We start from the raw sequence: 102,081 nt of genomic DNA, 5'->3' as shown, positions 1-102,081 counted from the left end.
GATCATCCAGTGTCCTGGGTCCTCTCTTATGCACTCTCCTCTTTAGCTCGCCCCACAGGTTTTCAATTGGGTTGAGGTCTGGGGACTGAGATGGCCATGGGAGGACTTTGAGTTTGTGACTGCTGAACCATTTTTGTGTAGATTTTGCCACATGTTTTGGATCATTATCCTGCTGAAAGACCCAATGACAACCCATCTTCAGCTTTCTGGCAGAGGCCATCAGGTTTTTATTTAAAATGTCCTGGTAGTGCAAAGCGTTCATAATGCCATGCACCCTAACAAGGTTCCCAGGGCCTTTGGAAGAGAAACAGGCCCACAGCATCACAGATCCTCCACCATACTTCACGGTGGGCATGAGGTGCTTTTCGGCATACTCATCTTTTGTTTTAGGCCAGACCCACTTAGAGTGTTTGTTGCCAAAAAGCTCAATCTTAGTCTCATCTGACCAAAGCACACGATCCCAGTTGAAGTCCCAGTACCGCTTAGCAAACTCCAGACGTTTACGTTTGTGAGTGTTAGTGAGAAAAGGCTTTTTTCTTGCATGCCTCCCAAACAGCTTGTTGGCATGTAGAGAGTGTCTGATGGTTGTTTTGGAGACTTTGTGACCCCAAGATGCCACTCTTTGATGCAATTCTGTGACAGTGAGCTTAGGACATTTTTTTACTTCTCTTACCATCCTCCTCATTGTGCGTTGTGGCAATATAAACTTGGGACCTCTTCCAGCCTTGTTTGTCACTGTTCCAGTTGTTTTAAACTTCTTAATGATTCCTCTGACTGTAGATACGGGCAAGTTAAGGCGAGTGGCTATTTTCTTGTAGCCATTGCCTGACTTATGAAGGTCGACACACATCTGCCTTACTTGAATGGTGTGTTCTCTTGTCTTTGCCATGTTGACAAATGAGTAAGAGAATTAGGCCTCTGTGTCACGTAATTTTTATACCCCAGGGAAACAGGAAGTCATGAATTACTAATTAAAAGTTCCTAGATACCCTGACCAACTTTAGCAACTACAGAAAAATATATTTAAAAAAAAATCAATTAAATTTTTCAGAGGAATTGTTAGGGGTGCCAATAATTGTGGGACACATGATTTCAATTGTTTGTTTTTTTTCTAAATGTGTGATTTTTTTTTACCACCAAAGTAATGTAGTTAATGTAACTTGTACTTTTTCTCTTTTTTTGCATTTGGGTTCTATGTTGTTTAAAAAATAAGGAGAATTTTTTGAAGTCCACGACCACATCTTAAACAGGGGTGCCAATAATTGTGGAGGGCACTGTATGTCACAACAAGGAAGAAAAAGCTACTGCAACTTCCATTTCATTCCGAAGAATTAGGATATCACTTCCCCTTACAGTTTCCATCTTGTTTTGTTCTAATATTATACACATGCCAAAAGATGGAAAAAGAAGGACACAAGTCAGGATAGATGTGCACTCATTCATGTAAACCACTAATGACAAATGTGAGGGAGCGTTCATGCTCTGATCATCACTAAACAATCAAAGTGTGGCTCTTGAGCTGTGGTGGACTGTGAGCAATCACTTTCATCTGTGCCTGTGGTTACGCAGCCCAATGTTGGATTCATTAGACCAGCTCTGTGCTCACCAACGGTTATTTTTGTGAGCACCATTAAACTGCACTTAACTTTTCTCTTTCATGCCCCTTTTCTTTGTCGTTCTAATTTCTACATGTCCCTTTTAGTTTGTGCTGTTTGAGTTTCACCAGCCTGTGACTGATCTCAATCCCTGAGGTTCAGACTGTAATAACTAGCACTTGGATCAATCAAAAATGATGATCACTGTCATTGGCCTGTCATTTGAGAAGTGATAAGAGGACGCTCCATTCCTCCGGATAACAGCATTGCACTGTGTAATTTCGTAAACCAATGGCAGCTGATCCTTGTTAAATTCTGAAATGATCTCATACTATGTTCGCATGTGGCATGCTGGTTACGCTTGATGAATAGGGTGACATCATATTGCTTTGTAAATATTTTACTTGACCTCCACCATTTTTTCTTCATCAAATAGTGATAAAAATAAAAAAAATCTCCCGTTTAAACCATTCCACATTGTTATTACTCAATAAAAATCTGTTTATTCCCATCTTTAGGTAGGAAGCACTTGGCCACAAAACTCAGAAAAACACCATAACTCATATTAGGGCGCAAAAAAAGCTTGCATTTTAATTGCAAACCTGGTCTGGATAAGATAAAAAAAAAATAAAAAAAACAAAACAATAAAATAAATAAATAAATAAATAAATAAATAAATAAATAAATAAATAAATAAATAAATAAATAAATAAATAAATAAATAAATAAATAAATAAATAAATAAATAAATAAATAAATAAATAAATAAATAAATAAATAAATAAATAAATAAATAAATAAATAAATAAATAAATAAAATAAAATAAAATACAATACAATACAATACAATACAATAAAATAAAATAAAATAAAATAAAATAAAATAAAATAAAATAAAATAAAATAAAATAAAATAAAATTAAATTAAATAAAATTAAATAAAATTAAATTAAATAAAATAATAAATAAAATTAAATTAAATTAAAAAAAATTAAAAAAAATAATAATATAAAATAAAATGTTTAATAAAACTCTCAGGTGTAAGCTGAACAAAATAAAATAAAATGGATAAAATAAATAAAAAATAAAATAAAACATGTGAAATGCGTAACACAATATGATCATATGTTAATATGGGTGACATCACAAACGCGACTGAAGCAAACTTTCATTTCCGAAAGATACATCTCTAAACTGCAGTGCCACTGAATAATTATAACTCATCTTACAATTCCATATAGGGTGACTGCACCGGAATGAACATGGCAAGACCAGTGAAACAATGACTAATTGGTTTCTTTTGAATACAGTCGGCATGAAATCACAGCATGAGTGAGCGTGTCATATGCAGAGTTCCATCTGCCTGCTGTCCATTCCTCTAACCTTTCATTATCCCCTTCTTAAACTCTTTCTTTTATAATAACAGATACCCGACATACTGACAGCCTCCCTACAATCCCCAGCTGAATGAGAAATAGAGAAAAAGAGTGGAGGCTTTAGGCAGCTGCGCCAGTGCAAAAGAAGCCATCAGAAATCACTCCGCCTGTGCCAGTACACTTATTATACTGACTAGAATGTTTAAAATGTAAATGGAAAAGACATTATTGCTTTATCTCTGATCTCATACATTTTTATGGGACATGTGTCTTTCTCTTGGATTAGCTGAAAAGGTCAGATATCTCGCTAAACTGCTAAACTGCTTAACTCGCTGCAGATTTTAAATGCTGCGGCTCTCAGGTTGAGTAAACATTTCAGATTGTCATTTGTAAGAGAGATAAAACATCAGCCTTTTCGAGATAAAATATTTTATGCTCATTCCAAAAAATAAAATAAATCTTATTGGTTTACAAAAATTGGGCATATCCAAGGGAAAACTGTATTGCTTAAGGTGAAATAAGATAAAAATACAAATTATACAGTTCTTTTAAAAACAGTGATAAGACATGAGTCTTTTTCTCCAGGGAAGCACCCTAAAGTTAGGTGAGTTAAATGAATAGTTCATTCATTTCCAGCAGTTTTGATTGATACTGTTAACTAAAACTTTTAAAAATCATATTCTATAATTTTAAAAGTCAGTGTAGCTTACATTATTGGCAGTTTAGTGTTGAGTGATCAATTTGTACCAAAACAAATGATAACTTGTATGCCTTCATCTCCGAAAAAATTTTTTTGTCTCACATTTCATAATGAACTCAGTGCTCAGTGCCAACTCGTTTTCCATCAGTTCTTTTTGTGAATTGGAAAGTGTGCAAAGGATTGCGGGTATACACTTGATGCATCCTTCAAAACAGGCCGAATAATGAAAGCAAAACAAAGATCCTCAGCGACACTTGATGACGTGGCAGCCGAAATATGCAGCCTTATGCTGTGTTCTAGGCAGGTTTTTGAGCCCGTAATTTACGACTTCAAACCACGACTCACGACTTTGTAGCGTTCCAGACAAAGTCACGCCAAACTGCCTGAGCGCAAGGAATTGTGGTAGCTAGATGTAAACAAAGCATGGCGGACCATATGGGGCTTATGCTCATTTACAATCATTTCTATCGCCAAAGGTGCTTACTCCTTGCTTATTTGAGGGAAACAGAGGAGAAAAACGCTGCATAAGGCAAGAGAAGTGGTTATACCTTTAATTTTACGTTATTCGTGTACGACTTTCATGAACACAGCATCCGTAGGGGCTGCCATTGTTGTTTTGTGGGCTATGTGACATTAGAGAGTGTAATTGGGAGTACATCGATCTAGTACGAGTTCACCGGTGGGAAGTCATGGGTTTGACTGCCATTCCAGTGCACTTTCAAGGGTAGAAGGTTGGAAAAACACGTGTTATGGGTTGCCTGGAATGCGGCATTACTAGGACATAGCCTTCTGATTGAGAAGAACCACAACACAAATGTGATGTTTAAAAACAAAAGTAATTTTTGAATTGGATAATCAAAGGCCACCAGCAAAGACATTGACTAGTAAAGTGAGATTAAATGCATAAGTATATTTGTGTTATTTAACATTTATATATTACAGGTTTGAGTAACATTCTGAGTTTGCATTTCACAGTATTCACTTTAAAGGCACAGTATGTATGTTTCGCCGCTAAAAGTTGCTTATTCAAAACAAAGGCATAGCTTGATAACGTCGTGAATGAGTGTGGAATCATGGAAGTTGTAGTCTTGACTTTTCACCTTCACAGCCGATGGAAAGGAATCTGACGGACTCTGGCAGAAATCATGTTCATTAATGAACTAATGTCTAATTTATTAAAGTTTTGATATGATGCAGGACGCGTCGAGAGCCCTTGGGAGCAAATGCTAATGAGAGAGACCTGTGCGAAACACTGGTCTGTGAGCTTTTATTATGCTTATTCAGCAGTCGGCTGCTTTCGCTCTTTTCGTTGTGCATGAGGGGTAATTTGGTGTGTTTTAAATGGTTAAAACAATCATACTAAATACATTTAAGGTGTGTTGAAAGTTATGTTATAACGTTACTCTGTGCGTTTGCTCGTTGGCTGGTATGAGTTGCATTTTGCAGTAATATAGATCGATATTAGTATACCATTTTAATAAAAATATTTTAACTTGCTAATTCAATAAATGCTACCTTGCTAATTGGTAACACTTTGAAATCATTAGCATAGCACTTGCTGAATGAGTACATCAAAATAAAACATTTAGCAACTGTTCTCAAACTCACGCTCCACTCGTCACCATGATGGTGTTTTGTGATTTTTTCTTTCTCCTATAGGCCAGACTGTCTCTCTAGCTCATAAACTTGACTTTCTCTTCATCTATCTTTCACAAAAGTCTTTCTCCTCTATGTAACCCTGGATAATTTGCATCGCAGACCTCTTTTAACCCCCCATAGCCATCTCCTGCCAGCCCAGACGGTTTGCGGTGTGAAAAAAGACAGTTTAAATTGGTGTTAATATCAAAGATTAGTATCCTTTGGCCTTGCCTGGAACCTTTGCTTTCATGATTCACACAGCAATGAAAATATTATCTCTCATGTAAATGCTATGAAAACATCCTCCGCTAGCCGAGACAGCCATCCCACAGGGCTGGGAGGAGCGCGCTGTCAGGGTGGAACATGTACCCCGTGATGAAAACTCGTGGAGGAGAGATTGCCATCTCAATAGGGGTGCGAGTCTGTGGCCTGCAACAAAAAGCTCTTGTTCATTTAAGAGGTAATTTTGCTCTGCATCTAGTTTACACAGGTATGCATCACATCCTTTTAGTCGCATGCTTTCACAAAATATCACAAACTGCCATGCATACATAAGTGATATGTATCATCTCATATTATAGCATTGTCTAACTGATTATATATTAACAGTTTTGAGGAAGATCCATGCGAGTTGCATATTACTTTGCCACATTAAGGACACTTGAACTAGTAATGGCAACTTGGTCTGTTTCTAAGCAAGATACTTACAGTAAAAGTCAGCATGAAGTTCTACACAAAAGCATTTTAGGAAAATTGAAAACTTTTAGGAAGATCTCACAAAGAAATGTCATAATTCACTCCCAAAAAAATGTTTTTGCATGCATCCGACATTTAGTACCATTAAGTTTTTTTGCATTGTGACATTATTTTCAATTTCAAAACTATTCAGTCAGTACAAGCACCCCTGTGGTCGCTAATTTTATCCCTTAAAACTTGTTTTTGATCACCAAAATGATACATGTAAAAGTTTTTTTTTCCTGTAAAAAAATTATTCATGCCTTAAAAGCTTGAATGTAACAACAGCCTTGCTTGCTTCAGTATTTGTGGATCCATGAATATGCAAGTGAGCCTCGCCTCTACTCGCTCATACAGGCTCGCCTAAGTCGATGTATCAGAATGGTAATGTGTTTTATGTATCGCTCTCTACAAAGCTGACACAGCGCTTCACTTTTTCCACATTTTGTTATGTTACTGCCTTTTTCCAAAATGGATTAAATTATTTTCCTAAAAAGCCTACAAACAATACCCCATAATGACAACATGAAAGAAGTTTAACTCTAAATGGTCTTAAAACAGGCATCATTTCCTTACTTTATTTTTCTTTTAACGTTTTTTTTATTTTTCATGAAATGTGACCTAAACATTTTCTTGACAAGTTTTGTGAGAATTGCCCTATAATTGACTCAATGGACCATTGAATTACTGAAAATGTGATGAACAGCATGACATGCAGTAACGGTATGAAGCATCTATCGTCAGTTATTTCTCACTTCATTAAAATGGCAGTCTACATAAAGAAAATACTGATCAAAGACAATCCCTCAATGCAAAGCTTTGATTCCAGCCCTTTCATAGGTCTTCAATGGCGAAAATCACTTGTTTGAGAGAAGTATGGAAATTCACACATGGAGAGCCCTAGAGAAATGGATCGGCCATGACCAAGCAGGCTATTTCCTTTAAAGTTTTGAGCGTGTATCCATCACAATGCCATGGTCGAGCAGGCAGAGCGATTTAAGACCCTCAAGAGAAAGGCCTCTCCGCTACACTTAACACAGAATGAAGTGCAACTTTCCAGCCAGTACCACAACAAAGCCTCACTCTGTAGAACCGTGGCAGAGCAGAGGATTACCAGCAAAAACATTCTCCATAAAACCCAATTCAGCTGAGGTGGTTTCTCAAATGTCAGCAGCTGTAGGTCCATATTCAATAGAAAGCCTGTTAGTTGCGTCCAACACAGATGCCTGGACGATTCAAACAGTTGATCGGGTGTCACTGTTTTCAAAAGAACCCTCATCACTTTTTCATTAAGGAGATGTTGTTGTTGTTTTAATATCTGCCCACAGCTTCATGAAAGAGATAAGATGACCATCAGAAGACACATACCTCTCTAAAAAGCACTGAGATCTTGCCAACAAGGTCTAAGATGCTGGATCTCTGCCTCCCTGAACTAATGCAATAAGACAGGATTAAAGTTGTATTAGGTGAATGCAGAAGTCCGATAACACAACTTAGAAGTTAACAAAGTTAACCGTTCTGTAGTCTCATGCTCTGTAGGTCAATCTCTAGCTGACTTAGTTACGGTAAGGGTAAATAGAGTAAATATTTGTTTTACTTGCAATATGCGATTTACCCATTATCATCAAATATTCAAACGGAACAATAACTTATTGAAATGTACAGTATTGGTTAGGTCTCACTCTTAAAGGAATAATTCACCCAAATTTTACTCCTCATGTTGTTCCAAACCCATATGCATATCTTTTTTTCTGCGAAACAGAAAAAGAGTACTTTTTAAGAATATTCAAGCACAAAGCCTGTCAAGAAATCTGCACATTTCACACAAAATCAAAAGAAAAAATAAATAAATGATAGTTTGCCATTGTGATCATTTATTTTAGGATAATATATTCTACCTCCTAATTCTCATTACCATAATACATGTTGATGTTTTCCTTTTTACTATTTCCATTATTTTAATTTATGCGTTTTATTACTTTAATTACATAAACATACAAATATTAATTAAATATATAGTACTTTTTTGTACAAAATTAAACTTGATACTTGATAATAATGAGTCAATACATCAATCCTTGCAAAACATTTCATATCTAGATGGTTTTCGCGGGAAACTGCGTACGTTACACACCCATATGTCTCGTCGTCATATCCATAAATAGAGAAAAGTTGTAGTGGTCAATCGATAGGCTATATCGCCATGGCCGACATGGCTGTCGATCTCCTAATGGACCAAAAAACAACAATAAAATAACCTTGAAAGTACCTCTTATGACTTGCATCCTAGGGATGTAACGATACCCTCGTGTCATGATTCATATCATATACATATCACGATACTGAACTCACAATGCAATATTATTGTGATACTCCAATACATATGGTAAAAGGTTAGCAAAAAATGTATTGTTGATTAAAATTAGGGCTGCACAATTAATCAAATTTTTAATCGTGATTACAATTATGGATGCCACAATTATGTAATCGTTCAATAAATTGTAATCGCAATTACAAAAGAAAAGTCCACTTATATTATTCTGTGCACAAAACATTTGGCATTATTAGGACCCACAAATATTCCCCCATTGCATTATATACAACATTACACGTAATGTAGTACTGACATTAAAAGTCTGTAAACTTGATTATTTTCCCACACAGTACTTTTCATACACAATACAGATTGTCATTACCACCAATACATATTGTGGCATTTTTGTATTGCGATATATTGGTACACCCCATTGCATACTATATTCTTACTATAGCTATGTGTGAGGAACAGATAAAAATTTAGGCTGTTATTCAAAGAAAAACTCTCTCCCCACCACAGCTCTTTCTCTTATATTTAATGGAAAGAATAAACACATGATGAATAAATAATGTCTTTTTTTGGTTAACCATTTCCTCAGAAGCAACATATTCCAAACAAAAAGAGTTTCTGAGCAAGGAATGTTGTGAGAAGATTTATTTTACTTCCTGCCAGGCGTTCATCAGTAAAAAAGGTTTTGGGACATTGCATGCCAGGCAGGAGTATAATGTATTAGCACACGGTTTCAGCTGTGATCATTCATAACTATCTTAACGTATCACTAATTTGGCAGACATAATGTCTGTCTGAGTCAGATAAAGCTTTTAGCTTCATAAAGCGCGAGGCATCTCTGTTCCTGACACCACTTCAACTCAAAACAGAGATAAAAATCTAATCTAAAAAGTCTAATATCAATAATATTTTGCCACCATCCCCTGAAACCAAAAAGAATGTTATCTTAAAAGTTCTGAAGATGGAGATAGGACCATGTCTGCTGATATAAGTGAAACCACATGTCCATTTCTGTCTGTGTCCACGCGTACATAAATTAGACTTAAACGTTGAGTGCTATCGATGGGGTAAGGGTTAAGTAATTCAAAATTAAGTTAAAAGATACTTCCAGATTTATTTGTCTGCATTCCTCAATTGATGAGTTAGTGACTAAAACCACAGAATGACCTGAATGCCAGTGTTCTGAGAGATGCTATGATCCGTTTCTCTGTCTCTTGACAGTGAATCCAGGTGTGTTTTCGCTGCCTCACGCATCACTGCACACACAAACATCAGGCTCCATGACCGAGGGGAGTTTCCCTGGGCCCTGAGGGGCTACAAGAATGTCCAACATACAAATACATACACAGAAAGACATGGTTGTATAAAAGAACCACCTGACCCGTCCAGCGTGTGTCAGAGAGCATCTGGAGAGAAAAGAAGGGTATCTAATCATACTATTCTTTAGCAGTGTGTTGTGAAAGTATGGTTCAACTTGCAACAGCATACATAAAGTAACATCTTAATACTGAAGAGCTGCTACTGTTCACACTTTCTACTTCTACATTAATCTGAAATTAAAAGCTTTTGTAACTTTTGAAACATGTAATGCATTATTGCTGAATAAATCTATTTATTTCTTTAAAAATATTCGTTATAAATAAAACTATTCATTTAAAACAAATTCTTACTGACCCCAAACTTTTGAATGGTAGTGTATAATGCTACAAAATCTTTACACGGTTTGTGTGAAACAATGGACATTTATTTATAATGCGTTAAAATTCTTTTTAGGATTAAATTGTGCATTAATAGGTTAAGCAAACAAATGTGTTTATATCTGAGAGCCTTTTATACACACACACACTTAACTGCAGACACTGATGACATACACTGTGTGGTACAGTACAAACATTTTGAGTGTCCCTTATGAAGAACAACGATTGTCCCTTATTTTTGTCCCACTTTTTGTCCTTCAGTAAGTTGTGTTGTGTTGTAAAAAAAAAAAAAAAGACTAGAGAGTGTCTTTGTCTTTTTTCAGGTGTGAAACACATCAATATTCATGATGATTCTATGTGATCCTATGATGAAACTACAAACTTTTACATAAATGCTTCTCACATATTATTGTAGTAGAGTTTGTGCTGAATACAGTGTAATCAGACATTAGCCAGGAAAATGTTACAAGTAACAGAAATAAGCTTAAATGTCAGGGCATGTCAAAACATATTTTATAACAAATTACTTTATGTCAACAAATGTACATATCTAAATTATCTAAATATTTATATTATTTAAAAATGTATGTTAAATAGCGTTGCTATTTTGAGACAACTGAAATCGACTGTGCCCAAAACACACCCATGACTCATTAAGAGACTATAGGTACAACCCTTTTGGAACATGCGCCTGGTGCATAGACTGTTTTTTTCCGTCGTTAAACTAGCAAAAGTGGATTCGGACACGCCCTAAGTGCACCTGCGCCATGCGCTTCAGACCATGCGCTCAGATTGTTAAAATAGGGCCTACTATCACAGATACCAATACTGATACTGATGTCTCTATTGAATTTATTTTTTTACCCTCAAATTCTACGGATGAAAGGAGTTATTGTTTCCGTTGTTTTTTGACCCATGTGACCTGGTACTTTAATAAATAAGGTTGTTATAATATATAACACATATAAAGTTTAAAGACAAGTAAATGGTCAGTGATAAAATAAGAATACATAAACAAATTACAATGAATAGCACAAAAATAAAGAAAATATGACAGCTACAAATGAAATAAACAGTGCTTTAAGATTTTTAGCTAGGTCTAACAGAAGTATTCAGGTAAGAAATACTACAATAACACTGCAGAGTCTTCACTGTGTACATTAAATATAGATTCATCCTTATTAAAGCTACTCAAGAGATTCAAATCAAGAGCAGTGAGTGATGTCCCCCCTTTTTTGTTCTTTGATTAGCATTAATGACAGACGGCAGCAGGTTTATTAGGCTGCTGTCACTTTAAGACCTGAAGTGGATCTGATACACAGCTGATTTTCTCCTTATATTAATTGAAGACCTTATAAACTTTTTAAATCATTTAAGACTGTGCTTACAAGGATACTCGCCAGAAATGTGCGAAAAGTGCTGTCTTTGTGACAATTCAATGCAGACTAAAATTAAATTACAGTTACAGTCCCTGCGGTTGAAATCACTGAATGAAACCATCGACCACTTCCAGGGATACTAACCGCTTTACCACATAAACAGCAGCTAAAAACTGTTTGGACTGGAGGTCTTATGTGGTATTATTACAAAAACATGACTCATATGAATGAGTGAAGTGGGTAAGAATGCTAGTGTTTGGGGTAATTAGAAGGACATTTTAATTTGTGCATTATTGTTCAGGGCAAACTACACTGCTGATGACCCCAATCAGTTTACTGTATCCTATTGTGTGAGAAGATTTCTGGACTTTGTCTATGCCACAAAAAAAAAAAAAAATCTTAATCCATGTGTTTGTCTCGTTTCCAGTAGAAATATCTAAACATTGTTAAAACAAGATTAATTTACTTCATAAGAAAAAATGTGTCTTTCTTTCAACTCGTGCTTAAAAGAAGAAAAAGCTATTTACTAAAAAACTTGATTAAAACCATATTCTCTGAAACTCTTGTCTTATGCAAGTGACTGGAAAGAAAGACACATATTGAATGTCTTGCCCCCTCTTTTAATACATAAAGACCAACAATCTTCTGTTAAGATACTACACTTGGTGATAAAAGCAATGAAGATGTTTGGGAAAATAAAATATTAAAATAAATTAAAAATATATATAAAAATGTCAGTGTGTGTGCACATTTAAATATTCAACTTATTTAACGTAACATAAAATATGCTAATATTAAAATAATCCAATATCAGTTAATAACATGATATACACTATTTTGCCAAAAGTTTTGGGACATCTGCCTTTACATACACATGAACTTTAATGGCATCCCATTCTTAATCGGTAGGGTTTAATATGGAGTTGGCCCATCCTTTGCAGCGATAACAGCTTCAACTCTTCTGGGAAGGCTTTCCACTAGGGATGCACCGAAATGAAAATTCTTGTCCGAAACCGAAAACCGAAAAAGAGTAAACCAAGGCCGAAAACCGAAACACCGAAAGAAATTATGCCAATTATTAATACCATTGCATTTATGGCTATGACTAACTTTACTAAAATCAAGGCATTGCAATTGCATAAGTTAATATTAAAGTTTCAAAGAATAAATCAATTACAAATTATGCCAATATTTATTTAGCACATTGCAACAATGCACAGTATAAAATAAAATTCAAACTAAAATGTTTAACTTGACCCCACTCATGTGTACATTAAATAATAATGTACAGGCCTACAGAAAGGTTTTAAAATTAAATGTTCTCTCATAAAATCAAAGTGCATTAAGGTCTAGCGCATTTAAGTTTTTTCTCTGTAGGACTACTACAAGAAAGTGCATTCAGAACAAGTGCAACTGCTTAAAGATACAACTATTTTCTCTGTAGGCATTCAACATAATAGTGTATCAAAACAAAGACTGCCATAGCCCATATGTTAACTGTAGAATAGGGATAGCGGTACACAAAACTGACGGTTCGGTACGGGTTCGGTACAGCAGTTTTACAAAATGGCTTTTTATTTATTTTTATTGGTTTATTGAAAAAAAAAATATCTGTCCTTAAATTAATTAAATTATAACTAAAAGTTTATTGAAGATATTGCTGTAAACTATATGGGAGCCCTTACTTGCACATTAATATTAAAGGTTAACAACAGAGCCCAAACTATTAGCCTAAATTCAGTTGCTATTTATTTTTAGGTCTAATAATCAACACTCAAATAACATTAGTACACAAACATGTAAACTTCACATAAGGCAGGTTTTGCAATAACTTCTAAATCTAATTATAAAATAGTTTTTTTATCCAATTCGTTGTTGAATAATAATAATTTATACACAGTGTCTGTCATTTTCATGACAAGTTTATTTAAACATATGATACATGAAATAATCAAGATATCATTAACAGGTTAAGTAGAATATAATGAATATAACTGAAAGTTGATAAAGTTGATTTACTCTAGTGAATACAATTCTGTGGACACTGAATGACTGCCTGAGGTAAATGTGATGCTATAGTTAGTTTACAGCAGTTATATTGACGTCTTTCCGCCGTTGAAACACTGATTGAGCGATTACACCACATATGATACGTGACAGTAAGTTGAAATGTATCCTCAACACACCTTAGATGTTCATTCATGTTTATTCTTAAGGAAGAGATGATCGATCGCGCTCACAGATGATCGCGTTTACGCGCACACGCCGCCGCTTGAACTGTGATGTGATCAGTGATGCCACATTAAAGAGCGTCAAAACGGCATTTATCGTTTGAATTTCGTGATACATGTTGATCGATGTTGGTGTGGGAACTCGGAATGAAGTGTGTTCCGCGCTTAAAACATGTCCACTGTTAAAGATTGCATTCAGAAACCGTTCGGTTTCACAGTGAAGTCTGGTCCTCTTCTCATCAACTCTGGCTGTCAGTGCTTGCGTATGGAGCAGACGTGGGTGTTTCTCAGGTATACTGAAATACGTCCACACCGCAGACATGTTGCTTCAGACAAGCACCTGCAGGTCACGGTTTATGTTTGCGTCATCACAACATATCGGCCTTGTTGTTTCGGTGATAAAAGTATTTCGACCGAAAATTTTCGGTGGCCGAATATTCGGTGCATCCCTACTTTCCACAAGTTTTGTTTATGGGAATTTTTGACCATTCTTCTACAAGCGCATTTGTGAGGTCAGGCACAGATGTTGGACAAGAAGGTCTGGCTTGCAGTCTCTGCTCGAATTCATCCCAAAGGTGTTCTATCGGGTTGAGGTCAGGACTCTGTGCAGGGCAGTCTAGTTTAGGGCTGGGCGATATGGAGCAAAAAATATATCTCGATATATTTTGCTATATCTCGATATACGATATATATCTCGATATCTTTACAGGAAAAATAACCCCCAAAAACTACTGCAAAAACAAATATGCCAAATACCACAAAGTCTTTTTTTTTATTGAAGTGCAAAGAGGTAGGCAGTTCATGTAGGAACAAAGTAGGGATGCAACAATACAGTTAGTCCACGGTTCAATACATACCTCGTTTTTTTTTTACCACGGTTTTCGGTTCGGTTCGGTTCTGATGGCTAGTCGCATCAGATTTTTGCTATTCTATTCTTAGCCGAACAGCAAGAGCTTAAGGAGGAAAAAAATACTATTTTTTTTTATTGCAATACTCTTTCTTTATTTTACTTACTAGACTTGAAAAACCTTACTTAAACTTAAAACTTTACTTTTAAAAAACCTTGTACACATTCCTAGTGTACTGTATAATATAAAATAAATATATATTTATAAAGATTTACACTGGCAGCTCAGAGCTGTACAGCAGCATATTAGTATGACATTGAATTAATAAATGTAAAAATAAAACACTACATAGACTTCCCTATAAAATATACATTGATTCTTATTAAAGCTACTGTATTAGTTTTTCAGTCAAGAGCCGTGAGTGATTTTGTCTTTGTCTTGTTATTTTATTAACCACTAAAGGAATAGTTCACTCAAAAATGAAAATTCTGTCATTGATTACTCACGCTCAAGTTGTTTTAAACCTGAATAAAGTTCTTTCTTCTGTTGGACATAACATATATTTTGAAGCATATTGGAAACCAAACAGTTGCTGGTCCCCATTGTAGGAAATAATAATATGGATGTCAATCGCTACTATCAGCTGTTCAACAGAAGAAATTAATACAGGTTTGGAACAACATTAGAGTGAGTAAATAATGACATCATTTTAGAGTGAACTGTGCCTTTAAGGCGTGTTCACTCGGCTTCCCTGCTGTCAATTTAAGACTTTCACGCATCTAATATACAAACACACGCCGATTTTACTTTCACTTTAGACATAACCGACTGTGTTTATGTTAACCTTGTGTGTATTTGACAGTATTAGCGCAGTAAGATTTAGTCCAGTAATCACTTGTTTGACAGGCTTTTAGTGCGCGCGCTCGGGAAAGCGCATGGTGCCCTACGAGCAAGGCTTTAAAACGCATGCAAATAATGAATTCTCATTCAAAAATAAAACAACTCATATCAAGGGCATAGTAGTAACCTTCTCCAGCAAGCAAGCCGCTCTCTCTACGTAGTGTACAGTCGCGGGAGTTCTTGTCTCGCAAAGTAATGCCGCCTAGGTAAACTGTATCTTGGATCAAGTGTTTGAGAACCAACTGTCGGCATTCATGGCAGTAGACATCTGTCTGCTGTTCGTCCGACGCCTTAACCGAGGTATCTCCATATAATGGAGCCAGTTGTTTTTAAGACGAGTTCTGTAGCCTCCGAGCTGGTTGCGGACGCCGCCATGACAACTAGAGCCCGACCGATATATCGGCGGGCCGATATTATCGGCCGATATTAGGCTTTTTCCAAACTATCGGTATCGGCATTTATGATGGCCGATAAATGAATATTTTTTTAAAAATAAAAAAACCGGACGAAACACCTCTCAAACACATTGAGTGTTGGCGTTTCATAGTTTGTCCACCAGAGGGCGCTCTACAACGTGCCGGCTGGCAACACCACCAGCTGATCCAGCAGAGTCATGCTGAGCTTCAGCGCTCTGAGCGCTGCATTCACAACACAGATCATCCTTGAAGTGCATGTAAGTTGGCAACGAGACATACATTGCTTGAATTGAATAACAGTTAAAAGAACATCCCCATCAGTTCTCTTAACTCAAATAACATGACACAATTTGTAACTGCCAAGTCCAGTTTTGCTGTTACATGTAAGCCAAGAGAGCTGTAATTACGCTAGGTTACAGTTGACTGACTTATTTTACCTCGGACAATGTGACTGAATAAAATGTATTTCTTTAATAGTCTGACAGTTTGACATCATGAGACGTATCATCTCTCCCCTGCCCGTTATTTTGAAAAAGTATACATATTTCTAAATTATAACTTATCATAGACGCTAAGCACAAAGCTAGCTAATGCCATGGCTATCAGTGGGAGACCGCTAACATTAATGCGCCTTGGAAATCACAACAAACTTATTCTGCCTAAATAAAGTAATGATTACTGTATTTATAACTAGCATATTTGTAGTTCCAGTCTCTGCATTGTAAATCGTAAGTTAGGCTCGTGAAGAGTGAACGAAAGTGCGTGACTTCGTTCAGACGCCGCATTAACGAGTCAAATAATGGATTACACGAGTCATCATCAGTAACGTTAGTAGATTTTAGAAGGCAGGCAGCAAATGATGATTGAAAATGGTTTGTGGTAGCGTGATGGATAGAATTAAAAGTGCATGTAAAGGGATAAGCAAGTTGACATTGTAATTATAAGGTGGCTCATATTTATACTGTATATAGTTTATGTTTTGCTGTTGTTGTTATTTATCAGAACTTCTAGAACTTAACTGAATATTTTTTTTTCCAGTCTTGCTAAAAGTTATATTTATAAAGCTTACCACATCTATTAATACTGGTAACTTTGATTTTTTGTTTTTGTTAGCCTATTGTGTTTTCGTCCAAACGACTTTAAGTTTCATATCTTAAGTTTGTATTTTTATACATTTTATTTATCAGAACTTTAATATATTTTATGTTCCTCTGTTCTGTTGTAACAATAAAACAAACAAGTTTATTTTTAAACTGCATTATCATATTATTTTAGAGAGGCTGAGGGATCATGAATAACTACAAATAACTGATGTATAAGGGAAATCTGTTTGTGTTTTTTTACGCGTTTCTGTTATTTTATTTTTTTATTTTTTATATATATCGGCTGATATATCGGAATATCGGATTTTTAAGTGACCAAATATTTGTATCGGTATCGGCCTTAAAAATCCTTTATCGGTCGGGCTCTAATGACAACACGCGAGGGGAGGGGGAACAAATGCAAGGAGGCGGGGGGCGAGCGAGCGGGGGCGAGCACAGCACAGAGAAGGCAAACAAGCAAAGTGGCGGGATCAGAATTAAATATAAACAATATATCGATATATACGATATGTCAAAATCCATATCGTGTTTAAAAAATATCTCGATATATTTTGAATATCGAGATATCGCCCACCCCTAGTCTAGTTCCTCCACACCAAACTCGCTCATCCATGTCTTTATGGACCTTGCTTTGTGCACTGGTGCGCAGTCATGTTGGAACAGGAAGGGGCCATCCCCAAACTGTTCCCACAAAGTTGGGAGCATGAAATTGTCCAAAATGTCTTGGTATGCTGAAGCATTAAGAGTTCCTTTCATTGGAACTAAGGGCCAACCCCAACCCCTGAAAAACAACCCCACACCATAACCAGACAGAGAAGCGTGATTCGTCACTCCAGATAACACATGTCCAGCAAGAACACAGTCCAGTGGCGATACCACACTTGAATTCACTGAGCTCCTGAGAGCGACCCATTCTTTCACAAATGTTTGTAGAAGCAGTATCCATGCCTAGGTGCTTGATTTTATACACCTGTGGCCATGGAATGATTTGGAACACCTAAATTCAATGATTTGGAGAGGTGTCCCAGTACGTTTGGCAATATAGCGTATCACGTATCCCTAGGACAAAAATAACGGGAGCTAAAAACAAACATGAACTATGACCAACATGTGCATAATACACCCATAAGTACAAGATATCAATCATGTAAGAAACACAATACATTTTAAATATGTATATCGGCTAAAAAGATAGCGGAGTACACTATTTAGCTGGACTCAATGCTAACACACACTAAAAGTTACAAAACTACATACCATTTCACAAATACGATGCTGAAATAATAAATGTGACAGTTCATACATTAAGAATTCACAATATGGCACAATATGGCATTTTTTAAATATGTGAAATGTTGTCTTAACCCATGCTTATCTTCCATACAGGTTGTTTCGTAAATGAGCAGGCTTTGATATTACTTCATCTGGAGAGGAAATGTCCATTGCTTTGGCATGGATTCAAGTCTGTGGGAGTGTCTGAATGCATTTGTGTGTAAAATATATATATATGAGAAACATGATGATGAGAACAGAGGAGGCCCTGCAGATGGTCGGGCAGTTTAGAGGGTCTTACATGTCTCCCGTGATGTGTGTATCTGACCGTAATATCTCAAGAGTCTAGCACTTGTTATCTGCATGGAAGTTATGTAGACCGTTGAAAAACACTTAGTCCCCAAAGTAATATACAGTTACTTATCCAGGCTGCCATATTGGACTGAAAGAAGTTTGGTATCACAAAACACAAAGACATGTTTAATAAAACTGCCAATTTGTTGTTAGAATCTGGAAGTTCTCCAGCTTCACTTGAACGGGGTCTCTGAAAGACTCATTAGCAGCGTGATTGTGCTGTAATGACTTCTCATTCTACTTGGTTGTCAAGATTTTGTCCTGTTTTTGTTTTAAGACCAACTTTGAACGATTTCGCACCATGCCCCTTGAGTATTTCCTCACCGGTTTTTCCATACAACCATTATTATGGTCCATTCAAAAGTTATTTTCTTACCTGGTTTAAAACCACTTAATTTCCAATGCATGATTTATTAGTGTCACGGTTTTTACAGTATGTCATAATGCAGAAAAAAGATCTTTCATGAGGACTTACAAGCGGTACATTGTTCCAGTAAACAAAATTGTACATTGGTTTGCTCCAAACCTTCTCGATAAATCAAAAGTGAAAAGCCGCAGACTTGCCAGAGAATGGAAACTCCATCAATGATGTCTTGATGCTTGACAAGACATGTGCTTGTGTAACTTGTATACATGTCAAGAAAATCAAAGCCTGAAGCTTTCAGCAAAATTTCATTGTATAAAGCCAAACCAAGGGCAGGACAGCAGTGTTTTTAGAAAATGGGCACTGCACAATTTCTGTAAATTCTAAATGACAGGAACTTACATGTACAAAAATGTCTATAACGTGCAATGAATGTAAAACCTCTTTATTTTTTGCAAGATCTATACTGTGCATAAGTCTCCACGAAAACATTTTAAGAGTTTAGATGCAAAAACCTCTAAGTCCGTCTGACATGTTTTCTTTTACTGTAAATTAGCTACTTTTTTTATCAGGCTGCTATGTTTAGGTTCAGTAATTTCACTTTAATGGCAATGCAAAGGTTATTAGTCAGTTATTGAAATGTCTTATTTTCAAAAATGTCACTTTAGTTAATTCATTGGTATTTAACAAATTGAACTGTCTTTTGTTGCAAAACAGCTAAGTCTATGTGTGCTTTTTTGGTGCAAAAACCTCTAAGTCCACCTCTTTGGTCAACAAACAGTTGCAAAATCGCTAAAGATGCAACTGGAAAAATGTAACGGTGAAGAAACTGATCCACACATTAGGGGGATCTGTGATGCAAGTGACTTTCATGTCGATTTCTGTCAGAGTTTAAAGCTACACTGTGTGATATTTTCCCCCATCTAGTGGTGAACTTGTATATGACCATCCAGTGAATTTTAGTTTCTGTTCTGTTCAATTCCGATTTCGTTTTAACTCCTACGGTGGCCGATTTAGTCCAAGATTAATATGGCTTCCAGTTCAACCTCGTCCACATTCGACACGGTGCCTGTGGGATATTATGTGCGCAGTGGGATGGTTGGAACTCAACTGGCCTAATTATTCGGCTAGAAAGAACTGCAGCTAATCCAGAGTGAACTTTGATGATAGTAATGTTTATTCAGTCATCCAATTGCAAGGCATAAACAGGTTTGCGTGGATATGTACATAAATGTGGTTTCTGTGAGATAACAAATAAGGATGGTAAATATACATACACAGTTAAGAACTGTATAACTACTTATAAGTTACATTTGTATAATGTAACCGTAAACCAGAGCTTATTGTACCATATATAGGCGCTAAATGCAGCTGCATTAAAAGGAGCGGAGCTGCCGCTGCTGCTGCTAACAAGCGGTGTCGGGTTACAAAAGTGTGTGCGCCACTTTAACGTTAGCACTGCAGTGCGCTCTGTATAACAATTGTTACTATGCCGATCAGACCTGATACATATTTCCATCAACATACATTACAAGCAAATATTTTCTATAAACGAATAAACATTGTTGATAACAAAATAACTGAATGATTATTCAAATAGGTGAGCATTACGCTATTGTATGTTGACACAAAAATACTTCTGAGGTGACATCAACTGAATTACGCGATGACACACTCTGAAACACATCTACAATGACAATAACTATTATTACTTACGGAGTTATTAACGCACAGAAATACCACACAAGGAAAAACAGACTTTTGAGGAATAAACAAGCCAGGAAAACGCCGTATAACTCTGTTACTGGACGCTGCTGAGATGAAAACTATCTGCACATGCACCAGACAAGTCTGAACAAGTTGACGCGCACATGCGGCAGAGAATTTTGTACAGTGCCATCAGTATTAAAACAACGCGAAAGGCGAAGCTTGAATTTACGGGTATGTCCCTCTTTGGCTAATGTACTTTCAAGATGGAGGGGCAACATGGCGACCACCGTTAGATCCCATTACCTTATGTATTTTCAATGGCATATTATAAACTTACGAGAATACTTTATTACTTGAAAGAAGTAAATATACATTAATGAGCACATATATTTTTGAAAGAACTAAGTGTTTTTAGCTAAGAACAGACAAAAAAAGTTACACAGTGTAGCTTTAACAGCACCACAAGGAACACTGTTGTATTTACTTGCTAGTTGTGAAATCCTGTCATTGCCACTGTAAAGATGGACAAAACATGATTAAAACTTGCAGCTTATTCGCTCACCATCATTCATCTTGAAATCGTATGATTCTATTCGCATCTTCTGATTGGTTTCTATGGGCTTAAAGGATTTTGCTGACAAAGGGAAGTGGCGTTTAGCGGTTTCTGCCAACAAACTGGCATTTCTGAATGGGCTGATGCGGATTTGAAGCGAAAGTATTTGATGAACGTATACTATGTGCAGAGAACATTCACTCAATATAATTATCTCATTTTTGACGGAAGTGACGTTTAGTGGCTTTTGCATCTGAACTCTTCATTTGTTTTAAGATGATTATTTATAAGTTTACTGTTTCATTTATATATTTATAAACACAGTATTTATATTTAGAAAAATTCTAACTGGATTATTACTGTCACATCCGCCAGCTGGAGTGCCCATAATCTCCACCAGAGGACAATCCTCCTGACTTCTGTGCTATCTCATCATGAACTTCAACTCCTATAACCCATTGTCTGGTCTCATTATGTTGTGATTAGGTTCAGCTGTGTGTCATTAGATTGTTAAGCCCTGCCTTTATAAGCCCTGTGTTTTCACTCTTTTGTTCTCAAGTCTTTCGATTTTCCTGTGTAATGGTTGGGATTTCCTGGATTTCCCTGTTTGCCTGTGTTTTCTGCCCTGTGATTGTTTGCCCCAGGGTTTTAACCCTTCACCTGTATTTTGGAATACAATTGTGGATTACCCCAATAAAACTGCGTTTAGATCTTCAACCCATTTGTGTCAGAGCAATTTGTGACAATTACAATATTTGCACAAGATTCAGAAATGCTTGAATATCTTAAATTGATAAATGGCACACAAAAATAAGAGAAAAATAAACATTTTAGATCAAAATGATTAATTGTGAGGAAATGTAAAATTAGAAAATGTCTTATAATGGACTAGGCAATGTGAACCTTTAGGGAGACACAGCACAGTGCAACAAGATCAAATTAATGGACTTAATACAAATCTGCAGAAAGAAAGTGAGTGGGAGAGAGAGAGTATGGGCAAGAAAGGGAGAAAAACTGTAACTTGATCTTTCTCAGCTGGCTTGAGGAAACTGAAGAATTAAAGCAGAACCCTCTTGGAGGGTTTTCTTTGTACTGGTATGACTGGTGCTATTTAAGCCTGAAATCTGAATTGCTCTCATTCCATAATCCAATAAGACCACCCTGCATCACAGAAATACTTCGGCAAATGTTCAGAGACAATGATTTTACTCTCAATGAAAAGCTTACTGAAAATGCTAATGTAGCTTCTGTTAAATGTCAATATAGACTGGCATTTTAACTGTAATCACAACTTCTGCAAAATTGCTTTGAAAATTCATCCTGTGTGCATTCAAGAGAAAGTGCTTAATAGTGATACTGCTTATTTTCACTTGTCTTGCCATTTGGCTCAAGGACAGAAGCTGTACAATACTGTCTTTTAGGGCTGCAACAACGAATTGATAAAATCGATAAAAATCGATTATTAAAAGAGTTGGCAACGAATTTCATTTTCGATTCGTTGTGTTGCGCGATTATGCCCGTCAATAAGACGCAGAGATGTTTGAGTATAAAAAAAGCATGGTTAAGCGCAAAGCAGAGTGGAAGCGGGTGAGCCGTGCTGTACCCGTCGTACCACGCAGCGGAAAAGCAAAGCGAGCCGAGCGTACCAGTTGAAAAGCGCCATTAATAAATCGAAAAAGTGTGTTAATTGCAGCAAAAGCGGCGCGGTATGGCATGGGAGCACCACGGTGGTGATTCGGCACCTTAAACGAAAACATATTGGAGTCCTTGATGAAGAGGAAGGGAGTTCAACAGCTGGGTAACGTTAATGCTGCCTTCACGTGCTCTCGGAATTATCGTAAATACAAGTTTCCTAGGTAAACATTGCACATGAAAGCCCTCACATTTTGAAACTTGAATGCAATGCGCTCGAAATCACGACTTCAGAAGTCGGAATCATCACATTTCCGATAGCATGTGAAGGCAGCATTATGCTGCCTTCACGTGCTATCGGAAATTTCCCAATTCCCACTTTAGAAGTCGTGATTACGAGCTTTTTGCATTCAAGTGCTTTGTTGTCGGAATGAACAGGAATCATGCTGGACACAAGGTTATTCTTGCCTATTTGTTGGGAAAATCTTATTAAAACCAACATATGCACTGACATAAACATTCCAGAGATTCCGCTTTCTGCCGATTCTGTAATTTCAGTCAAATGCAGGCTTTCGCTGTGTACCAAACATAATACACTTCAAATTATTACTCGTACATGTAAATATGCACTACATTAATGTCAAGACAAGACGATCAAGCTGTTTTGGGAAAACTAATAAAACCACACCTGCCCGCACTGGTAGTTCTCCCATATGGTTCTCCCCGCCTGCATCTTTAAAGTTTATGACACGCCCATCTCGGGAATTGGGGTATCAAAATTATTTCTCAACTTCCCAGTGGTAAACACGACATCAGAGGGCGTTCATGTGCGATTTTTACCTAGGAAACACCGCTGTGTCTTTGTTTGGAACTATTGTTCGGTGGCGAAATAGAGCAAAAACAGGCAATATGGAAGTCTAAACTGTAAGTCACTTAATATTAACTTCTTGTTTAGTAAACTTGCATAAAATCAATATCACATTTGAAAAACTGCAATCTTTGTGTGATATCTTATTAACTGTATTATATGATATAACTATAGCACGCAGTGAAAGCGTGTACACACCAATGCGCACACGCACTAGTCTAATCAACAAAACTACATCACGTAGTGTGTGCGTGCACTCTCTGGGTGTGTGTGAGGGATATACTCGATAATGTCAGATCGCACATCGTTAAAACAACAATTACGATATTATCGCACACCCCTAATTCAATGTAAAATTATTAAATACGATTTATTCGTCTGAAATCATGTAGTCTCTCATACGACTAAAACATACCAAAGAGATCTACAAAACATGAGCTCTAAAATATTTATTCAATAATATCATTCATATTCATCACCGAACAACGAATAATCTCTTACAAAGTCATCTGATTAAGTCATACTAAAAAATAAAGGGTTAAAGGGTAAAGATCCCCAAAATATACATTCTGTCATCTTTTACGTACACTCAGTTACAAAACCATAGCTTCCATAGCTCAATTGAACACAAACAATATATTTTGAAGATATTATGAGGCTGACAAGCTCCAAATATACTACAATGTGAGGGTGAGTATGATGAAAGCAATTTTTTGGGGGGGTGAGATTATGTTCAGGAAGATTATGCGTTTCCCAGCCCTCTCCTTGTTCAGCAAAGAGTAGTTTGTGTTTAACAAGAGACTGATAACCTTTAGTGCCCTTCAGTGCCTGGTACAAGTATAATGGATAATAAATGTCAAGATGGTACTGAGCAGCCTCTGAGCAGCTTTACTAATAAAGACATGAAATACTAAACAACACTCCCCAGATTCTAAAACTGCATATTCATCCGTTTACTTTGATTCCTGTTTTTCAAATTGGTAGTCCATGGTATAAATCTTCATAGTATCAAATATTCTGTTCGGTGTTCCTTAGTCCTTGATTATTTGATTATTGATTATTGTTTGAAATGTTTGAAATTGTTATGCTACCATACTACTATGAGTATAACAACTCATGTCATGATTCGGTTCGACGCCCTAATACTGATCTCTAATGGTGTGATGATACACTTAGCTCACGACTCACGACGATACACAATATTGGGTTCACAAATGACAAAATATGACTAGAAGATTTTATTCAACTTAAAATCAAAATGCAAAACAATGCAGGTGCATTTTATCATTTAACTAATCTAGGGTGGCCACTAATGATTATTTAATTACTATTTTGCAAGCACTGTGAAAGGTTTTGCCACATACTCAACAGTCATACTGATAATCGCGAGACATCTTTTTACTTCTGAAAGAGATATCGTCACATTTTAATATTGAGAGATCACACCCCTACTGATCTCACAACTTTGAACCAAGGCAAAAAAGAGTTAAAATGGTACGTTTTTGATTAGGAACACACACACACTGTTAACTGTGTTGTAGTACTAGACCATTTTTTTTGAAGGTCTTGGTCTCGACCACATTTGTATTCAGTCTTGTCTCGATCTTAGACTTAGGGTGTACTCACACTAGGCACGGTTGCCTTGTACCATGCCCGAGTGCGATTGTCATCTTTCGAGGAGACAAGGGAGGCAGTGTCTCCTCAAAGAAATTGAATGAGAAAATAATCGATATTACAAAAACAAAACTATTACAACATATGACACTAAAGTAACACTGTCCAACAGCGACAACATTAGGTAAAGTTACAGAGGGATACTTCCCTCCCCTGAGCCCACATTGACTTTGAACAGACCCTCCAAAGCATGCAGTGGGTTTAGTGGGGGTTAATTGAGAATAAACGGGGGAAAGTCACATGAGAGGAGGCAATGCATCCATCATGCTATGATTGGATATGATCGGTTATGCTTGGATATGATTGGTTTGTGTGGAAAAATCCCACCTGAATATAGAAAATGATGGCATTAATGGGAAGACAAATTAAAAAAAAAGTAAACAACCCGACCATGTACACTCACCTAAAGGATTATTAGGAACACCATACTAATACGGTGTTTGACCCCCTTTCGCCTTCAGAACTGCCTTAATTCTACGTGGCATTGATTCAACAAGGTGCTGAAAGCATTCTTTAGAAATGTTGGCCCATATTGATAGGATAGCATCTTGCAGTTGATGGAGATTTGTGGGATGCACATCCAGGGCACGAAGCTCCCGTTCCACCACATCCCAAAGATGCTCTATTGGGTTGAGATCTGGTGACTGTGGGGGTCATTTTAGTACAGTGAACTCATTGTCATGTTCAAGAAACCAATTTGAAATGATTCGAGCTTTGTGACATGGTGCATTATCCTGCTGGAAGTAGCCATCAGAGAATGGGTACATGGTGGTCATAAAGGGATGGACATGGTCAGAAACAATGCTCAGGTAGGCTGTGGCATTTAAACGATGCCCAATTGGCACTAAGGGGCCTAAAGTGTGCCAAGAAAACATCCCCCACACCATTACACCACCACCACCAGCCAGCACAGTGGTAACAAGACATGATGGATCAATGTTCTCATTCTGTTTACGCCAAATTCTGACTCTACCATCTGAATGTCTCAAAAGAAATCGAGACTCATCAGACCAGGCAACATTTTTCCAGTCTTCAACTGTCCAATTTTGGTGAGCTCGTGCAAATTGTAGCCTCTTTTTCCTTTTTGTAGTGGAGATGAGTGGTACCCGGTGGGTTCTTCTGCTGTTGTAGCCCATCCGTCTCAAGGTTTTGTGTGTTGTGGCTTCACAAATGCTTTGCTGCATACCTCGGTTGTAACGAGTGGTTATTTCAGTCAAAGTTGCTCTTCTATCAGCTTGAATCAGTTGGCCCATTCTCCTCTGACCTCTAGCATCAACAAGACATTTTCACCCACAGGACTGCCGCATACTGGATGTTTTTCCCTTTTCACACCATTCTTTGTAAACCCTAGAAATGGTTGTGTGTGAAAATCCCAGTAACTGAGCAGATTGTGAAATACTTAGACCGGCCCGTCTGGCACCAACAACCATGCCACGCTCAAAATTGCTTAAATCACCTTTCTTTCCCATTCTGACATTCAGTTTGGAGTTCAGGAGATTGTCTTGACCAGGACCACACCCCTAAATGCATTGAAGCAACTGCCATGTGATTGGTTGATTAGATAATTGCATTAATGAGAAATTGAACAGGTGTTCCTAAAAATCCTTTAGGTGAGTGTATATCACAGCTTTATGCCACATCAAATTCAAACTTGAAATGGCCTGAAAAAAAATGACTGTTTATTTAGTGAGCAATCAGTGTTTTGAAAATAAAGATACATCTTCATGTGACCAGTGTTTATCGAGCTTGATGACTGATGAAAATAAGATAACTATTAAAAAGAAAAACTGAACATCAGTTCACAAATAAAATATATAATGATTTATCATTGAAATGGTATCATTTATCATTGTATCAATTATCATTTATCATTAAAATGGTAATAATGCGTAAAAACACTAACTTGATGAGATTTATGCTTGGTTTTAATAAATAGAACATTAATTACATAGAGTAAAAATACAAAACAGAATTGAATAAATGATTTTACATTTAACATATACACAAAAAAAAAAAAACATTTTAAAACACCACTGGTATGGATTACCGTCATGATCGCTGTGTGTGGTTTATAAAATGCTTATTATAAATAATATGGACTCACTGAGATGGATTATTTATTAAAAATCTTTGTGTTTATCTGAAGAAAGAAAACCATATACAGCGGAAGTAGATGGCATGAGGATGAGTAAATTATGAGAGAATTTTCATTTTTGGTGAACTATCCCTTTAAAGCCACAATATGTAAATTTTCGCTGCTAGAGGTCGCTTATTCAAAACAAAGGCATAGCTTGATGACACCTTGATTTCGCGGAGCTTTTATTATACCGCAGACGACCGCTTCCACTTCTTCTGCTCATGTGTAAAAAAAATCTAAAAAAAATAAAAAATCTTGGAAACATTTGGGATAATGCAAGTACACAAGTCAACAAAATATATACCATTGTTCTAGTGGATGTTGGATATTTTAATCGATAAATCTTAAATATGGTGCCTTCAACATCTTGTGACTTTGTACAAAATTGCATTAAAACTAAACAACAACAAAAAACAATCTCCCAAGTGATAACTCAATGCTACTTTTGAGTTACACACAAATTAGTGAACAGCGAATCACACTGTTTTAATAATTTAAGATACATACTGCTTACGGTTTCAGAACTATTTAAAAATATTAGTATGTAGTAAGCACTGCTATTCCATTCCAAACATAGTCTGTCACCTCAGAGAGAAGGGTGTTCAAGAGTGGATTAAGTCTGCACTCAGCGGTCAGCGTCACTCTCTGACCTGTCAATGCTCCAGGGCTCTAGAAAGTCAGAAGAAAGTGTGCTGACATAAGGATTAGCTGGTGTCAAGAGGTCAGATAAAAGTTCTGTCATGTTATGTTTGAATGACCTTGAGTGCCACCAAATTTGAGTCATATGTAACACTAGCGCTTCAACTGCGAACACCATTTCACTAGCGCGTGACACGCCTCTGTCAGCACATAAAGAAAGCTAATATCCTTCTGACATAGTAGCTTAGGTTTGACAGTCTTATTATGCAACCGATAAGCATTGAGTTAGAAGTTAGAAGCAATTTTTTTCCACAAAGAAAAACGAAGCAGTCTCCTAGGTAGATCATTTTACTAGGCTAATCTAAAACTTTTTAACTTAATTTAATTACCCTTGAATTCCACTTAGTGTTGTATCTTTCACATCTCATTGGCCTGATTTCTGATAGCCACATTGAACTCTTCTGGTTGTAGCCAATGGGGGTAAAGCTTCAATAATTAGTGCCACATTACTGAACAGGGCACAATGCCATGGAACAGAACCATAATCCTCTCGTTCACCTCATTCCAGTGAAACAATCCATCCATCTTTGTTGGTATTAAAACCCTGGTACGTCTGAGTAGGAGAAACACAGAGTTTCTGTCTTGAACTTCTGGAAGCTATTATAGACGCCTCCTCCAATATCTTGCTCATGCCAAGCTACACACCTAAACCCTGTCCCGTTGCCCCCGTTGCTTCTACACTGCCTCCTTCATTTGTAAATTATGAGGCTCTAGAGCAAGAAGTGGGGATGTATAAGGAGGCGAAGGAACATTGAAACAGGTAGACTATGTTCAAACATCATTACCGCACAGTGATGAATATTTTTGGGGAATATTAAACTGTTTACGCTGCAAGTCTTAAGGCACAGATCCAATCTTTTGACCATATCCGATTTTTTGGTCTGCCTGTTTACATTCACTTTAGACAAGACTGGTATCCAATATCTGTGTTTACATTAATTCCCGCCCAAAATGATTGTCTGTGATCGCTATGCACAGTAATCTGACAGAACGGATATACAGGAAAATAACGATCATTTTCGTTTATTTTATCTACAGCTTGTTAGAGCTAGAATTCTGAAGTGAAATAAAGTAGTGCTGTAAGATTATAAAATTAAAGTAGTGCTGTAAGAGAGAGAGAGAGAGAGAGTTTAGGGAACTTCCCCCAGGAACTAGAGACTTTGGGGTGGTACTCAGTGTGTTTCGACCGCAGGAACCGGGGTCTAAAAGTTCCAGGTAAAAATGTCCCCCTCAAAATGGCCCTGCTTGCCAGGTAATTCTTTTTCAAAGTTCAGGAACTTGGCCGCTGAACATGCTGATTGGTTGAGCTCACGCAGCATTTTATTTCAACATGTAATTTAGGGCATGTAATAAAAAAAAAAAAAAAAAAAATAAAGTTTGAAAATGACTACTTCTTTAAGTATTAAGGCCTGTTCACACCGGGACGATTTTCGCACGCGTTTATCGCCGACGTTTAACGCCTCGGGACTAAACAATGGCCGCCAATGTGAGTGTTCACACCGACGCGCAAAACGCCAGGCGTAAAAGCGTCATTTTTAAAAAAACGCCTCGGGTTCGTTTTTTTATTTTGACGCGGCGCGTAAAAAACTGTCCGACCAATGAGATCGGCGCTTTTGTTCACGTGCCTGGAGCTGCTGAAGTGACAGTAAAACACGACTTGGTGGCGCTCAAGCACAAAACAGTCTTGCCGTGCACACATTGATACGACGAAGAAGTAGTAAGTAGACAAAGAAGAAGATGAACTGCTAATGCTGCTTGCCAGTTAGCAAAAAGTGTGTGAATGGTTTTGTCCATATACATAATATGTCTATGGTTTTGGCAAGCACGTAAATACTGTCTCTCTTCTCCTTCTGTGTGACAAGCGAGTGTCAGAGGCTTAAAGTGCCGCAGCACCATCTTGTGTACCGGGAGCGCATCTACTGAATGTGCACGTTCACTCGGCGCAGCGCCAGTGAAAATCGCTTGGGTGTGAACACTCAAGACGCGCCGAAAAACGGCACGAAAAACGCTGGCGATAAGCGCGCGCGATATTCGTCCCGGTGTGTACAGGCCTTTAGGTTATGTGATGACGAGCACCGGATTATGGTTACTGGGGAAACGGCTGTATTTCTGCTGTTCCATCAGCGCCCTCTGCTGTCTGAAAGTGAATGTGCACTTCAGTGCGTCTTCACGCCTTCCGCCATGTGCTCGACTCATGAACGGTCTGTTTACATCAGTGCGCGTTCCTCTTTGACGCTTTGTTCATTTTAAACGGTTGATGGGTAAAGTATTCTTAAAATACATTCTAAAAATCTGAATAATTCGTTTAGTTAATGCACTGTGAACAAAAAACATTAGTTAATGCACTGTGAACTAACATGAACAAACAATGAACAACTGTATTTTTAATAACTAACGTTAACAAAGATGAACAAATACAGTAACAAATGTACTGCTCATGGTTAGTTCATGTTAACTAACTAACTACTGTTAACAAATTAAACCTTATCATAACATTATAAATGTAAAGTACGAAAAATGAATATTAATTTTAAAATTTGCTAAAGCTTAGTTTTAACAATGTTATGAAATTATAACTGCTTTTAAGGGTTAACTTTACATGAACATTAGATTGTAAATGTAATCGGGAAAAAAAAACAATAAAGCTTGGCTAATTTATATTTTGAAGGCACAAACGTCATATGGATTTCCATTCTGTTACTTTGTCCTTTTGGGAGCAAAATGACAAAAAACATTATTAAAAGAAAAAGATCTTACACATTTAAAGAAACATGATGGTGAACATGAGATTAAAAAAAAACATAACACAACGGGTGGTGGTGAAATGAAAGTTAGCAAAACCTGATGTGACATGGTGATGGCAGTGCGCTGCTAAACAAACACACTGCAGGTTGTTCTGCCTCCAGAGCCGCAGAGAGATGCGTTGGTAAACTGACTCACTGAACAAACAAACACTTAATAAGTCCTAATGCCAAAGCAAACATTATCGTCCCCCTCTCTCATGAGCACACACACTAAACAGTCTAAAACCTCCTCCATCATGCTAACACCATTTTATGTCGAAGATTATGGCCATGAATTTGTCACACAGAACACAGAGCCAACAACCACAGAAGGAAACTGTGGACTGCATGTAGAGTGTTTTGTGGAATAAAATTTTGAAGGTGAGTGTAATTGATGCTGTACAAATACACACGTACGCTTTGATGCAGAGCTGAGGGTTTGGCACTCGCCCTCAGCCTGCCAAACCCGAAAACCGTGACAGAATAATGCTCATACACACAGAGCTTAACAGGAGACAAGCCAATACAAATTCAAAACAAATAGCTGTAGAGTCTCACCTGGGTGTGTTTCGCCATCTCCATAGATATGTGCCAGTTTAAACACGGGCAAATGGAAAGATCTGAGTGTAATGTAAAATGAAGTATTATGCTAGAATAACATTTCATTATTACACACTTACAAATGCTTACAACAACCCTGAGGGGAATGTTACTTGATCCGCTAGTCATCGGAGAGGATTGTGGGATTTGTTTGATTTTGTTGTGGGGTCTGTAACACAACGTCATTTTCAGTAAAAGTTAAAGAATGTGATTTAAAGGGATAGTTCACCCAAAAATGAAAAGCATCCCATAATTACCTCACCTTGAAGCCATCCTAGGTGTATATAACTTTCTTTTTTCAGACGAACACAATCGGAGTTGTATTAAAAAATGCCCTGGCTCTTCCAAGCTTTATAATGGCAGTGAATGGTAAATGAGATTTTGAAGGTCAAAAAAGCACATCCATCCATTCTAAAATGTGTATTAATAAAGGCCGGCTCCGAGGGGTTAATGAAGGCATTTTGAAGCAAAGCGATGCATTTGTGTAAGAAAAATATCCTTAAATATAGCCTTAAATAACTAGCTTCCGGCAGATGAATGCACATAAGTCGACTTCCACGGTTCTAACAAATAGAACTGGGCAACAAACTCAAGCTCCTCTTCTCTTATATCGAAATCCTCTGACATTTATCTTTAAAAATTCTTGTTTTAGACTTCTAATTTGTGACCGGTGATTTGTTTTCCTCTATCCGCTGCGCTTCCACATTCGTCAATGTGTCCTGCGTCGGGTCACAGGTTACTCTTTTAGCGCAAGTTGCGTACGGTCATCTACCAGAAGCAAGTTATTTTAGGCTATAAAGATTTAAATATGGATATTTTTCTTACACAAACGCATCGCTTCGCATCAGAAGGCCTTTATTAACCCCCCAGAGCCGTGTGGAGTACTTTTAGAATGGATGGATGTGCTTTTTTGATCTCATTTACCATTCACTGCCATTATAAAGCTTGGAAGATCCAGGATATTTTTTTATATCTCTGATTGTGTTCGTCTGAAAGAAGAAAGTCATATACACCTAGGATGGCTTTATAGGGTGAGTAAATCATGAGATACATTTTTCAATCGTTCAATGTTTGGGGACGGTACAATTTTTAAATGTTTTTGAAAGAAATCTCTTATGCTCACCAAGGCTGCATTTATTTGATCATAAATATGGTAAAAACAGTAATGTTGTGACATATTATTACAATTTAAAATAAATGTTTTCTATTGTATTATTTTTCAAATGTAAATTATTCCTATGATGGCAAAGCTGAATTTTTTAGCATCATGACTTGCTTAAAGGAACACGCCAACTTTTTGGGACTTTGGCTTATTAACTATATTCCCCAGAGTTAGATAAGTCCATACATACCATTCTCATCTCCGTGCGTGCCATAACTCTGTCTGACGCACCCCCGTTTTCACACACAACCATTTCTAGGGTTTACAAAGAATGGCATGAAAAGGGAAAAACATCCAGTATGCCTCAGTCCTGTGGGCGAAAATGCCTTGTTGAAGCTAGAGGTCAGAGGAGAATGGGCCGACTTATTTAAGCTGATAGAAGAGCAACTTTGACTGAAATATCCACTCGTTACAACCGAGGTATGCAGCAAAGCATTTGTGAAGCCTCAACACACACAACCTTGAGGCAGATGGGCTACAACATCAGAAGACCCCACCGGGTACCACTCATCTCCACTACAAATAGGAAACGGAGGCTACAATTTGCACAAGCTCACCAAAATTGGACAGTTGAAGACTGGAAAAATGTTGCCTGGTCTGATGAGTCTCGATTTCTGTTGAGACATTCAGATGGTAGAGTCAGAATTTGGCGTAAACAGAATGAGAACATGGATCCATCATGCCTTGTTACCACTGTGCAGGCTGGTGGTGGTGGTGTAATGGGGTGGGGGATGTTTTCTTGGCACACTTTAGGCCGCCAATTGGGCATCGTTTAAATGCCACGGCCTACCTGAGCATTGTTTTTTGACCATGTCCATCCCTTTATGACCACCATGTACCCATCCTCTGATGGCTACTTCCAGCAGGATAATGCCATGCGTCAGACAGAGTTATGGCACGCACGGAGATGAGAATGGTATGGATGGACTTATCGAACTCTGGGGAATACAGTTAATAAGCCAAAGTCCCAAAAAGTTGGCGTGTTCCTTTAACCCCAGTATTCAGTGTGACATGACCTTTCAGAAATCATTCTATGCTGATTATTTCTTATTATCATCATCTGTTGAAAACAACTGCTTTTTTTTTTTTTTTGGAAACACCAAGATTCTTGATGAATACAAAGTTCAAAAGCATTTATTTGAAATTGAAATAATTTTTAACATTATAAATGTCATTACTGTCACTTTTGATCAACTTCATGTGTCCTTTCAGAATAAGAGTAATAATTTCTTTAAAAAAGGTAGAACAGTGTTATACATTGCTTTTTTAGAGCATTTTGCCGTCACTAATAAGGACGAGTATTCAAGCAAGAATGTGGTATTTGTTTTAGTTTTTGCAGGTGTCTAGCTCCTGTCACCCATGACACTAAAGCAATTACTCTTGTTCACATTGCCGTTGAACAGACATGCACTCAAACAGTGTCGGGTGTTTTACCGTGGTCCTGGTTCCCCCCTGCTGGCTATGATCAACGCCTGTCTATCTGCCTCATTGAACATCTCCACATGTGTGATAAGAAGAGAACAAGAGGGCTTGATCTCTGGCCTGTGATCTAATTCTGAGGAAATAAATCACTATATATAGATATGTGTGTGTGTGTGCACGCATGTTTTAGACTTAATTTGGAGCCTACACACACACACACATACACACACACACACACGCGTGTCTGATTCACTATCATTGTGGGGACTCTCCATAGACGTAATGGTTTTTATATAGTACAAACTGTATTCTATCCCCTTACACTAACCATACCCATCCAGAAAACTTTCTGCATTTTTACGGTAACACGAGTCCCCATGAGTCAGTGTGCACACACACACTACAAAGCATCTCCAAAGTCCTGCACAAAATTGTTACATGACCTCCTCTTAATAAAACAAACCATTATAATGTTTTTTACTACATTCAAGAAAGGTTGCTAAATAAAAAGAAAAGCAGTTCCCAAGATTCCCTTTAATTTACTATTGTATTCCATTGCTTTTATAAAACACCAGCAAAAGCAAATGAATAAATCATACATAAACTTAACATGACAGCAAAGGTAATCTAAATAAGAAATAAGCATGCACAATTAAATATACAACTGATATACAGTATATCCTCTTCTTAGTTTGTATTAGGGGTGTAACAGATCGCAGTTGATCCGTACGGATCACGATACCCACGGTTCGGCACGCACGTGACCCGCGGATTTATTGCGCATTTTTTTTAACTTGTGGATTAATCTGAATTGTTTAGCGATCGCAGACTAGAAGACAGTTTTTCTGCCGATTAAAGTGATCCTGTTCCTTTAAACTCGATGCTGAGTTTCAGAGAAACGCATGTGTTCACGTGAACAGGGCATGTTAAAGGGTTAGTTCACCCAAAAATGAAAATTCTGTCATTAATTACTCACCCTTATGTTGTTCGAGACCCGTAAGACCTCCGTTCATATTCGGAACACAAATGAAGATATTTTTGTTGAAAGCTGATGGCTGAGAAAGGCTTCATATAGGCCTCCATTGGCATTCAGTACACTTATACTCCCAAGACGGATAAAAGGCTCTCAAAACATCGTTACAAACAGTGATGCCAGTAACGCGTTACTTAGTAACGCGTTACTCTAATTTGACCACTTTTTCCAGTAACGAGTAATCTAACGCGTTACTATTTCCAAACCAGTAATCAGATTAAAGTAACTTATCCAAGTCACTGTGAGTTACTTTTTTTTGTCATTTTCCTTAGTAAAAATATATATTTTTGCTTTCTTGTTTAGTCTCAGCAGGGTTTTTCCTGCATAGAGAATTACGAGGCGGCCGCTCCGTCTGTCGACAAAACTCAAGACAGGCAGTCACTTGTTCAGATTAGGCATGTCGTGATAATTAAATAATCATCAGAAATATATATTGTCACATTATCCTTCAGCAATCATTATTAGTATATTATTATTTGCTAGTAGCCTACAAAGTCATCTAAAGCCATAGCTGAATGTCTTTCCTCCGCTGCTCTGTCATTCTCCGTTCAGCATTCAAACTGCGCGTCGTTCGGTTCCAGTCAGCGGTAAAGCTCACTCCATATGATATATTCCCGTTATAATACTTGATATGTTGATAAAATAATTTATCTTCCTGGAGTTTATCTTGCGGTTTCTGAAAGATGTTGTGCTCGCTACTCAGGTGACAACACAAGGACTATTAATTAGCATCACACGCACAATAACCAGAATTAAAAACTGTGAAGAAACAAATAATCAGTGAATGTTTGGACCGATATAGGCTACATAGTAGACTAGGATTTGTGGGCTCGACGCTCATCTTCTCTTTATGCCGTGGACTTTTCAATGTGCACTCGCGCTGCACTGCACACTCTGATTCCATGTTGCTTTAAGCGCATCATTCTGCACCCGGGATGCGCATAAGCGCTTTGTTGCCGCTCTGTTTTGAAGCGTTTCATATATTTTCATAGTTTTGTGCACTTAAAGATTATTAAAAAATATATTGTTCTCACGGATCGATCATATATTTGTTGTCCCTTTACAGAGCTGCACATTACGTTTACAATAAAATATAAATCTTGTAATTTTATATTATTTGTGTAGGCCCATATAATTATTTACATTCATATATAAATATAAATTAAAAATTAAATATAAATTGTTTTTCATAAATGTATTTAATAAAAACAAAGTAATTTGTATCTTTTCATTAACATGTTTAGGGTTTTATGTTTAGTGTTTTATGTTTAGTATAGTGTAACATGTTTTATGTTTAGTGTTGGCAAAAACGGTTGTCATTTTTATGTTGAGGCTGCAGAGGTGTTGTCGGCAACTGATGAATGTAACTAATAAAGTAACTTGTAATCTAACTTAGTTACTTTTAAAATCAAGTAATCTGTAAAGTAACTTAGTTACTTTTAAAATCAAGTAATCTGTAAAGTAACTAAGTTACTTTTTCAAAGTAACTGTGGCAACACTGGTTACAAAGTCCATCTCACCACAGTGACTCTACAATAATCTTACGATGCGACGACAATAGTTTTTGTGCGCAAAAAAAAATCAAAATAACACCTTTATCCAGCTTGTTATTGCCTTCCGCGTGTGCCTCCACGACGCATGCGCGAGAATATGACGCAGATCCGGCGTTCGGACAGATGACCCAGAAGCGATTTGTTTACGAGCAGAGGAAGACGCGCGTGTCTCAGCTGTTGGATTCTACATTGATCGTACTTTAGGTCTCGGCGTAGAGCTCAAAATCGGGCTAAAGTGCGCATTTCATGGATTCCCGAACCCCGGCGCTACGTCATATTCTCGCGCATGCGTCGTGGAGGCACACGCGGAAGGCAATAACAAGCTGGATAAAGGTGTTATTTTGATTTTTTTTTGCGCACAAAAACTATTGTCGTCGCATCGTAAGATTATTGTAGAGTCACTGTGGTGAGATGGACTTTGTAACGATGTTTTGAGAGCCTTTTATCCGTCTTGGGAGTATAAGTGTACTGAATGCCAATGGAGGCCTATATGAAGCCTTTCTCAGCCATCAGCTTTCAACAAAAATATCTTCATTTGTGTTCCGAATATGAACGGAGGTCTTACGGGTCTCGAACGACATAAGGGTGAGTAATTAATGACAGAATTTTCATTTTTGGGTGAACTAACCCTTTAATCAGTTCGCAGTTGCTAGCGGAGAAGTAGAAGAACTTGAATAGTATGTATGGGAGCATTTTGGCTTCCCCGTAAAATATAATGATGACGGAAGAAAGGTGGTAGACAAAACTGTAACAGTAGGCTATGTGCACTGTGGCACGAGAAAGCAGTATGAAAGTGGAACATCGAGCATGGCACCTGCTGACGCCCATTTCACACATACTCCGTTTTCAGTGCGTATGCGGTGCGTATTTTTTTCCGTACCCATGTCAACGGATTACAACTTTCACACTGCACGTGGCTTCGGTCCGTCAGTGCGTTCTAGGAGCGCGTGGCCATACAGCTGTGCTGATCGTTTCCACACAGAGTCTATTTTTTATGTCCTGGCGCTAAATTAAAGTGACAGTGCATCCGCATTAAAACAAACATGTATCGATGCGAAAATCGAGTAATTCCACCACAGATGCATATAATGTAAAGTCTACTCTGTTTTAAAGTCAACACATGGCTTTTTGCCTCGAGTAAAGCAAGGAAAACGGCCTTTAAGTAAACAAGGAGAAATAATGGAGAGTACCTGTCCTTTCTTGGAAGTGGAAAAACAAAGTTCTTTATGACCAGCAGAATTTCTTGTAAAAAAGATTTAAAAAATGAATGAAAAGACGAGAGTCGGTTTTTGTCTATTGTAAGTTTTAATTTAAAATGTTTGTTATTTTAACATATAGTCTATAGCCTGTTTTGCAACTTGCATGAGCAACATAATATCTAAAGTAGGTACTATCTATATAAATATAAAGTATTGAATTCAATAAAACGTTGTTTAAGTGTAGTGCGTTTAAACACGATATCTATAAAATAGTGTATAGGCCTACAAAGAGAATTGCAATGCTGACAAGTGTGAGAGGTCTACTCTCTCCCCTGAGAATGTTGACATCCTAATCTTAAAAAAAAATTGTCATTATACGCTCAGGCCCATTTTCACGTCTCAGTTGTTTTTTACATGTTACACTTTAACAACTGTGTAAAATTTGATTTATTCAGATGGTTATTTATTTATTTTATTTTTGTTAAAACCATTTAGGTTATTTTTGTTAACACCAAAACTTCCTTCTGAACCTATAAACCATATAGGTTATGTTAACACCAAAAGTTTTCATGTAATAAATGGAAAGCAAATAAAAATTGTCTCCAACCCCCTTTTATTCTGATCCGAAAAATGATCCGATCCGTGACTCATGATCCTTAGTTTGATCCGAACCTTGAGTTTTGTGATCCGTTACACCACTAGTTTTTATTATTGCTCCCATGTCGGAATTTTGTTTCAATGTGTTTCAATACACATGGCATTCACACATAAACATATGTTAGTGTATACACAAACATAAAAGTCACATCCATCACCTAATACAGTCCACTCATAATCATTATTCTTGCTGAGACCTGCTCAGCTTACATGATTGAGAGAGGGAGGAGAAAAAAAAAACATTCAAAATCCATTTAAAAACGTAATCGTCTGCAGCAAGGATTATTTTCCCCTATTTTTAGAAATCCAATAATCAACTATAACTATAAATTTAAAAACATAATCTCTCATATCAACCGATTACTTAATGAAAATAGTAGTCACACAAATTATCACCTTAAATTCAGTCAGCTAATCCAATTTGGTGACTTGCAGAAGATTGTGACTTTTAAAATCATAGCTATAAGAATCCCTCCAGATGGCAGCAGAGAATCATGAAGTTATAATACAATACTGTATGATTCACTAATACGGCTCACAGTTATATGACAGAAACAAGCTAATATGTCCTTCCTGCAAAGGTTGATATAATATCTAGAAGAAAAGCATCGCTCAAACTACAAAATGCAGATTATTCAGAACCATAATTTTCCTCATAACATTGTACGGGTGCGAGAGTTTGACATTAAGGAAGGTTGATAGAAGGAAAATCGATGGATTTTGAAATATGGTGCTGGCAGAAAATGTTACGAATACCATGGACAGCCAAGAAAACAAATAGAGAAGTACTAGATCGCATAAACCAGGGATGTCACTAGAAGATGAAAACTACGACGACGGTCTTATTTTGGCCATGTTATGCGTGCAAACTCGCTAGAGAAATCTGTAACTTTGGGGATTGTCAGTGGAAGCAGAAGATGGGGCCGGAAAATAACTTGCTGGCTTGAAACCATCAAAACAGACACCAATATGAACATTAAACAGTTGAAATAAGCAGTGCTCGACAGGACAGCATCTTTGTCCATAGGGACACCGAGTTGGACAAATGGACACACACACAAAATGTTATACATATGAAAATAAATAATTAACTAAGCATATGTATATATAATCATTATTCATCTATCTAAATATTTAATACAGTATATAGACCTATAGCCAGCATGTGTTAGAAAGGTTTTGGAGGAATTTTCCATTAAAACATGCTGCTGTCTCTAACCATAATAAGCACAGTGCTGTCTCGCATGAAGGCTTTCACGCTCTTTGATAAAGCAGTGTAAACAACCCTGACACTAAGACACGTTCTTCAGGCAAACATCTTTTACAAGATAACAACACAGAGGGCACCCAGCTGGTAAAAATGTTGCCATCCTGTTTTTTACAGCTTAATAAAGCAAATTGTTACGATTGTTTTAATAGTTTGTTTTGCTTAGTGTAGACCACAAATGACAAGTAGTTCACTACAACATAAACCCACTAGGGCCTTCTGTTATATATTCTATAGTATTACACATTTGTCCAAAGCTCTGTACGGCCTTCTGGATTAAGTGTCACACAGACATTTTGCAGTGCATGCTAAACACATGGCTCAACACATCATGGAACACACAGGCTCATTTGGTTTAAAGCACTCCCAAAGGTGAAAACTTCAAATAACTGAGCTCTGGGCATTTATTCCCAGTGTCAATGGTCTGCACCATGGAATCCTGCCCAGTTCATTCATCACACAACCGCTAATGCACTGGTTCATAGATATGGACATTTACGACACACATCTGTGTCCACAGAGCAGTCTGTGGGGCAATCAGAATGACCTCTGACCTCACTATATATGAATAGCCGTCACCTTTGAGTGTGAGGGAGTTCAAAAGTCCATTAGCAAAAACAATTGACCCAATGTCTTTGAATACCAGACTTTCAGTCTCAATAACCCCTTCACTTTTTTATTATCGCCCCTACAAACAAAAAACTGTTCCTCAGCGGAGCTGGGTATAGCTGGATTTACAGAATGCTGTAAAAGTTTTTATAGATTCATTTAGTGGTGATGGCCTACCAGGCCTAGTCAAATCAACTCCCTGGAAAGCTCTGGATTTGTAAACATGCAGTAACAAACTATACCACTAGATGGCAGGCATGTCTTTTGTTTTATTTATAACTAAAAGCTAGATCTTTACATTTTTCTGGGGAAAATGTGAGTTTTGCCCAGTGCCTATGCAGAAACAAGATACAGGGCCGGGTGTTTCTGATCTTTGTGTTATTAATTGAGCTGAGAAACATTTCATAGTCCATTGATTTCGTAATGCAATTTGACTATTGATATCATTGTTAGAAGTGCCTGTGTTTAAGAATATGTTTTAGACCTTATGGTACATAATTACATTTTTTGCTTTGTAAGCAAATGCAAGAAAGGAAAGGAAAAATGCAAGTGTTTACGAAAGTGGTATTCATCTAGTCAATCTAGTTGAGGAAATGTTACCTTGCAATCTGTCAGTCTGGCTTAAACATCCTTTGACCAATGCAAATTACATACAGGCGAGTCCAAATGTGCTTTGAAAATCCAGTTTGTTGTATTCACACTTGATTTCAAATTGAACCAGTGTCAAAGCAGATCAAACTTTAGTTCACATAAGCATACTTTGTTTAGCAAGAAATTCAGACAGATGAGTATGGCAGCATTTTTAGACAGCATGCCCATTTGATTTCAAACAGAACCAGTGTCGAACTTGATTATCTTTGGCAAACCTTAAGGTTGTGTTATGTGTTGTGGTAATGGATGGGATGGGATGATCAACATTGAATGTTAAACTAATTTTAATAGCAGAATAAATTACCACACCCAAAACAGGTGTGGAAATGTCGTTTATGTTCACATTCATAATCATAAATTTGAGTAATGGTCATCCTTAGCTATACTGCTAGTGATGGTCTATGAAGGTCCGACATTGTAGAACAATATTGGTCCACGTAAAATAAAACAAAAATAATAAATTAATATTAAGCCCATCCTTAAAATATGCTTTATTCTACATGGTATAAATTACCTGCAGGCTATAGGCCTATACGTTTCAGCAATGTTTTTAAATAGCCTAGATATAGCTAATTATGACCTTCCTGGAAATCATTGAATACTTTGCACGCTGGTTTAATATATCTTTGCTAATACGCTCCCACAAACAGATGACAGAGTTTTGATAATTAATGACACCTCATATTTCCGATCAAAAACCCAACGCTGTCAACATAATTAATAAACGAAATAAATCAAGTAGCATCTAATATAACAAAACATTCAGAAAAGAATGGAGGGCCCCATTCCATCTAACTTCTACTTACCTGTGTGTACCATCATCCTCCACAAAGACCCTGTCATTCAATCTTTCACTTGTTATCATCCAATACTTTGCATATTATTGATATTTTAGCAACAATCTTTCCTCTGTCCTCCTGGCGAACACCAGGTGACGATAAAAAGCTAATGAAAGATGATTGGCTATTTCTTATGACGATTGGTTATTAATACGGAAGGATTATGCTGCCTTCACGTGCTAGTAAAATGTAAAAATTGGACACGAACGCCCTCTCAAGTCAAAATTTGATCGTAATCACGACTTCAGAAGTTGGAAGTAGGAAATTACTGATAGCACGTACAGGCAGCATTAACAAAATAAAAAGGTTCCAACAAAGAAGTAACTATTAATTCTCTCCTAGACTTAACACGAAAATGTATGGTAGAATTTTAATTTTTATTGTATTTTATAGGCTGAGGTGGACAGTAGTGAAGTATTTTTACGTTCTATACGTTTCAAGTATAGCAATGTAGCCTACTTTATCAGGGTTTTTTTTTTAATTTTTTGGAAAACTTTTGCTTCACTACATTCCATTTTTTACCTTTAATATTACATTACAAATGTAGTACTTTCTTAGGCCTACTTGTACTCAAGTAAAACTTTGAATTACTTTTACATGAGTAAAAGAAAGTATTAAATTATATTCAATATGATACATGTCATGTGTCGTTTTAAAAGTACAATAGTACAAAGTAACACTTTTCCAAAGAAAAACTCTGATAAAGACAATTGAAAAATGTACATGCAGAGTAATAATACTTCACTACTGTCCGCCTCCGTTTATAGGCCTTTTCATCTTATTTAGACATTGCATGGATGGATGGATGGATGGATGGATGGATGGATGGATGGATGGATGGATGGATGGATGGATGGATGGATAGATAGATAGATAGATAGATAGATAGATAGATAGATAGATAGATAGATAGATAGATAGATAGATAGATAGATAGATAGATAGATAGATAGATAGATAGATAGTCCTGTTCTATATGGATTATCGTGTGTCAGTAATTTCACCCTGAACATTACACTTTTGCTTTTCTCAGCAGTATCATAAGTTTCATGGTTGAGAACCCACTGAACTCCAGCATGAGAGGAAAGACAAATAACATAAGACAAGGAGAAATTTTCCCTGGGCCCAGGTGCAGCGGTCAGAGGACCTAGAACATTACAGCACTGCCAAGGCAATCAGAAACACAAATGCATCCAGCGGTCCACCCCTCTAAAACAGGTTCTTTAGAAGAGACATTTATTTGAACAGCAGAATGCATGCCAGAAATTAATAATTTACAGCAGCATTTTTTTATGTCTTTGTCCTCCATTTCCAGTTCATGAAAGTCCCTGTGAAAGTCTAAGCAAGGCAGGTGTCCTTTTCTGCCCAAGATCCATCCAAACAGAGCTGACCAATCGAGTTCATACTTAGAAGTTTTGCATTTGAAATCCTGTAGTTTACAGCGGTTTCCTGTTGGTTATATATTTAGCTACAATGGGAGAGAGTTTATCAGGCAGAAGCTATGCCTGTTGATAACACCATCTGTCATGAATAGCAGAATATTTTTAAGCACCACCTGGAATCCAACGCCAGACAAATCACTCATTAACAAGAACAGCTACTGTAAACGAGTATAGAAGTGAGTGGTGCTGTAAATTCACATGCAGTTTGTACACAGTGGCATATATTTGGACCATTTTTTCATAAATAGTCTATAAGTTCACAGCTACATTCAGATATATGTGTGCTGTATGTGTGAGTGTGCGCATGGCCTCAACAAGAGGGGGCAAAAACATCTCGCTAAAGCAAATTCAGTGGGAGGGGTGAAAGTAGAGCTTTTCAAAGAGTCCAGGAGCCGTCCCATGCTGTGTCCCATGTCTTTCTCTGTTTCAGTCACACAGCTGTCCTTTCCTCAGCTAAGGGACAGGCGCAGTATATTGTGTAACAGTTGCAAATGTGTCCTCCCTTGCCCTTTCATATTTAAAGTCAACATAAAATCAAAAATCAACCCTATTTACTTCTGATTTACTTAATCAGTTCATAAATTGTTCCAAAGAAAATAAAAAGTTAGCTTTTTCTCATCAAAATATAATAACTTGCTCCATCTCTGAGGCATATGTATACATGTATGCCTTATATATACAGTATATATTATATGTCTTAAAATTACATTTTTAAGTATATACATGCATAGATACATATACAAAATGTAATTCATACATAAATTAAAATATAATTTATTAGAAACAATGGTGCCACCTATTGGTTCAGCTTTTGTTGCATGTAGCGATAAAGCAAGTTTTTTTTGAGAGCTTACAAAAACAAATGTTTTATTTTCTTTGGAATATCTTACTATAGTATGTATATATATTACATATAGTAGGGAACACCTACTTTTCATAATTCAATTAATTCCCTGGGAATAACATTTCTTTAAAAAAAAAATCATAAATGCCACATTATAGAAGCAAAATGGGTTGTGGACATAGTGACTTCATGTTGACTTCAAATATGGGCTTGAGTCAAAAAATTTAAATCTAAACACTAGAACCTGTATTTATTTAGCAGTTACAAAGGCCATCAATAAAAAATAATGTTTTATAATATAATTCTTCAGCTGAAAACATAGTAGTGTGGATTGGTCTTTTGTAAATTATTTGTTTGTCTTTAGTGAATGTAGTGAAAACCAATATTTCCCAAATATGTGCAACAAACATGACAAAAATTATCATAATGTCAGTACTCCCTAATAAATGCCACCATATTTCACATACTCGACCACAATGGTTTTATATAAACGTAAATGTGAACATAGATGAAATCATGTCAACAAATAACTTAACTGACGAGAAAAAGTTAGTGAAGAGGGATCGTGTACCCTCACAATGCAGTGGTTTACAACAAATAATAAAATAAAACTATTATGTAATATTTTAGATAATCTCTGGCACAGTACAAAATTAAATATTAATCTAAAAAAAATTGCAGAAAAGATTTTTTAGTTGTTTTTCTTGTCAGGAAGAGCTTATTTAGAGGAACAACACTGTTCCATTAATGGATTTGCTGAGGCATTGCTTTTGCAGCAGATGAAAATAGAAAACACAAGGAGGAAGATAGAAAAGGGGGGGGGGGGGGGGATAAACCATAACGAAGCAATACCTTAATTAATGGATATGTATAAACAGAATGGCCTACATTTCCGATACAAAGATATACAGTATATGTTAAGGTCAACACACTCTATACACATAATATTACTGACAAGTTCATTACCCAGAATTCACTGGGGTTGTGCTTTAGCTAAATGGAGGTTAAACAGTGGTCTTTCAGCATCCATGTTTTGTCCCTCGCGAAATGAAACAGGGTTTTTATACAGACTGAAACCTGTCTCACAGTATATTTTTGTATTTATATCATATTTACAGGTAGTTCAGTATCTGTTAGCATCACATTGCGTCCTCTCATGGTTGGAGTCTCAATACGTACTGTAGGTTTGAATAAAGATGTGCTGTGGTTCACAAGTAAGTCTCTCTCGTACACACACTACAGGAAGTGGAATTCTGGCCTTCCTGTCTTCAGTCTCAGCATTATGTCTGTGGAACAGTAGAAGTCTGTTGGATTTTCCGATCCATTTTATTTGGTGTCCAGGTCACACGCTGCGGGGTGCCCGCTGCATCTCGTGGGTCCTGCGGTTGCGTCCTTTCTTGTTTTCCTGTAGCAGCTTCCACTTACTGGCGTGAGATTGGCTGGAGTGGAGGAGCTGGCTGGTGTGTGATTGGCTGGCGTGCAGCAGGTTAGCTTTCTGTCTGCGCTGTTTCCGTTCTCTCTTCCAAACCTGTTCGCAGAGCTGGTCGACGCTGTTCGGGCTCGGCGGGTTGATGAGGGACAGGAAGTCGCGGTACCACATCTTGCCGTTGGCCGGATCGTTGCTGTCCGGCGTGTCTCGGTGCAGGAGATCGTCCAGGTGTTCTGCGGGAATGACGTTGAGGGTGAGGCGGAGGAGGGTCTGGATGAAGCCGTGCTCGACGGCGTGGCAGTAATACACACCCGAGTCCTTTTGATGGAGGGTTCGGATCAGCAGACCCTGTTCTGTGCCCAACACCCGCTCATCAGACTTTATCTAAATAAAAAAAACACACAGACGATGTGTTGGTCAAATCACATGCTCTGAGTACTGTAAACATTATAGACAACAACAGTTTTAGCATTTTTGGCTTCATTGTGCCATAAACCAAAGTGGTTTTACGAGTTAAAATGAAAATAAAATAATGTGTTGGTCCCTCTTTTGCAGCCAAAACAGCCCTGACCTGTCTAGGCATGGACTACACTAGACCCCTGAAGGTGTGCTGTGTTATCTGGCATCAAGATGTTAGCAGCAGATCCTTTAAGTCCTGTAAGTTGCGAGGTGAGGCCTCCATGGATCTGACTTATTTGTTCAGCACATCCCACAGATGTTCGATTGGATTGAGATCTGGGGAATTTGGAGGCCAAGTAAACACCTCAAACTTGTGCTCCTCAAACCATTCCTGAACCATTTTTGCTTTGTGTCAGGACGCATTATCCTGCGGAAAGAGGCCACAGCCACCAGGGAATATCTTTTCCATGAAAGGCTGTACATGGTCTGCAACAATGCTTAGGTAGGCGGTGCGTGTCAAAATAGCATCCACATGGATGGCAGGACCCAAGTTTTCCCAGCAGAACATTGCCCAAAGCATCACACTGCCTCCGCCGGCTTGCCTTCTTCCCATAGTGCATCCTGGTGCCATGTGTTCCCCAGTTAAGCGTATTCTGACATCTTTCTATCAGAACCAGCATTAACTTCTTGAGCAATTTGAGCTATACAGTAGCTCGTCGGTTTGATCGGACCACACAGGCTAGCCTTCTATTACATGCATCAATGAGCCTTGGCCCCCATGACCCTATGGTCAGTTCACCTCTGTTCCTTCCTTGGACCACTTTTGATAGATACTGACCACTGCAGACCGGGAACACCCCACAAGAGCTGCTCTGACCCAGTCGTCTAGCCATCACAATTTGTCCCTTTTCAAACTCGCTCAAATCCTTACGCTTGCCCATTTTCCCTGCTTCTAACACATCAACTTTGCAAACCTTGCAAAACTTACCACATTTGAAAATGTCAGATTCAGTGTGATATTTCTGTTCAGACATTCACGTTTTATTTTGGTAAATAAATACATATTTAAGATTCTATTTTTAGGTAACTAATCAAACCAGCACATCTGAAACATTAATCATGTGAACTCTCAAGGTCAGACGGTCTTGCTTCCATTAAAGCACATGATGCTCTTTGGATCATTATCAAATCATACTGGAGATTATGATCATCAGGCTTGAGGTTCATGTGGTTCAAGTTCTGCTATCATTTTAGTAAAAGAGGGACAAACCAAATATGAAGCAATTCAATTTTTTCAGTTCAACTTTTTGCTTACATTGTTATGCTGATATTATATAATAGAAGCATTTTTACTTGTGGTCTTAGACTTTAGCTTTTCACTTGTGGACTCAATTGTTTACACAACAGAACATACCTCTTGTTTGCGGTCCTCTCCATGTCTCTGAAACTGCCAGTAAATGAGGGCACGCTGGGATTTAGGACTGCACTCCAGAAAAGAGCTGCTGTTCTCAACCCCATATACCATCTTATCCAGCAAATCTCTCTCGCCATCTGCCTCATCTGCTCAGAGAGATGAAGAAACAACACAGAAACAGAAAAAGAAGTTCTTGATTCCGAGACAGGACAGACAGGACATCCTGCAGTGAGAATACAAACTGATAGTTCAGACCATATGTTATCAAACTAACAAAGTCACACCCAGCATGTCTATATCACAGCTGTACATCTCTCAGTGTGTTTAGGGATCCAAGGCCAAGAGAGACAGAGTGAGAGAGAGAGAGAAAATCACTTGTTGTGTTAAGTGGCATCTGTTCCTTGGCCTTTCATTTTCTTCTGCCATTCTTTTAAGTTTGAACTATAAATGTCAGAGTGCGGTGCTGTGGGTTAGTGGTGCCACTGTAATGAGGTGTGTTTGACCAGAACTCCGACACAGGAAATTTGTGTGTGGTCTCCATGATTCCAGTGGCCTCGCAAAGAACACTACCATTCAAAAGTTTGGGCTCAGTAAGATTTTTTACTTTTAAAAATGAATAACTTTATTCATTAGCAAGAATGCATTGTTAAAATCGATCAATGTTATAAAAGATCTGTATGTCAAAAATGAATGCCGTTCTTTTTATTCATCAACAAATGCGTCATGGTTTCCAAAAAATATTAAGCAGCACAACAGTTTTCAACATTGATAATAATAAGAAATGTTTCTTGAGCACCACATTAGCATATTATAATGATTTCTGAAGGATCATGTGACTAAAGACTGGAGTAATAATGCTGAAAATGTAGCTTTGCCATCATAGGGATATATTAAAATAGAAAACAGGTATTTAAAATTGTAACAATATTTCAGAATATCATGCTTTTATTCTATTTTTGATCAAATAAATGCAGCCTTGGTGACCATTAGAGACTTCTTTCAGAAATCGTACAGACTCCAAACGTTTGAAAGCTATATCTATATGGATGTGTATAAGTGCATGTTCTAGAACCTGTATTTTTGCAACAGCTGTGAAACGTTTCTCAGCAGTTAGACGTGTCATTAACGTAGTGGATAGACTTTTTAGCCCTTGATACATTTCAAAAGCTTTAATTAAACACTATCGTGGCATGTACGGCATGCAGAGCTTTTATTAAAACGCTGTTATGAACAGTTACAATTATCTCCGCTGCCTCAAAATGTTTATTACTCTGCACATCCTGAGTTTTATTTTAAAGCATGACGCCCTGTTCCATTAGTGCGCCCTGACTGCCTTCTATCTTGCATGGTATCACGCTTAACATAGAGTTAAGTGTATGTTTCCGAATCAACATGCTTGTTTGTCCTGGACCAACAAATCAATCAGATTTTCTTTTGTTTTTTAGGATAGTGCTAGGATAGAATAAGGGCTAAGATTGTTTGATAGAAATGCCAAAAACAACAAAAGATGTTTTTCCCTATTCTGTTTTTCCCAGTGTCCTATCATATCAAGTACATAATACTTCTGCTCACTTTTAAATCTCTACATGACTTGGCTCCCTGCTATCTTTGCAATCTGCTTCTTCACTATACTCTGGCTTGATCACTTCCTTTTTCTGAATCTGGCCTTCTCTCTGTCCCTAGGTATCGCCTCTCTTCTATGCGGGGTAGATCTTTTAGCGTTGTCTCACTCAAACTCTGGAATTCTCTCCCCCGGTCACTCTGAGACTATTTCTGAAATTGCAACTCAAAACCCACTTGCTTTTTGAATGTTTTCATTCATGTTCTGTATTATGTTTTTGTGCTTGAATCTGTGTTGCTGTGTGCTACCTTGTCTATTAAATGGTGCATTATGTAAAACAATTTCAGTAAAATATCCAAAAACAACTGACGTTAGGCCAGTGTTATATATTTTGTTCAGTTACTTACAATATCCCAAATGTTTCCAACTATTTGTAAATCGTGAGAAATTGCTATTTTAACCAAGGAACCCGGACGTGTGAGGGAGTCGCCTGTCGATGGCGTCATATCTGCGTTACCCTCGGTTTACGGTTTTATTTTGCAGAAACGCTTTACTCTCACTGCAGTGTGAACAAGTGTCATAGCAGAGCAAATGCACAGAGTAACGTCATAACATCATTTTAAACACACTCAGATGTATCTAATATGATAAACAGAGCTGCGTTACCTCATACTCATGACTGAAAAACCAGAAGTGGAAGTGACTGTGTCATAATAAAAGTCCCACCACTCTTCTCATTAACAACGGCTCCAGCGGCCGTGCTCAGCTCCACAACACTCGGTCCTGCTCTGCTTCATACTACAGTAATGTTAATAATCGCATCCATGAACATGATTTCTGCCCGAGTCCTATCCTGATTCTTTCCCACCTGCTGTGAGGTTAAGACCACATGTCCCAAGATTCTGCGCTCAAACGTGGCGTCATCAAACTACGCCTTTGTTTTGAATAGGCGACCTCTAGTGGATGGGAAAGTTACATAGTGCAGCTTTAATAGAGACAGAGCGTATTTAGGCCATGCCCACACTGGGGGGGGGGAAACAATCCAACGATCTTCATTGACTTTGCATTGAGTGAGGCTGCCTCCTTGTCATTTGGGGACAGTATTGTATTGACGACCATATTGTAAAGGGTCACCAATACATTCAATATGAATATGATAAACTAACAAGCATTAACATTTATTAATATATGTTAATATCTACATATAGTAATATATTTTTAATATATATATATATGGAGTTGTTCAAGTTAACATTAATGTATTATGAATGAAGATGAATTAACAATGAACATTAATACATTTATAAATAAAAAGCAACCATTTACAATAAGTTTCCATTAGTTAACATGAAGTAACAATGAAAATTTGTTCGACAGCATTTTAGTTTTTGTTCATTTCATTGTCATTTTGTCATTATAACAAAAAACAGAACAATGTCTAAAAGCTGATATGTGACAAAGTGTACCGCAAACAAGCTAAAAAACACAGAAATAAGTTTTTATAAACGAGCGTTTAAGGAGACAAAAGTGGATACAGGCAATAAAATGTGAAGCTTCAGCCGGAAGAATGGGTACATTTTGGCATCCTGACCCTCAGTATGCCTCAGTATGCCTACGTGTGCAGTAAACATGTGTCACTGTTAAGTCAAATATCCAAATGTCAGTTTTATATATTATAATTCCTGTTTCTGGTTACATTCCAGTGGGTGTAGTTCTGAGTGTAATATAATGTGTCGCGCTCTGTCTCAATGGCCTGTATACACTTTTGTGTCCTTATAAGCTCGTTTTTTGGGTCAATAGCTTACAAAAACTTCTGGGTTTTTGGTTCTGTGTTTTGTTTAGCTTTTTTGCTGTACACTTTGTCACATATCAGCTTTTAGACATTGTTCTGTTTTTTGTTATAAGTCCGAAATGACAAGGAGGCAGCCTCACCGCTCTGTCTCTATGCCTTTGTATTTTCTTTGCTCTAATCTACTCTTTGTAAAATTTTACTCCACTTGTACTACTGTCTGTTATTATTTTCTACCCTATTGCTGCTATCTTTTCTTTATTGTATCTGCATTGTAAATTGTCCTTGAGCTATGGAAGGGCGCTTTATAAATAAAACTTGTTATAGGTGTTTTGGCACTTTGTATTAAAACATTTGCTAAATGACTACCTGTAGCACTTTATTTGACAGTCCTGTTCCCCATGTACATACTATGTACTTATTACAGTAATTCCAATAACTGGGTAATAACTAGGTACTAACCCGGAGCCTACCCCTAAACCGGACCTGAATCCATGTAGTTACCTTACACTACCCAGTACTTTCTTAGGCAAGTACACAAGTTCACATACTGTAAAATAAAGTGCAACCTGACTTTTGGGGTGTGTGTGATTATTATTTTTGGTTTCACTTTATTTTGATGGTCCCTTTAACATATTCTGTTGACTATAAGTAATGTTGCATCAACATGTCTACTAACTCTCATTAGCGGTTTAGTAGAGTATTAGTAGACTGGTAGGGTTAGGGTTAGAATAAGTTGACATGTAGTTGCAAAGTTACTTATAGTCAGTAGAATGTCTGTTGGAGGACCATCACAATAAAGAGTTGGCAGATATTAAGTAGACAGTCTACTAATACTCTAATGAGAGCTAGTTGACATGTAGTTGCAAAGTTACTTGTAGTCAACAGAATGTTCAAAAGGGACCATCAAAATAAAGTGTTACCTTATTTTTTTATGTGTTTGAAAGAAGTCTCTTATGCACACCAAGGCTTATTTGTTATAAAATACTTTAAAAACAGTATTATGGTGAAATATTACATAACGTTAAAAAAACAGTTAATTTAATATTGTTAAATATTATTACAATTAAAAAAAAAAATCTAATTTGAATATACTTAAAATGTAATTTATTCCTGATGGCAAAGCTGAATTTTCAGCATCATTACTCTTCAGTGTCATCATTCTAATATGCTAATATGATTTTGATGATCTTCAAGAAAGATTTCTTATTATTAAGGGCATATAATTTAGTAAGGACACAAGGGACATATCCAGCACTCCTAAATTGTCCCTATAGCAATAATTTAGATTTTAACACGTTCAAAAACGCACACTTTCAAGGACGCGCATTTAGTGCAGAAACTGACTGAGGGTAAGTGTTTGAAACATAGCCTACGTGTACAGTTCAGTTGAATGATAAAGTTTACCCTCTTTATCTTAATGTTGTTTAACTGGATGAACAAAGCAAACTGTTAGCTGAAATATGTCTTTACTGTCCCTTTTACTTAATGTAATGCATTCTTGTTAAATAAAAGCATTATTATTACATCACACCGATCCCAAACCTTTAAACGGCACTATATACATCTAGATATCAAGTAAAGACCTAAAAGAAAGTTCTACATTGAATATAGGTTTAGATTTGTGATTGTTAACCTACAGTGAACAGTGTGTTTTTGGACATACAGTATTATAAACATGATCTGAGATTCGCTGGTATTTACCGTGGTGTTGCAGATCTGAACACTGAGTCAGAGGGTCTCCGTTCCTGATATCCTGACGCCTCGTTCTCCTGCAAGCGTACATCACACAGCAGAGAATTAGAGAGGGCAGGTGAGTGTGAGCACACTGAAACTCACATATGCACTCCCACACACATCTGTCTCGCAGAAAAGCTCTCACTTTGTTATGCTCGAAGTAAATCAAACACAGCTCTACATGAGCATAAGTGTGTCTGAAATGGAACTGTTTTAGCTCTGGGCTGTTTAGTCTCTAACCTTTATGAAAAGACGAAACATGCAATATATGTCTTGAGACGTCTTGTCCTGAATATCCCTTTGAGGCAATTCGGTAATGCTGGCAATATGTGAAGCCTTTTCAGCACCAGTAGTGCACAAAGAACCTCTCTGACAGCCTCGTCCACAAACATATTACTTGCTACTGCAACATGACATGGACTGTAAATGTGAGGCCTGTATTGTTCTTGTTTTGGAAATGATTTATGAAGTATTAAGAAGGGGGTATGCTTGCTTTTGACGGCCCAAAGGAGATGAGTTTCTACAATGGACAGCTGGGAAATCCAATGAGGTTTTGATGGACACCTCAAAAAAGTTCAAAAAGTAAAATATGAAGTATTGTGAAAAGTGCTTTCAAAACTTTTGTATTTGGTTAATTGGAAAGTAGGGTGAATTCAGGTTGATTGGGACACATTTTGCAATTGAGATGACTAGGAAAAATTGTCCCATTTAACCTGAATTCACCCCTATATAATGGTACAATTGACGTTAAGTTTAAGAGGATGGATACCCGATCCGAGACCGACGGGCCGGGCTGGGTTCGGACAGATATTTAGAAATGATGTTCGGGTTCGGGTCGGGCTCAGTCACGTCAGTGCGATAAGGCATTGAACATTTTACATTTAAAACAGCTTATTATGTAGGTAGCCAATGGGCCTGTTTAACTTGAAGCAAAGATTAGGCTACATGTGACTGGCAGCGCAACTTCAGCGGCGCTGGCAGGACCATCGAGCAGAGGAGGACAGCCTTGAAGCCATCCACAGTTGATGCAATCCTTTTTCTGCATAAAAACCTGGATTAGCCTAAACTTTGATGGATGGATTGTGTAAATAGATCCCATGTTGCAGTTTAGTAGCCATAAAGTTTTCGAGAAAAATGGTAAGAGTGATTTTCATTTCAATAAACTGAATTTTGTTACATTAATGTTTTGTTTTGCTAGCTTGGGCCATTTTTGGTAGAACTTGTGTGGCCCGATCCGCACTCTATTAAGTTTACCCAAACTCTTTTTCAATCATTTAGCTACTCGCACCCATGTTGTTCCAAAACTGTGTGACTTACATCCAAGGAATACAACAAGAGATACAAGTAGACAATGACCAGGACTGTCAAGCAGTGTTGTTATTAACTAAAACTAATACTAACTTAAGTTAAACTATATTAAAACTAATAAAAAATTGTTTGTTATTTTCGTTATTATATGCATTTTGCAAAAAAATTTAATAAAATTAAATAAATTAAAGCTAAATGACAAAGAATATAAACAAAATTCCTAAAACTCAAGCTAAAATAAAAAAAGAAAACTGGTATAAATAAAACTGTATATAAATAATAATAAAATAACACTGCTGTTAAGGTCCAAGAAGGACAAAAATACATTATATGGTAAGAATGCACACAGTGCATGAAACATTCGTGTATTTCAAGACATAAGACAACAGCTTTGTGAGACAAACAGATAAAAATTCAAGTCAGCATATGCTGAGAAGAGAACCTTCTAAAATATTGGTCTGTTCCACCCACAAAGCCTATATGGCTTCAGAAGACTTGGAATGTAGTGCAGAAGTCTTTTTTTTTGGTACTTATTATGCAATTTTTTTATGCCTTTTGACAGTCCTTAGTCCTTTTTCATTAGGTAAAGACTATGCAACTCTGACATTCTACTAAAAATCTCCTTTTATGTTCCATGGAAAAATGATGATCACAGAGGTTGGTAATGATATGAGGGTGAGTAAATAATGACAGAATATTCATTTTTGTTTCAAATACGTGTTGTTATTTTTAACTAAAACTGTTAAAAATTGTTGTGGTTATTTAATTTAATTTTAAAATTGATGAATTTAATCAATTAAAACAAATATTAGATGCAAAACGTAAAATAAAATAAAAATAGAAATGTTGCCTTGGAAACTAATTGAAATAAAAATAAATCAAAGCTAAATAGAAATATAAAAAATATTGAAAAAGACAATTATTAAAACATTATTATTAAACAAATTATTACAAAATAAAAGCTTAGACAAATGTATAGATACTAAAATAGTAAATAAATATGACTAAAATAGCAGTCAACTACTCTTTTAAAGGGATAGTTCACCCAAAAATGAAAATTTGCCCATAATTTACTCACCCTCAAGTCATCCTAGGTGGATATGGCATTCTTCGTTCAGACGAATAAAATCTTAGTTATATTACAAAAGTCCAGGCTAATCCAAGCATTAGAATTGGATTTATAGCTGCTCTGTTTTTGAAGTCCATAAAAAGTGCACCTGTTAATAAAGGCCTTCTGAAGCGAATCGATGCGTTTGTGTAAGAAAAATATCCATATTTAAAACTTTATAAAGCAAACTTTCGGCTGACCGCCTTCCCTGTTCAATTTATGGAAAAATTGTTGAAAGCTCCCCTGCTGATCGAAAGACTAACGCGACCAGGTACGCTCGTCATGACGTCACGTACGCATCTTCAGTTTCACTTTCAACATTCAACACTTTTCCACAGAAGGCGGTCGGCCGAAAGTTTACTTGGGAAAGTTTTAAATATGAATATTTTTCTTACACAAACGCGTCGATTCGCTTCAGAAGGCCTTTATTAACACCCCGGAGCCGCGTGGATCACGTTATTTGACGGACAGATGCACTTTTTATGGACTTCGAAAAAAGAGCAACTATAAATCCAATTCTAATGCTTGGATTAGCCTGGACTTTTGTAATATAACTCCGATTTTATTCGTCTGAAAGAAGAATGTCATATACACCTAGGATGAATTGAGGGTGAGTAAATGATGGGCTAATTTTCATTTTTGGGTGAACTATCCCTTTAAGGTTGCAGTGCAGTGCTGCATGTTGTGCTTTGAGATGCAGCCTAAAAATAGCAATGTCATTACTAAAACCTTATTTAAATGAAATGTTAACTAAAAAAAATCACATTTCCCCAATTTATCACCTTGTTCTATTTAAAATAGTTTGAGATAAAAAAGTAGCTTTTGATACTTTGAAAGGAATTATGAACCAGAAGCTCATTGTGAAAATCATCAACAACAACCACACAACATTCAGTGGAAATGAGCATATTTTTCATCTTAGGTCATCTTTGCAGTGTTTCTACATTCCTTGCAGTACCTTTTAGCAGTTGGGAAGTATCGGGAACATTGCGAGCCATCCCAGGCACAGTAAGGATCACGTGCCAGACAGCACTCGGCGCAGGCCTTCCCGTACACGTCACAGCGATGCAGAGGCATCTGAGAAACCCCAATGGTGGATCCGAGATAGAGCTGTTGCTGTAAAGATAGAGCAGAGAGATTGAGACTTCCTTGAAACAGTGATGGCACGGTTTGTATGGTCTGTGCTGGTGTGAGAGTTGAGACTGTTTCACTGAGGATACGGGAACTTTCTCGGGGCTTGTACGCAGCTGTTTAATTATATATTGCTTCAGATAACCTCTCAGTGTCTATTTGATTATTCACACCATTTAAAGGAGAGCTCACGCTGCAGTCCTGAGTGTAAAACCAGCTGGTGTGTGTGACACTGTGTGTGTATGTGTGGCCTGGCCTGGCCTCTAATGGACGTACCTCATGTTGCCATGTTCTGTGAATGACTGTGACAGCAGCCCCTGTTCTGCGTAATGTTGACTGAAGCCAAGCAACGAACGTGTGTGTGTGTGACCCAGCCTAAGACTGAAAGCTGTGTTGGGTTTTTTGGTACGTGATAAATCTGGCTGGTCTATATCACCTCTGTCAACAAAATACAGTGTGGCAAGGCAATTTTCCTACAAAACACCCAGTGCTATCTTAGCTGAGTCTATCTATCTATCTATCTATCTATCTATCTATCTATCTATCTATCTATCTATCTATCTATCTATCTATCTATCTATCTATCTATCTATCTATCTATCTATCTATCTATCTATCTATCTATCTATCTATCTATCTATCTATCTATCTATCTATCTATCTATCTATCTATCTATCTATCTATCTATCTATCTATCTATCTATATATATCTATCTATCGTTCTATCGTTCTATCGTTCTATCTATCTATCGTTCTATCTATCGTTCAATCTATCGTTCAATCTATCGTTCTATCTATCTATCTATCTATCTATCTATCTATCTATCTATCTATCTATCTATCTATCTATCTATCTATCTATCTATCTATCTATCTATCTATCTATCTATCTATCTATCTATCTATCTATCTATCTATCTATCTATCTATCTATCTATCTATCTATCTATCTATCTATCTATCTATCCATCGTTCTGACGTTCAGTAAGAGATGAAAGAAATTAATACTTTTAAGATGCTACAAAACTTTTCTATTTCAAATAAATAGATCTTATGAACTTTCTGTTCATCTATGTTTTATGATTTCCACAAAAATATTAAGCAGCACAGCCATTCTCATCTGTGTAAATAACAAGAAATGTTATTTGAGCAGCAAATCAGCTTATTAGAATGATTTCTGAGTAAAATTGCTATTTTAAACTGTAATAATATTCACAATATTACTGTTTCAATGTATTTATGATCAAATAAATACAGCTTTGGTGAGCATAAAAGACTTATTTCAAAAACATAACAAATTGATCCTAAACTTTAGAATAGTAGTGATTCATCAGTGTTAGAAAAAGAGTAAGAACAAATGTATGTGCACCTGTGTTCTATAAAGTGTTAGGCCTGTTTCGCTCTTTTTAGACTCACTCTGTTCCCTGCACTTCACCTTTCAAACCAATTATGTTGCTCAGTCTTGCCTAATAGAATCATGTTCGATGCCGCCACTTATAAAGAGCTGCTTTCACCACCTTTATTGCATTAAGGGATCAGTTGTTTGAAGTTCTAATAATACATACCTGCTTTGTGGAGAGTTCCATGGCAGTAATGGCTGTTGGTTCCTGTAAAAATATGTTGTTTTTTTATGTACTTCATATTGTTTAATCACCAAAATATTACAACATATTTCTCAGTATGAAAAAGGGGAAAATTTATAAAAGTCAATAAATAGGAGGATTTGGAGTGTTATGGTGGGAAAATACTACAGCGTAGAATGTACAGGAAATTGTTTTCTAAGAAGCAAAATACTAATAATAAACCTATTAGATATAAATCTGTAAAACCCACTCTGAACACAGTCATCTCTTCCAACAGGACTTCCTCAAGGTCATGCCATGTTCCTCTAGGGATGGAAACCACCTTAAGAACTGTGCCCATGTCTATGGTAGAAAAATAACATGATAACTAAATATGCAAACATGCATGTATCACATTATTTAAAAAACGTTATTCTACACACCAGTGCCGATAAACATGACATCATACTGGCCGTCCTCTGCCTCTACCCGGTCCACCACTATCTGAGTGAACTGGTAGTCAACATCAGTTTTGATTATGATTGGACGGTTGTTGATGGGGAACACTGGGTTGTACATGGCTGGATGGCTTCTGGCAAATGTGATAACGTCGTCGGGAAAGTCTTTTGTTGATTCAAAACCATCAAACGTTTTGCTGGGGCACTGTCAGCACACAGGAGAACATGTGTTAAAATCAAACAACTGAAAAGTAAATTGTACGTAAGTATCGCCACTGATTGTCTGTCTTACCGTGCCAGGTCTTGGGTACGGCACTCTACCCAAAAATGGTACCCATTGGTAGTTGGGTCCATCTCGGTGGGCATACGGGCCAAGAAACACTCTCCTGATATCTGCCATACTGTACATGCATACCGCTGAGCCCTTAAAGATGTTACTGTAAAGCCGAGAAACAGTCATTATGAGTTTTTTCACAGGTCCTCCTTTAGGGACTTAAGACACAATTATCAAGCTTTGAATACAAAAAGACAGAATAAGCAGACAGTCATTATGGGAAATGGGAATTTGGTGTAAATTGGATGTTTTAATACCTGGATGTTGTAAATACAGCATAGATAATAGGGTTTTTAGGATCCTTGGAGCTCATGAGAAAAACATCCTCTGGAAACGATCAAATACAATTTCAGTGAGGCAACTGTGAGTGGTCAACTAAATACGTCAGAGTAGGGCAGAAGAGAGAAATATGAAGGTATTGTCATAGCATGGGTAACTTACGTAGTTCATCAAAGTGTGTGTCGATGCCGTTCAGGCCAGGAACGGAACAGATTAAACGGGCCTTCAGGAAGGTTGTCCATTTGTTCACCAAACTCCTGTGGCCTCCAAAGTCATTCTGTCAAAAACAAATGAAAACCTACTTGTATCATCTTACTTCATGTTTACTTCAGAGAAGCCAATGTGTGAAAGAATATCATTAACGCTACTATTTTTCTTTTTACATTTTCGGAGTAAAATGTGAGTGTTGCTAGTCCATGCCAAACTTAAGGTCATGAATCATGATGCTATAGGCTGGGTTTCTTGAACTAATTTTGACATTTAAATTTAAGGAAGTCAAATTAGGGCATTCAAAGTAATTAATATAATCCCAATAAGTGTAAGTTTTACCAATAAAAAAAGAGCAAATACAAACTGAATTTTGACCAGACAACTGCATTTGAACATTTCAAAAGTCTTAAAGATCTATGGACTTAAAGATATATTTTGCAAAGTTACTTAGTTAGTAGAATTTCTAAAGTGGACTATTAAAATAAAGTGTAACCTATCGTTCATTTCAGAAGCACAAACAAAAATGGCCATAAGCAATTCCTTAGCAAGGGCAACTATCAACATGACCAAAACATAAGCATTAGCTATTACAATGTGATTAAAGTGTTCCATGAGTTGCACTATATATATAATATGTATATATATATATGTATATATATATATATAGGTGCATTTATAATGTTAGCAAGATTTTTACATCAAAAACTTTCATCATTTAGAAATAAAAGGCCATTGTTTTACCCTGTGTCTATTTTAAGATTTTTCATCAATTTTCAAAACTTTTACAACATTTTCACCATTACAGCTGCTGAGATTAACTAACTGTGGAAAGTGTTGATTACAACATTCTATGGAGACATTCACTTTGGCAGTTTGGTTATAAAAAACAAAAAACTAAACCAACAAGATGGTTTTAAAGAGGTGTGTGCATGTGTATTTACACACATGTTTTACACCAAAAACCTGGCAGTCGGCATGTGAAAGACATGAGCAATATAAACAGTCGCTTTGGATTGATCAGCTCTAATTAGCAGGGCTGGAAAATGCATTGCATAAACTAAACATACACTCTGCATAATGAGACAATTGTCTGCACCGGTGAAGGGAGGATTCCAGTCATACCGGAATACCGAGCGCGCTGTAATTGAGAACACCTTTCTACCGCTTCAAGCTGTAGACTCGCACTTGAGCTGAGCGAGTCTGCCAAAGTCTCACATTTTCTCCACAGAGGAGTCTTTGTTCTCTTGCCTGATGGCTCCTGTGACATTTTAGGCATCTCTTAAGTTTCACGGTGGGGGGTAAGAGCAAAGCCGCGAAACAGCAGAGGTGAAGCCTAACGCAAAAACACTGGCTCCGGCCATCTTGCTACCTGTCTCGACATCATGCGAAGAAGAGGAATGGTGCAAAGGTGTACGCATTACCATAACGAAGATAAATCACATATGAGATCTTGCAGTCTTCTGCTTCTTACATTATTATTCTAAGAAAAAGTTTCCAACCCGATCTCACGGCAATTTGTACGTATTTTACGAGGTGGCTAATTCGTACAAATTTGAATGAGCTCACTCGTATGAATTGGTACCATTTTTGCTAAATCGTACGTATTTGACGATCTGCCCAATTCGTATGATTTCGTACGAATGACCTAACCTCAAACCCCGCCTGCCCGACACTGCGGTTTAGACAAATCATACAAATTCATACAAGTGAGGTCGTACGAATTCGTACGAATTAGCCACCTCGTACAAATACATAAGAATTGGTCGTGAGATAGCGTTGAAGATTCAGTATCCACAAAGATACGGCAAACAAAAGTCAAAGGTTTCAATAGGGAATCATCAGATTCTTCCTAGATCAAATTATCTGAGCTATGCTAGCCGCATTCATTCTCTATAGCGTTTATTCCGTTTGCTAACAATTTGATCGTTTGTGTCTATATTTATTTTAGAAAAAACCTTTGGGCAACCCAGGCGCACTGGGAAAAAAACATGCCCGTGGTGACATTTTTGCAAAGTGACGTTATTTCTTGCTCTTTTTGTGATATTTTTAAGCAAGTTCGGTTTTATCAAATGAATGCAAATATGGCAATGTTTTATAACGTTTGTTGTTGTACGTATCAAAGCAGTTCTTAAATTAAATGTCCAATTAGTGGCACTAGAAGGTTAATTCTCTATCAGGTTTTAAAATAAGGTCACTAAACTAAACCAAATGTGAGATAAAAACACATTTGCTGAAGGAACCATGCCATCAAGTTTACTACATCAGAAAAAAAAAAACATACATATGGTGCGCTGTTTATGTGATGCAAACGTCATTGTATTAGTTTACAAATCATGCACTATGGTAAAAGTGTTTTGAGGTCATAATATGTGACCCTGGACCACAAATCCAGCAATAAGGGTAAAACATTTTTAATTGAGAATTAAATATCATACAATTAATAAATAAGCTTTCCATTGATGTATGGTTTGTTAGGATAGGACAATATTTGGCTGAGATACAACTTATTTGAATATCTAGAAATCTGAGGGTGCAAATAAAATCTAAATTTTGAGAAAATTGCCTTTAAAGTTGTCCAAATGAAGTCCTTAGTAATGCATATTACTAATAATAATAATTTTCTGATATATTTACGGTAGGAAATTTACAAAATATCTTCATTGAACACGATCTTTACTTAATACCCTGATGATTTTTGGCATAAAATAAAAATGGATAATTCTGACCCATACAATGTATTGTTGGCTATTGCCACAAATATACCCGTGCGACTTATGACTGGTTTTGCGGTCCAGGGTCACAGTATTGAGCATGGGACCACACGAAAATAATTCTTTATTAATAGATAATCTGCCCCTGTAATCATAATTTGTGTGAAAAGGAATAAAAGTATTTGCTGCCACTATAGTTCATATGAGCTGGAAACTGCAGTGAATTGTAGACATGTATTTTTGGAGTTTTGCAAAAATGTAGGTAGAGGCAAATTTTTCCAAAAAGGCTAGGCTGCATCTGGGGCAAAGTTTAAACATAACTGATAATTCCAGTCTTCTGAGCTATAAAATGAGCGTATGTGTGTATGGACCAACCTGTGGAGTCATGTATGTGGGGCCTTTGGTGTATGTGTGTGTGTGAAGTAGAGCTGCATGATTCGAAATAAAACCGAAATCGTGATTTGGCTTAGTGCGTTTATGATATCGGCTCTGTGACTAGTAGTAAAGGCTGCTTTGCAAGTTTGAGTCGCTTATAACATCGTCACCTTCCTAAAATAATAATAATTGCCCAAGTTATTTTTTCAGGTTTCTCATAATACACAAAAAACTGAACCAATAACTTCATAGGTTGAGTAGATTGCCGTTCTTCTTGATGCAGCTGCCATCTTGAAAAGCTTGTAAAATTGCCTAAATCTCATTGTCTTTTAACTTCGGCAAAATAACACTCTTGACATTGGCCATTATACTACAGGTGTAGAATTCCATGATCTGTTCAACTGAGGATGTGGGTGATTTTACCAGAGGTGGCCAGCATCATGAGATGACTTATGTAAAGAAAAATATTTTTTGTCAAAAAATGACTTAGGCAATTATTTTAGGAAGGTGACGACATGCATTTCAAAAACCAACAAGCCTCATCCATCTTCCCAAACTTAACGTTTATAAATCTGTTGTCCAACAAAAGACAACATTTAACAACACGTTTTAACTCCAAACTCACTTCATAACATCAGTCGAGTGTTTGAAATAACTTCCTTTTGTGAGCTGATGTGGCTTCTTATCACAGAAGGAATTCTTTTGAAAAGTCTTTGTACCTTGCACAGCTGTCCGATTCTGGCGTGTGTGGCTTTGCTGATTTGCTCCCCATCAATGGCGTTCTCTCTGAAGAACAGATAGATCTTGTCATCTTCAGGGTTGTCACTTTCGGGGATGAGATGCACACTGACAAATCTAGGATCTGGATGGACAACAAACAACACATTAACAAAAAAGTATAACAATACAAAAATACTTTACCTGAAACTAGTGTGGACCAATAAGCAAGAGAACGGATAGTTTCACATTTAAATTTAAATTTCATTGTTTATACTGTTGAATGAGTCTAATCTACGTGAGATGTTAAGTGTCTGTGGGCTTACAGTGTTGTGGACCCCAGCTCTTCACAGTTTTTCATGAGTATTCAGGGTTATTGCTTTATTCACAGAGAACCAACAGCCACATCACATAAGATCACATCACCAGCACTGTGGCATTTACTCAGAGTGACATACAGTACAGTCACCTCACCACATGTACAGTACACACACACACACACACACACACACACACACAAGCTACTATGACGTAAAACATGTTCTCACTGGAGGCAAAGGCGTTCATTTACTCTTTAATTATGTTAACAAAAAAAAGGTATGAGGAAATGATGCTATTTGGTATATAATCCTAATTCCAACAGGTCTGCACACATACATGTTATAAGCACACAATTTGTGAGGTGATGACATCTGATAACTTTTTTTTTCCTTCTAAAATCCAGTTTTTCTGGTTAAAAAATTCTGTCTCTTCCACATAACTGCCCTTTGTGTGGGTAGTTCATGCAAAAGATGACCATAAAATATGATTTTTTTATCAAGATGTTGCGATAAAATTATGTAAATGCCCTGTATATTGAGGGTTAAACATTAATTTAATGTTTTTATGTTTCATTTAATTTTAGGCTGGTTTCCACCTCAGAGTAAAAAAAAAGAAGCAATTTTAAATTAAATTATGTAAAAAATTATGTGTTATATTACATTGTGATATAAAATAACAAGTCACATTATGAGATAGAAAGTCAACTTTTTACGGCTTTATTCTAATTTATTTTATTTGTATTTTTTTTTTATTTACTCTAATAAATTGAGACTTTCACACTTATTTGGTTTTCAATCCAGGTCATGAACCACTCAAATATTATTATACAACAATTATAAAAATGCTGTTATTTGGAGCATGTAACACCACAGGAAAGCTTAGTACGAGTATTTTTATAATTGGTAGCCATGTACACTACTATTCAAAAGTTTGGGGTCAGTAAGATTTTATTTTATTATTTTATATTTAAAGAAATTAATACTTTTATTCAGCAAGGATGCAATAAATTGATCAAAACCCGTCAAGACATTTATAATGTTAAAAAAAGAGTTTTAATCATTCTCTTCATCAAAGAATCCTGAAAAAAATATTTATCAGCACAACTGTTTTCAACATTGATAATAACAAAAAAATGCTTCTTGGGAGGGAAATCAGCATAGTAGAATGATTTCTGAAGGATCATGTGACACTGAAGACATGGTAATGATGCTGAAAATAGCTTTGCCATCACAGGAATAAATTAAATTGTATAATATATTAAAATAGAAAACTGTTTAAATTGTAATAATATTTCACAATACAACTGTTTTTCTGTATTATTCAAATAAATGCAGCCTTGATGAGCGTAGGGAATGTATCAAAAATATTAACTAATCTATGTAACGGTAGTGCATGTGTATCCAGTATATTATTTTCTTTGCATTCATTTTAAATATATAAAAAGTCACGAGTACTAAATGTATTGAATGTGTTTTTGCGTGTCTCACCATTGAGCCATCTGGAGTCGTGCTGCTCCGTTCTGATTGGATGGTGCTTGCCTAAAGTTCGGAAAATGGCAAAGTCCCGTCCCATGAAGTCCGCTGATGTCCCAGCATAGAGTTCCCCATCTGATGATCAAAAACACTAATTAAAATTCATATGCAGGATGGTTAAAGTGAGTTCAACATCGATGGGAATAATAACATTTCAGGAGGGGATCTAGTTCAATCTGGGCTTTGTAAACTTTAATAACGGCTCAGGTGAGGATTCAAAAGGGTGTGACAGTCAACACTTGCAGGCAATTTCACGCTCAGGGCTGGCGTGAGAGAATGGGACTGTTTGTGTGTGTGTCTGTGTCATAAGTGACCTTTAATCTGAGACGAGAGATTTAACAGTATAACGCTCTGCAGGTAGAGCACAAAACCAGAGGAACAGTCTGCACTGGTCATTTTGAAGAGAGACCATTAATCAAGGGTGTTGAGTTTCCATTCAGAACACATGAACCATAGCAAAACATGCTCTGGATTATGCACTGCCACACACCAGATACACAGAGAGAGAGAGAGGGAGAGGGAGAGAGAGAGAGCTATATTCCTTTTTGCTAACTAACCAGATCTTCTTTATGTTCTGTTTATAGTTTAATTAATTTCCCAGAGTGCTAAATAAACCAGCTCAGTGAAGCATAACAGAACTGCTATTGAGAAGGGAAATAGCATAATAATTCTCTCTCTCTTATTTTATCAACATAATTTGAGTGAATTTGAGAATTTCAGTATTGTTATGGTTTACTTTTTTTTTTTTTTTTTTACAAAGACATGAAACGTTCTGCTTATTTCCAGATTTAAATAGATTTTGTATCCCAGATTTTTCCACTGTGGTTTCATACTTTGACCCCACTAAAATAAAGTAAAGTAAAGTTTGACTTTAAATATACTTAATAATAATTTATAAAAAAAATATGTATTATTAATAATAATAATCATAATTATTAGAGAGTAAAGAGTAAAGAAATATAGTAAATTAAATAATTGTATTATTAATTCAGTCAGATACAGACATCAGTGTTTCAGTGAATTTACACTGGTCTTAAAGGATTAGTTCACTTTAAAATGAAAATTACTCCATGATTTACTCACCCTCAAGCCACCCTAGGTGTATATGATTTTCTTCTTTCTGATGAACACAATCAGAGTTATATTAATAAATATCCTGGCTCTTCCAAGCTTTATAATGGCATGTGAACGGGGCCCACGAGTTTGAAACTCAAAAAAGTGCACCCATCTGTCATAAACATACTCCAGGTGGCTCTGGGGGGTTAATAAAGGCCTTTTGAAGCAAACTGATGGGTTTTCATAAGAAAAATATCCATATTTAAAACTTTATCAAGTAAAATATATAGCTTCCGCCAGACCACCTTCTGCATTCAACTTACAAAGAAAGTGTAACGCCTCTCGCAGTTCAAAATGCTTACGCTACAATCGACGTCATTGTCACGCCAATTGTGCTTTTTTAGTATGCTGAATACAGAAGGCGGTCTGGTGGAAGCTATAAATTTTACTTTATAAAGTTATAAATATGGAAATTATTTCTTACACAAATGCTTAAGAAGGCCTTTATTAACCCCCCGGAGCCGTGTGGAGTACGTTTATGACGGATGGATGCACTTTTTTGAGCCCAAAACTAGTGAGCCCCGTTCATTGCCATTATAAAGCTCGGAAGATTCAGGATATTTATTAATATAACTGATTGTGTTTATCAGAAAGAAGAAAATGATAGAATAATGTTATATTTACGTAGTAACCTATTACTTGCTTCATTTTATGGGTCTCTGACACAAACATCTCTCAGAGGGTCAATGGACCTAGTCATGTGACTATTTACAACAAGAAAACATATCCCAGTTTATGGTTTAAATAAAATACATCAACAACCATTTTAAGATTACATTTTGGTCAAAAATGTGGTGGGACATTTAAATATTAAGCAGAAAATCAATTGGTCATATTCAGCATCTCTCACTTCAGCATCACATTGCCTCACACACTCACCGATCAGCATGGAAGCAGTCAGCAGTTTGGGGTCATAGGGACTCTTTCCACGGCCATTCTCAAAGCTTGACGACCCTAGTCGAAAGATGTTGTCCTGGAGAGAAACAAGTACACAATCAATCTCATGCAAATCCAGAAATAAACATTCATCAAATGTCTCTCACATCTAATTGTTAAACACTTCTTGAAAGGCTGCTCAGAAAATGTATGATTAAATTTATGGCCTTATCCGTGACCTCCAAATAATCAAAATCACATACGATTAACTGATGTGATGTGTTTACCTCAGGGCGTTTTCCCACTTCCACATAAGCACAGATGGGATGGAAGGCTCCTGTTCCACACACATACAAGTGCGTCTGATTGAACGGCTGCAGAACCTTTATGAAGTTAGAGCACTCTTTCTGCAGAGAGAGAGAGAGAGAACGAGTCAACATTTACTGAATTTATGATGAGAAAACATAGCATTTATATTGATGTAGCCAATGTTTCACCAACAGAAACTTCCAAAACAACACCTTGAACTCGACAGAGAGAAAAGCAAACTAAATCTGTGGTGTATCGGCATGTCTTGATTCACAGTCGTCACTGCGTTCTCAGATAAATAAACTCATCCCATCTGTGTCAACAAATGGCAACAGACACAGACAGCTTATCACCTACACACACACACACACACGTCTATTTCACTTAGTGGGGACTCTCCATAGATGTAATGGATTTTATACTGTTATAAACTGTATATTCTATCCCCTAAAACTAACCGTACCCCTAAACCTACCCATCACACAAAACTTTCAGCATTTTTACATTTTCAAACTCATTCTGTTTGATTTATAAGCATGTTTCCTCATGGGGACCTCAATTAAGGTGACACAAGTCCCCATGAGTCAGTGTGCATTCAGGTTGAAGTCCCCACTGGGATAGAAAAACATGTATACACACACACACACACACACACACACACACACACACACACACACACACACACACACACACACACACACACACACACACACACACACACACACACACACACACACACACACACACACACACACACACACACACACACACACACAAAGAAAGTATTTGGACACTTAAGAGCACACTTAATGTCAACAAGATACAAAATAGAAAAAAATATATACCATTCAAAAGTAGTGGTCAGTAGAATTAAACAAATAAAAATAAACAATTTAATACTTTTATTCAGCATGGGATGCATTAAATTAATAAAAAGTGACTAAATTATTTCTATTAATCAAATAATCTTTTTTTATTAAAGGATTAGTTCCTTTAATGAAGATATAATTTTGAAGTGAACTAATCCTTTAAGCAGCACAGTTATTTTAAAATGTAAGAATATTTCATAAATTCATAATATTACTTTTTTTGCTGCATTTTTTTAAATCAAATAAATACAGCCTTGGTGAAGTGTTCTTCAACGTTAAAAACTCTTACTGACCCCAAACTTTTTAACAGTAATGAAAATGGATGAAGTATTTGTTTACATTATAGGATTTCAATATAGTTAGTGGAACATGTGATGACCTAAACCTGTGATTACTCTGCTAGGACACCTGTGTGAACTTGAGGGGAACTGACTTCATACTTCCACTAATAATTACTTTTAAATTATCACCTTCAATTTTATAGGGTTTATGTTGCATGACCATATGTGTTACACCGTAATCTGTGGACTGACCCGATAATTTTTTGTTCTATAATATTGCATCATTCCTCTGTTTATTGTGGCAAATATATGTAATTTCTGTATGCATTGAAATCCTGCTCTCTCACACATGCAGCAGAATTCCACACACAGCAGCACAGCTGACCAACACACTCCCACAAAGTGCTTTATTAAAAGGAAAATATTACAACAGCTGGAGTTTTTTTTTCAGCAGGGTGTTTAGTGCATTTGCAGGGAAATCCTGTTATGGGCGTCCAGAGTTCCCCAGTGGCCTGTACTCTCAGGGATAGTGTTTGTGTACGAATGAGTTTGTGTTTGTCAGCTTCCCTGTAGCATCTGAGCTGGGATTTAGCCTATGGAAATGTGTGTGCGTGTGTTAAAGCCACGTGTCTGAGCAAGCCTCATCTGGAACGGACTGAAATGACTCATCTGATGTGAAAAAAGGTTTACAGAAAAGTATGACAACATAATACGTGACTCAAAGATCTGGCTTCTTCTTCAACTTCCTCAATTTTGTAATAGCTGAAACTAAATCTGCACATAAATGAAAACAACAAAAAAGTATTCCTCCAATCTCAACTCATTTGTAGGTAAATTTATCCTATAGAAAACATGTGTTAAAGGCACAATATGTAAGATTTTTGGATTCAAATATCTCAAAACCACTACAACGTTATATATTTCGTTGACTTGTGTACATTATCCCAAAGTCATTGACAGAAAACAAATCATTGTTATAGCCTATAGCTCACAGTTAGTATTATTGTTTAAATCTTGTTTTCTTGATTTACCGCAAGTCGCCGCCGAGCTAACGCACTGACTAGCATTAAAACATAACTTTCAACACACTAAAATAATGTATATGATAAAACAGCGTTGCGTTACTCCACATAGCCTGTGCATGAGCGGAAGAAGTGGAAGCGGTCGTCTACGGCATAATAAAAGCTCCGCAAAATCAAGGCGCCATCGAGCTACACCTTGGTTTTGAATAAGCGACCTCAAGCAGTGAAAAACTACATATTGTGGCTTTAATTGAAAAACTTAATGTTTCAGCATAAAGCCCTTCGTCAGGACAAAAACACATGGTTTTAATTAAAATGTATTTTAAATGGATGTTTTTGTGAAGACTTGTGTCTCATGAGCATTGATCTCACTCTTTTTTTGTTTCTTACAAATTGCGGTTGAGATCCTTCAACAACCATCAGTTTTCTGCCTTCATCGTCTCTCAAAAGGGCCCTAAATTGACATTGCCCCACTTCACTTCAAACAAGCTTGAGTCAACCTTTCTTTGGGAAGAACAAGCCTCAGTCAATCGGCCTCTTTTCACCGGCACCCCTCTCTTCACATAAAAGCCATCTTTCAGCGAGCACCCTGCTATTCATCAAGACCATGTTTACATCAAAATCTCACACAATGCATGTTATTGCAATTCAAATAAGCGTCATTGAAAACCAACCAACCTTATGATTTCTTTATGATGCTAACAGGGCAGAGGGCTGCTTTCTATGGCTCTATATGTTCAAGGCAGCGCCTCGGGCAGGATCTACATTGGAATTTATGAGAGCAAATGGCAGCTATGCCTGGAAAGTGTTTACACACCGTTGTCCCACAATTCAGTGATTTGTTTCTTTATTCATTGCTTCATTGACATCTGCTGAGCTGATCTTGTGGAAGAAACTTTTAACTTTGTTAAAGCAAAAGACCGATGACAGACAAGCTCGGCTTTACCTTCTCAGAACGAGAGGTTCCTGTCTAAAGCAAGCCAATCATGCCTTGTTTTTGGATCCATCTCAAATATTACCTTTACTTGCAATGAAAAACATATAATGGAAAATGTCATTTTGCTCTTTTGAAATCGTATGTACTATGTAGACTGTATACCAGGGAGGAGTTGGTAAGATTTTTTACTGTTTTTGAAAGAAGTCTCTAATGATCACAGAGGTTGCATTTATTTGACAGATATATTGTGAAATAAAACAGATATATTGTGAAATATTTTTACAATTTAAAATAAAAGTTTTCTATTTTAATAGATTTTAATTAGGGTTATTTTTCTAATCGTTAGAGTTCTTCTTCTTATTCCGCTTTTGAGTCTATGGGAGTCCATAGAACCACTTCCAGGAAAGTTATGGAATTTGGCACAAATATAGAGAATAGTCTATATAGTCCAATTGTCACCATAGCAAATTTGGCCTCTCTAACTCAATCCATCTAGCACCACCAACTGTCCAAATTTGCACCCACGTTTATGCTAATAACTTGCCATTTCACAAAATGTGTACCAGATCATTTTCAGACCATGCCATCAAAAATGTATGGAATTCAAGTTGATTCGTCAAACCATTCTCAATTAAAACAACACATTTGATGGATTATACTGTTAAATTACTGTTTTTGGTCAAATAAATGTTGACTAAGATTAAAGTGAAAAATTATTGTGCATAAAATGGCCCCATTTAAAACATTGGGCCCTATCATACACCAATGCGATGCCAGGCACGTGTTTTTTGCTAGTTTCAGCCCGACGCAGTTATCAGCGCCACATTGTTTAAATAGCAAATGCACTCGTGCCCATCTGTTCGTGCCCATGGCTGGGCTCTCAGTCTCGACCTCAGACGTCACGCTCATGGACTGTTGGCTGAACGTCTGATGCATATAGCACACTTTTCTGGAAACACTTCAAGAGTTTCGAAGTCGTCATCTGATTGGATGACTTCTACAGGATGTCCGTGAGACGTGTGTGTCGCGTTCTTTAACTGTCCGCTTAGAAACAAATGCTGCAACGCCAAACTCCCTTGTGGAAGAAGAACGTTGTTGTGTTTACAACTGTGACAATGAGCGCTTACCAGGAACAACTAAATGCTGGATTTTCAAAAGTGTGTTTTCAATGTTTATAAATGAATAATTTGGATGCACGCCGGTCTGTTATTACAGAGACATCGACTTTACATTTTCACGCCCCTAAACATGACGTGGAACAAAACTAACTGTGATTGGTTGCATTACATGTCAGTCAAATTTCCTCTTGGGCGGTCCTTGACCAATGAAATCTGCAATGGAGTCTACGCAAGACGATGGGCATGCTGGTCTGAAAACAAGGTGTGTTCAGGCGCATTGTTGGCGCGTTGCTATTTTGAGACAACTAAAACTGGCTTTTAAAGGGAATGGGAGATGAGACTCTGATTGATTTATTGCATGTTACGCCCAAAACACACCCATGACTCATTAAGAGACTAGTACAACCTTTTTGAACCATGCGTCTGTCGTTAAACTAGCAAAAGTGGATTCGGACACGCCCTAAGTGCACCTGAGGCATGTGCTTCACGCTATGCGCTCAGGATGTTAAAATAGGATCCTTAATGTCAGATAATAGTTTTGCTCTAAGCTAGAGTTTTATGAAAACATTTTTATAGTTCCATCTTGCTTATATATCATACATACGGTAAAACATTTACTACAAAGCAAACTATATGAGAGGCGAACCAGAGAGAAAAGTGGAATGGTGCAGACAAAAAAGCAATTCAATGCATTGGTGAAGTCTATCCGACAGATCTCAGGGTTGTGGAGAGGACAGAAGAGAGAGGATGGGGGGGGAAACGTAAGTAAAGCACTTACCTGGACATCTTTCCCAGCCCACTTGCATTCATCTCGTCGAGAAGGTGAAGAAGGCCAGGTTATCTACCAGTCAGAGAGAGAAAGAGAAATTTAAAGGGGAAAGAATACTGGGATATCTTTTGTTGAAAGGTTCTAGTTGTATAATCTAACTCTGTCTATTAACCCTCACTGTAGCAACTTACTCGTTTAAAGCACAAAAACAATGGGTCAAAATGACATACAACAGTTCACTCAATTAAATGTAGCATAGCAACAAGTTTTACAGGAAAATATTTACAATTTGTATCCCCCAGTGTGCCCCACACACTTCACATTAAGGTCAATGTTTACTGATGCCACCGTATTTGAAATTCAATATAATTATATAGTATAATGTATAATGCACTTTATTTCTCAACATGTATAGTAATTAAAAAATGTTGAAACCATTACAAAAAAAAAAAAAAAATCATGGTCATCATTTATTATTGTTATTTACAAATGAGAGGCTATTCAGTAGATCCTAGATAAATATTCCACATTATTTTCAACACAGCCTAAGGAAACTTTAGAGCGTCTCAGAGGACAGCACTGAGATTCAACCTTTTCTGAGAAGACTTTTATATCAAATCAACTGCACTCTAAAATGCATTTTCACCTACTTTACAGGAGGGTCAGGAAGATTCCAGAGTCATGAAACTTTAGAGAGTGTCAGAGAAATGCAGTAAGATGAACATATACCATTCAAAAGTTTGGGGATGGTAAGATTTTTTTTACTGTTTTAAAAGATGTCTCTTATGCTCACCAAGGCTGCATTTATTTGATCAAAAATACAGTAAAAAATAGTAATATTGTGAACAATTATTTCCATGTGAATATATTTTAAAATATTATTTATTCCTGTGATGTCAAAGCTGAATTTTCAGCATCCTTACTCCAGTCTTCAGTATCACATGATCCTTCAGATATCATTCTAATATGCTGAGTTGGTGCTCAATAAACATTTATTATTATCAATGATGAAAACAGAATAAAACAAAAAGAACAGTATTTATTTGAAATATTTTTTGCTGTCACTTTTGATCAATTTAATGCATCCTTATAAATAAAATAATTAATTTCTTCAAAAAAAAAGAGAAAAACTTTCTAGATGTGTAAATCCTAGGAATCGTGCAAGAGTTCTTCAGTGGAAAGAGTAATGGAACTGTATTAGTGGTAAAAACAAGGTTTCTATGGGACTGCTGTCACAGCGAGTTACTTTCACCCTGTGGCTGGAGAGAGTTGAGTGTGCTGTAATATAGCTCCTGTCTGATGGCTGTGAATGTGTGAAACTGCATCCTGATCAGATAAGCTCTGAGTGAAAGTGTGTCGAGACAAAGAGAGAAAGTACTGTACAATACTGAATATTCTCTATTTGGAAGATTGTATGGAGGAAGAAAGTTTTCTTTGGTAGCGGTACATGTTGCCCTCATTAGACCCCTTAGTCTCTGTTCCAATAACTGAATTTTTGACCCAATTTTTTTTTCAGTGGTCATAGAAATTTTCCTCCATCATACAAACAAAAATGATATTCGATTCACACACACACGTTTTATGGGGACTTTCCATAGACAATAACTTGTACAAACTGTATATTCTTTCTCTTAAACCTAACTCTGCCCCTAAGATATCTGACAAAAGTAACATTTTCAGGATATCTTATACATCCTGTATTTCCTCATATGGTAACATTTATATTAGCTTTGTTCTGTGAAGGTTATGTTCATAAAGTTGTATAAGCTAAAGTGGGCTGCGGTTTTGCCCTGGCACCATTTGTACTTCGCTATGTTTATTTTGTTCATTATTTATCCAGGTGAATGGATAGCAGCTCTCAGCCAGACTCTATGCGATCAGTATGACAGCTTTACTCTGAAATATTCATACTCTTTTCGCTAGAAACAGATCCCCCTGTGTGCTGATGTGTTCGTGTTTGTGTGTATAAGGCTGAGAGAGAGAGAACAAGAGAAAGAAAGAGACTAGCAAACGTACAACTATTTTATATAGAACTTTTATGTGTATATGAATTATTTTAGCTTTAATTTGATAGCAGTGGTTTAAAACAAAGGAATTTTGAGAGACAACATCCCTGAGAGGGTATTGAGTGCTGACAGCTTTAACATGCTAACTGTTACACTATCAGCAACTTTCAGCAAAATTGCGTGAACTCTAAATTCAGCCCATTTAAATCACAATCATGACAGCTATCAAAACACGGCTTCTGTATTCACCATCTCTAACAATAACCTTCACGACAATGACTTAAAAACGGATTCTGTGAGCTATGTTTTGGTTTTCAGTCTCTGTTTGATTGGTGCCGAATGGACGTGACCTTCAACCAGACTAATTATGCAGGGCTTCTCTATGACCAGACAACTTACCAGGTAGTCGAGTTAGCTTTTCACATCCTATCAAACTAGCTAGAAAACTACAACAATTTAATTTGAATGATGTCCCACAAAAATTGGTTTAATAGCTGTTCTAACCCTCTCTTCTTACCAGTTGCTGGTCCATGTTGATGTCCACCAAGTTGAAGGACAGCACATGGTCTTTTGCCCCCACAAAAAGCCGACCTCTCTCCTCGTCCAATAAAAAGGTGTGATAGGCAGAGCTGTTGGCCAATCCATTGAAAGTGAGCAGGTTGTTAGACTCCAACATTTCTGTGGGGGAAAAAAAGTGAACATAGTATAGGATTTATTGCGCATTTGAGAGATGGTCTCCAACAAACTTCAAAAGCAAACGCTGACAGAAAAATGAACACACATTTGCTGATCTTTCAAATATGGTCAATAATATGATGTTTTTCCCAACCCAATCTTCATTTGAGAGTTATAAGGCTGATGGGGAGACTAAATGATGGACCTTGGCACTGACAGCAAACAGCTCAGCAGGGACGGCAGCTCTGCTCTAGTGTGTGTGAGACGTGTGACTGTGGTTTTGGCTTAAATACAGCTGGGAAAGCTGGCGGTGCTCATGGATACACATAGATATTTGCTTGTAGATTTTGCTTTTGTTCATGTCGTTTTTTTTCCTCTACAGAGCAAATAACTGAATGAAGCCAAGCCATGAAAAACACGAGCAATCTGTATAAATTCGTCTCAAGTAGCTTCGAAATATTTATGGACACATTTGCTAAGGATTTCTTATTTTCTTTCTTTCTTTATAATAGGAATAGTTCATCCAAAAATGACAATTATGTCTTAATTTACTCACCCTTGTGTTCCAAACATCACTCTGAAAGAATCATTCTACAGTGGCTGTTAAGCCACAAGAAAGCACAATAAAAATACTACGATAAAGCATTATAGTCTTCTGAAGACATACAATAGAGCTTTTGTGTAAAGAAACAGATTCAAATGTGTTATCTTTACATTCAAATTTGAAAATGTGCATGCAGTGATGATATGCTACAGTGAATTTTCAGTGAATAACAAGTTTGGTCTGTTCCTCAAACAAATCTATCATATCGCCTCAGAAAACTGGGAATATTGTCTCGGGTTGCTGTATAGTGAAGAGTCCAACAAAGATGTGTGACAGAAAGACGATCAAACAATATTTAATAATACCAGGAACAATCAAGCAGTACAGGTGTAAGAACTAAAACAAACAATAGCAATACAAATCTAAGACTAAACAGAACATCACATGACAAATATCGTGCAATATAATGCATGTGTATGGGAAGACTTTTATGGTTCTTTTCCTTCCCTTTCAGAGGACTTGAGAGCACTTTTGTTATGCTAAATGTGCACTGTATGGAAAAGAACACTGTGGACATGCTGTCTAACATTGCCTTATATGTTCCACAGGAGAAAGAAAGTCATACCATGAGGGTGAGTAAATGACGGCAGAATTTCTATTGGTGGGTGAACTATTACTTTAATGAACAGCAAGCTATAATTACAGCATTTGTCCTTAAGGGAAGTAAGATTTTCCCTGCCGTCACATTTAAATTGCTCTCCAGAGAGACATTAATAGCAGCTGAGAAATAAGGCAGTGTTTGGACAGTTATTGTAACCTGTGATTGTCTGTCTGTGCATGCATGTGTTCGGTTGAGGGGTTAGTTCACCCAAAAAGGACAATTCTGTCATTAATTACTCACCCTCATGTCGTTCCAAACCGTGAGACTTTCGTTCATCTTCGGAACACAAATGAAGATATTTTTGATGAAATCTGAGAGATTTGTCCTTCCATAGACAGCTACGCAACCGACATTTTGACACTTAAAAAAATTCATAAAGAGATCATAACACTAATTCATTTGAATTGAGCGATTTAGTCAACATTTTCGGAAGAGACTCAATTGCTTTATATGATGAACAGATTGAATTTAGACTTTTATTCATCTATAAACATGATCAGCGAATATAAACAGAAGCTCAACCGAACCTGCTTGACACGCGAGAATGAACCTCAATGGTTCTCGCAGAAGCTCAAACGTGCTGTGTAACACGAGAATGAACCTCATTGGTTCTCACACATCAAGCGAACATGCTTGAGCTTCCGTTTACCACAACCAATGTGTGAGTTGATCAATGTTTATGTGAATAAAAGCCTAAAATCAATCTGTTCATCATATAAAGCAATCGAGTCTCTTTAGAAAATTCTGGACTAAACCTCTCAAAACATATGGATTAGTTTTACCATCTCTTTTTGAAGCATCAAATTTGTGTAGCTGTCAAAGGAGGGACAGAAATCTCTCAGATTTCATCAAAAAGATCTGCATTTGTGTTCCGAAGATGAACGAAAGTCTTCCGGGTTTGGAACAACATGAGGGTGAGTAACTAATGACAGAATTCTCATTTTTGGGTGAACTAACCCTTCAAGTTATGAAGGGCAATAGATAAAACAGGGTAAACACCCATAAACAGGGTGGGCTACACACACTGTCCAGCAAAATCATCCACATGACATTTAGGATACAAAAAAGGTTTCAAAGCCTGCTGCAGTATTTATCATACACGTAACCAAAAAAAAATACTGAATACAATTGTGTTCATTTTATTAGCACATTTTGCATCATGTAAATCTTTATAACCATGTACTGTAGTTCTATGTCAGAAGAGAATTCAGAATGACACAAGAGTTTTGGCCTGAAGGGAAAAAGAGGAAGAACAGGATAGAGGAAAGAGTGAAAAAGGAGAGATTAAACCTGTGGAGTGGCACAGAAGAGAAGAACAGGGTGATGAGAGATTAAGACTAGGGTTGAGATGACTCAAAAGAGTTCAGCGAGACAAGAAGAGAAAGAGAGAATGACGGTGAATCTCTCACTCGGGTTTGGAGAGCTCATTTTGGAGTGCCTGTGGTGTTTCCATTTGGCACCATGACTAAAAAACACTCAGAATGCCTTTTACACACTCAGACACACTTGAAACACCAGGAATTCATCTCACCATCACTTCAATGTGCATTCACTCACATACACAGGCTTTTTATAAGAGAAAACAGTGCCTCTTAAAATACAAATTGTTCAGAAAGCTTGATTCCTTCCATTAACCAAAAATCCAAAAGTCTCTGTGCTAAGGGTTAGTTCGTCCAAAAATGAAAATTCAGTCATCAATTACTCACCCTCATGTCGTTCCAAACTCCGCAAGACTTCCAGAAATGAAGATGTTTCAGGCGAATAGAGTTTCAATGGAGGGACAGAAATCGCTCAGATTTCATGAAAAACTTCACTTGATGAACGAAAGTCTTTTTTTTTTTAAATGACATGAGGATGAGCAATTTAAAAAAAAGTGTATTTCCATAAATTTGGACATAAGCCCATACAGTTCAGTGATGCATTTTTCAATCAAGTTGACAATGTATTGGACTTGGAGTGTATGACTATATATTTCTCTTACTGTGAGGAAACAAAGAGCACAAAGTTCAATGAGAGTTTCCTCTGACCTGTATGTCATAGAAACATCTGTTGAATTATGTCATTGTTGCTGTCATAATCTGTCTTTCCTCTTTTTAATTCTTTTCTTAACATGTTTTATGATCACTTCTCCTGGTGTTAACGAGTGACTGTGTACATTTGGCGGTTTCAAATAAGTGTGTAACATCAACTGACACTGGCGGTCTCATCGGATTGTCAAGTGTCCGCTTGCGTAATACACTTATGCAGGGAAGAGGTCTAATTAAAACAGACACACATACACATACAGCAAGAAATATGCTCTGCAAACTCAAAATGGCTCCATCAACAATTATAAACACTCACTTTTCAAGAGGAAATTAACTGTGCACTTGATTATTGTTAACGGGAACCTTTTGAAAAGCATTACATTTGAACAAATAGTGTGTGAGTACAAATGTGCATGTGATCGTTTTGAAACAGTGTGGCTTCGTTTTACTTGCGTGTGTCATTATCGAAACAATAAATCAATCATCTTCACAAGTTTTTAATCAGTCAAACATGGGAAAACAAAGCATGATGTAATGTTTACACTTATTAGATCCAGACAGTTGCCAGGGCATTAGCAAACACATAAATCAGATTCCAAAGGTGGAACATCATGTACTTAGTACATCATTGTGCTTTGTGAGTGTGTGATCAGGTCGAGGTGTGAGAGAAGTGCATTTATTTGGGCTTGGTAATCAAAAGCCACCTGAGAACATGAAGTTTCCAAACTTAAATAAAATAACCTGGTCTTGTGTAATATGTGAACATAAGATATATAAGATGTATTATCTAACGGCCTAGTAAAAAAGTGAAAAATTTATTTTTTAATCAGTAATGTCCACACACAGCGTTGACATAAAGACTTGATGTGCCTGTGGCGCCATTTTTACAAAAGGATATTAAGTTGCTTCTTGTATGTTTGATACTAAATTATATTAAGTTGTTTCTTGTACACTTTCAAAGTGGAGCTAAAATCTAAGTCAGTTTCATCTGAAACTGATGAAAATGAATCTGGCAGCGTTTTATTACGTCAACCCAAGTTGGGTTGAAAATGGACTAACCCAGCAATTGGGTTGTTTTAACCCAGCGGATGGGTTAAATGTGCCACCAAAACAGCACCTACCCACCGAGGCTTGGACTAAAGGTGTCCTGTGGTCTCTGGCACCAAGACGTTAGCAGCAGATCCTTCGAGTCCAGTAGGTTGCGAGGTGGAGTCACTGTGGAGCAAACTTGTTGGTCCAGCACATACCACAGATTTGGGGAATTTGGAGATTCAACACCTTGGGAATCTGGGGAATTTGTGAACACCTTGAACTCTTCACCATGTTCCTCAAATCATTCCTGAACAATGTGTGCAGTGTGGCAAGGTGTATTATCCTGCTGAAAGAGGCCACTTCCACCAGGGAACACCATTTTCTGCATTGGTCTGCAACAATGTTTATGTAGGTGGCACGTGTCAAATTTACATCCAACATGAATGGCCAGACCCAGGGTTCCTGGGAAAAAATGGGACCAGGTAACCTTCCTCCACTGCTCCAAGGTCTAGTTCCGACACTCGCATGCCCATTGTAGGTGCTTTAGAAGTTGGGCAGGGGTTATCATCCTAAGTGGTCCGCGGCCATGCAGCCTCATACGCAGCAGAGTGCGATGCGCTGTATGTTGCAGCACATTCCTTCTGTAACAATTTTGTGTGACTTGTGCCACAGTGGACCTTCTGTTGGCTCCGACCAGATGGAATAGCCTTCATTGCTCTTGTGCATCAATGAGCCTTGGGCATCCAACACCCTGTCGCTGGTTTGTGGTTTGTCCCTCCTTGGACCACTGTTGGTAAATTCTCACCACTGCTGGCTGGGAGCAACCCACAAGGCCTTGCCATTTCAGAGATACTCTGACCCAGTTGCTCTGCCTTAACAATTTGTCCCTTATCAAAGTCTCTCAGATCTTTATTTCTTGTCATTTCACGTTGATTACAAGAACTTATTGTTTGCTTGTTGATTACAAGAACTTATTGTTGCATTTGTTGTGATGCAAATGTCAAAATGATTTACAAATCATGCACTATGGTCAAATTATTTTGAGGTCACAATATAGCACAAACATAAGTCCTTATTAATTGATAATCTGCCCCTGCAATCATAATTTGTGTGAAAAGGAATAAAAGTTGATGGTATTTTTCTGCCACCAGTGTTCATTTTAGCTGGAATATGCAGTGAATTGTATAGGAACGTTTTTTGGAGTATAATTTGCAGTTGTAGGTAGAGGCATAAGTTTTATTTTTTTGCAGGTTTTGCTCAGATTCAACAATAGTGTCAGTTGCTCAATAACGCATGAGCTGTAATCATCATTTAGCCCAGAGTTATTTATCTATTAAAGATTACCTGAGAACAACATGAGGAACCGGTTCTCAGAATCAAGGGTTTTAGCTGTCAGAGACAAAGACAAGGAACACCAAACAGTTTCAGTCTAGGATGTAACCAAATATTCAAGATTGTGGGGATCAAATGTAAACCTTTAGGAATCGAATCACGGAAATCACTATCATCAGAATACTGATGCTACAGAAACACATTTCAGTTTCAGAATAATAAGTGTAGGTTTGTTCATGAACTAATAAATAGTTAAAGTCTATAAGGAATCTGCAGATATATTATTGATTAATATGTGTATGAATGGAATATATCTTGACTCTAATGCCAAAAGTATTGGAACACCCCTCCAAATCATTGAATTCCGGTGTTCCAATCACTTTCATGGCCCCAGGTGTATAAAATCAAGCACCTCTACAAACATTTGTGAAAAAATGTGTATTCAAGCGTGGTCCCGTGATAGGTTGCCACCTGTGCAATAAGTCCATTCGTGAAATTTCCTCACTACTAAATATTCCACCGTCAACTGTTAGTGGTATTATTATACCAAAGTGGAAGCAATTGGGAAAAACAGCAACTCGGCTGCGAAGTGGTAGGCCATGTAAAATCACAGAGCGGGGTCAGCGCAACTTTCTGCAGAGTTAATGGCTACAGACCTCCAAACTTCGTGGGGCCTTCAGATTAGCTCAAGAACAGTGTGTAGAGAGCTTCATGGAATCGGTTTTCATTACCGAGCAGCTGCATCCAAGCCTTACATCACCAAGTGCAATGCAAAACGTTGGATGCAGTGGTGTAAAGTATGCCGCCAGTGGACACTAGAGCAGTGCAGACGTGTTCTCTGGAGTGACGAATCACTTCTCTATCTGGCAATCTGATGGACGAGTCTGGGTTTGGCGGTTGCCAGGAGAACGGTACTTGCCTGACTGCATTGTGCCAAGTGTAATGTTTGGTGGAGGGGGGGATTATGGTGTGGGGTTGTCTTTCAGGGGTTGGGCTTGTCCCCTTAGTTTCAGTGAAATGAACTCTTATTACTTCAGCATACCAAGACATTTTGGACCATTTCATGCTCCCAACTTTGTGGGAACAGTTTGGGGCGGAGACTGCGAGCGAGGCCTTCTCATCCAACATCAGTGCCTGACCTCACAAATGCATTTCTAGAAGAATGGACAAAAAGTCCCATAGACACACTCCTTAACCTTGGGTTTAACTCCGATATTATACGGATTAAGGATGTCATTAAAGTTCATGTGCATGTAAAGGCAGGCATCCCAAAAATTGTGGCAATATAGTGTATATTGATAATCGACAACCTTTTATGGTGGAAAAGAGAACACTTTCAGTAGTTAAAAGAAAACCGCACTTGCTAAATGACAACATGCTTCAATTTCAGACAAAAATACAAAAGGCATGAATGATATCATTATGTTTTATATACAACAACACTGTTCAAATTTGGGGTCAGTAACAGGTCAGTATATTTTTTAAGAATTAACACTTTTATTCAGCAAGGTTGCATTAAATTGATTAAAAGTGACAGTAACATTTATAATGTTACATAAGATTTCTATTTCAAATAATTATTGTTCTTTTGAGCTTTCTATTCATCATATAATCCTGAAAAAAACTACCACAAAAATATTCCAAAAATATTAAGCAGCATGACTGATTTTAACTGATAATAATCCGAAATGTTTCTTGAGCAGCAAATCAGCATATTAGAATGATGTAAGACTGTCATGTAAGTAATGGCTGCTAAAAATTCAGCCTTGCCATCACAGGAATACAATATTTTATAATGTTACTGTTTTTTAATACTCTTAATTTACTGTATCAAATAGTGAGCATAAGAGGTGACTTTAAAAAAATCTTACTAACCCTTATCTTATAACCTGAGATAGGACAAAAAACAGGTCACATTTTGTGTTTGAGATTCCAGAACATACGGTGCCCCTGCCTGGCATTGTGGGTAATCTACAGCACGCAGTCACACAGGAGGAAGTGGCTTTAGACATGCTGCTAATCTGAACCTCACCGGTTTAAACAGCACTCAAACAGGCAGGAGAAGAGCTAGTCTCATCCTCTTCAAACCACTGACACCATCTCTCCGTCTCTTTCCCTCCATCTATTGTTGTGGAAAAACATCTGAGAGCACGAGCAATGAGGGGAGGGCAGGTGGAGGCAGAGGAACGGTCCCATCTGAGGCTGATAAAAATAAACTTCCCTACCCTACATACTGCCTGCACTCTCTTCTCTGCAGGGCACATGTGTGTGTGTGTGTGTGTGTGTGTGTGTGTTTGCATGTGGGGAAATGAAACATGAGTGCTATACACACTCACCTTTTTCCATTCATCACAGCATGCATGTCCATCTAATCAAATCTGGAGTTCTGATTATTTGCGGACGTGATCATTTGAACCCTTTCCACAGGGTCCAAAGATGATTTTAAGGCAATCAAATCCCTAAAATCAAATCTAATCCAATTTTCATCATGTCTTTTTGCTTTCCAAGGGGGAAAAATGTATTATGGCATAAATGTTTTCCATTTCACAGGAATTTGGCGGAGTATTGTTTTAGGTGTGTGCGCTCTAACACTGCGGCTTTATTTCTGAAGAGGATACGGAGTTCACATGCTGCAAACGCAACCCAACACCAGATTCTTGGCGTGTTTGTGAATTAAAAGCTTAATTAAAGTGAAATAAAACTTCTCTCATTCCTTCATGAGATTAAAGCTGTCTTAAAACATTCACTTCGGAATGAGATCGCTTTACACCAAAAACATTATTCCACCACACAAATTTGCCACACACACACACACACACACACGCACGCTGACACTGAAGTAGCCAATCTCTTATTTCTGTACTTGTTGCACCACTTATTCGAGACAACATGCAGCCACATATATTCTCATGTTCTTTATGTCTTTCCACACCACTTCACATTTATGTAAAGGTGTTATTGTTAACCTGCCATGGGAACTTTTCGGCTCAGAGGGAACACTTATACCACCCTTGTGAGGAACACCAGAGCTCAGTCAGGACTTCCTCATGGGTGGCTTCCTCTCCACACACAAACACACCTCTATTCTGATGATGGAAATGCAGCTGGGAGATTATTATATATATATATATATATATATATATATATATATATATATATATATATATATATATATATATATATATATATATATATATATATATATATATATATATATATAGATAGAGAGAGAGAGAGAGAGAGAGAGAGAGAGAGAGAGAGAGAGAGAGAGAGAGAGAGAGAGAGAGAGAGAGAGAGAGAGACTATATATCTAAAGGTTTGGTTGTACATATGTGTGAGGGCTACATTTAAAAAAAAAAAAATTCTCACAAATATATTAAAGCGCATCAAAAAAGAACACATGAGGACATTTAAATTGGCCCTCAACACATTTAATTCAGTAAAATCATTTTATCATAATTTGATATTGTCAACGACTTTCCGTGAAGCTTTAGTAAATATCATTATCATTATGTAGTATGAAAACCATTGTCTTTGAGTGTTCTTCAGGTGGTAACATTGAAATCAACATTGTTTTATGCAAATAAATCAAGACTAAACTAAAATAAATAAAATAAAATAAAATAAAATAAAATAAAATAAAATAAAAAAATAAATAAACAAATAAAAAAATAAAATAAATAACATAACATAAAATAAAATAAAGTAATAAAATAAAGTAATAAAATAAAACTAATAAAAATAAATAAAATAAAATAAATAAAATAAAATAAACAAAAAATATTTAAAAAAATAATAATATTAAATAAATAAAATAAAATAAAATAATATTTTTTTTGGGGGGGTCATAAATAATTGCTCTTAAGGGTAACAAAGGAGCACATTCACTTTTTACAGTGTACTTTTGTATATTAATATTTTGCAATAAACATTACCGTATGGAAACGTAAATATTCTATCTAACTTATATTGGAAGTAAACAGTGTAAGTTTTCTTCTCCAGTCTTATACAGAGATAACTACTGTACAAAAAAACATTCTTAGGTTGGATTCTCAGTAAAGCTTTAAAACTGTGAAACATCCCGACAAGTCCAACTCAAAAAAAATTGGCTTTGTTGATTTTATTTTCGACCAATGGAAGGTAAGGATTTTTTCAAAAAGCTGTATAAACAAACAAACAAACAAATAAATATTGGTGCCAATGAAATTACACAATTCATCTTTAAATAAATATAAAAACAATACATTCGTGCTTTGTTTTAGTAACTAATAATAAAAAAACTGCTGAATTTATAGTCTCTAAATAAATAAGACAACAAATACATACTCTTCATGAGTAATTACTTCCAAGCACCCGCATGCATTTTAACGGATGAGAATTCAGGAAAAGATGAATCAGCCAGACTGTGGTGACAAATGTTCACAGGTGTGTGAGTTTGCTCGGGTGCAAGATATCAGAATCAGTTTTGGCATTTCACCAAGTCGTGTTTGCTCAGATCAGCCTGCATAGATCGCAAACACACAGGCACTCTCAGTGCAAAAGCACAAACACACATATTCTGCTTCTCTCTCCATCTCTCTTTGTCTCCTTCATTGTTTTCCACACAAACAGTGTGTGCATGCCTGTAGGTGTCAGTGTTTGATACGGTGAACAGCTCTAGATGTGTGTGTGTGCATCTGTGTTCGGGCAGATGAGAGCTCTGGGTACTTAAGAAGCCCCCCGTGTGTTTGTGCATGTGTGCGTGCCGGATCGAGTGTGTCTGTCGCCTGACAGTCACACACCGCGGTTCATATAGTGCTCAGCTTCCACCAGCCAGCTAATGAGGAGCTGTCAGTGCAATTAGAAAGCTGGCAGAGAGAGAAATGGCTCACTTTCATACAGCCATCTGCCCTGACTGTTAAACCTCTCTCTCTCTGTGTCTCTTTCTAATTACAGAGGGAGGGTGGAACGGGCTCTTTCATTTAAACACTCTTACTGTGAATTCACTCTTGACAGCTCACTTCATCACGAACACCAATCGGACGTGAAGAGTTGTAATGTTTTAACAAAACTGCATCGTTAAAAACAGTCTGCAATTATAATAACACACTCCCTCAAAACACTGAGAATCTTATAAACAATTTACTCTAACTGAGGAACAAAAAGTGGAGGAAAGTACAGTACATTTACACGCAGAGAAGATTATGAATCTCAACCAGTGGGTCACGACCCAAAAATGGGCAAGTCTGTTCTGATAGGATCACTGTAAAACAAAACTGTATAGAATAATCAAATGCAACATCATGCACAGTTATTATAGCAAAATAAATAGGCTCATCAACTTCTAAAAGAGTGTAACCTATATCTGTTGTTGACATTAAAAACTGCATAACCAGTTAATTTCTTTGAAATTATGATGTAAATTTGCCAGCATGAATACTCTGAATGACATGTCCTCATTCTCAAAACTATGAACAAAGCTAAGCAAGGTGAAAATTATTTATGAAATAAGTTATGAATTACAATTGGTATTGTGTTGGGTCCCGAGGCAAAACCACTGTGATCATGTACAATTGACCGATATTAGAAGTCAGATTCAAAATCAGATGCAGGATATACATTTTGAAAAAGAGTTTTGCCTGTATTTTTGGCATATGAACTGTAGGTGTTTCAGAGAAACAATGAATGCCAGCAGTTTAAACATTCCCACCTGGGCATCCAGACAAACATATTCAGCCCACAGGCTCTGCAAACACACACACACACACACACACGCACACACACACACACACACACACACACACACACACACACACACACACACACACACACACACACACACACACACACACACACACACACACACACACACACACACACACACACACACACACACACACACACACACACACACACACACACACACACACACACACACACACACACACACACACTCAACTACACATGCCTGATTTAATCTGTGCATGAAACTCAACAAATTAATCACAGAATATTGTGTTATACATAATATGTGTCTTGCAGAATTTATCCTAAATGCTTTCATACATATAGTCAAACCTCTCCATCTAACACACTGCTATGAATTAAACCTCTAAACTGTATTTTTTTTTTTTAAACTAAAAATGTTACTTATGCGGGAACAGCTCTCAAGTCAAATATATTTTTTAATATTACTAAATTAGGTTATACCAACAAAAGTAATATTTAAGAGTCAGATCAGGTAGAAATAGAACTAATGTGCAGATCCACTTTTAAGGTTAAATGTTACAAATTAAAAAAAAAAATTAAGAAAAAGACTTTCTACCAATTAAAAGTTTTTTTCTTTATCATTAAAAAAAGTAATCATAGTGAATCTGGTTGTGCTACTTCAATCTGTAATTTCACCTGGTGCTGAACACAAAACACCATACTTTCAATTCCACCACTCTTAATATTTTAGTATGAAAGCAAACTCAAATGTATAAAACTCAATATGCTCTCAGTTTGAATTCCAGCTCATTTTCATGCTTTCAAAAAACATCTTTCTAAATTAGCCACCGTGCATAATTAAGCCATGTGAATCATATCAATGAAATATCCCCCAGAAGCACCCAGAACTGTATGCCAACTCAGGACAAGAAAGCATCTCCAACACAGACTGAACCTATCAAACTTTAACAAGCCTTAAGATCTGCTCTTCTAAGATGATTTTTGATTTCTCCCCTATCCCAGAAGCCCAACAGCAGGAGGTGACTGACCTTTATACGAGAGTTTGAGCCGGGGTACGTTGTTCTTGCTCTGTGCGTCGGTTCCTCTCTCCGGCATCTCGAGCGCCCACATCAGCAGTACAATCCCCCACAGGTAGTCCATGCTCTTCCCTGGCTGCGTGCAGTCCCGTGGTCTCCGGTAAACACTGTGTTGTTTCAGCAATCCAGTCCTTCGAAACACCACCTGAGGATGGAGCAGGTGTGTCTGTGTGTTGAATAAGTCAGCGCGTGTGAACCACACAATGATCACATCTCTCCTGGTGAAGCAGCAACAGCCTCAGGAGGACCATGAGTGTCCACAACACTCACTGTTTCACTTTCAAAGTGTGTTTGTTCTGTTCCCGGGGTTGTTTATCTCCTAGATGTTGTGCACTCTTCCTCTCTGACTTTTAAATAGTAACTTGGCAGAGACTAAACTCAACTAAAGCTTGGCGAAGCCCTAGGCACTCTTCTGTTGCTCTCACTCTGTCTCACTGCAAAGCTCAGTGCACACACAGTCACAGCGCAAGACTGAGAGAGAGCAGAGCCAGCTGAGAAAGACTGTGAGAGAGAGAGAGAGAGAGAGAGAGAGAGAGAGAGAGAGAGAGAAGGGGAGGGCTGTGCTCCCAGCAGAGGATCCTCTAGGTAGACTTTTTCCCCCTACTTCCACATCCCACACACTATGGAAGCTTATTTCTGCCAGGGGGGAAAATAAAAAGACGGTAATTGCAATTCTACATCTCGCAATTTTTTCTAAACTGTGAGAAAAAATGGAATTGTGAGTTTATCTCTCACAATTCTGAGAGTTCAGACTTTTCTTCTCAGAATGTTGAGATATAGGCCTATACTCACAATTACAAGGTGAAAAAACAACAACTGTGAGATGTAAACTCGCTATTGTTACCATTTTAATTGTATGAAGATTCCATACACAAACACACAGTCAAAGTTGCACTTACTCCTCATGAATCATTCTGACATTGGAGGGCATGTGTGGAGTAGTAGAAATGTACTAACATCACTGAGATTTAAACTCGCAATTGTGCTACAAATCTGAATTGTGAGATAAATAAGTTGCAATTACCTTCTTTTTTTTCCTATGGCAGAAACAATAAAACAAAATTGGGAGATGAAAAATGTAAACAAAATATATATGATATAAACTCACAATTGTGAGATAAAAAGACTGACTGGCAGAAAACAAGCTTACATAAACACACACGCTGTCAAGTTGTACTTACTCCCCAAGAATCATTCTGACATTGGAGGGCATGTGGTGTGGTAGATATTTCCTAACCTCACTGTCACGGTTTCACACAGTTTTTTTTCCCATGCAAGAACAAACTTTACGTCCTACTCGAGACATTAGGAAGTTGTCCCTTCCTGTCCATGTCTCACACTGCTCTCTGCCGCCCAGGAGTCACTTGCCGAACTCCACCCTCACACCAGACGTTTATTTTTAGCACGTCTCCCCGTGTGAGGTATAGGCGTGTGGCAGGAAGGATGATATTCCATGTTTAAAGAGAGGCTGGTCTGGGAACTTGTGGAGTTAAAGGGATAGCTGATAATTTACTCACTTTCATATTTCATATTGGTCATTTATACTGTCAAGCTCCAAAAGAACTGCATAAAAGTATCATACAAGTTGAACCAAGTAACTCGTGAGCTATATATTTTTAAGAATGCACTTTGTGTGAAGGACAAACTGAATTTTAAGACGTTATTCAATCATAATCTTCTGCTCTGATGTAGCTGACTAATCTCATTTGTACTTTTTAAATTAAAAACTTTTAATCATGAATATTTGGAAATATTTGGACCATAAATAAATATTTATGGAAAGCAAATACTTGTATTCAACAAGGACGTATTAAATTGATCAAAAGTGACAGTAAAGACATTTATAATTTTGAACAAAAAAAACATTTCTATTTCAAATAAATGCATTTGCATTTTTTCCTATTCATCAAAAAATCCTTTAAAAAAGTACCATGGTAAAATATAAATATAAACAAATATAAATAAAATTCTGCTTGAAAAGAGTGCATGGGACATTCCTTCTCTTTTCACATCTCACAGAAGAAAGAAAATAACAGGGAAAGGATGACATGAGGGTGAGTAAATGATATGCATGTTTGATTGGCAGCAGTTGCTGTGACTCCGCCCACTCCACCCAAAAACCATTGACCTCATTATCTGTGATTCCTCCCCCACAAAAAAAATACCTCTTCTAGAAGACAATGAAGCAGTCCTTTCAGACTGATCTCTCTTTAATATCCCATAGCCACGATGCTGCCTATTGTAACATGATAATGTTGAACTACAGGCCACCAGACTTCTCTTCATATTTCTGCTTGGCACAAACCACACAGGGCATGAATACTTCAGTAATTGAGATTTAATAGATTTTGACAAATGAGCTTGGGATTGACAGGACTGTCCTAAGCTCTCAGCAACTGATGCCATATGAGAGCAAAAAAGAAATAGAGAACACTGGGAATATCTTGCATGATATAATTACTTTCTCTGTAAATTACATAATATAGAAGTATTAAGCTGGGCAAATATATTTATATTATTATTATTAAAGATTTGATATTGTTTTTGAAAGTATTGTATGCCTGCCCAATGAAATCTACATTAACTGTAATATTGTGAAATATTATTCCTATTTAAAATAACTGTTTCTATTCTAAAATATTTTTACATTATTTCTGTATTGGAAAAGCTGAATATGTATTGATGAATAGGAAAAAAAAACTGTGTTTATTTGAAATAGAAATCTTTTGTAACATTCTAAATGTCCTTCTAATGTGTCCTTGCTTAAAAAAAACACACACAAAAAACATACCTCAAACTATTGAATAGTAGAGCGTCATTGTTTCCACAAAATTTTCTTGAGCAAAAAGGTTTTCAACATTGATAATAATCAAAATCAGATCATATTAAAATATGAATATATTACATATTAGAAACACTATTAAATGTCATTCTGAAGAAAAACTCAAAATTTAAAGACAAAAGTAACAAAATGTTTTTTCATCTCTAATGTAAAATTGTATCAGGAGTAAAGGCCCATTCACACATAACTATAACTATAACTCACCATAACTATAACTCATTCAACTGTAACTTTATTCTAAGCACAAGCTGCAGTTTTGTTGTTTGATGCTTTAAATGCTCAAACGATAAAAACATTGACAGCCAATCAGAATCCACCGGACTTTATCAGGTGGATTCTGATTGGCTGTCAGTGTTTTTATTGTTCATCAGCTGGAAAAAAAAAGTTCTGAAAGTGATTCCAACTATATTGTTTCTCTGTTCTGTTATCATTATACTGGTGTGGACTCTATTCGTTTATATTTAGAACGATTTTTAGAACTATATCTTTATTATTATAGTTATCGCCCTTGGTGTGAACGGCCTAGTGTGAACAGGCTTTTAGTCCTAACTTTTTTCTGACAACACAGTGTTTTGCTTGCTGTGTGAATTTAAATGTCATAATGAGAAATGCTAGCTGTAAGAATAGGCTGAGGAGACTAAACTATGTTTATTCAAATTGATGTAGAGTCATGATAAAGTAGCAAGTGTTTGCCTGCTATATAAAGGTTTGGACAGAGAGTCTGCTAATGGGTAAGTAATGAGGCCAGCATGCAGAGTGAGAGCGGCAGTCTGCCAAGTTAGTTCAAGTGGTGTTCAATTTTCATTAAAGTTGCCTCCTACTACAGTGAGCTCCCCACTGACTCCCCATCTAATTGATGTCGGCTTCCAGTGAGAGACACAAACTCAAACTCAAACAATTGAACTTCACACCTAAATATACACATCCGATTTTAACTAAATAAATAGGCTTAAAATGTTGTTATAATATATATATATATATATATATATATATATATATATATATATATATATATATATATATATATATATATATATATATATATATATATATATATATATATATATATATATACATACATATATTCTGCTGGACCATATTGCTGGATGGCTCAAGGGTCAAACTATTACACAACGTAAATCAATGCCACTCAGCGTGGCGTCACACAGTGTTCTGGTCTTTTCTAGAAAATCTCACATTGGAATCAGATGACCAAGGGCCTGAGGTATCTTAATATCAGATGGGAAGGATGAATGTCTACAGAAGGCAAACACAGAGTATTCTCTCACATGTGGCTCCAAGAAGCTGTATCATGTGCAGTGGCAACGCAACAGTTAACCGTCTCGGCAGATAGGCTAAACCTGGTGAGGGCAGCCGATGGGTCGAAAACCCTTTGTGAGTTTGGAATTAGCCTATCCCAGCATGTGGAGACGTAATCAGCAGAGGGGACGAAAGAGGTCAACACTTGTGGTAAGCGAAGGGCATGGTAAGGCTCATAAGGAGTCACGGCCATCCACAGGGCCTGAAAAAGGATGGGCTCTGCCAGGTTTTACTCATGACCCAAGACACACCACAAATGATGATAAACAGCTCTCCAAATGCCATACCGGATCAGTCATTGCCCAGGAAAACAATGAGTGCGATATCCGCTCCTCACCAGGACACGATAAGTATGCTACTGGTAACCAAAGACCAACAAGTATTTGTGGTAGAAACATCTTTACCACAGTCAGATGGAAAGTCTGTACATTACAACAGACGGCCAAGCTTAAAGAACTTATCCATGAGATGGAACAGTACTCCTGGCATCTCTTAGGTCTCTGCGAAACTAGATGGAAAGACTTCGGAGAAATGTCAACAGATGAAGGCCACCTGTATTTCTACAGTGGAAAATGTGACAGACACATGAACGGTGTTGGTTTCCTTGTATATAAGGACAGCAAGAATACTGTACTAGGTTGTCAACCAATCTCAGGAAGGTTTATTACCATCCACCTTAGTGCAACATTACTGTCATCCAAGCCTATGCACTCACCTCAGATTACAGTAAAGAAACATAGAAGAGTTCTAAAACAAGGTGCAAAATACCATCGACAAGGCTCCAAAGAAAGACATTACAATCATTCAAGGTGACTAAAATGCCAAGGTTGGTGTTGATGGACAGTCAGAATGAGAGGCACCTGCAGAACAGCTTGCAACCCCAAGACCAACAGCAGGGGAGAACGGTTACTGGAGATTGCCACCTATAACAACCTTATACTGGCAAAAACAATGGGAAACCACAAGAACTCCTGTAAATGGACATGGCATGCACCTAATGGAATCCACCACAATCAGATTGATTACATCAGGATCCCACAACGTTTCAAGAGTGGAATAAAGCAATACAGCATCCGCATCTTTCCAGGGGCAGACATTGGAAGCCAACTTCAATGTATGTCTCAAGAAGACCAAGTTGTAGCAAAATCCCCAAATCAAGTTTGATTTGGAACGACTTTAAGATCCAGAAGTCGCAGAGTTTCCAAGCCTTCACTGGTGGAATGTTTGCCCCCCCCTTCTCGTTTTAGAGGAAGACATTGAGACCCTCACTACTACATTCTCATCAGCTATGACAGGAAATGCAACACTGGGAAAATATTGATGCAAGTTGAAGCCCTGGGTCACTGATGAGATACTTCAGGAGTGTGACACAAAGCGTCAATTCAAGAAAGAAAGAAGCAGTATCGATGGCTCAAATAAATACAAAGAGGCCAACAGGAACATCAAGATGAGCATGAAGATCAATGCAAAGAGATTGAAGGCTGCATCAGCAACAACAACAGCAAGAAAGCATTTCAAGACTTTAAAAATCTCACCAAGAAGAAGGAAACTAAAGTCAGCAGTATGCAGGACAAAGCAGGAAATTGTCTAACTCTAAGCTGTATAACCATCCAGTTCGAGGAGACCCAGAGGCACTCGTTGGAACCAGTCTAGGAGAGGAAGATGACTCCCTATCCTCTGTGAAGAGGTTGAAGAAGCAATAAAATCACTGAAAAACTGTAAGGCGCTGGGAATCGGCAACGTCCCGACTGAACTTATCAAGGAACTTATTGACATGCTGATGAAGATCTGCAACAAGATCTGGCAAACTGGTTAGTGGCCTTCCACATGGACCCACTCACAGATAATAGCACTTCCAAAGAAAGGCAGCATTGCCAAAACTATCGTACTATCAGTCTCATCACCCACCCTAGTAAGCTCAAAATCATTCTCAAAAGACTGAAGCTACAGAAAACATAATTGCTTAGGAACAAGCAGGCTTCTGAGAAGGAAGGAGCACAGTTGACCAAATCTTCAACCTGTGTCTGCTTTGTGAAAAGTACCAGCAGCATCAAAGACATCTCTATCACGTCATCATTTCAAAAAAGCGCTTGACAGGGTGTGTCATGCAGCCCTTTGGAACACCATGAGAAGATTCAACATGGGCAGAAAGCTTGTTCTCACCATCGAACAGCTGTAAAACAGTGCCAGCATTGTAGTACTTCTTGTAGGTTCCGAACCACCCTAGGAGTCTGCCAGGGATGCCTCCTATCTTTGATGGTCTTCAACATCTTCTTGGAGACAAAAATTATGGAAGCAGTCATCAAATAATGGACTGAGGCTGACTTTGCTAAGACACAAGTCCTGACCAAGAACAGGCAAAAATGGAAAGAGCTGTCTAAACATGCATCCGCAGTGGTACCCTGATGATCCAGTAGATTATGGGATTCGTATCGTATCAAGAGAACCGTTGAGATTAATTCCTGTCATTCCTTCTTATCCGAGTCATAATTAATCTTAACTCTTTCCCTGCCATTGAAGCGTTGACTCTTGATTCATGAGAAAACAATTCCCTGCCATTGACAAGTTTTTATGGCTTTTTCGCGTTATCATTGTTATACAGTAGGGGGCGCTATTACGCATCTCCTGAACGAGTACAGTATCTCCAGATCAAAACATGGGAAAAAGAAGCAGAAACTAACAATCTCAAATGAAAGCAGATGCATATGAAAAATAATGTGATCAACAACAATAAACAATGTAATGTTACAGAGTGAAAGGTTGACCCAGGAGGTGGTTAGGACTGTGCAAGCTTTGGGGGTGTTGATGGACTTGATCTACTCGATCTATGTTTTGCTCATCGTACTGAATCTGATCCAGACGTAGTCTTTGTCAAAAACATGATTTTCTCAGATTTGTATTAAAAATGTTTTTATGAAACGTACCCACATTCAAGTGTTAATAAAACAATAAAAAAGAACGCATGAAGTTAGAATAAAACTGATTTTTTTTGTTTAAAGGCAGAGGGTTTGTTCTTTCTTTTGATATATTGCATGCTCAGATATTCATTATACAACAAAATATTCATGGGGGCCATGACATTTTTGTGAAAATTATCAAACACGCTGGCAACTTTTTATTTATTTTAAACGCTGGTGTGGAAAGAGTTAATGGTTCTCAAACATGATTTTGCATTAGACACAAAGTTTCACATTTATTTTTTTATAGTACTAGTAAACTGCCCTATAAACTGCATAGGCCCAAGCAAAATTATTGACATGACAGCCTGAATAGGAAAGTTTGTGTCTTGTTGCTATATGCATAAAATAAATAAAGTCCTTGGAAGATAGAAGATCCAGAACTAATTCTCTGTCAAACACACTCAATGATATGAAAACTGAAGCTCCTGAGAGTTTGTATATTCAGGCTGGAAGAAAAACCTTCATCTGGAAAATCGTTTGGTTATTGCTTATTGTCTTTGCAAAGTAACCCAGCCTGATTCTGTAAACCTTCCCAATCCACGTGTCGAGCTAACTAAGGGCCACATCATGGACTAAGTACCAATTCATAAATCCATTTATTCCAACTTCAATCTTACTCTTTTTGAAAGAGATTAATAATTTTATTTAGCAAGGGTGCATTCATTTGATCAAACGTAAACATAAAGACTTTTACATTGTAAAAATAAATAAATAAATAAATAAATAAAGATGTATTACGTTTTCCACAAAAATATGAATCAAGCAGCTCACCTGTTTTCAACTTTGATAATATAAAGAAATGTGACGAAGACTGGAGTAATGGCTGTTTAAAATTCAGCTTTGCCATCACAGGAATAAATTACATTTTAAACTATATTAAAATAGGAAACAGTTATTACAATTTTGTATATTACTTCAAAAAATTTTATACTATTCAAGCTTTGCATTAATACTTAATTTTACGCTACACCAAAGCTAAAAAGCAAGACATACTTTTACACTGAACACATATCAAGTTCAACAGGTTATAAGAAGCACTAATAAAACAAAAATAATTATTTGGAACCAATCCTAAAGGGGTCAATAGGATCCAACATGGATAAACTGAAAAACTAAACTGGAAATTGTAGTTTCCGTTTATCCGATCTTATTTGATTCTCAGCAGATTCGTATATAATCTGGACTGGCACTTGGGTGGGTTTAATCAATAATAAAGTTATACACAAAATTAAATATTCTTGCTTTTTTAATGATCTATTAACACACACAATGTGAAACTACAGGGAACACGATGATCCTATACTCAGCACTTATTAATACAATACAAACCCCCCATTAGCCCACACAGAACCCCCTCCATCCACACAGCCCAAAAGACAAAAATACATGCCCACACCCACTCTGATGCCTAAAACTCTACCCTACCTCCACAACCTTCTCAATACCCTTTCAGGCTCTATCCACCCTTCCTGGCCCTAGCTCTCGACCTCCACCCACTACTGACCACTTGGGTGGAGTGTTCAAGCCTCATCTGTTTTAACACTCTGGGAAAGTAATCCCATAAATGAGGCTCTTTAGCTCAGCCATTTGTCCAAAAGCCCACGCAGAGTCTGTCCCAGGACTGTGGGACCTTGTGACAGGTGTGAGAAAATGCATAGGGCGGCAACGGGAGTCATGATGAAAGAAGAAGTGAGGAATTAAGCTGTAATAACGGGAGGATAAGAGTTTCTAAATCCTCACAAACTTCACTTTTAGAATTAAAATAAATAAATAAATAACAATAAAGCAGGAGTTAAAGAAAACTAAATCAACCTCTTTTCCATCATGGTAGAATAAAAAAAAAGGTATTACACTGACAAAATAGTACCATGGTACTAATATGGTAATTTGACATGGTAAAATGGTAAATTTAATTTAACTTTCAAAAAATACCATGGTACATGGTCTGTTAAAAGCGCTATATAAATGCAGTCCATTTACCATTTATCATTTACTTCTACGGTATTTTAGACATGGTACTTCATTAAATGTCATATTACTTACAATAAGTACCATGGTATTACAATGGTATTTTGGACATGGTACAATAATAAATGTCATATAACTTACAAAACTTACCATGGTAATACTATGGCATTTTAGACATGGTACAATGGTAAATGTCATACCACTTACAAAAAGTAACAAGGTATTACTATGGTATTTTGGACATGGTTCAATGGTAAATGTCATATCACTTACAAAAAGTACCATGGTACAACTATTTTAACATGGTACTATGGTAAATGTCATATTACTTACAACAAGTACCATGGTATTACAATGGTATTTTGGACATGGAACAATAATAGGGTACAACAAGGCTAACGGTGCACTGGGGTAAAAGGCGCCATCGACTTTATTCTCTTTAATGCCACAAGATGGCACAACATTTTGGCAGATATTTGTTCTTGTTTTATATTCACCATTCTAAATACAGTAGCTTATATGATATATCATGCTGCCATGGCACCATGATAGTATAACAGTACATTTATAAGTGATCTAAATACAATGGTTTATGAATATGCTAGTCGCACAAGTAGCAAAACGCATCATAAGACCACCATGTTTTTTGGAAAATATTCATCAAAGAACCCTTGAATAGAATGTAAATTCCATGCTATTTTCAGTTCCATAGAATATATCAAATATCTGAACCATTGTAATATCATGGTACGTTTTGATACTCAATATGTTATATTTGATATATTTAATATACTGTATAGGGTGTTGTCAGACTATAAACCATTAAATGCTTTAATCTGAAATGATCTACTATTATAGAATCTACAATATTCTCAATTTAAATAAGCAGGACATGTGCACGGGAGCAGGAAGAGAGAGACAGCAGAAAGTGGGGTAAATGGGAGTGGCCTAAATTCAGAATGTCCCCTTGCGATCCAAACACAGGCCGTCGCCTTCTGGGTGTCGTCAACATGCCCTAACCATGGAGCAATTATTTGCTCTATAAACATTTCATGGTAGAATCCTGGCTGAGACCGGCATGCAGTATTAATGGACAAGAACACCACGCCGTGTGAGTCAGTTTCTAGCTCTCAATAAAAAATGGATGGCAAAATAACGTGAAAAACCACAAAGCCATGAATAAATTACTTTGCACAATGTGCTCGCCTTCCCACCGTGCACAGGTCGACCCACCCTTCCCTTAAGTACCACCGGGCACATGGTGAAACTGGGACTTCACAGTACTGACCTTTAACACAGCTGTTAAGTTGCACAGAAGCCGCACATGTGGTTCAAATCAGATAACATTTCTTTCAGCCATCTTGCTTCGTTTTACACATAAATGTAGGTGTGTGAGTATGTATGCGAGCCGAATAACCTTTGAACTTGTTTAAGTTTTGCATGATTTAAATGCATATACACTACCGTTAAAAAGTTCGGGTCGGTAACTTTTTGTAACAATTTTCAAAGATGTCTCTTATGTTTACCAATGCTGCATTTATTTGATCAAAAATACAGTAAAAATAGTAATATTGTGAAATATTATTGCAATTTAAGTCTTCCCTATTTAATTTCAAAGTGTAATTTTTTCCTGTGATGCATGGCAAAGCTGAATTTTCAGCATCAGTACTCTAGTCTCGAGTGTCACATGATCCATCAGAAATCATTCTAATAAACTGATTTGCTGCTCAAGAAATATTTTTGATTTAGTCTTATCTTATCTGTTAGTGCCTTGCTTCTAAATATTTTTTTGTAGAAACCGTGAGCCTTTTTTTTTAGGATTCTTTGATAAATAGAAGCATTTTTTATTTTTATAGAAATCTTTTGTAACATTATAAATGTATTTACTGGCACTTTTGATCAATTTAAAGGATTAGTTCCCCCAAAAATGAAAATTCTGTCTTTAATTACTTACTCTCATGCCGTTCGACAACCGTAAGACCTTCAGAACACAAATTAAGATATTTTTGTTGAAATCCGATGGCTCAGAAAGGCCTCCATTGGCAGCAATGCATTTTGCACTCACAAGACCCATAAAAGGTACTAAAGATGTCATTACAAAGTCCATCTCAGCACAGTGGTTTTACAATAATTTTATGAAGCGCTGATAATAGTTTTTTTTATGCGCAAAAAACAAAACAAATTAACGACTTTATTCAACAAGTGCTTGTCTTCCGTTTAGGCCTTTGACGTGAACTCACGAAGCACCACGACGCATGCGCGAAAATAGAGCCGGCGTTCTGACACATGACCCGGAAGCGAGGAGCTTTGTTTACAAGCAGAGGAAGACACGCCGTATCTAAGCTGTTGAATTCTACATTGATCGTGCTTTAGGTCTTGGCGTAGTGCTCAAAATGGGGCTAAAGTGTGCATTTCCTGGATGCCCGAACGCCAGCGCTACATCATATTCTCGTGCATGCATCGTGGTGCTTCGTGAGTTTACGTCAGAGGCCTAGACGGAAGACAAGCACTTGTTGAATAAAGTCGTTATTTTGTTTAGTTTTTTTGTGCACAAAAACTATTCTTGTTGCTTCATAAAATTATTGTAGAACCACTGTAGTGAGATGGACTTTGTAACGACGTCTTTAGTACCTTTTATGGGTCTTGTGAGTGCAAAATACATTGCTGCCAATGGAAGCCTTTCTGAGCCATCGGATTTCAACAAAAATATCTTAATTTGTGTTCCGAAGATGAACAAAGGTCTTACGGGTGTCGAACGATATGAGGGTAAGTAATTAATGACAGAATTTTCATTTTTGGGTGAACTAACCCTTTAATGTTAATAACAAGTGTTGGGGAAAGTTACTTTGAAAAGTAATGCATTACAATATTGTGTTACTCCCTTAAAAAAGTAACTAATTGTGTTACGTTACTTTTGAGTTACTTTTTCTCACCCGGGTTTGTTAGTTTTATAACAAAAAAGTTATATTTTTGGGCAAATGTAAAGACCCTTTCACACCAAAATTGAAATAATAAGCCTCAGGCTGAAGGTAATGCAAATACACGCGTGTACAGTAGAGGGCGCAGCTCAAATAAACCTTTCAGCTGTGCTGCCATTCTGGATAATGGAAGAATAGGGCACAGGAGAAAAAAATGTAACACTTCACCAATAAAAACATAAAATCTAAAGTCATTTTTGCTTATGGTTTAACTGAATCATTGAAGGTCAGCAGCAAGACATTGGTCAATAAAGTGAGTTTAAAATGCAAAATGTTTTATTTAACATATTTAATTATAGGAGGTTTGCATAGTATTTTGAATTTGCATTTGACTGATCTTATTCATTTTGAGGAATACTGAATCTTTTTTGTGGAAGTGAGATTAGTAAATGCATGCTCACATTTATTCTAAAACTTCAGTAACCCTCATGTTTACATACAATGCCTCTGCTCTTACAATTTTTTTAGACTCAACATTTAGACACGAGAGCTGTCAGTCAATAAATGGGAAAACAACGTAACTTGCACTACTTATTTGAAAAAGTAACTCCAATATTTTGTTGTACATTTTTAAAGTAATGCTTTACTGTACTAATTACTTGAAAAAAGTAATCTGATTACTTAACTCAAGTTACTTGTAACACGTTACCCCAAACGGTTAATAATGCGACTAATGCATTAATGCGTCCATGCTAATAAACACAAATTTCTTTAAAAAAATTTTTAAAAATAACATAAATTGCACAGACCCCAAACTTTTTTGGTAACAATAGTTGCACATCCTATGAATCTCTTCAGTTGGTTAGCTGAGCTATTAAATCGCAGAAACATAAAAAGGAGTCAAGCTATGTGGTAAATAAAGAAACATTTCTAATGATAGTATAAAGATTCCATGGCTATTAATTATCACTCTGCATTCAAGCAACCTGCTGAAGAGGTGCATTCTGGGACATGCGCGACTAATGCATATTTCAGACCCATTCTACTTAGAATTAGAATAGAACTACCGAGAACTGTCATGAGAAAACATGAGCTGGAGTTTATCTGATTTGTTAGACGCAAACTACAGTAGTAATGCAATTTTTGTATGTGCCTCCATCTCAATGAGCCTCGTCGCTTTCAAACCTAAATATGTTCCTGAGTCTGAAACTAAATCCACATTGCTGCAATTAACCTCATTTATGAGAGCTAAACCCAATTACGATGCAAATTCCCAGAGACTGAGAAACTCCTACCTGTAGCTTAAGGCACTGCCTTGAAGAAGATTTTACCCAGCAGCCTCAGGTCTGCTAAGAAGGATTAAAGCAATTCATTCAAATCTTTCAGCTGTAGACAAAAGCAGGTTTTTAAAGCACTACTCTTGACGCTAATCATTTTCCTAGCACACATACGTGGTGGCCCATGCCAACCTCAAGAACAGTGAGGGAAATACGATGACAAGCAGACAGAAAAGGGGATGTGAGGGAGTTTGAGGAGATGAAGGATCGGCAGCGTCTATGTTTTAAACTATGCAAAGCTCAACTGAAAAGCACCAGTATTTTACTAATTCCAGACTCAGAATTGAGTCTTTTTAAAGCATATTTGACGGACTCTTATACAATAATGCATGCTGTATAATATTACAGAAGGCCAAATTAAAGATTACATTAGGAAGTGATTTCAAGATTAATTGTCTACTTTTTGCACCTACAAGCACAATAATAAACATCTAAAATACAAGTATAGTACAGGATAGTGTATTATTGCACTGGTATAGGAACAATATAGGGTCTTGGAACAGTCACACTACTTTGGCATCCATCCTATTTCCCTTACCGGTACTTGGTCTTGGTATGGGGAAAAAAAAATGCCAGTAATTTTCCAGTTTGTACATATATAAACTGGATACATTAGCACTTTCAGTTTTCTGTCCATAGGCAACCACCAGCCTCTGAAAACCATCCATCATCTAGTCAACATATGCAGGGCCACCTTGATGTCAAAACCCAAAACAGTCATGAATACTCAGTCAACCCTTGAGAAGAGAAGCTGTTCTTGAAGTAGTTCACAAGCAGATGTTTGCACGCATCTGTGAATGCCATCATAGCTGTAAACAATAACTACTTAAAACCAACCAAATAATGAATTAACTCTGGTAACACTTTACAATAATGTTCTATGTGTTAGCATCATGGGCGTCGGAAGCAAAAAAAACATGGGTGGGTTTTACTGGAGTAGATGCCATTTACATTAAGTACAAATATACCGCCTTGTTTGCTAAATGTCTGGTTTGGCAAGACAAATCACGGAAATCAGCGTACCTTTGAGAGTGGCAATAGTGTATGGGTAAGACGCATGGCATCAAGTTTTGACACAAATCGAACCTCGTTCGAATCCGCCTTTTGCCGAACTTACTCTACTCCCTTTTCCCATCACATATCAGATCGGAAAGGCATTTATTTAAAAAAAAAAAATGAAGAAAATATTAGAAAAGTGGAAATAAAGTGTCTAACATGTTTAATAACAAGTGTTTATCGGTTAGGGGTAGGTAAACAGACAAGTGCTGAATTAGAGATGATAAAAGTGAGTGGGTCCAATATCATTGATTGTAAAAAGTGGGTGGGTCTTGTCCGACCGACATACAATGGTTCCGACGCCCATGGTTAACATTAGTTAACATCTAACATGAATAACACCTTTAAGTATTTATTGATTTAGGTAACCATATATCATATAGCTTATACTATTTTTTATATTAATATACAATTTATTAATTTTGATTTTGGTCACACTTTAGGGTCCTATTCTCACTGTTAACTACCTATTAACTATGCCTTTTGCCTCAAACTCCTAATTACTGCTTATTAAAAGTTTGTATGGTAGTTGTTACATTTAGGCATTGGGTAGGAATAGGTATGTAGAATATGGTCATGCAGAATAAGACATTATAAACCATAAACAGCCAATATCCTAGTAATATGCATGCAAGCAACTAGTCAATAGTGAGAATTGGACCCTAAACTAAAGTGTT

General features: G+C 37.0%; 1 protein-coding gene across 1 annotated transcript; it reads right to left on the bottom strand.

The window, feature by feature from the left end:
• Positions 1 to 43,177: 43,177 nt before the first annotated feature.
• On the bottom strand, positions 43,178 to 88,334 carry sema3ab (sema domain, immunoglobulin domain (Ig), short basic domain, secreted, (semaphorin) 3Ab). The gene is made up of 18 exons (XM_079825486.1): positions 88,185 to 88,334; positions 86,956 to 87,148; positions 74,465 to 74,625; positions 71,951 to 72,013; positions 66,924 to 67,043; positions 66,640 to 66,733; positions 64,600 to 64,719; positions 62,794 to 62,936; positions 58,941 to 59,055; positions 58,757 to 58,826; positions 58,458 to 58,602; positions 58,151 to 58,370; positions 57,979 to 58,070; positions 57,711 to 57,752; positions 55,972 to 56,129; positions 52,565 to 52,632; positions 47,511 to 47,656; positions 43,178 to 46,081 (listed from the first exon to the last, which is right to left on the bottom strand). Exons 2-18 carry the CDS (start codon positions 87,065 to 87,067, stop codon positions 45,611 to 45,613), a joined length of 2,340 nt encoding a protein of 779 aa, XP_079681612.1. The 5' UTR covers positions 87,068 to 87,148; positions 88,185 to 88,334; the 3' UTR covers positions 43,178 to 45,610.
• Between the last annotated feature and the right edge of the window lie 13,747 nt (positions 88,335 to 102,081).

This window comes from Gobio gobio (assembly GCF_949357685.1).
Source record: "Gobio gobio genome assembly, chromosome: 9".
In the NCBI taxonomy this organism is placed as follows: Eukaryota; Metazoa; Chordata; class Actinopteri; order Cypriniformes; family Gobionidae; genus Gobio; species Gobio gobio.
This window is presented reverse-complemented; position numbering and strand designations above follow the sequence as displayed.

What these genes read in the sequence shown, in the direction of transcription:
- sema3ab (XM_079825486.1), bottom strand. Translation starts at nt 87,067, where the DNA reads ATGGACTACCTGTGGGGGATTGTACTGCTGATGTGGGCGCTCGAGATG. An exon ending in TGTCATGTTTATCGGCACTG is followed by an intron (nt 58,071 to 58,150) that starts GTGTGTAGAATA and finishes TTTCTACCATAG; the next exon opens with ACATGGGCACAGTTCTTAAG. An exon ending in TACTTCCCAACTGCTAAAAG is followed by an intron (nt 52,633 to 55,971) that starts GTACTGCAAGGA and finishes GTACGCTTGCAG; the next exon opens with GAGAACGAGGCGTCAGGATA.